At 47.2% G+C, this 144,179-nt stretch overlaps 1 protein-coding gene across 1 annotated transcript; it reads left to right on the top strand.

The window, feature by feature from the left end:
• Positions 1–27,516: 27,516 nt before the first annotated feature.
• Positions 27,517–136,847, top strand: Hunk (hormonally up-regulated Neu-associated kinase). The gene is made up of 11 exons (XM_032900458.1): positions 27,517–27,855; positions 75,134–75,426; positions 89,094–89,149; positions 94,944–95,079; positions 103,951–104,078; positions 112,305–112,440; positions 115,729–115,891; positions 120,585–120,668; positions 127,139–127,186; positions 133,464–133,644; positions 135,988–136,847. Exons 1-11 carry the CDS (start codon positions 27,595–27,597, stop codon positions 136,644–136,646), a joined length of 2,145 nt encoding a protein of 714 aa, XP_032756349.1. The 5' UTR covers positions 27,517–27,594; the 3' UTR covers positions 136,647–136,847.
• Positions 136,848–144,179: the final 7,332 nt, after the last annotated feature.

Raw genomic sequence — 144,179 nt, 5'->3', positions numbered from 1 at the left:
TGGAGCTGACCACCGGGCAACACTTCCTGCACTTGGGTATGGGTATGTGGTGTGTGTGTGTGTGTGTGTGTGTGTGTGTGTGTGTGTGTGTGTGTGTGTGTGTGTGCGTGTGTGTGTGCGTGTGTGTTTCCTTTATGAGCTGACAGAAAAGGTGTTCAGGGTCGTAGCCTCAGATAATTCTGAGTTATGGTCCTGATCAGTCTGTCTTAGGGTGTACATCCCATAAACCAAATCCCTGTCTGGTGTTAATGTGGTTTGTGGGTGACTCTTGGACCCCAATACTTACTTTATTTATTTAGTGACAGGGTTTCACTAGGTAGTGCAGTCTGGCCTCAAACTGATACGTGCTCTACCCTCCAGAGTGCCAGTGTTAAATAGGTGTGTGTACCACGCCTGCTCCCCTACTTAAATCTCAAGCAAAATAACATGAGATGGAATACCAGTTCTCCCAGTCAATGTCCTATTTCTCTAAAGGGACATCACAACCACGGCAAGTCTCATAAAGGAAAACATTTAGTGGGGGCTGGCTTACAGGGTTCAGAGATTTAGTGCATATCATCACGGTGGGAAGTGTGGGGATACAGGCAGACATGGTACTGGAGAAGGAGCCAAGAGGTCTACCTCTGGATCCGCAGGCAGCAGGAAGAGAGTGACACTGGGCCTGGCTTGAGCATTTGAAACCGCAAAGCCTACCTCCAAGGCCACACCTCCTCCTCCAAGGCCACACCTCCTCCAACAAGGCCACACCTACTCCAACAAGGTTACAGTTCCTATTCTAGTCCCTAAGCATTCAAAGACGAGTCTGTGGGGGCCATTCCTATTCAAGACGCTGCACTGGATTTTTTTCCACTCGTGCCTCCGTCCATTCATCCTTGGTGCCCAGGAAGGTTATTGTTATGATCGAAGGGATGGACGCAACAAGAGTCACGACAGATCTCACGTGGGAGTTTTATTCAGGAGAGGGGTATACAGAGACTGCCTCTGGGTGAGGGTGGAGGGGAAAGAGAGTGGGGAGAGGAGGGATTTGCCTTTTAAAAGTGCTGTAGCGCATGCGCAAGGAGAGGATACGCGACTACCGGCAACAGCAGCAGTAATGTGTCACATCTTGGCAGCTACTGATGACGTCTGCTGTTGCTGGGTCCCTGGGAAGGCACGGAGATGCCTTATTGCAGAAGTAGATGGCCTTCATTGCTGTTTTGCCTTGGGTTTGGCCAGTGGAAGGCACTGGCAGTAGATCAGAGGGTAGAAGGTTGAACTTCGGGGATTTCTTGTGTTTCCTCTTTGATATGTGGCTTGAGTTTTCTCTCTACCAATGCCTGGTTTCCATAGGGCTGTCGAAGGAATGAGTAAGCCCCTTTCCACTTAGTGCTACCACAGCGTCACTGTTACCCTGTATTATTGCTATTTGAAAATAAAAACACCAGGGTTAATACAAACTGAAAACTTTCTGGAAGAAAAAAAAGAGCTACACACACACACACACACACACACACACACACACACACACACACTTCGAAAGCAGCTGATTTAAAAAAAATTAAAATCAGGGCTTCAACATAGGACGTGCCTCGGAACTAAACCATCCAAACCAATTAAACCAAATGGAATATGATCCTGGGAAGGGAGTGGTGCGGGATGGAGTAGATCCCCACAGGTTGCCCTTTGCTCTGTCCTTGCACTCTATGGCATGTAGGTGCCCGTGCACATACATATACATGTGCAAAAAACTAAAGATGTAATAAAAATTCGTAAAAGTAAAATTAATTTATGGCCTTACCCTTTTATTGACATTTTTATATCTCTAAAAGTGTTTTCAAGTTTATTCCTTAATTTCTTTTTCTAATTATTTTTTTTAAAGAATACTTCATTTAATTTTGACAGTTTTGTGACTCTGTCACATTTTCTCCTCTAATAGACCCTAACACCATTGCGCTGTGCTCAGAAAGCAAACTTCTAAAGATGAGATTGATGGGCTGGCGCAACGCCCTTCCTGGAGAAGTTCCTCATGTGCTCCAGATGCCTGGGCATTTTTCTCCTGTGGTTGGAGAGCTCTGATTGTGTTACCGTTATTATAGGTTTTTAAGGATCCCTTTTCACTTCCAATTGTTCCAACCTCCTGAAGATCTGATGGCTGTTTCACCTATTACTGAAAGTGGAATTTGAGCTCTTCAAAATTATTGATAATTAGTGTGTTTTCCCTTTATACCTGTTCTCTTCCCCTCCTCATTCTTTGCTTCCTGTAGTTTAGAGCTCTGTAGTGAGATGTGCATGTGTTTATAACTTTGTTTTTTGATGAGTTATTGTAAACCTTCTCCTGGCCTCTAGAGTTCTGAGGTAGTGGGTTTTGTTAAGTTGTGCTGATTTCTTGCTACTTTTATGGAGGGCTACCCTTCTGGGGAGGCCCTTACTCCCGCTGTCCTGCCCTGCTGGCCTCTTTCTAATGAGACCAAGGTCTCTGGAACTTTCAAAGAATGATATTGTACTCACTGTGCGTTCTTAGAAACACCTCTTCCGGGCCTGGAGAGAGAGCCCAGTGGTTAAGGGCACTGGTTGCTTTTGCAGAGAGGATTGGTTCCCAGCACTGATGTTGGTGACTCCTAAACACTGGTAACTCTAGGTTCTCGGGATCCGACCTCCTCTTCTGAACTGTGGGCACCAGCATACACACGCTGGCAAACACTCAAACATGTACAATAAAATCTTAAAAAAAAATAAAAAAAATGGTTTCCCCTCGGACCATCGCTTTTATTTAAAATCTGAAAACAATTAGAAAAGACTGGGCTGAACTAAACCTGACCCTATTAACAGCTACCAAACTGATCACATTCACAGGAACATAAGAGGTGAGGTACGGTCTGGAGAGCGCATCTAATTTGCAGATTTTATTTTAGCGTTGCTGGAGAAGTTAATCCGGTGAATCTATGTTAAGTGTTCGCTCTCCTGACCATCTTGATAGCTGGGGTGCTGCTCACTGCCTTGCTTCCTGTGCTGGCTCAGCCTGCTTTCTTATACAACCCAGGCCCAGCAGCCCAGGGATGGTATCACCTACAAAGAGCTGGGCCATTCCAGACCAATCATCAGTTAAGAGAATGCTCTACCATTTTGCTTACAACCTGGTCTTATGAGGACATTTTCTTAATTGAGATTTTCCTCTTCTCAGATGACTTCAGCTTTTGTGACATTAACACAAAACTATCCAGCATGGTGTATGTATGTGTGCATATGTGTGTATATATGTATGTATGTATGTGTGTACATGTATGTATGCATGTAAATGTGTTTACATATATGTAGGGATGTATGTGTGTGAACGTACACTTGCATATGTGCTTATATGCATGTATGTATGTAAGCACGTACACGGGTCTATGGTCTATGCCAGTTATTTCTTCTTCTCTAAGAACACCAAGAACAGCCTCTTGTCCTAAATAGTTATTTAAAAAAATCTTGTCTTACATTTGGGGATTTAAACATTAAGAACAAGAAAGAACAAGAAAGACTTATAGGCAAAATAGGGTCAGAAGCAATTTAAGTAGAACCTTAGGGCTGTGTATTAAAACGGTAGGACAGCAAACCTAAGAATAAAAGATAAAAACAAAACAAAAACAACAGCAACCGAAGACATGCTTCAGGAGCCAGGGTTGTTTACTTTCGAAGGGTGTTCTTGTAAAGGGCTGAGGGAACAGCTCACTGGGCCAAGTGCTTGTCTCTCAAGTACCTCAGTTTGACCGCCAGGACCCCGAGGATGACACTGGAGGTTTTCCTCTGGCCTCCATGTGTACTGCTCCACATGTACGAACACACTGGTACACATAAATAAAAGAGGGACACAGAAGCCTCCTCCTTAGCTCCTCGCTGTGTGGATGAGTGAATAGGTCTGCCAGTTAGATCGAAGGCTTTTGTTTCATCTCTCAACTTTGTGTCTGTCTGTCTGTCTGTCGTCTGTCTTAGTCAGGGTTTCTATTCCTGCACAAAACATCATGACCAAGAAGCAAGTCGGGGAGGAAAGATTTTATTCAGCTTACACTTCCACATTGCTGTTCATCACCAAAGGAAGTCAGGACTGGAATTCACACAGGTCAGGAAGCAGGAGTTGATGCAGAGGCCATGGAGGGATGTTTCTTACTGGCTTGCTTCCCCTGGCTTGCTCAGCTTGCTCTCTTGTAGAACCCAAGCGGACCAGGGATGGCACCACCCACAAGGGGCTGGGCCCTCCCACCTTGATCACTAATTGAGAAAATGCCTTACAGTCTCATGGAGGTATTTCCTCAAGGGAGGCTCCTTTCTGTGCGATAACTTCAGCTCGTGTCCAGTTGACACAAAAAAAACACCCAGTACATTATCTGTGTATATATGTACCTACCTATGTATCTATCAATGTATGTATGTATGTATGTATGTATGTATGTATGTATGTATGTATCTATCTATCTATCTATCTATCTATCTATCTATCTATGAGCCATAGTTTCTCTGTGAAGCTCTGGTTGTCCTGGAACTTCAGGCTGGCCTCAAACTTGGGAGATCTGCCTGCCTCTGCCTCCCAAGTGCTGGGATTAAAGGCGTGTGCCACCACTGCCCAGAGTTCAAATTTATATATTTAAATACAACCCCAAATACTGTGTTCTGAGGAGGCAGAGGCTTCAGGGGTGGTTAGGTCTTCGATGAAGCACTCACAGATGTGGTTAGTTTTATCCCAAGCCCTCAGAGAGCTTCCCATTTTGCATTCCTTCTGCCCACAAGGACAAAAGCAGCCCTGAGAAATCTGCAGCCTAGCAGGAGGTCCTCGCCGCTAGAACCTGACCACACCAGCACCAGGATCCTGGATTTCCGAGCTCTAGAGACATAAGAACTAATTTCTGTCATTTATAAGCCACAGGTATGACGTTCTGTAGCAGCTACACGAGCTGACTAACCAATTGTCCTTTTGCTGAAGCTACAGCTGTTCAAAGGCCCAGTTCCTCCTGTGAGTTTGACTCCTTCTCCTTTCCTCTTTTTCAGGGCCTGAGCGCTACCATGACACTGACGCCAAGCTCCCAGTGCTCCCAGCAGTGCCAGCTCACCAGCGTGCTGGTTCTTTCTCAGCTTTTCTGTGTTCGCGGTGGCGCCTCTTTCCTTGTGTGTTCAGCTGTACGGTTTACATGGATTTGAGAAACCCGCAGTTAAAGCAGCCTTTCTGGAAGAGGGGAGAGTTCAGAAATCATTTCCTATCTTTTTTTTTTTTTTCTTTTTTTCGGAGCTGGGGACCGAACCCAGGGCCTTGTGCTTGCTAGGCAAGCGCTCTACCACTGAGCTAAATCCCCAACCCCATCATTTCCTATCTTAGTCTGCTCTTTTGCAAGCAAAACCCTCCTCTTCTACTGTTACCTCAGAAATGTCTTCTGCTAAAAGAGTGCTGTTACTGAGAGTGATATGAGCCTTAGCATCGTTCTGTCTACCAGGTCACGCTTAGGGAAAGAGGAAAGAAAGAGAGAAACTTCCGGGAGCAACTGTATCACTTTTCTGTTGCTGTGATGGAATATCCTGTCAAAATAGCAACTTAGATGAGAAGAGGGTTTATTTCGGCTTGCAGTTCTGCAAAGGATAGGATCCATCATGGTGGGAAGGGCAGGACAGCAAGACCGCAAGGGCTGCCTGGGAGACCGGAAGTGGACGCATCGAATTTCATCAGCACTCAGGAAGTAGGGAATGGGGTGTGGTGGTTAGTGAGACTGTTAAGTCACAAAGCCCACCGCTAGTGACATACCTTCTCCAGCCTTACTCTGCCTCCTAAAGGTTCCGTAACCGTAACTGGGGAATGGCGTATGATCCTATGGATGGGGAGGGGCAGTGTTTTTCATTCAAACCACCAAAGTAGTTTTACATTGAAAGCACGATTTTGGGCCAGTTCTCTCAGGCTTACTGGTTTCTTAGCATCATCCAGAGACAGAGGGATTGAGTAATTGCTTTAGGACACATTGCCAATGTGTAAATGATCAGATCTGCCCTTGTGCTTCTTGTCTATTTACTCGCCTTTCTGCAGCGGCTGAACCACTGAAAAAGATGTGACAGGAAACACTTAAGAGGGCTGGTTAATAGCCATCATTAACGTCTCCGTCAGAATCGTGAGTGCAGGAACATAGGAACAACTGGCTGGAAAAGACGTGGGCCTTTCCCGGCCTTGCTCCATCCTCTTGTTGGCACACATGAATTTGACCATCACATCTGAACCCTGTAGGGACCAATCATTCATGAAAGAGGATTTAAAATTCTCTACAGTTCCTTGGAGAGTCCTCAAAGAATTCCTGGGAATTAATATACCTGCTTATTTATTCAACAAATATTCACTGACTGTTAGCCAGATGTCTGGCACTGGGTTGGATTTGATCCTTGGGGAGGTTGATCTGCCAAGTTTCTGCTATCACTCTGTCCACCAGAGCGTCTCTGTCAGTGTCTGCGTTGTAGCTGAGCTCTCTGTAATGCACTCTGCTGCTCAAGGGAAGTTGGGAATCTGATGGAACATAAGGGTTGCCCCAATTTAAAACTTTTTTCATTAAAGCAGACCTTTTTGAGGCTATGGTCTAATAGAGGTAAGTGAATCATACATTATCAGCACACTGATGGACATATAATGGAATCTGCTGGTCATGGGAGGCTGCATAAATGATCCCCCCAAAGGTCAGTAATCACGAAAGAGTAATTGCTCATTGCTGTGGTGCATGGTTGTTACTGCTGAAACTCAAGTTTGAATTCAGTTGTCCTCGTTATCAGTATGGAGACACCTTTTTTTTTTTTTTTTTTTTTTTTTTTTTTTTTTGGTTCTTTTTTTTTTTTCGAGCTGGAGCTGGGGACCGAACCCAGGGCCTTGCGCTTCCTAGGCAAGCGCTCTACCACTGAGCTAAATCCCCAACCCCATGGAGACACCTTTTAACAGGCAGCATGGTTGGTGGTCGGTCACCCCCAACACCAACTCCGTTTAGCTTGGTTAAGCGATTGCTTATATCCTTCTGCTACAGAAGGCATGCATCTCCCTTTCCCAGGTAGAGCCTGAGATCTCCTGTGATACGGAGAAAATCATGGTTTACAGCTTGTTGGAGAGCAGTCCCTGGAGCTGGGATGTAGCACATCCGGGAGAGCGTTCGAGTGAAGAAAACCATCCTAAAACCACGAGGCAGGAAGAAACTTGATGCAATGAAAGATGAGACAAGAAAATAGGAGGAAAATTACCTCTTTAATGAAGTATGCACTCAGGCATCCACAATGCCTCTCCCTCCATGTGGCTGCCTGCAGACTCGCTAAGTCTGCCCACTTTCTGAGTTTTGACACAGAAAACTATAACTTTTTCTCTTTCCATCTCTCCACACTATACCCTATCCAAACCTAAGCTTGGTCTTTGGACAGTCCGGGCATTCTCCATGCTCTGGGAACTGCCTCATCTTTCCCTGGAAATGCAGCTGCCTTCTGGCTTGCATTTCTGCCTGTGTCTTGACTCCTACCTTAGAAAGCAGTGACTTTTTTCTCTTCTTTTTCCATCTCTCTCCTCCCAGCAGCTGAAATCCCAATTTGCCAGCTCTGTTATTTCCTCTGTGAAATGCTGAAAAAAAAAATTGTCCTCTTATTTAAAAAAAAAAAAAAGAAGAGTCAGAGCCCTTAAACAGTAATGATGTGTGTGTGTGTGTGTGTGTGTGTGTGTGTGTGTGTGTGTTCACAAGTGTGTGTGAATGCTGTGTGGGTTCCGTCTTCATGACATTATTGGGAAAATCAGAGTAGCTTGTTAGAAAGAGAGGGGGCGCTGTGATGGCTCAGTTGTTATTGAATTCATGCAAACACTGGGCCCAGAGCTCAACTTCAGGATCCACATAAAAATGCTGGCTGTGGTGGCCAAGTTCGGAAAAGGTAGAGACGGGAATCCTGTGACTGAGTGAATACATCTGGGTGCCTGAGGAAAAACCTAAGTTTGACCCGAGGCCTCAAGACACTTCTACACACATGTGCATCTGCACATGTGTGTATACATACATACCACACACATATGCATTCACAAAGACACATACCATACACCTACATACCACACATTCATACCAGACTCACATACCACACATACATACTACACAGATATACTTGCACACACACACACACCACACAGACATACCACACACAGACAGCACAATACACACATGCATATCATATCACACACCATGTCACACACCATAAATAAACACTAGGTGGAGAAGTGGAAGCAGGAGGAGTTGTTGTTGTTGGAGGAGGAAGAAGAGGAGGAGGAGGAGGGGGAAAGGGAGGAGGAGGAGGAGGGGAAGGCTGCAGCAGCAGCAATGGCAGTGGTAAATCTGGCCTCTCAAACTCTGCACGTACTTGCCTGTCCTCCACCGTGAGATAACACAGCTCAAGGACTTGCCCCATTTGCAGCCCCTGATCTTGGAATTCCCATTCTCCAAAGCATGACCTAAAGGCATAATTCACAACTATCAGACATTCTGTTCCCTCAACAGAAATCGGCTGATGACTCCGTATCTGTCCACTGTGCTGCTTCTGTGACTCCACTCTGTGTTCATCCACTGTGGGACTCAGTCAGGAACATCTCCAGTCACCAACAGGGGGTGGGGAGAAGAACACGGTGGACCTTGCATTGACTCTTTCCACTTCTGCCTGCAAGTTACATGTGACCCTCTATTGACTTTTCATTGGATAAGAAAGTGGCTTTCCCGATGCCACTGGCACATGGATGCATAATCTCCCCATGGGGAGCAGCAGCAAATATTTGGGAATGATAACGAAAAGACCAAAGCACTTAGTAAATATTTGCTGATCGAATGTTCCTATGCAGTAAGTAATCACATCCCAATGTATCAAATGGTTGAAACCCTACACACCACACTCTCAGAAGCCCACGATCACAAAGAGCTAGAATGAACCTGAAATACAGATTTCATTGTCATGTACAAGTTACAGCCACTTTAAACATTCCACCGCTGGGTAAGGAGACCCCAGCCTCCATTTTCTGGCCTATATCCATTCTGCTCTTTTGAAATGTATAAGAAAATGTTAGAAAGAGGAAAGTCTGGCTTACAAAGAAACTCACATCAGCAGAAAGCCAGGCCGTAACTCCCCGTGGAGTGGAAGAGCTGAGCTCCAGAGCCAGACTGTATCAAACCGGGCTTTAAAAGTAATCCGGAGCCATCCTATGTAAAACAAATTTGAGGCCAGCAGGAAGCCTCAAAGGGGGCTGCAGAGTAGGAAGGAACGAAATGGACTCCAGACTGTTGGGAGGATTTTCTTGATTGAAACAAGACCAACTTACAGAACCACGCTCTGTGTGAGACTATAATTCCCTAGTTTTCTGCAGAAGGAGGAGGAGGAAGGGAGGAGGAAGGGAGGAGGAGGGGAGGAGGAGAGGGAGGAGGAGAGGGAGGAGGGGGGAAGGAGGAGAGGGAGGAGGGGGAGGAGGAGAGGGAAGGGGAGGAGGGAAGGGGAGGAGGAGGATGATGGGGATGGGAGGGGAGGAGGAGGATGATGGGGAGGGGGAGGGGGAGGAAGAAGAAAAGCATGAAAGTAAGCACAGAGAATTTTTGGAGTAGCTGGACTTCAATAGAGGAAAGATGCTTTTCTGTTGAAAGAGACACCTAAGCTGTGGGTGAGCCGTGTAGTGGGAGAGGTAGTAACTGCACACGGGACTCACCTCCACCCATTTGACGTCCAACCTAGAGTCTGAAGCTGGATTGAAGAGGCCACATGCTATCTCCCCCCTGGACTCTCTTTTGTCTGTTTCTGTTTGATTTATTCTACAGGCTGGGTTGCTGCCATAGTTTTTCTTCCCTTGAGCCTTGGCTGTGAAGGCCTGATGTCTGCCTTGGCTGAGCTTCCAAACATCTCTAGAGGCACCCGCAATGGAGCCGAACTTTCTCCTTATTGCTGGTCTGAGTTGCCTCTGCCCCTTGCAGCTCACAGGTCTCCTTGCAAGTTCCTCCAAGGTCTTCTGGCTTGGACTCTGTGCCAGCCAGCAGGCTGTACATCTTTCTGCAGCAGGTCACCAGGAGCAGGGCTCAGCCAGCACCACTGTCTTTCTAGACTCCGTTATCCCAAGAGTTGTCACATGCCAACATCCTTGTGCCTTCCATTCCGGTCCCTTTCCACTGGGCATGCCCCCTAGGCCACCACCGATGACCTCAACAATGGGATTACTACCTGTGACAATGGCTGTCATTGTCCAACTTTCCTATCATAGTCATAGTTTCTCTTTTCCCATCAGATGATAGGCAAGCCAATCGAAGGTAAAACATTGTTAGATCTTTCTCCCTGTATCATCTGATCTCTCCCAGTACCATGCAAGCTGTTGGCTCTCTCCAAGGAGCAGACACTGAGATGTGACCAGGCACACAGAGATGCACTATGGCAAAGGATTGTGAGAAAGCGGAAAGGGGCATGAAGAGGTGGGAGGGAAGACCGGACAGGAACACTTTTGACTAGTGTGCAGTACTAAGAGGGCCAGTTCTTCAAAGAGCCAGGGCATCCCTGGGTCAATGCTGGCAACCTGGGGCTCCTGTTTCTGGGTAGGATCAACCATAGCATTTGCAAGGGTCAACGAGAAACACTTAGGGTTTCTCGTTAGAAAATTATAGATATTTTCAAGACATCAATGTCAGATTTTCACTCAACAAAAGTCAAGTGGCTTTGTGAGCACCGGACCCCGTGTGGGTCCTGTCGGAGCTTGAGAGACTGACAGCCCGAGTCTTCATGGGCATGAAGCTGGGTGTGGGCTGTGGAAGTGCCACCCGGTGCTGAGTAACAGGCTGGGTATTGTGAGCTCAATGACATACTGACAGATCTCAGAGCCCAGCAGTCGGGTTTGTGGACGGTGAGGCGTTCTGAAGTTGGTCTCCAGAGCACTTTCTCATGGTCCCCAGGCTCGGAAAAAAGTTTCACATGTGAGGTTTTTGCTGAGTTAAAATGTTATTCTCTATTTCTAGTCCACAGGGCTTTTTTTATTGGTGGTGTGTATGGTGTGCATGCATGTGTATGCGTGCGTGTGTGTGTGTGTTGTGTGTGTGTGTGTGTGTGTGTTAGAGAGACAGACAGGGTGACAGAGGCAGAGAGACAGAGAGATATAGAGATAGAGATAGATAGATAGATAGATAAATAGATAGATAGAGACAGACAGACAGACAGACAGACAGACAGGGTGACAAGAACAGAGAGACGGAGAGAGGACGAGATAGAGATAGATAGATAGATACATGCATACAGACAGACAGACAGAAGGGTGACAGAGGCAGAGAGACAGAGAGAGGTAGAGATAGAAACATAGATAGATAGATAGATAGATAGATAGATAGATACAGATAGACAGACAGACAGACAGACAGGGTGACAGGAGCAGAGAGATTGAGAGAAGTAGAGATAGAAACATATATATATATATATATATATATATATATATATATATATATATATATAGACAAACAGACAGACAGACAGAAGGGTGACAGAGGCAGAGAGACAGAGAGAGGTAGAGATAGAAACATAGATAGATAGATAGATAGATAGATAGATAGATAGATAGATAGATACACAGAGAGGTGGAGGTCAGAGGGCAACCTCAGTTGTGAGTCCTTGCCTTTCTCTTACTTTGAGACAGAATCTTCCTGTTGTTCACTGCTGTAGATGTTAGGTTATCTGACCCATAAATGTTTAGGGATGCCCTTGTCTCTGCCTCCCATCCCCATGTGAGCACATACTGGGACTACAGGCGTGTGGGTGATGGCATCTGACTTTCACACAGGTTCTGGAGAACTCACTCCTCTGACTTAGGCAGAAGTGCTTCACTTGGGCCATCTCCAGGCTTTCCTGGTCCCTTTTTATTTTCAATGTTTCGGGGCTTGCTTTAATGCTCGAGCATGGTGGAGTTGACTTATATTAGTGGTATGGTCTGGTGACTGACTCAGTGTTTGCCCTTGGATGTTAATTGATGTCCCAACGTCATTTATTGGACTGCTATTTTTTCCTTCCAACTTACTGTATCAAAGGTCCCAAGGCCCCATGTAAACACACAGCAGGAAGATAGTGGGACTTTTGCCCGAAGAGGAGATCCTGTGCTCGCATTCTATTGAAAACGTGGGGAAGGACTGGAAGAGAGGTGTCCCCAAATGGCTTTCGTGATGCATAAACCAAATAAAAACAGCGTGCTGGAGTCAGAGGAGATTTTCTTCAGAGAGAGTTGTGGTAAACTCTGAGCTCTCTCATCTCCAAGTGGTGGCTTCTCTCTTGCTCTCCATTCCAGGTCTGCGGAAAGAGGCTGCGCACGGGACAGAGAGCCGCTGTCCCTAGCCTACCGTGTCAGTGCTGTCTGGTGTCTAATGCTAGACACACATCTCAAATTTGGAGCAGAGGAGATGGCTCAGTGGGTAAGACCTGAGTTCAGGTCCCAGGCACCTGCATAAAACAGTGGATGTGGCTGCGTGAACGTGTGACTACAGTTCTAGAGGACAGGAGTAGGGGACAGGTGGGTCACTGGACAGCCAGTCAAGCTGAAAAATGGCTCCAACAAGAGACTTCGTTCCAGGGGATTAAGACAGAGAACAACAGAGGAAGGCACCTAGCATCCTCCTTTGGCCTCCAGTGCACATTCATGGGGTGCCTGCATCTCCATGCACAGGCATAGATCTGTACACACATGCATACATGTATGTACACACACACACACACACACAGAGGGGAGGGAGGCAGAGAGATACACACAGAGAGATAGAAAGACAGACAGACACACACACACACAGAGGGAGAGAGGGAGGCAGAGAGATACACACAGAGATAGACACACAGAGATAGACACACAGAGAAGCGCACAGAGACAGAGGCAGAGAGAGAGAGGAAGAGAGGAAGATAGACACACACGAGAGAGAGAGAGGGAGAGGGAGAGAGAGAGAGAGAGAGAGAGAGAGAGAGAGAGAGAGAGAGCAGACACAGAGAGCGAGAGACTGGGTCGGGGTGGAGGGGCCACCCATATCCAAGTATTAAGATTGATTTATGGTTCTCCCGTGCAAAGGGAGGTAACTGTGATCTCAGTTGCCTCTATATCCTCTCCAAGAGTGTCTTCCTCATTCTTTCCCTGCTGTGGGCCTCACAGGGGATGATATTACAGTAGTGACCGCCTTGATCCCTGTTCTCAGATGCCCCCAGAGCTGAGGATGGACCAAGAGACACTGGAGCATCTACCCAGCTGGTTTCTCTGCACTGGGCTGCTCTCTGCTCATGGCCACTGGTCCTGAACTCAGGTAATCTTCCTTCTGATTTCTCGAAGGATGCAGAAATTCCCACTCTGCCAACCCCAGAGAATTGCAGTCGTGCCCCACTTCTATGAACAGTCCCGCGTCATTGAGTCGTCTCTGCTTTCCCTTCCAAGTGCGACTTCTGTTTCCAGTGAGAAGGAGCCCCCATGGGATGCTCTAGTGACTTCCGCAAGACGATACTTAGGCTTTTCCTTTTAACTGTAATTCCAGCTGTTTATTGTAGAGGCCTTAGGAACGAGAGGCTCACGCAGAAAGGAGAGGCTCGCTGCAGGAACAAACGAGATGCTCAACGCAGGAGGGTTTATCCAGACACTGCATTTCCTCTCACCCAATTCCTAGGTGGCTTCATGTAGGCCCAGAGCTTAAAATATATCTCAGTTCTCCAAGCCAGAGACTCTTACATTGATGACTGAGGCGCACCTTCTCCCTTCATTACTGTTCTGAACATCCTAAAAGTCCTAATTGTCTATCACAGTTATGTCCATTACTTGGACTTGAACCCAAGACCCTGTACATGCTGGGCCAGCACCACGTCACTCAAAATGTCCTGAGCATCCAAGCCTTTTTATTGATGATGTCCAGTAGAACTCACAGTCTCCCTCTGCCAGCATGTCCCCAAGCCACACTTCACCCTAAACTCTGCTCCTCCTTCAGTCACCCTCCTGTAGTCAGGGCACTGGCTATATTTGACTACCTGAACCCTCAGCCCATGGTCACTTATATCTGTTCCTCTGTTGCTCCCCAGTGTAAGCTTGGTGCGGCCCTCCCAAATCCACATGCCAGAACCCCAACTTTTAATGTGATCATTTATAAGACATGCAGCTTGCTGGAGGTGACTGAGTCACAGAGCAGCCCTTAAGGACTCAATGGCCTCACCAGGAAGATGGTGGAGGACCCTCAGTGCCCAGAAGACAGAGAGAAGAAGCATCATTTGTGAAAGAGGAAGGATGCTCTCATAGGCACTATGCTGCCCCATCAGTGTCTGGGGATAGGAGAGGTAAACACTCACTGCTCCGGACGTCTGGACTGTGTGCTTCTGGTTCAGCTGTCCAGGCGTGAGCATCTTCTCCTCCCACACTGACCCCACCTTCAAGCACTCTTAGTTTAACTTCCAGCGCTGCACCAAGTCTGTCTGTCCATCTCACCACCCCACTGCCGTGGATGGTACTCTCCAAACGACCTTCCTTACTTCTCCGTGCATGATCTTTTGAGGGCTGCCCGGTTTTGCCGCTGTCAAGGAAGCCAGCCAGTGTTTTTACTTGTTTGCTGAAGCGATATTATAAAAACCTTGTGAATATAAAAATATCACATAGGGAAATTAACCAGACCCCAAGTCTACACATCTCATTGAACTCCTGTAGTTAGAGTCGCCATTCTGAAGCTGTAGAGATCCACATTGGGTTTTGTGGGTTTTTTTTATTGAATATTATTATGCACTTATTCACAACTGAAAAAGGGAAAATCCACAACAGGGTCAAAACTAGAAAAATTATTAGTTTTGTGTCCTCCATCCATTGCCTGTGTCCAGTTCTTCCTCATGATCCACTGCCTTCCCTTTGTGTTCTTTCTACATGCTGTACTGTATGCTCATGTATATCTTCACATGCACACACACATGCATGTACACACACAAACTCACACATACATGGGATACTACGATCTGCATGCATGGGGGAACATGCAAGTTTCTTTCACACACACATGTGCACACATACACATACATGCACACACACCTGCATGCACACACCCACACAGGTGCACACACACACACACACACAGGCACACATACTCACACACATACACACATACACACATACACAGGAGACTACGATCTGCATAATGGGGAACATGCAGTTTTTTCCTTTTTGAAGCTGTGTTACTTCACTTAATATTATATATCTTTTTAAAAAAATAATAAAGCCTTTGCCAGACATGAATGGGCACCTTTCAGTTTCTTTAAGATTTATTTATTTCATGTATGTGAGTACACTGTCTCTGTCCTCAGACAAACCAGAAGAGGGCATCAGATCTCATTACAGATGGTTGTGAGCCACCATGTGGTTGCTGGGAATTGAACTCAGGACCTCTGGAAGAGCAGTCAGTGCTCTTAACCGCTAAGCCATCTCTCCAGCCCTTATTGTACATTTCTTATGTTGGAGTTACAGCTCTGCAGTGACATGTTCAGCCTTCATCTGGGTTCTAGGAACCCTTTTGCATGGACTGCAGGCATTTTATCCCCTGAGCCCTGGCCCCGCCTCACTCAAGCCCTTCATCTCCTCCGCCGATTGTGCAGTATTTTTGTACTTTCGTTATCTATAGTGTGCTTCCTGCTGCAACATGCTGTTCTGTTATCTTTGCTGTATAAAAAGCCCCTCAAACTTAGTGGCAAGTGACAGTAACCACTTCATCATGTCCATACAGTCTATGGGTGAGAAATTCAGAGAGGGCACCATAAGGGTTAGCTGCTTATGTCAAAGCAACATAAGGAAATCTTCCTTTGATTTACAGTTCCAGATGCTAGATGTCCATAATGGTCAACCGCATGATGGCTGGAGCAGGAAACCAAGGGACCACATGTCAACTCAATAGTACACACATGCATACACATTCACACACACTCACAGCAGGAGCAGGAAACTGAGGGACCACATCTCAACTGCAGGGACACATACACAAACACACATGCACACATGCATGTACAGGTGCACACATGCACACACACATGAGTGCATTCACACAGCAGGAGCAGCAAGCTGAGGAACTACAAGGCAACTGCACATAGGACACACACACATACACACACACGCACACACACACACACACAGCAGGAGCAGGAAACTGACAAACCACATCTCAACTGCAGGGACACATACACGGACACACATGCACACAAACACACATTTCAGGAGTCATTCTTCATATTCCAAGAGATCCTGGTGGAAGTGGCTCTACCAGCCCCATCTCAACTGTCACACCACATCATCTCTGTTGGTTTAATTGTCACCTATCCATATTTACAAGGAAAGGACATGGACTTCTCAGTTCAAATCTCCCAAAGTCAGGTCCACAGATAGAGTGGAGTTGAGTACACAAGCGGTGTCCAACCGGGCAGAATAAATACCACAGCCTTTCTACACTCAACTCGGAGTCAATTCTTTAATATATTTCTGTTAATTTTTTTGGTACATATAACATGCTATTTTAATTCAATGACTACTCCTAGAAAGTACTATTAGCATTATAATATTATCCACTTTACAATCCTCAACATCCACAAATATTCTTGGGCTTCACAACGTGACCACATGGTCCCACATTCTGCCAAACAGTGTACTGTGTTTGCTGGGTTTCCTAGTGGTGACTCCTGGATCCCTCCTGCCCTCGCTTATCTGTAGGATGCATGTTCCAAGGCTTCCAGTAGATGCCCGAAGCCACATGTAACACAAGACTCTGAGTGTATTGTACTATTCTCAGGGCCTGAGGGTGTGGCTAAGTGGCGAGCACCTGGGTAACACACAACATGCCAGTCTTATAATCAGACCGTTGTAAGAAATTACTGTGATAAATGTTATGTGTACATGGTCTGTAGCAAATTGTCTTGAGGGCTGTGGGTGACTGTCAGGGTGATGTGCACAGAACAGGGTATAACTTCTTTCCCCCATCCCCAACATTTAGATTCCACAACTGCTTGAATCTATGGGTGCAGAACCCATGGTCACAGAGGTGCCGACTTTATATTGGATATTTTTATATTGAATATTTCTGGGATGATTAAGATATATTTATTGAAATGTTTTCCCATTTCCTCTTTTTCTTTCCTCCCCTTCCCTTTCTGATTTTATTTCTTGACAGCCTCATGTAGCTCAGGCTAGCCTTAAACTTACTATGTCGCTCAGGCTGTCCTCGAACTCCTGTAAAATCTGGGATTATAGGCATGTGTCACATTTCCATTTACTCCCCTTAAAAAGCTTTTATTAATATGTGTTTCATTGTGACATTTTCATACACATACACAGTGCGTTTTATAGTATTCACCGTACCCTGTTTCCTTCTCTTTCTTCCTTCCCATCTATTGATCCCTGTCCTCTTCCCAGACAGTTCCCTTTCTGTCTTCTTGAGGTTTGTATGTGTGCACATGTGTGTGTGCATGTGTGTGTATGTGTGTATGTGTGCATGTGCATATGTGTGTATGTGTGCATGTGTGTGTATGTGTGTATGTGTGCATGTGTGTGCATGTGCATATGTTTGTGTGTGTGCATGTGTATATATGTGCATGTGTGCATGTGCATGTATATGTGTGTGCATTTGTGGATGTGTGTGCATGTTTATGTACGTGCATAAAGGGATTCTTTTAAATTCCTAGAATGAAAACTGCTGGGTTAAAAAATGAATGCATTTACAAGATTTTAATGTATGTATATAATCATATACATATATACATACACACACACATATATATATATAAATATATATATATCACAATATGTTTTTTTTTCATTTCTGAGGAACCAAAACTGAACATTCTACAGTGTTCTTGTTCTTCTTGCAGATCTTAAATTTAACTTATTTTTTTTAAGTCAGGCATAAATGTGTTCTTTGATCTAAATATTTACCTTTATGATTTTAGCTTTGTTATAGTTGGCATTTCAATAAAATCAGTACAACTGAAAAGACATATCCAAAGGGCTTCTAAAAATATCACATCACTGTGGAAGTGTTCAGATTTGAAAATGAAATGTGCCCATAGGAATTGAATCCCACTGAAAACCAATTCCTCTCAGATTCGAGGAGCAAAGAACATTGCGCGGTAAGAGTCGTGACAGCCACACGTCACCCGGACTCACAAACTCCCTTACAAAAGCCAAACAGAGGAAAAAAAAATTCAAGTTTTAGTTTCGATGGAATACCATGCTGTACATCTTAAAATAAAATAAGACAGTGTTGTGTAAGCCTTAATACTTTTACAAAAACATTTTCTGAATTTCTAATTTTTAAAGACCCATTTTATTTAACTGTGCTGGCGTTTTGTCTGCATGTGTGTCTGTACACCATATGCATGCCCAGAGCTGCAGGAGGTCTTAAGTGGATATCAGAACCGTGGGATGGAAGTTATGACAGTTATGAGCCAACACATGAGTGCTGGAACCTGAACCCATGACCTCTGGAAGACCAGCCAGTGCTCTTAACCACAAAGCCATCTATCTAACCCTGTGAGGGGCTGTTCTGTCTGCTATGGTTTGACTGTGGCTTAGCATTTTCCCCCCAGAGACTCGCATGATTGAATCTTGGTCTCTAGTGTAGCACTGTGTGTAAAAGGTGGTGTCCCACAGAGGTAGTTAGTGGGCTGACTACTTTTATGTCAACTTGACACAAACTAGAGTTATCTGAGAGGAGGGAGCGTCACCCGAGACAATGCTTCCATAAGATTGGTCTGCAGGAAATAGGGCCATTATCCTAATTTAGTGATGGAAGAGGAGAGTCCAGATCAATGTGAATGAGCACACCCTCTGGTGGTCCCGGGTTCTATGACAGAGCAGGCTGAACAAGCTGTGGTGGGCAAGCACTCCCCTTTGGCCTCTGTACCAGCTCCTGCCTTCAGGTTCCTGCCCTGCTTGAGTTCCTGTCCTGACTTCCTTTGGTGATGAGCAGCAATGTGGAAGTGGAAGCCAAATAAACCCTTTCCTCCCCAGGTTGCTTTGGTCATGGTGTTTCAGCACAGCAGTAGCAACCCTGATTAAGACATTGGGTCACTGGGTCCTGTGAGAGTAGATTGTTATAAAGACAATGCGTCTGGCCTCAGAATCTCCACACCTTGCTTCCTGTCTTGCCAGGAGACTGCTATGCCTTTCTGTTATGGGATCCCCATCATAACGATCATCTTTCATATTGTGATGGAGCAAGACAGCCCTGTCTAGAGGTAGAACTGAAACCATCTAATCTTGGAGTCTAAACTTTGAGCCTGATGACCCTTTTTCTCTGATAGAGAACACAGTATCATGATATTTTGTTATAGCAACAGGGGGAGATATCACATCTTGCCGTTTCGCACAACGAAATACAGCCTTTGGCTATATTGACTAAAATGGGCACTAACTGATGTATGGATTAATTCGAATAGTTTAGCTGAAGTTTCAAGGAAAAGAAATGTGGTTGTAGAGTATAAAGAATAAATCTCACGCTTGTAATGCATAGTGAACCTCTCCCTAGATTTGTTTTAAATGCGGCATGCTTAAAAGTTGCACATTTTGGGTCAGCGGAGGTGGTTCAGTGGGTAAAAGTGCTTGTCTTCATGCCGGACAAACTGAGTTCCATTTCTGGAACCCACATGGTGGAAGAGAAGCAGCTGTCCTATGACTTCCACATACATGTTGCAGCACCTATGCACCCCCATACACGTATACCTGCATATGCAAAATAAGTATATAAAATGTAACTAGAAAGTTGCACATTCTGTGTGTGGTTTCATAATATTAAATTACTTTATTTGGTGTGATGTCGAACTTCTTCAACAGTATGAGGCCAGTGGACCTTTAAAACATTTATCTAAGGCTGGCATAGTGTCATAGCTCACAGGACCTTGAGGCAAAAGGATCACTAGTTTGAAGCTACCCTAGGCTATATGTAAGACTCTATCGCAAAACTCCAACCAACTAGCTGGTGGAAATATGGCTTAGTGGTGAAAAGCACACACTACCCTTCTATAGGACCAGATTCAGTTCCCAACACAGTGTCCTGCAGCTCACAGTTGGCCGTAACTCCATCTCCGGGGGCTTTAATGCCCTCTTCTGGAATCCGAGGGCATCTTGCACTCACATCTATTAGTCTTTAACGGCCTCTTTTTTATTTTTATTTTTTATTGGATTTTTAAAATTTACATTTCAAATGTTATTTATTCCCTTTCCTGGTTTCTCAGACATAAGGTCCCTATTCTATACCCCTCCCCTTCTTCTATGAGGGTGTTCCCCTCCCCATGCACCCCACTTCCCACTCTGACACTCCCCTACACTAGGGGTCCAACCTTGGCAGGATCAAGGGCTTCTCCTCCTATTGGTGCCCAACAAAGCCATCCTCTGCTACATATGCAGTTGGAGCCATGGGTCGGTCCATGGTCTTTGGGTAGTGGTTTAGTCCCTGGGAGCTCTGGTTGGTTGGCATTGTTGTTCCCATGGGGTTGCAAGCCACTTCAGCTCTTTCAATCTTTTCTCTAATTTCTCCAACGGGAAATTTTATTAAGTTTTATCTAACTATCATGTGTCAACCTCATTATTATTATTATCATTAATGCATCTATTTACTGGCTATCTATTAATCTGTCTTTCAATCATCTACCTATTGTTTTTGTATATTTTTTGTCTGTCTGTCTAGTTTACCTATTAATTGGCCTATCTAGTGATTTATCTCTCATTTTCAATCTTTCGGCATAGGAGTAACAAAGGCCTCAGAAGGGACAAACCAGAGGGTCAGGGTCAGGAGGCAGGAGCAGAGGCTTGTGGGTAGGCTTGAAGCATAAGGCTTGAAGTTGTCTCTACTTCAGGATGCCTCTGGTAGGCTTCCGTCGAAGAGGGGCTCGATAGCCATATCTTTAAAAGCATTCACTCTTGACTGAAATTTATCGTTTTATGAATTACATCTTTAACTACTGTGATGTAATATCTGTGTGCTAAGAACAACAAAACACACAAAAAAATTTCTTCCCTTTCCAGAGGAAGAAATCTGACCTGCAGAGGTGAGAAATCTCTTGGTGGTTCCTTGCTGGGACATGTCGGGAAAGTGTGTCCGCCAGCAGGGGGCGCCCACCTCTTCTGGTCCGCGTCAGGCCACCTATCCGCTCTAGGCAGCACTCCACCGTTAGTTTGGGTTCTGACCATTGACTCAATACCACCGCGCCTTTTCTCTTACCGTCTCCGCGGCTCCATCCTGAACCACACAGCGGTTGCTCATCCCGTGCTCACTCTGTAACTCCCTCACACTCTCTCGACTGCAGGCTGTGTGCAGAAACGGGCAGGAGGCAGCACCCAGCCAGGCACGGTCAATGAGTTTAGTATTGATGGTAACCTTTCCCCAAATCCACAATGCGGCTCATCACAGAACTTTATCTCTGTAGCATAAATATTTATTTTATTCCAATGTGCTTTTGGGGTGAACATATTCTCCAGCTGGTCTCAGTTTTCTTGCAATTTCTCCTTTTCTGTCTTGTTTATTATGGCAAGTTAAAAATTCATTCAACTTTCGAGGCTGGCCTGGTCTACAGAGTGAGTTCTAGGACAGCCAAGGATACACAGCGAAGGAGACCCCGTCTTGAAAAGTAAAATAAAAATCATCCAACCAACACAAATTCGTATTGCTTCCCTCCCAGGAGTCAGGCTCCGTGCATAGCACAGTTAAACTAAAATCCCAGCTCTCGTGGGGCTGTAGTTCCTAAAAGGAATACAAACAGTAAGCAAAATAATAAGGAGATGATGTAATTTCTCAGTCAGCAATAAATACTCAAAACAAAACAAAACAAAACAACAAACAAACAAAAAAACCAGAAAACCCCCAAAAACCCAGAAGATTAAGGAGGTGGGTCACAGGGAGGTGGATCTATTTATACTATAGAAAAAGTCACAGAAAAGGCACAAGATAGTGACATTTGAATAGAGACAAGATGGTTAGAGCCAGCTCTGTGGGGGTAGATATTCTAAGGAATAGGCAATGCAGGGAGTCCACTGGGGAGGGGGCTTCTGCGCCCGGAGTGGGGTGACTGTAGGGGGATGGGGAGCGGATGTGAGGCATGGGGAGAGGAGGTGCAGATCTCAGGGCCTTGTAAAGCCACAGGAGTGACATCAGTGTTGATGTGAGATAGGACAGATGCCACTTCCACCTGACGAACACATGCAAGAGGACTGTGCAGGACGGCGTCTTCCCTGTGAAACGTCTCAAATGTCGTTTCTCCTCAGCCTCCCCATCTGGGACTCAGAGTCTGAGAATCCTACATGCCCTGATGGTGGAGGTGGAGAATAATTTTTCTTGCAACAGTACATTCCTTGGCTCCTGTGGTCTGCGCCAGGCACAACTGTGTTGAGAGTACAGCATTCCTGGAGGGGCAACCATTGGCATCTGTGTGACAGAATGTTTCTTTTCACACAGAATGTCATTGTGGTGGCTGCGGGGAGGCAGTTGTGGGGGTTTGGTGCGGTGTCACTGCCCACTTTCCATTACATTGAAGTTGTCACACCTTCTGAAGCCCAGAACCACTCTCATCTCCCCCACAGACAAGAGTTGAGATGATGTTCCAGGCTGGGTACCTGCCGTGAGCCCAGCACACAGCTGTGGGGAATCTGTATGTGTGACTGTCTGTGTGTGGACCACATGTGTGCAGTGCCCAAGGAGGCCAGAAGAGGGCATCAGATACCCTGAAACGGGAGTTACTGATTGGTGCGAGACACTCATATGGACGCCAGGAAAGTGAGATCAGGGTCTTTGGAAGGACAGCAGGTGATTTTGACCATTTAGCCATGTCTCCAGCCCCTGACTTCATATAGATAGATATAGATATAGATATAGATATAGATATAGATATAGATATAGATATAGATATAGATATAGATATATAGAAATAGGTATATGTATAGGTATAGATATAGTGTGTGTGTGTGTGTGTGTGTGTGTGTGTGTGTGTTTTGGCTTGGTATAGAAGCAAGAGACTCCAGTTAGGTGAGATGGTAGTGGCTGGGATAGGGTGACAGGGGTGAGAGCAGATGATGACCCCAAGTGGGCATGGTTTGTCTGACAGAATAGATACAATGGTTAACAAGGAGAGGAAGCAAAGGACAGCTGCTTGATATTTGAGTGAACTTGAGTGAAGCCCAAGAAAAGAGAAGGGAGAGGTGTGGGTGGTGGCATTGGATGAAGTCTGTCTGAGGTCTCATCAGATGGCCCAGCGAGCTGGAGAAGTCAGCCCATGAGAGTTGGAATGAAGGAAGAGGTCCAATCTGAGGGTTATAATCCAACCTGAGATTCACAATACCCAAGAGAGGCATGTGTAGGCTGAGACATTCTGGGTTGACTTCTCTGAGAGTGGTCCCCATAGGCTCATTTTCTTGAATGCTTTGCTCTGCAGTTGGTGGAACTGTTTGGGGAGGATTAGGAGGTGTGGCCTTGTTGGAGGAGGTGTGTCACTGAGGGTGGGCTTTGAGATTTTAAAAGTCCATGCCATTCTTAGTTAACCTCTTTCTCTCTGCCTTGAAGTTATTATCTCACATGTAAGCTCTTAGCTACTGCTCCAGAGCCAAGCCTGCCTGCCGCCATGCCTACTGTCAGCGTGATCATAGATCCCGCTAACCTCAGGAACTGTTAACCCCAAATTAAATGCTTTTTTTTTTTTATAAGTTACCTTAGTCATGGCATATCCTCACAGCAGTAGAAAAGTCACTAAGGCCAATGAAAGTGTGAGCAAAAATAGACAGGTTTAACTTACCAGGGACTGAGCTAAACACTGCTTTACATGGTAAGGAAACTGAGGCACAGAGGTGAGTTGACAGCGTTTTCCCTATTGAGAAGTCATTGTTGGGGTACTGGTGATGCCAGGCTGCCCATGCACCTGCCATTATGATCGAGGAACCCCTATTCCTCAGCCTTTGCACTGAGCACAGTGAACAGCTCAGTGGGTCAACAGGGGTCACAGTTGGGCACACCAACTCTGGGGACACGGCTCAAATCCAGAATCTTTTATTTGCCAGTTTCAGAGAGCGAAGAGCACACGGATTTCTCAGGTTGTCTTTCAGGCATGGTTTCTCCTGCCTTCTGCCTTTGCTCTGCTGTCTTTTCTCTAGCTACCATGCCACTCCTGCCAGCCTAACCCTTTCTAGCCAACTCTCATTTCCTGGCAGTGCCAGGCTGATTGTTTCTAATTGTCTTTGACTGCTTCCAGCTGGGTCTTGTAGCTGGTGTACTGTGGGAGCACACAAACATAGGCTCAGCCATATGGAGGGAGGAAAAGAGGAAAGGGAGAGCAAGACTTGTGTCAGCTGGCACAAGTCAACCGAAACATCTTCCCCGGGCTTACCTGGCCTCTTGTGAATGGTGTTTTGAAAGGGTTAACTCCACCAGCTTTGAGAATGGCCTCTCTTTGACAAATGATTAAAATCATTGATTCCCCAAAGGCAACAAGGTAGCAGTAACTTTAGAAAGTCATTTGTAACATCTAACTGAGGGCAGATGGGGTCTTGCTGTCCCCGAGCAAGAAATCGTCACTGAACACTCAGTCAACAAATACTCTTTAGGCAAGTCTGCAGCTCAGACGCCGTGCTGGGTACTGCAAACCCCACAGGCACAGCTCCTGTCCCCTGAACCTAAAAAGCAAGTAAGCAACATGGAGGATAGAAGGGGGATGGGAAGCTGAGTGGTACACCGTGAAAAGAACAGAGGGTTCATCAGCTATGGAAGCTCGTTGGTTGGAAAGGGTTTCTCCTAATGGAACACCCATCTTGGGTGAAAACCAGCCAGAAGCATCAGTTTGGAAGTACGTATAGAGCTAGGAAAGCCAAACCCAGACGAGGACGGACAGACTTGTTTAAAAAATACTTTATTTCAAATTCTCTCTCTCTCTCTCTCTCTCTCTCTCTCTCTCTCTCTCTCTCTCTCTCTCTCCCCCCCCTTTCTCCTTCTCCCCTCCCTCTTCCCCCCCCCCCGTGTGTGTGTGTGTGTGTGTGTGTGTGTGTGTGTGTGTGTGTGTGTGTGTGATGTGCATCTGAGTGCAGGTGCCTTTGGAGGCTGGAAACTAGAAAAGGGCATTGGGTTGCCCGGAGCTGGAGTTGCATACAGCTGGTTGCAAGCAGATCAGTGTACATGCTGGGAACTGAACTCTGCTCCTCCAGAAGAGCAGTGCAGGCTCTTGTCGAGCCATCTCTTATTCCGAAGACAGATGACCTGTAATGCCTAGAGGAACCCCGCAAGCCTGGGAGCTTCTTCAGTGGTAGGTGATTGGTCCTCTGAGGTGTTTCTGGAATACCTCATGGGAGAGTGATACAGTGCCTCACTCGCAGGACACAGCGCTTACTTGTCTTATGAAATGAAGTTCCGGAGTCATTCCTTATTGAGCAAGGCCACTTCAAACAGTAGAAATTGTAGTTCAAAAACCAGTTAATAAGCTCAGGCAGGGCTGGGATTTGAACTTCTCTTTCTCTTTGGCATCCATCCCAGCCAATAGAATTAGCAGTGCACTTGGACCAGACCCAGGCAGCAGCAGGCTTGAAGATTTAATGGGCCTGTGTTTTCTCTCTTCTTCACCCATTTCCTGACCTCTACTCTGGGAGGGTATAATCAAAACATTAAAAGGAAAGAAAGTCTCTATTTCATCATAAGTGACTTCCACTACTTATGAAGTGCTCCCCACCACCCATAAATGATGGGTACTCTCTGGGATTTGCCTTAAATTGCAACAAATGAATCTCTAAATTTTCACAAAGAGCTAATTTCCTAAAATTAAATTAATGCAACATTGGGAAACTTTAAATCCTTTCCTGATGGAAGATTCACCCCCAAAGTGGGCCTCATCCTCCCTGCACTTTGAACCCAGCATCCTCTCCCTCTCCCCACCTCCCGCCTTTTAAAAATTCAGTCACTGAATTAGAAACGCGAAAGTGATTGGATGAGCCCTGCAGAAACTGTAGGAGCTAAGATCCCTTAGGTACAGCAAGAAAGCGGTAGAAAGAAATCCAGAGCAATGAGACCCCAGCCCGAGACAAAACTAGCGTCGGTCACAATAGCAAGGGTGGATGGAGACTTACAATACGCGTGGTTCAAAGCAATAGATGCCTAGACTTGAAAACGGGCATTTTGGGGGGTTACTCTTCAGATATGTCAGGAACCTTCCCCTGCCCCAAGACTGGGTGGGTGACAGCTGTATCCCCTCCCCCATCTCAGAGCATTAATGTGGATCGATGATGTCATACCTGTTTACTGCGGGGTAAACAATGAAATGAACTTTGTGAGGACCGAATCCTCCCTTCGAGCTCAGATGATGTGTGATCAGAGGTTAAATTTGCATTAGACGCGGGCACCTCAACAGGTCGCATTTTGGAAAGCCCTGTCTGCATCCCTTTTTTTGTGTGTCTCTCATTTCGGATCAGGAAGATGTTGGTGATCCTGGAGATACCGGGTAGGTAGGTGTCTCAGGCTGTTTATTGTTTATGTGAGATCAGTACAGTCACAGAGCCTGCAGAACAAAAGCATCCAGGAGCGGCGAGGCTCGGGTCCGGCTCACCCTGCAAGACATCACCGCTATGGAAGGCAGAGAGGGGGCAAATGCCCGGGTTCCTTTGCTGCCGCCACTACTGTTAACTGTGGCGGCTGCTTCTTCCCAGACAACAGCAATCTAGTATGTGTGAGAGCCCCGATACACAGCCTTCTAGGTACCCACCCACCCACTCATCCATCCACCCATCTTCCAGAGTCCCTACTATGTGCCAGGTTCTGGGCTGGGTACCCAACTCTCCTACGGTCCAGAGCTTCTCTTTCTCTTTCCCCCTGCTCATGGTGGGTGCGGTTGGTGAGGAAATTCACTCTCGAAAGGTCCAGAAAGCTGCCCAAGACCTGCGCGATTTGCACCCCCAAACCCCCAACCCCCGGAGGCGGCAGGTCTTGGGCAGCCCGGGAGCGCGCGTCTACCCGGCCGCGCGGGGTCCCCCTGTCTGGCGCTCAGGTGGCTTCGCCGCCCACTCCGCCGCTCCCTTCCCCTCCCCTCTCCAGCGAGGGTCGAGTTCGGCTGTTGCGCGCGGGGAAGGAAGGAGGGGCTACGAGGGATTTGAAAGTGCTCAGGCTGCGGAGTGGAGCTCGCTTCTGTCCCCGCCGCCCGCGAGCGGATTAAATTTCTGCAAATTCAAACTGAATGGGGCTTTCTTCTGCTGCCTTCCAGAGGGCGCCTGCAGCCCGCCGCGCGCTCCTCTCCGGCGGGAGCGGCCCCGGGGAGCACCGCTGACGACCCTGCGGGCCAGAGGGCGGCGGCGCCCGGGCTTGGGGGACTCCGCCACCGGATCGTACCCCTCTCGGACCAGCAGCCGTTCCCTCTCGCACCGGAGCGGGACACCAGACGGACCGCAGGCGCGATCTGGGCGATCGATTCTCCGAGGACGAACTTCTCGGGGGCGGGTCCCCGGTCGCCCCGTCGCCAGCTATTGTCTGCGCGCGGCGCTAGCACGGAGGCGCGGGGGGCGTGAGCGCGGAGACCCGGGCCGGGCGGGGCCAGGTCCAGGGCGGCGGCAGGAGGAGCCGGGGCAGCCCCGGGAGCCGAAGGAGGAGAGGCTTCAAGCGCGGGAGCCGAGCGAGCGCGATGCCGGCTGCGGCGGGGGACGGGCTCTTGGGCGAGCCGGCGGCGCCGGGGGGCGACGGAGGCGCGGAGGACACGGCCAGGCCGGCGGCGGCCTGCGAGGGAAGTTTCCTGCCCGCCTGGGTGAGCGGCGTGTCCCGCGAGCGGCTCCGGGACTTCCAGCATCACAAGCGCGTGGGCAACTACCTCATCGGCAGCAGGAAGCTGGGAGAAGGCTCCTTCGCCAAGGTGCGCGAGGGGCTGCACGTGCTGACCGGAGAGAAGGTGAGCTGGGGTGCGCGGGCCTGGAGGGAGGACTCGGGAGCACTGTCCCGCGAGCACTCAGCCTGGTTTTCCAACCCAGTGTAGCTAGACGCACACTCAGGCTCTCGCCGTGGGTCATCGGGCACCCACTGATGGGTGATGGTAGTAGTGGGGTCACGTTTGTGGGGTGGGTACCCGGGTAGATAGATGTACCCGCGAAGCTACCCCGCACTGTCTTTCTGTTTTGTTTTGGAAGAGTGCCGCCTGGCGGACGCCAGAGAAGGGAGGGGAGAGGTGGCGTTGGAGGGTCCTGCGGTAGGGGCATGGTTCAGTGCAGAGGCGGGAACTAGATCCAGGCTGGGGTTCAGTCTTGCTTTTGGAATGTGCGGCGAGAGAGCAGGGCAGCCAGTCTGAGGTTGCTTAGTGTTTCGTCCCTCCTGGCTCAGGGGAGGACGTGGAGGAGAGTTGAGGCCCCGAACGCTACCCTCACCACCCGCGTGGGCTGGGGCAACTGTTTGAATCGAAGTAAAGATCCCGCTTTTGGCAGGTGCAGAACTACGCAGGCCCTGGACTCTAGAAGTTTGGAGATACCTTTTCATTTTTTTCTAGAAGACTATAAAGGAAAGGGGCCCCTCCCCCACACCCAGAGGGACACTACTTCGACCTAATTAGAAGTTAGAGAGTGAACTCCTCCCGGGCCAGGTGCGGGCAGATCTCAGGTGTTAACTTAGATTTGTGAGAAGAAACCCTAGAGGCTGACTTACTTTTGAGTCTGGGTGGCCTCAGACAGGGAATTGCTCGGGGCTGCCAAGCCCGTATTTTTGCAGAGACCCAACACTATCACCTAGGCGGAGGGTTGTCCATGCAGAGTGGAGGAGGGGAATTCAGGGGGTCCTAGCAGCCAATAGCCCGAGGGCCAAACCCTTGTGCCTGCTGCTCTAGGTTCCCCTGCCCAGCCTAGGAGTTTGTGACAATGTTGAATTGTGAGAAGTCTGGTGACAGGTCAGAGCTGCCACGCTAGCCCCCTGATACCTTTGATTTCCTCTTGGTTTCTGTTGTCCTGGAGACCCCTACTTTTGAGCACTGGGTTCCATCACCCTTAGAATTTATCTTCTTTTTCTGTAGCCATTCCAAGTGGGCTGCCCCTTTATACCGGGTATCAGGGTTAGACCAAGTCATTTTCAAAAGTGTCTGCTGCCTGAATTTCCAAGCAAAAAAAACCATCATTCACTATGAACTCACATTAGTTCTTCAAAGAAGAACGGACTCTTCAGACCGGCCCTAGTTGTTCTAACTGGAGTAAAGGAAGGTTTGTTTGCTCTTTGGTGTACAGTGGGCTGTCTGCCAGGCACACCAAGGTCCATTTGGGGTGCTGTGATGCAGGCTGATTTCTGTTCTGTCTGGGAGAGGCGAGGGACTTTGCGTTCACAGTCTATAGGATTTGGTCTGGCTATGCGTATCACCTCTCTAAAGAGATCAGAACTCCTTAGAGCTTCTTGCCACATTGGGCTGGACCTCAGTTCCTCACTAGGGCAGTTTTGCCCCATGGGATAATTCCTTTGTCCTTGGCTGCACTGCCTGGGGTATTCAGAGTTCAGTCCTGATTCAGTTCTGGACTCCTGTGTTAACTCCTGCCTAGCAAGGGACTCCATCCCTTGGAATAAAGTACAAGGTATTTCTGCCCAACTGGGGTCTAGATGAAGGGTCCCCCTTCCTCCTGTCTTTATGACGGCTCAATTCATCTTTGCAATGAGAGGAAGTTTGTTGCGTGTAAAATTGTTTCCCTGGACCAGTTGATCTGATCTAGTTAAAGACCCTAGTCCTCAGTGCAGACAGAGAGGCCAGGGAGGGATACTTATGTTGCAAACCTTGCTCTTTCCTGCTCTGCTTTTCTGTAGCCAGGAGGAACCCTGCTCTGGGGACAACAGAGTATGGGGGGGGGGCAGACCTGGATTTTAGCTTCTCCAATGGTGTGCTTTAAAGAAACAGTGGTGCTATTCATAGCTTTTTATCTCCCTAACCCCACACCTTTAATACTTAACTAATGGATGTAGGCTTTAGCAGATTGTAGAGATGAGACAGAGATGGGGAGGGGAGAGAGTTAGTGGGAGAGGGGGAACCATTGGTGAGTCCCTGGCCCTCCTTTGTTTGGGTTTTGTCTTATTAAGCGAAGCTAGAGGGAAAGGGGAGGCCACCTCAAGCTATTTGCAGACTAAACTGCAGGCCAAGGGGCTTCACCACTGGACAGGCAGCTTCTGTGGAAGCTTGCCTCCAGGCATACCCCATCACAACTTTCTTGGGGTACATAGGTTTAGTTAAAGCATTTCCTTTTCCTTTCCTTTTTTTTTTTTTTTTTTTCGGAGCTGGGGACCGAACCCAGGACCTTGCGCTTCCTAGGTAAGCGCTCTACCACTGAGCCAAATCCCCAACCCCTTTCCTTTCCTTTTTAGTGGGTATGGATTTTCTCTTTTAGGAGGGAGGGATGAATCCTGCCATGGAAACTAAGCATGCCCTCCCTGAACCACCGTGTCAGAAGGGTCCGGGAGTAGCTTATCTTGAGGAATGCGTTTGTGGAACAGAGGATGAAGGGAAGACTTGGGCACCATCTCCAATTTCATCTGTTTCAGAGCCAATCTTATCAAAGCATGCATTTTATTTTGGTTGATTTGTGGTTAAATCTAGACTCTTGCTAGCTGAAGGCATCTGAGGCAGTGTGGGTGGTGGTGGTGTGTTTGGTAAGGTGCACATTTCCAGAATGCTTTGGATAAAATCCTCCAGGGTTTGCTGGGAATTCCCAGCTGAGTCTAGAAGACAAACAAGTTCCCCTTTCCCCACTTTCATTTGGACTGGGTCCTATCTCATCCAGAGGCTCCTATTGCCACCGAGACCTGCAGGGCAGGTCGGTGTTTTACCCCGGTAGCTTCTGAAGTTGTTTGCTTAGAAGCAATCTGAATCTAGATGGCCCCTTTACTGCTGAGCACAAAGGACGGCTTAGACCTAAGTTTTGCTTTCCTTTAACTTTTAAGCAAAGACAATCTCTGCCCATCTGGCTTTATAAAAATAAACATTCACTCAATCCTGTGAGGTTCTTAATTTTGACGTTCTCAGTTGTGGCTGAAGTGATGTTTGGACCAGGAGACATCATCTGTTAGATTCTGCAAACATAATTCCCCAGGGCCTGCCGTAGAGAACAAAGCTGCTGGGCAGGAGTATGGGCTAGTGACTTTTACAGACTGGGGAGGCTCTGCTTGTTGCCTCGAAGTGGTTCTTGATAGGTAGGAAGGACCCACAAGAAGTCACTATCCCATTTTAAAACTTGAATAATAAAATATAGCTGAAATGGCCCGGTGGTTAAAGGTGTGTGTCGGCAAGCCCAACGGCCCAAGTTTTATCCCTGGTAGATTTATCTTGGGATCGAAGGAGAAAACCACCAACTCCTGAAAGTTGTCCTCTAATCCCCCGACTTCCACAAGTGCACTTCAGTGTGTACCCGCCACCAGTAAGTGCAATAATATTAAAGATATCTGTGATCACAGCGAAGGAGCTCAGGGGGGAAAGTCTTATAGCATCTCGGGCACAGCTGACTTGGAAGGGCAACCTTAGCAGCAGAGCAAACCTCGATGCCACCTTCACCTGTGATCGAGGCGCCAAGGTGGGTACCATTAACCGGTCAGTGAAGGTACTCAAGGAGCACATTCTAACCTTTGACTTTTATTTGAAAAGCCCGTTTATACATTCCATTAGAGCTATTCTGGGGCTAACAACAAGGACCACCTGCTTAGTAAGTTGCAAGTCATCACGCGCAGAGTGCAGCAGCACCAGGTACCTGGAGTGAAGAAGTTACTAAAATTACCCTTTACTACGTTTTTCGCAGAGCAGGAAATATGACTAATTTTAGAAGTGGCCTTTTGGCAGATCTGTTTTTAGCAACTATTTCTGAAACAAACAGGTGCTAAATCCTGTTATTTCTTTTCAAGGGAGAGACATTTCAGGAGCGATGATGGTTCTGAGGTGCAGGGCGCACGTGGAGAACTGGAAGTTCCTATTAGCCTTCAGCGGGGCTCCTTGGAGGAAGGAGGCGTTTTCAGAGGCACCTGCCCTGTGGGTCCTGTGTGCGAGGCGGTGCCTATAATTTCCTGGATTACAGGTGGTGTGGTTGTGGGCATACTCTTTTGAACTTCCTGCCTCGCCTCATCTTTTTGAAGTACTTGGGGGATGATGGAAATTGGCACGTAGGGCTTCTTTCTCAGCGCTCACTGACACGGGGCCAAGGGACTTCAAAGGATACTGTGAGTCAGCACCACCATGCAGAACGGCGCCCACGGGGAGGAGCACACCTTGCATTTTCCCTGCTGGTGTCCGGCTCTACTTACTAATCTGACTCAGGTCTGTGCGCCCATCCATGTCTGCAGGTTGCTGGCTATTCCAGCGCTGTAGCAATCATCCAGAGTGGTGATTATCTTCCCTAGAGGGGTAGAGAGTGCCAACCACATCCTTCTGAAGAGATGGGCAGTTTGGGTTGATGGCGTGGGTACAAAGTAGCATTTGTGCAAAGTAGCATTTGTACAAAGTAGCGTTTGTACTGAAGTTTGTTACCCCTCTCAACTCTTCGTGATAACTGAGAAACTTGCTGTCTTGCCTAGTTGAGCCCAGTCAGTGACCTTAGCTCACCGGTTCTGGCTTGTTGTACATCATTGGGAAACGCGATCTTGAGCTGCTTGCTTGGTCTTCCTACCTCCACCTCTAGTGTACAGGATTATGGGTACCTGCCGCCAGGTTCGGTTTAGCCAGTGCTGCAGATTGTTTTATTTATTGTTGAGAAAGACACCATGACCAAGGTAAAAGAAAGCATTTAGTTGAGGGCTTGGTTACAGTTTCAGAGGGTGAATTCATAACGGTCATGGCAGAGAGCATGGACACATGCAGGCATATGTGGTGCTGGGCAGCAGCTAAGAGTTTACATGTGATCCACAATTAGGAGGCAGAGAGGGAGGCTGGGCTGGGCATGAGCTTTGGAGACCTCAAAAGCCTACCCCTAGTGACACACCTCTTAATCCTTCCCAAATAGTTCCACCAACCGGGGACCAAACATTCAAACGTGAGCCTCTAAGGGCCATTCTCATTCAAACCACCACAGTGAGCAAACCCAGGCCTTCGTGCACAGTAGCCAAGCCCTCTACTGATTGAGCCACACCAGCCTCACCCTCTGCTTTGCCTGGGCTCTGCCACACCCAGGTGCTGTCCTGCTCTGGATTCCCTGCTCTCTCTTGGGAATCTGGTTAGCTGGTTAAGGTCACCAGCAGCAGACGGGCACATCCTGAGCCTTCAACCCAGATGCTGGATTCTTGACCTTAGTGCAGAACAGAGTCTCAGGATGAGCAAGAAGCAGAGTTGGACGTTATTAGGAGATTTTAGGGCTGGTAAACGGCTCTGGGGTGGGTCAAGATGCTTGGTGCCAAGACTGGTGATCCGAGTCTACTGTCTAGGGTCATCTACAAGATGGAAGAAAGGAACCAGTTCCTGAAAGTTGTCCTTTGACCTCCACAGGTGTACCAGGGCACATGCACCCCCAAACACACTCTCTCTCTCTCTCTCTCTCTCTCTCTCTCTCTCTCTCTCTCTCTCTCTCTAAGTGTAATAATTTGAAAAATCATAAAAAGAGATTTTAGGACCAGGGACATACCTCAGTGTGGAAAGTGCTTGCTGTGCAAATGGAAATACAGAGTTGGGATCTACAGAGCCCAGGTGGGCAGGGCAGGTCACCTGTTACCCTAGGAAGGAGGAGACAGAGACAGAGAATCCACAGAGCAAGCCGATTGGCCAGACTGGCTGAAGAGATGAGCTTATGTGTGTAGCCTCGGTAGGTAAAGTTGGGGAGTGACTGAGAAGACACTTGGTATCAACACCAGCCTTTTGTGGGCATGTGCATAGCCACATGTATGTGCGCACACAGGTGAACACGTGTATACACCCATACAAATGTACACAGGAGAGTCTTAAATGTGAGGTTAATGGAGAGGTGCTTAAGGGGAGGGGAGCGGACACTCACAGCTGAGTGTGCGGGCTCCTCCAAGGGCAGCTCATCTCAGCAACAGCTGGGCATAGGGTTCGGTGGCTTTCAGGTCATATCTGAAGAGGTTGTTGAGAAGCTCCCTTTTCTCCCTCCCTTTTTTCAAAGGGTGAAATTATGATTTTAGGTTGGCCCTAAAGATGCCTTGGAAGGGATGGCAGTGTGGTAGAGCCATGCATCAAGAGGGTTGCACAGGGGAATTAAGACCTGTCTTTTACTGTAGATGGGGTTTCTTTGTGAAATTTCTAGAACATGGCTGGCTTCCATCTCGGAGTGGAGGGATATAGAGGGAAGGACCCTATGTCTTTAGACCTTAAGCATCGTTCATTATTTATTTTATTTTTTAATGAATTATTTATTTTTATCTTATGTGCTGTTTTGCCTGCATGTATGTCTGTGTGAGGGTTGGATCCCCTGGAACTGGAGTTACTGACAGTTGTGAGCTGTCATGTGGGTTCTGGGAATTGAACCCAGGTCTTCTGGGAGGACAGCCAGTGTCCTTAACCACTGAGCCACCTCTCCAGCCCTCCCTGGTTCACTGTTATCTTAACACCCTGATGTAAGTGTCTCTCTGTAAAAGGGGTATTATCTCTACACAGACAGACTTCGCAGCAAATGTTAACTGGGCTGCCATCCTTGACTCTGAGCTCATGAGAGGTTTCAACCAGACTCGCAGGTGGGGCCTCTCTTCTTCCCAAGTTCCTCCAGTCTCCCCAGTTGTTCTAGTCTACCTTAAGAGACTAAGCAGGAAAGTGTGGACAATCAGAGCCTGGATATCACACTCCTTGGGGGATGCTGGCAAATTTCAGTCCTTGCCTTGAGGATCAGCACTGTGGCTTCTGTTTGCCGGTGGATCCGGGGTCTTCTGTGCATTTTCTCCTTAGATGCTGGCAGGCACTCTGCACAGGCGATCGCCTCCTTCTCGGGTCTAACTGCAGTGAAAAGGAAGAGGCGTGCCCTGAGCAGCTTTTCTTTCTGACTTTCTCTATTAGTCTGCTAGGGCGGCCATAACAAGTTACCACAGATTAGGATAAGCAACAGATATTTTTTTGTGTCGCGTTGCTGGAGATTGGAGTCCAGAATGAAGGTCTGGAGAGAGCCGCGCACGCTCGGGAGATTGTTTGCTTCTGTTTGGGCTCCGTGCTGGTAGCATTCTCGGTAGCCTAGGCTTGTTAACATGACCCACCAATCTCTGCCTCCCTTTTCACGTGGTGTTGTTCCTCAGTATGTCTCTGACTGAGCCACTACCGACGTACAACAAAAGCACTGGGTTTAGAATCCATTCTAATCTAGTTTTGCCTCCTTTTAACTTGATTATGTCTACAAAGACTCCATTTACAAATAAGACCGTATTTATGGACCACTAGAACACTGCTTCTCAGCTTGTGGGTCTCGACCCCTTTGAGGGGGGCGTCTAAGGACCCTTTCACAGGGGTTGCGTATCAGATATTTACATTATGGTTCATAACAGTAGCAAAATGATAGTTATGAAGTAACCAGGAAAATGATTTTATGGTTGGGGGGGGTCACTACATCATGAGGAGCTCTACTAAAGAGTCATAGGATTAGGAAGGTTGAAAGTCACTGGCCTAGAGGTCAGAGGTCAGGACTCGACGATGCCTGTGTGTGTGGGGGGGCACAGTTCCAGCTGCTACAACTTAAGTCATTGAAGGTATCATGGGTGATTTCCTGGCAAGCTGACCCTTTAGAAGACAGGAATGTGTTCCCAGGGACTCGGAGAGAAAGAGAGTTCTGGGGATCAGAGTTGGTGAGGTTGGTTCCTTCTGAGGCCTGTGGGGAAGAGTCTCACAGACCTTGCCCCTTGGCTTGTAAACAATTGTCTTCCCACTGTGTCTTTCTGAGTTTTTGTCATTTGTGTCTCTGATCACCTTTCTCTTTTTGGGGTACTTGCTGTTTTGGGGGTCACCTTATAAGAGGCCCCTCACTCATGCTTGTAAGACACACCAAGAAGGAAAAGGTCAGCTTCCTCTCTAATAACCCTTCCTCAGCTCCGTTCCATCTCTAAGGGCCTTGTCTCTGAGGGGTGTGGAGAGCCTGGCCTCTCAGCTGTGAATGGGAGGGGTGCAGTGGGGCTCTCACTGATGCATTCACTTTCCCTGGTTTGGGTGCACTCGTGATCTCACCTCCTCACTAGACCATAATAAGCCCCGTGAGGAGGAGGAGACCCACTGCCCTGTTCCTGATGCCAAGAGTGACCTCAGGCACACACAAGGCATTCACTAGAGTTCATGATGGACGGAAGAACGCTTTGATCTTCCTGGGTGTTGTAGAGCACCTTTTCTTCTGGGTATAACAAGATGCCATCTTGGACTTTGCCCGGTAGCCATAGCAACTAGAGCGGAACAAGACAGTGCAAGCCAGGCCGGAGATAATGGCAATAGAACCTTTAACAAACACTCACCAGTATAAAACATAGGAGAGGAGAGCCAGGAAACTCCCCCGAGACTCCAGCCATTGTTCCCTGTCCCCTCCCAACAGCTGCAAACGATCCCAGGAGAGTTTGGGGTGCATAAAAAAAGAAGGGGTTAATTAAAAACCAGGACTCCATGGTGTAGCCTCAATGGGGGTCACCATCTGTGATGGAATGGGACTTTTCAGCGATGCTGCTGTTTTAGGGGTCACCCTGTAAGAAGCCCCTCACTCATGCTTTGTTTGTAAGGTACCCCCAAGGACTCCCTGATCTCACTAACCTGGGCTTTGGTGAAATTGCACGTTGGTGTATCACTGGTGTCCACGGTGAACGGATGTCCACGTCTGTCTCCCTAGGAAAAGTTAACCTCAAACTAGGATGTGTGGAGGGCTTTCTGAGCTGTCTGGTTGTCAGCTGTCAATCATGGTCGTTCTCCCCACCCCACCCCACCCTGCCCCCATACTGCTGTGCACGTCTGTGGTTGGTCGGTTTGCTGGGCTGACCCCCGGAAGAAAACAGTGACCCAGCAATACTGTGCTTTCTACGGAGACTCATTAAGATCGTTAACCAGTTATTAGAGTGACGGAATCAGACAGGAGACACCCATTCTGCAGTGTCTTAGCATCGTTCTTGGGCCCTCAGCTCTTCCCAGAGTCTATGAACTAAGAGCTGTGGCAGATGAAGGAGGTTGCTATTCGCAAACATACATTTTTATTTTGGATGTCTCCCATGGAGATATACGTAGGCTTGGAGTCTGTCTCTTTGACTATAATTTTCTCCGTGAAGTTTATTAGTCTCTTAACCCAGATTCTTGCCAAAACATCCTGTAATCCTGTGGGCTCTGCTTGCCCGATCCTGGAGCCATTTGATGAGATTTGGTCTCATTCACTGTGTGACCTTTGCGGTGTTCATCCTTGGCTTGAGTTCTTGTCTTCCAGCCTTGTGGCTCTCCGTTATCAGGGCACATTGCTGCAATGGTCTGAACACTATTCATCCATTAATTAATGTGGTGTGTGCGTGTGCGTGTGCGTGTGCGTGTGCGTGTGCGTGTGAGTGTGTGTGTGTGTGTGTGTGTGTGTGTGTGTGTGTGTGTGTGCCTACATGAGTGTGCAGGAAGCATTGGAAGCCAGAAGAGGCCGTCAGATCAGTACTGGGAACCAAACTTGGGCCTCTGCAGGAGCAACAATGTTCTTTTAATCGCTGAGCCATCTCTCCAGTCCCCCGTTTGAACTCCGTTTTCCCAGGAGGCACCTCTGTGGGTCACCTGATCTTTGTTTCTAGAGGGGGCAGGAAGCATGAGTGTCACTGAAGAGGCTTACACTTCAAGCCATGATAGAATGGAGATCAGAATCCTGCAGTTCTCGTCTATGTCACGCCGGGTTTCATGGCCTCTGGAATTCCTCACCTGCTAGAAAGAAAAAAAAAAAAAAAAAAAAGAGTGGGAATCAGGGTGATCACTATGGTTCACAGCAGCTTCACACCAGGTCCTTCATGTCGTACTGGATGTGTCATGTCTGCCACGGAGCATTTTGTGGTAGTTACTACTGTCTTCATTTCCTCTTGCGGCTTGATTAGCGCCCTAGGGATCTATCGATCCTAGCACGTAAAAAACCCAGAGCTTGGTAAACCCATCAGAGAAAACAAAGCCGGATCCACCCAAGAAAACATCTCATTAGTGTTCTGTGGGTTAGCTGAGAGCTTCTGAAGGAAAGTGCTGGTCAGTAGGCTGCTAACCAGATCTCTGTCAGTTAGGGATGAGAGCTTGGAGTCCCAGGCAGAGCTGGAGAGCTTGTGGGTAGCAACCTTCATGTGTGGTCCTCAGGAGCAAGGGACGATTTCCCACATCGTAATACCCAGCTGCTGTCTTTTACAGACTCACCATAAGAGTGTGTGTGTGTACGTAAAAACATATATGAATATAAAATTAAATATACATTATATGATACTACAATGGGTATAGACATAAACAAATATAGCTTTTTTGGCAGCAGAGTTTCTCAGGAAAGGCAGCAGTGGAGGGGGTCGGGGGAGACAGGATGCCTAGCAACTTTTCTAAGTTCCCTAGGAGAGGAGATCTCTGAAGAGAGACACCTTGTCTCTCCCCTTTCCTTATCATTCTGTTGAAACAGTAGACCCCAAGGATTAAATGTTCCCCAGTAATCTGGCCCACAGGGCAGAGTGGGGTCCCTCCTTACAGATTCAGAGGATGGTGGCTTCTTGTTGTGTGATTGATGAGCAGTCCATAGTAGAGAGTAGAAGTAGAGAGTCCAAGGTTGGCTCTTACTTGGGGCAAGGTATGGGAAGCCCTGTATTTTGAGGAAGGAATGTAAGATCTTGAGGATTTGTAGAGAAGTGTGGAGGAGGTCCCATTTACTTAATGCATGTCCATCCCAGGGGCCAAGAGAATGGAGTCTCGTAGCCCTAGGCTGTATGTAGGCTCAGGTATTTGAGTGAGGAGACACAGTTCTTGCAATGCCTTGGCAGTGATCAATCTGGGTTCTAACACCTCCACCCTGTTTGTTTATATAAAAGGAAAGAGGGAGAGGGGGAGAGAGAGAGGCCTTATGGGTATGAGTGTCATAGTCAAGTTCTAGCTGCTTCCTGAAACTCTTGGGGCATCTTGGAGGCCTCCCCAGTCTGGAGTGATTGTTCAGAAACTGGTACCAATATCCATATTTTCATAATGTCTATGCAAATACATGTGGTGTATTTACCTCACTGTGGTCTGCACAAACACTTAGCAGAGGGATTGGAGAAGGGTGGATGGGCATGAGAATAAAAACTATTAGTAAACGAATAGCCACAGGTATATCGGGATGTCCATGAAGAGCTGTGAAATCAAACTGAATTGTATTTGTTGTAAAGTGTGGGCAGAAGAGCAAACAGGAGAGTGCGTAAGCGTTGGATCTCAGACTATTTCAGGGAACGGGTAGATTGGTAGATTTCTACGGTTGTCACAGCTCCCCTTAGAGCTGATATCATTAGGTTATTTTGATTTGGTTGCAAGACTGTTAAGTCACATGATGAGAAAGGTAATAATAGATTGACTATTTTTGATTAAGGTAAGGTAGCCAAGGTATAACCCTTGGCTTTGGGCCTGGAAAATTCCAACTCCACACACTTGTGGAAGTGTGGCAGCTGTGAGGCAGCTTTTGAAAGTGTACAAACACTGGTGTAGCTTCTCCTGAGAAGCTTCTCACTGGCCCAGCAGGACAGATCCTGTCCCACATCCTGCTGTCCTGCTGTCCTGCTGTGGGGAAGTTTGATGAGGATGATGCTGAATTATCAGGACAGAGAAATGGCTACCAAAGCCACCAAGGAAGGATTTCCTGGATCACACTACTCCGTTAGCCTTCATGATCCAGCTTGGTATTTGTATAGCTAATATTATACCTAATACTAAAAAGATAAAATAAAAATAAAAAATAAAACGGTGCGTGCCAAAGGTCTCAAAACAGCCTCAAATTTACACGAGGAGAGATCATTTAAATCTCTAGGTATCCCTATCTGTGGGAAATGGCCTGGACCTGGTTACTACTTTTCTTAATAGGAAAAGGTTTTTGGCTGTAAGAGTTTGGATATAAAATGTAGGAACAGGGATGGCAAAATGGTGTGTCAAAGGACCTGCTGCCAAGCCTGACCACCTGAGTTCAATCTCTGTGACCTGTGTGAAGGAAAGAAAACTGACTCCCACAAGTGGTCCTCTGATTTCCACAGGCTCTGATGAACACACACACACACACACACACACACACACACACATACGCACACTATTTTTTTTATGTAAAAAAAGAAATATTTGTATCTCAAAGCGGAATTTCTTTGGGGATATTTAAAATAAGTTTTTGTCTATTTCAAATGAGATTTCTTTGTATACAAATTATGCTGCGTAATCGTAAAATACTTTCGCAAAGACAGTGACACATTCGAAAGCTTTTAAACACCATGGTGGGCTCTGGGTAAGCAGAGAGCTATATGAAAAGCAGGATTACAGGAAGGACATGGAGCTGCCCTTTTCTATAGTCTGCTCAGAATGGAGATGGGCATCGTTTTACACTGAGGAGCAACTGAGGAGCAACCCAGCAAAGTCTTACACATCCTTTAAGTGTAGCAGGATTGAAGCATTGTTTGAATGTAGTTCTTCTCGAGGCTGGGGAAGTCCTCCAGCGAGTGAACTCATCTGCCCGGCTCCTCCTGGAAGGAACTGTGATGAACTCATGATCCTGAATGGCAATGGCTTATTTAACTACCCCTCTGGAGAACTGAAGATCTAGGCACAATGAGGATTTTGTCTAACCAGCCAAATTTATAAATAGATCGAATCATTTGTCCAGTAGAATAAGTTTTATGATCACTGTAATTTAGCTGGAATGTCTCAAGTAGGCATAATTCTTTGTAACAGAATTTTTCCTCCTGTTAGACAGTGCCTATTCAACAAGAGACAGCTTTGCCCATTCAGAGTACGTACTAGCACGATTTGGAGAAATCTAATCTCAGGTTTTATATGTCTCATTTAGTAAAAGGATAGAACACAGTAATTATTTTTCTAAGCCCATTTTTACAAACATTCCTAAGAGCAGATCTGTACTTCAGAAAATTTTGCTGTTGTAAACAGCTTCAGACATCAATTTAATATCAGTATAATAGAATTTTGGCCTTAGGAATTATAATTAATTTAGAGTGAATATAGTCATCTTTTTATAATTTCCCACATACATGTATTGTATCCAAAGCCTTTCCTTTCTTTAATCTTCTTTACCAAAAGCACACTTTACAATGCATGTGTCTCTTACTATGCAAAGGAGGACCTAGGAAATGATAGTCCATTGCAGAAATACATTGTAATGTTGTAAAAAAGACATTGATATTTAAAATACATTGTTATTATTGGTGAATTCCAAGATGTCCCTGTACGTCTTAAAACCAACAACAGCCCTCTTTACCTTATACATACATACATACATACATACCCGTTCATACATGTGCACATATCTTAAAATCAGGCCTATACACTCTATAACCACAGATCTTAGTTTTTTTTCCCCTCTTTAGAATAGACAAGTTACACATATGCAACATTTATGAACATATTTGCAAACAGCTTCAGCTTATAGACAAAGTGACTGTACACAGAGATAGCATGGTTACATCTAACCAGTGAGAGGAGATAAGGACAGAGTGGAGATTTATATCTGGGCAGACAGTGAACGTTTGGGAAGAGTTCAGCCTCAGAAGGGAGGAGTGGCTAGGAGCCAGTTAGGGCAGTTTGAAACTTTTATTCTCTTGGAAGCTTTTGCTACTTGGGACTGAAAGCTGCAGGACTGGGGAGGGGTGTGGGTGATCAGACATTTTTCTCTCAGGTGTGTAGCCCCAGACTGGGGAGGGAAGGATCTGTGGCTGAAAGGATTTTTGAGGCGAGAGGAACCCAGAATATCAGGCTGCCTGGGAATGAGCAGAAGCAGGTCTTGCTCAATTCTAGAGTTACTTGGTTTGTCAAGGACCAAGGCCCCCAAACTTACTGGGTATTGGAGTAGCATGCTCAACCCAATCCCACAGACTTCTTAGTTGGCGAGGACTAAGTTTTTTTTACCAACAAGAGTCAAGACCCACAAGGGGCCTTGATTGCCAGGGACCAAGCTTTCTTCAGCACCCCCCCCACCCGCGCTTTTGCTCCCCTCCCCCTCTTCCCACTTCCATTCTGTCCCTTCCCCTTTTTTGTAACTCAAGAGTATTTGGTGTGGGTTCCAAGGTATGAGGGACCCCCTTTGTGTGTTCTTGTCTGATTTGTAGTGAAATCTGGTTTTACTTTAGCTAAGTTGGGGGGGTTGGGCGGAGACATTTACCAAAATGGTGAGTGACTGAACATTGTAGATGGGGAGGCCTGGGGAACTTTGACTGGGAGAAACAGTGGCTGTTTCCTGCGGCATACTACCCTGGAGATGGATCCAGGCAGGGTGCCCGTTTAGAGGGGAACAGCCAAGAGAAGGAAGTTACTGCTGGGGTAGGAGTAAGGGTGGGGGTGGGGCAGGAGTGGGAAGCTGAGAGAAATGGGAAGATTTTAGAGAGTAGAGGGAGGGAGGCTGGCAGCCATCGTGGTGTGGGAGACACCTAAGCAGGAGAACCTGGATGCCACCATAGAGAAGCTGGGCCTCTCGTCATGTGGTCAGAGGAGACCTGGCCAGGAAGGACAGTAACAGAGGTCACAAGTTATTATTGTCTGGGGAGAGCCGCTGGGCTGGGCCAGCTGGAAGCAGTTTCGAGTTGGTTTGTAGTAACTGGATTTAGAAAGCAGCAGGCAACTGGCTGAAAGGAAGGCAGGCTTTGAGATACAAAAGGTCCCATGGGAAGTCTGTGCCACTGCCACTGCGCTCTGTGACATGACCTGGGTCTGTATGAGTTTGGGGATCAAAATTTCCAGTTGTGAGGTCAGACAAGTTCAGAGGAACAGGAGGAGCAGGTACTCTCATGCCTTTGATGTCCTGCATGTGTGAGTAGTGTGGTGAAAGCCATTGTCATCCTGGCGGGGCTGGAACTCACAGAGATCCACCTCCCTGCCTTCCCAGTGCTGGGCTCTCTGAGCTCGTATTTTGAGTAGCGCAGAGAGAGGTCCCTCGAAGTTTCTGGTCAGTACATCCTCTCCTGTCACACATGAGTTTTAGGGTCTGCTGGGTACCACCAGGGTTTCCAAGTCCTGTGTCCTGGAACAAGATGTTGGAGAGGGACTCATGAATAGTAGGAACAGCAGAAAAAATTAATTCGCAGAGCGCTTCTGAGGCAGGAAGTGGGCAAGAGCAGAGAGCAGAAGTTAAGATATCTGCGGCCCCTTCTGGTGGCCTGGAACCTTCACAGATCATTCAGAAAGCACAGGCCTTTCCTAAATGTGTTCTGTTCTGTGTCTCTCCCTGTCTGGTTTCTTTTATATGCGCTTTCTTCTTCGAATTCTCGTTATGTCCCTAGAATAGTGAATATTCTCCCACAACTGCCCCTTTGCCTACAGGAGTGGAGTGTCCGGAGTTAGCTCAGCTTTCCCAAGCTTTCTGAGGCCTCCCTTAGTCAAGAAGGGACTTCAAGACCAGGGAATGAAGAAATGCTTCCAGAGGTGAAGGCTGGTGAAGGAGGAGAGAGAGAGAGAGAGAGAGAGAGAGAGAGAGAGAGAGAGAGAGAGAGAGAGTGTGTGTGTGTGCATGTGTGTGGTGTGTGTGTGTGTGTGTGTGTGTGTGGTGTGTGTGTATGTATGTGTGTATGTGGTGTGTGTGTATGTGTGTGGTGTGTGTGTATGTGGGTGTGTATGTGTGTGTGTATGTATGTGGTGTGTGGTGTATATGTTGTGTGTATGTATGTCTGTGTGTGTGGTGTGTGTATATGTGGTATGTGTGTGTGTGGTGTGTGTGTGTGTATCTGTGTGTGTGTATGTGTGTGCGTGGTGCATGTGCATGTGTGTGTGTGTGTGTGGTGTGTGTGTATGTGTGTGGTGTGTGTGGTGTGTATGTGGTGTATGGTATGTGTGTGTTGTGTATATGTGTGTGCATGTGGTGTGTGTGTGTGTGTGTGTGCACGTGTGTGTGTCTCTCGGGTGTGGATGGGATGGGGTGGAGGGTATTATAGGAGCATCCTGAAGGGAACTGTCCTCACGTATGTAATCTGGTGATCCTCCAGCTGGGATCACCCTGCTCCCACGCAGAAATGGGGCTTCTGAGTGCATTCTTTATTCCAGGTAAGATTTAATTAGAGAAGCTTGTCTCCGACTGGGTTCTCAGTCGAACATTTACATTTAATAATACTAATAAAGAAAGCTTGTTTTGAAAACACGGCTGCAGGTTTGTGAAGTGTTGTTCCCATAGGACGACATTTTATTCTATTAAAAACGAACATTTGTGAGCAGTAGTTGGCAATTTCAAGGCCAATTTGAGGTAATAAAACTCAAATTTCCCTCTGGAGGGAAAGTACTGTGGCTATTGCGCCCCCACCTAATTCATTACTTTATTTCTCAGCTCCGAAACAGGCTGTTGTCTTGTTCTTTCTCACTCCCCCCCACCCCCCCCCGTCCTTTTTACTTATCCTTTCTGATCATAGAGAGTCATTAAAGAACCGGAGAGCATGTGCAATGATCCTGTCAGTTGACAGACACACAGCAGTGATTCCTGCCTTTAAAGGGACCATTACTCAACAACATGTTTATCTAAATGTGTGTCTGTGTGCATGTGTGCGTGTGGCATGTGAGAAAGAGTGTGTGTGTGTGTGTGTGTGTGTGTGTATGTGTGTGTGTCTGTCAAATGTTAACTCTCTTTTTCCTTATGATCAACTATATGTGGGACTGAGAGTATATACCTTGGACTTCTACATGCTAAGTACATATGATACCACAGATTAGTGCCTCTCACCTAAATACTGCAAAAAGAATACTTGGAAAGCATTTTTGACAAATTATTTCCTGTTTTAAACTTCAGTCACAGGGGTGCTTTATACCTTTTGAGGTTTTGAGCATATTCAGGTAGGTCTTAGGCTCATGGCTACCTGGGTTTTCCTTCATAGCCGTGTAGCATGTTCTTCTCATTGTCAGCCCTTCCTCTTGCTGTGCCCCTTAAACCTCATGATCCATTCTCCTTTTGTTTTATACAACATTAATGTTTTCCTCCTGTCTAATTAAACACACCTCCCTTTTCTTGCTGGAAATAAACACAAAGTTAATTAAAAATCACTTTGAGTCATATAGTTCTGAGAAAATCAGTGTGAACATTTACTTCACATGTGCTGCATACATATAATAGTTAAATATAGTTACATGTACATGCATGTATTATTAGTTACATGTAGTTGCATACACATGCATGTATTAGTTACATGTAGTTACATGTACATGCCTGTATTAGTTACATGCATATGCATGTGCATGTATTATTAGTTACATGTAGTTGCATACACATACATGTATTAGTTACATGTAGTTACATGTACATGCCTGTATTAGTTACATGCATATGCATGTGCATGTATTATTAGTTACATGTAGTTGCATACACATGCATGTATTAGTTACATGTAGTTACATGTACATGCATATGTTATTAGTTACATGTAGTTTCATGTACACACATGTATAGTTATGGATATTGCTGACCTATCTTTCCCCTTTGATTACAACACTGATATCCACTGTTCATACTGTTTTGTAAGTATCTCATATTTTACTGAAAATTTAATGCTTTCTAACATTGTTAAAGATTCTTTTGAAGTATGATATTTTGTGATATATTTAAATATTTGAAGTTACTGAAGATTTCCCCTGCATAAACAGCACTGCTATGTCCTTGTGTCTGTCTCTCTGAGCCATTCTTTAGGAACAATACTTTGAAGAGTTTTGACATATGATCAAATTGCAATTCAGAAGGATTCTGCTTCATGGCCACATTGTATGAAGCTGACTTTTAGAGTAGGTATCTTGGTATATTGTTAATGGTTCCCACCCCTTCTCCTCCTTGTCCTATTGGCTGTTGCTGCTGTTTACATATTAAGGATGTCGGCTTTATCTTTATTATGTTGTAGATATTATCTTTTACTTTGTCACTTGCTTTCTTTCTGATTCATTTTATGACTTTTTGGCAATCGTAAGCTGAGGTCTGGCTTTGTTTTGTTTAACCAACTGATACTCTTCTTTAGTGTCCCTAGTTTCAAGCTTGTATAGAGGGAAGGGTTTGTTGTCGGCTTTTCTTTATACATTGTCAGTGAGTTGCCAGTTTCTTGTTGTTTTATGAAGAAGTCTTTGTGCTGGGGTAGGGAGACCCTTTTGTCTCTATTTTCTAACCTGTTGAATAGTGACAGCCTGCAGCCTTTGAGGGTTCTCAGCTTCTGCCTCCCAGCTTTCCGCTTGTCAGTAATTGTGTAGTCTTGGGTACAGTATGGAGACCCTTTTAAACTTCGTTTCTCCATCTGTAGCATAGTGAAATTTACTTCATGAATATTCAGTGACAGTCATGCACATATGTATATGTAAATGGTGTGTGTGATGCTTAGCTTAAAGTGTGTGTTTAAGTGTATGTGTGAGTGAGTGTATGTGTGTGTGGGAGTTTAATTAGCTTAAAGTGTGTGTGTGTGAGAGAGAGAGAGAGAGAGAGACAGACAGACAGAGACAGAGACAAGAGAGAGAGAGTATGTGAGAATGGGGGGGTAGTTTAATTAGCTTAAAGTGTGTGTGTGTGTGTGTGTGTGTGAGAGAGAGAGAGAGAGAGAGACAGAGACAGAGACAGAGACAGAGACAAGAGAGAGAGAGTGTGTGTGAATGGGGGGGTAGTTTAATTAGCTTAAAGTGTGTGTGTGTGAGAGAGAGAGACAGAGACAGAGAGACAGAGAAAGAGAGGCAGAGAGAGAGACAGAGAGAGAGGAGAGAGAGACAGACAGATAGAGAAAGAGAGAGAGAATGTATGTGTGTTGGAGCACTTAATTAGCTTAAAGTGTGTGTGTGTGAGAGAGAGAGAGAGAGAGACAGAGACAGAGAGTATATGTGTGTTGGAGCACTTAATTAGCTTAAATTGTACTCATCATTGTGTTGGAGAACACATGGCAGTCAGTTATGCTTTTCCTTTGGACCCTCAGACCTGTTTTTAAACTTAAAGGTATGTGGAGGTCAGACTCCTTGAGCTGGAAGACAGAGGCCGCCCACTCAGTTTATCTGGATGATGGAGTTGACCTCTGAGGACAGAGGAGAGGGGGTGGAGAGGATCATGGGACACTTCTGCAGCAGTTACCTCCCCAGGGCAGGAATGCCTCTGGACGTGCAGGGACACACATGTCTGCATTCCTCGGCTTCCACACCCCTGTATCTGCCTGTGCCAGGAGCCTCTTGGCAGCCTCCTTTCTCTGCCTGGGGAAGGGGCTTCTCTGACCCCGGGTTTTTACTTTCTGCTCTTTGTAGGCATCTGGTGTGTTGTGTGTGGGTGGGTGGGTTGTGTCCCTTACCTTTCTAGGATTCATAACACCATGGCAGGAGTGATCACTGAACCTTACAGGCCTTACCTCCTTTTAACAGTAGAGACTTGTTCCAAAGCGAAATTAAGAATGAAATTTATAAACACTTCTCCACCGACTGATAGGGTTGGGGAAGCTTCGTTGGACGTGATTTTGATTTAATGGCTTCGTCTTTCCTTGACAGGCAGCTGGGCATTTCCAGTGTGTGCTGCCATTAGCTCGGTTTAAAGCCCCTGGAGCTCCTGAGACCTCTGTTGACAGCATGGTCCCGGGTAGGAGAATGGGATCTTGTATTATAGTTTCCTGGAGTTCTGTTTCCAATCCCACAATGCCCCCATCTGCCCCTCCCGCAACGCCATTTTGATCTCGTACCTCCCCAGCTGCACGTGGATGCCAGTTGTGCCAGGATGGAGACTGGGTATTGCTTGTTTCCTGTTGCCCATGGGACACGAACGCTTCTTGAATTAAAGCTAATTTTGGAGTTTCAAGTATTAAATGTCAAATTTGAAAGAGAACATGTCTAAGACTTCTTTGTTATAGAAAGGAAGGTCATCCAAAGCCTAGGGGAAGGGAAGGGAAGAAATGGGAGAAAGAAAAGAACTGGTTCCTGCATCCCGGTACCACACTGCTCCATCTACACTCGTGGAAAATGCACCCTCCTGATAAAGTCTGCTGTATTAGTATTTCTTTAGCAAAAGGTCATTTACGATAAGGTAGCCTGAACTCTTTCCCATTTTTTTCTTCTGTTTAAAGGGATATCAAATCATTTTGTTATAGTATTATTTAATATATAGAATGCATTGCTATATATTAAATAAAGTAGGGTTAAAACATTTTTTTAAGTGAGGTCATTTGGTAGAAAGACTGCAGGGTCAGAATGCTCAATGCAGGGGAACTGTCCCTGTTGTAATTAGCCGAAAACAAGACACACAGCTATGATGGTGAACCCCCTTTCTGTTTTTGTAGTTGTGAGCATGCATGTGTGTCTCTCTGTGGATTTGTGCGTGTGAGTGCCTGTGTCTGTAGAGGCCAGAAAGGAGCATCATATCCCCTGGCTGACATTACAAGTGGATGCGAGCTCTCTGGTATGGGTGCTAAGAACTGAGCTCGGGTCCTTCCTCTGTAAGAGCAGCTAGAGCTCTTCTCTGTTAGGCCATCTCTGTAGCTCCTTCCTTCCTTCCTTCCTTCCTTCCTTCCTTCCTTCCTTCCTTCCTTCCTTCCTTCCTTTCAATTCAAGCATTTATAGGTTCTTTCTACATGTAGAGTTTGTGCTAATCAGCTGTGTGGGCTTTTGTACAAATTAGAAACAGCTCAGTTAGAAACACAGGTCTGGCAAACTGTAAGTAAAAACCGGCCAATGTCAGTCCTTCGACAAAGTCTATTTCGTGGCTTCCTCTAGAATAGGCCACAAAGAAGGGGGAGGCTCTGGAAGGGAATGGTGTTCAGTGTGTGCTGCTCGCTGCCCAGCAGACCCGGTATACCCCATCTTCTGGAACAAATAGAGTCTAAAAGAAACTGCCTAGGGCCTCATGACCTGCAGCCTTCTGTCTCCAGAGTCTTCACTCATCTGGATACTGGAGGGACTCAGGGCTTGGATTTGTAGTGTGGTAGGAGCCCAAAACACTGTTCAAACAAGGTGAGGGGGAGCTCGGTCTGTATGTTTGATGAAGAAAAAAAAATCTCAAAGTGCTGGTCACTCAGCCCCCCTCACTCCTCGTGGTTCCATTCACGGATGAGTGAACGTCGTGACAGTTTAATAATGGCTGTGACAGTGACATGCAAGGGGAGAATGGAAAGCCAGAGCCTCTGAACTGGGATTTTTTTTCTTTCTGGGAAAGGAATTCGGTGGTTTTGGGTTTCTTGGTGTGTAACCCGAGAAGCGCATCCATCTCTTTGTGACAGAGGAGCATTTTGGCTTTGGGAGAGCAACTTCTGATTTATCACACACAGCTGGGTGGGCCGCGTCTCACTGGTGCCTCTCGGTGCCCAGGAGCAAGCCCAGTTGCCCAGCAAGGCTTTGCCTTCCAGAAAGGTTTGTGCACTGGGGCTTGGTGTGCGTACCTGGCTGCTGGGAGCCATCCGTCTGGGCATGTGTGTAGGGAAGCTCAGGTATGGAGGGGGTCACCTGGCCCCCTACCCAGTCTTGCATTTGTCAACGCTGTGTTGAGCCCCACTAAAATTGCTTTATTAAGGTCTGAATTCTTAGTACCTCTGAGTGTATCTCTGTCTTTAAGAAGGAAGGGGGACTGAAATCAGATGGATTACCCTAATCCAACGCCATTTGTTCTCTTCTAAGAGAGGAAACTTGCGTAGAGATGTGTGCACATATAGGAGAGACCAGAGGAAGAAGAGCCTGTGGGGATGGCCATTTACAGCTGGGGAGAGAGGCCTCAGCAGAAATCCACTCTGTCCACATCTTGGACTGAAGACAGTGCATTTTTACCGTATAAGCTGATCGGCTTAACTAGACCCTCCCACCTCTTCCTTTTTTGTGAAGGAATCATCTGGAAGGAACCTGGGCTGTTCCCCTCACTTCACTGTACTCTATAATAAATTCGTTAGGTCCAAATGCCACGGTGCCTGTTCCTAGACACAGCAACCTTATGGAGTACGGAATAGAACTTGCTGATCAGACCCTGGTTTGGTTCTGTGATAGAAGGCTCAGGACTGTCGGCTTGGGTAGAGGAGCAGAGGAATCCCTCTCTAAAGAATGAGAGGTGCCCGAGGCAGGAGTATTGCTAGGAGTGCCAGACCAGCCTGGGCTCCAAGGTGAATTCCCTATCTCATCTAAGGGGGAAAATCGCCATTGAAAGAATGAAGTATTTTAAGTTCCAATTAGAAACTCTTCAAGGGCGCACATGTGAGATTATTAGGGCGGCCCACAGAAGTGTTTAGATTAGATTATAGGATGCCTTCATGCGGCCCGTGAATATTGGTAATTTCCCTCTGAGACGTGTGAACGAGAAAGGCTGTTCTGTGTGGCTTCTAAAGTGCTGCCCCTAAAACTGTGGTTCTTGCTAATAACATTTGGTGCGTAGTCCTTTCTGTCCTGAGCTGGTTGTGACAAAGTACCACTGGCCTGGTGTCTAGAGCCACAGATATTATCTCTAGGGTATCACGGGCAGCACCTTCCAAAGAAGACACTGTTTAGGCTTCTCTCCCAGCTTCTGGCAGTCTCAGATGATGCTGGGTCTATAACGATCTGTTTCACTGTCTCCCATTTCTGTGTCTATCTCCTGCCCAGATTTAGGCTACTATGACATTGCATTAGATGAGGGTTTATCCTTCTGGCCTGGCCTCATCTTAACTTGGTCACCTGCAAAGATCCTACAAGGTCAAGTTCACAGATACTGGGGGTAATGACTCCAGCCTCTTTTGTGGAGATATAATTCAATTCATAAGATTGTGCCCTGATTTTTCTTTTGTACACATATGATGTCTAAGTGTGTGCGGGCATGTGTATGCCATGGCGTGTGTGGAGGCCAGAGGCAATTCCCATCTATCTAGAGACTAGATCTGCTGTGCACTCTGGGATAGCTAGCCCATGAACGTCTAGAAACTCCCATCTCACCTAGAACACTGGGCCACCGAGTGGCTCTATGTGGGGTCCTAGGGATTCGAACACTGGCACTCATGTTTGCACAGTTAAGCGATTTTCCTATTGAGCCATCTTCCCCGACTCTGTTATGGACTCCCATGATGGCTAATCTTGGCCAACTTGACTACACCTGGAATCGATTAAAATCCAAGCAGCTGGGCACAGCTGTGGAGGATTTCCTTGATTGGGTCATTTGAGTTGAGAGGGCTCGCTCTACAGCTGGGTCTCTGAGGTCAGGAGACCTACCCTAAATCTGGACCACACCTGGTGTAGCCCACGTAAAAGCCCATGGAAGAAGGAGGTCCCTGCGATTTTGCCTGCTTGCTCTCACTCTCACTGGCACGTTCATCTACTCTGCTGCTGAAGCAGTTCTTTGCTGGAAGTAGAACCTACTTCCCTACTTCCTCAGGGTTCCAATGTACACCAAAGAGCAGCTGAGACATCTAGCCTCCTGGACTGAATAGCTTTGGAATTCTTAGTCTTTCTGTCAGGACACACACACACACACACACACACACACACACACACACACACACCCTGTCATTTTCGTTTCTCCAAAGAACCCTGACTAATACTCCTCCCATAGGTCTTTGATTTCACAAAGCAAAGAGCAAGATCCAGGCAAAGCGAAAGAGGCCATGAAGGAGTGGGGTAATCACAGCCAAAAGATACACAGAAGCTGCTTTTAGGGGTCTGCAGAGATTTAATTCCAGGATCCCCCGTAGATGCCAACATCGTCAAGTGCTTAAGTTCCTCAGATGCAGTAAACTGATGACTGTACCGTTTAACCTAAGCACCTGTATACTCCCAATCATTCCTAGGTTGTTTAGAATGCTAATAAGATGCAAATGTTATGCAAATCGCTGCTATCCTTGTTTAAGGGATAATGACTAGAAGTCTGAACTTGTCTAGGGCAGACCTCATCCTTCCTTCCATAGCTCTTCTCCGTGGCTGAGTTAATGGACGCAGACCGGGACCTCCATGTTTCTTGCTCTTCGCGGGTAGTTTGCTGCCTCGACATGTGCTGTGGCTTTCGAAATGCTCAGCCCATTCGTTTCTTGTCTTGTGACGCTCGCTCGCTCGCTCATGGTTCCTGCGGAAGGCAGATGGTGGGAGTAACTCCCAGCTGTAGCAGTCAGAGAATGAGGCACCTTGTTCGAGCCTCAGCAGACCAGTCAGTGAGTGGAGAGACCCATGGTGGAAGTAGCCAGGGGGGTCCTCAAGACCTGTCTCCCAGATGCCCACCTCTTCCAGCTACAGCCGCCTTATCCAAAGCCTCCAAGCACCACCACTGGGGACAAGTGTTCAAACCCAAGCATGAGTCCATGGGAGGTGCTTCTTATCAAACCAAAGCTCCCACCTAGGAGGAATTCCCCGTTGGCGTGCTTGGGCTAACGGTGCAGTGTCAGAGTGTGGAGAGACAGAGCCCCGGTGGAGGAGAGATGGGTAGTAGAGACAAGGGTGGTCATGTCTTTCCTGGCAGCAGTCTGGTCCAGGGATGTCTTTAGTTGGTGAGACTTCCTAGGAAGGGCGGGAACAACGCCATGCGGCAACTCCACTCAACTTTAACCTTTCCCACGTGCCCTGTGGTGAGCTAATCCTCACCCAGGGAAGCGTCCTGGTGTTAGAGCAAGCTTTATGTTTTGCAGTTTTAAAAGTAGGGCAAAACTCTGTGTATTGAACATGCTTCTTGTAGCTAGATGTTCCTTCTAGTTGCTGTCGTGGATTCTCTCTCATTTCCATGTCGAGTGTTGTTTTGATGTGGAGAGAGCGAGGCAGGCAGGGGTAGAAGCTTCCAGAAGCATGACATGGGTTTGCGATGGGATGCCTAATGTCAGACCATGTCTTCGTGGGCACACTTGAAAGGTAGAGCGGAAGGTTAGTTTCTAACAAAGAGCTGATGTGAAGGTGCAGCCTTTGTTACTCAGGACGGGCGTACCCGAGGGAGCTAACGGCGTCGTCTGCAGGAGTTCCTTAAGGAGTTCCATGTGTAGGCTTCTGGTGTTGCGTGGCTTAGAGTTGGAAGTGTTTGTAATACACGTCATGGTAGCGGGTTTGCTGTGGCTCCCTGGCAGTCCTCACAGGCAAGTGGGAAGGGGGAAGCCGCCGCTGTCTTGGAGTACCATGGGAAAGGCTTTGACCAGCAGCTGCTGCACCAGTGTCACTTAGACCTGCTGTGTCTGTGGTGGCCGTGAGAACACAAACCAGGGGCTGGAGGTGAGAGACATTTATTCTCACCGTCCCAGAGGCTAGCATCGGAGATGGGAGTTGTCGGTCCTTCCCCTGTAAGGAGGGACTTTCTGCTCTGTGCTAACTTTGAGGGGTTGCCCATAATTTCTAGCCCTGTTTGGCACTTAACTACACGTGGCATTGTGGAGAAGTCCCCAGGGATTTGCGAGTTACTGCACCAGTTCAGTGACGTGGTAGGAGATGGCAGGTATGGGGAACCGCCTGCACCAAGGGGTTAATGCTGTTCTTGCAGGACTGCATTACATACCACAGAGGCAGATTGTTACGAAGCAAGCTGCTCTGGTGTTTTTGTCTTTCTGAACATGTCCTCTTGTCTGTCACCTTTCCTGACATGTTACCATACATACATGAGGCCCTCGCTGGAAGTGAAGCAGACGTCAGCCACCCTCTTGCTTGAGCCTCCAGACCAGAGGTGGCATCAAGTTTTTTCCTTTATAAAACTCTTCATTTGGGGTGTTTTGTTGTAGTGGCACACGATGGATTCGGACCATTTGTTGTTCTTCCGTTTTGTGTGATATTTCATATGACGTTTCCCCTGTATGCCTGTGACCCTTCTTGTAAGGCTGCCATGGCTTAGACACCATGGCCCTTTCATACCAACTAGACTAGATCTGTAAAGCCCCTGTTTCTAGGAGGGGTCACATTCGGATGTCCTGGGTAGGGGTATGATTCCACATCTTCCTGGAGAACACAGTTCAGACCCTAATGTGTTACAAAGTGGCTTTCTTGCCTTCGCCATGGAAGACTCTGCTCCCTCATGGTTCCCCGTCTCCCTCATGCTCATCTGCTACGTCTCCGGCTCAACATCTTGCCATTGTCTTGGATTTTCTACCCTCTCATCCATTGACCAATGGATATCTGAGTTGCCTTCAGTTCTCTCCAGCTGATCAGTGTCCACCACAGCCTGGCCGAGCCCTCCAGCATCCTCCCATCTCCAGAGTCTTATGTGTAATCCATCCTGACTGTCTAGATACGAACTCCAGTCCAGCCATAGTCCTGCTGGTAAAGCTTGAGGATCTCAGAGAAGATTCCGCTTGGTTCTGTGCCTTCGAGACCCTCAGGGTCAGTCCCCATGATCCTCAGTTCTTCTGATGATTGCTCTGCCCTCTGTGGACACCTGCGGACGCCCTCTGCCTTCCCCTGGTTCTCATGGTGAGCATCAACTTCTAGAGCGCCGACACTCATCCCCAGAGTTTGTTATCATCTGCCTGGATCAGGCAGGCTCTCCCGCCTCTCTGCCAGGACTCCACATCACTGCTCGCACAACAGGTGCCTTTGTCAGCATTCATGAGTGGCTGTGGGCTTCCTCATCAACTCCTAGGATTTGTTTTTCCCCTGGCAGAATCTGGCCCTAGAAATTTTGAAAATATACCTTTATCTGCCCATCACGATTGTTCCCAAACACTGGCTGCTTAGACAAGCTCAGTGGAACAAAGGTTCTGTCGCGCTCCAGAGGTTTCCTCTTCCAGCCTTGGGTGCACGGTGACACCCAAGTTAATCAGTATCTGTGAGTCAGCCTTTCTCAAAGGACACTGGGTGTGTGACGGCTTATGTTTTAACTTCTTGATGGATTGGACACAGAGCGTTTGGAAGAAATCCCCAGTGGGGTTTAAGGCTGGGCTCAGTGGAAGGAACCCTTGAGAAGTGTGTTTGATTTCTTGAATTGCCTTAATGGAATGCCACAAGTAGATGGTTAGAGAAGCAGACACACTGTCCCATAGTTTTGAAGGCTAGAAGGTCAAGACCACGATGTTAAGAGGGGCCACGCTCTCCGAAAGTGCAAAGGAAACCCTGTTTCTCACTCTTACTAGAGGCTACCCATGGTTTGTGGTTCACGGTGGTGTAAAAACAGTTTTTACATAGTATTCTCCCCGTGTGCCAATAACCTCCTCAGAAGCCCAGCATTCTAAGAATCTCTTTAATCTATTGTGTTAAGGTCCTGGGAGTAGGACCTCAAATGTTTTAGAAGACACATTTCAACACCAGCCATTGGGCTCCCCTACCTTGCCTGAGGCATGACTGCTGGGTGGCTTATTAAAGTCTGTCATGTCAGAAGGTTACACCCTGTAGGTAAAGATGTGAGGAAGTGACACTTGCATGCCCTCTGTTCCCTCTAGTCCCTGGGAAAGCAGCTCTAGGTTTGCCTTGCTGCCTTGCTAATAGCACTCCATTCTGGAAGCCTTGGACTGATAGCCAGAGCAGCTGGGCTGAGCATGTGGTCACGTCAACCCTGCTTGCTCTGGTCAGAGGATAGAGGGCTGCTCCCGAGTGAGCCTTTGAGATCTGAGTCGAAAGACCTGTATTAGTCACATTCTGCTCAGTGAGTGCTTCAAGTCACCCATCATCCTTGTTTAGTGAGCCCCGTTCTGCCTGTACTGTTTTATTTCCCCATAAGCTGGGTTCTGATGACCAGTGGCTGAATTCTGAATGTGGGTGAAACAGTCTCACTAGTGAATTCTGCTAACTGAACTCTGATGATTAGTGAAGATGTTCTAATGGCTGGTGATTGAGGCCTAACGGTTTGTCAGAGTTCTAATGATCGGTGACTGAGTTTGGTGCGTGATGATCAGTGATCAAATGTTAGAGGTCGTTAAATGGATTCTAATGGTTGGTGACCAAGTACTGATAGTCAGGGTTGACTTCTGATGGCTGAAGTTTCTTTTCCTGCTGTGATAAAGGACTCTGACAAAAGGGACGTAAGGGTGAACTTCCAGTTCACTTTTCAAAGTACAGTCCATCATGGTGGAGAAGGCAAGGCAGCAGAGAACGAAGCAGCTGCTTGTGTTGCATCTATAGTCAAGTCATAGAGATTGATGAATGCCTGGTGCGGCTCAGGCCACTTTCTCTGTTTAGACAGAACAGCATCTTGCTAGGGAATGCTACCGCTCATAGTGGGCAGATCTTCTCACTGCAATTAAAGCCATCAATATAATCACCCACAGGCGTGATTCCAATCAGCCACTTGACAGTTAACCCTGACTGTAGTAGTCTGTGATTGTGTTCTGATGGTGGGCGATTGATTTGCTCATTTGACATTGATGATGATGAGATTTGAGAATTAGGCCCTTGAATTAACCAATATGTAGGGTAAGATGTTATTGGTTTTCCTTGCTTACATTGACTTACCTTATTATCCTCAGGTTATGTATAATACTTGACCCTTAGCCCCTGGGTGGTCAGACTCAGGGCAGAACCACAATCACCTCTCCCATTTGTTCCAAGAAGCAGTCAAGCCCAAATCATAGCCCTGATATGTCCCAGGTAGGGGACCCTGGGGTAAGTTTCTTAATCTGTGTGAATCCAGAGTTTCCCTCTATATGGGGAGAGCTGGTGTCTTCCTTAGAAGGATAGAATGTACGCAGGATGTAGAAAGTGGCTTGTAGATGTTATAGATGTTAGGCTTGCCAAGGGCCTAGTGGATAAGACTAGTCCCAACTGGAGATCATCTGGATTTGTGACAGTGGTCTCCATGTGTGCCTTTTTCACACTATGTAATTAACAAGGATTTGAAATAGACCATATCAGTGTTACCCTTATTGACTGTGAAACTAGATAATTTAGGCTATGGGAGATTGGTTCCAAGACCCCTAAAGAGTCCTAAAAACTATGGATGTCAAGTCCCTTCTACAAAATGATCCAGTACCTACATACAACTCACACACCCTTCCAAATACATTAAATCAGCATTGGCTTATTTGTAACATCTAACTCAATACTCTGTAAATAGTTATTATGTTAGGTTGTCTAAGGGTTAAGGCACATATACACACATGCCTTAATGTATATATAATGTATAAAATATACTCTATATATTGTCAGTGCATGTTAGTATGTACAGGAATCATAGATCCAGCCACCCACCTGAGTGAGGCTCCAGTGGGTGCTGGAGTGAGGTAGAGGACTGGTGACATTGTGTGGGATGCAGGGTATGGCTGCACATGGCTTCAGTGTGGGGCTCCTGCCTGCACATGTGCACATGACATGGCTTCAGTGTAGTGCTCAAGGATGGCTTGGAACTTGAAACAATCTTCCTGCTTCCACTCCTCTGGGGAATGTCTGACTGTGCCCATATTTTCCTCTGAACTGGTTGACTCTTTGGAGGAAAACCTCACAGCCAAGGAGGGCGGACTGTATTTACAAAGTTGAAGTTAATCAGACAGTTTATGGATTGAATGATTGTATCTAGACCATCGAGGCCTGGCTTCTGCATTGCTTACTTGTAAGTGAACACAATTAATTCACCTTCCCTCCATCCCTCCCTCCCTTGCATGTGTGTGTGTTGGCGTGGATGCACATGTAGTTCAGGTGCACATAGGTGTCATGGGCCAACCTTGGGTGTTGTTCCTTGGGAACCATCTACCCTGTTTATTTTGGTAACAGCCTCTCACCAGTTAGGCTGGACTGGCTGGCCATTGAGCCCCAGGGATCCTCTCATCTCTGCCTCCCTGGCGCTGGGATTGTGACCATTACCCACATTTGAGTATCTTACCTAGGTTCTGGGGATTGAACTCAGGTTTTCACACTTGTACTACAAGCACTTCCCAACCTCAGTCATCTCCCCAGTCCCCTAGTCACTTTGTGAGTGATTAAAAAACTGCTTGGTAAAATGAGAGCCTCCCTCTTGGTCATTTTTTTGCAAGTGTGGTAACAATCAACATATCTTCTTTATTATCTTTTCTTTTTTTTTTAATGGGCAGGAGGTTAGATTTGTAACCAGTACATCTTGTTTCCCATGAAAGTAACATTCAAATCTTTCCGACCTGATTTTGACCTAGCAAAGCTCCATTAATTGAGATGAAGGAAACAGATAAACTGGTAGTTAACCCAGATTCTCAGGATGAGGCCCACTGGGACGGGCATTTGAGAACTGAAAATGGTAACTCCGATCACAGCTGCCTCTAAACTCAAAAAAACCGAGGCAGCACCTCAGAATTTACAGGGTTCTCAGTGAGCGATTACAGTCTTCCAAGCAAGAAACATTTCTTTGAAGTTTATGATGGTCTTCTTTTTTGAAACGGTTCTTTTTATCGATCTGGTTCTATACATAGTCTTATCGTTGGGTGTCTGCCTTTCACATTTCTTTTTCTTTAATTAAAGTTGTTTACATTTGTGTATTTCTTTTGTATGTAGGGGATGGCATGTGGGCCAGGGGTCAGAGGACAGCTTTGGCAGTTGGTTCTCTCAGACTTGGTGGCAAGAAACTTGGCCTGGTGAGCCATCTCTGGCCTAACACATTTACATTTCTTTATTGTTTTTTTCAACTCTCAGGCTTCAGGAGTCACCCACTTTTTTTTTGAGGCAGGGTCTCTCATTGGCCCAGGGCTTACCAATTGATGTTAGGCTGGCCAGCCAGTGAGCCCCAGGGGTCCTGTCTCTGCCTCTACTGAGCTCCCCAGCTTCTCCTTGTCTAACTCCCTCCTGAACTTTAAGTGGAAGAGTAGAAAGGATACTGACCTGTTGTCTCCTGTGGTGGTTTGTTTATGCTCTGCCTAGGGAGTGGCACTATTAGAAGGTGTGGCCCTGTTGGAGTAGGTGTGTCACTGTGGGTGTGGGCTTTAAGACTCCCATCCTAGCTGCCTGGAAGTCAGTCTTCTCCTAGCAGCCTTCAGAACAAGATGTAGAACTCTCAGCTCCGCCTGCACCATGCCTGCCTGGATGCCGCCATGCTCCCATCTTGATGATAATGGACTGAACCTCTGAACCTGTAAGCCAGCCCCAGTTAAATGTTGTCCTTTATAAGAGTTGCCTTGGTCATGGTGTCTGTTCACAGCAGTAAAACCCTAACGAAGACATTCTCCTAAACTTAGTTCATCACTGAAAGCAGCTGAAAAGCGGGAACGCAGTGCAGCAAATACCCACCAAGACATGGTAACTTCCTTTTCAGAGATGAGGAGCCCAAGCTAGGGTGCAAGAGTCAGACTAATCGATGAAGACATCAATGACTCAATAGGAAGCACAGGGAAATGCCCCAGCCGGGAAAACTCACCCTGTGATTGGTCGGGCAGGGTTTAGTTAGTAGCATCCTTCCTCCTAGGTTCTGGGCCTCCTGTCCTTTCGACCTTCCTTTCTTAGCATTAAAATATGTGAAACTTATGGACTCCTTGAACCCTCCAGTGCCCATGTCAAAGCCCCGACTCCCAGCACCTGGAAGATGGCTGTTTTTGCAAACAGAGTCTTTGAAGAGGAAAGTAAGGTGGCTTCCTCCTTTTGGCCAGTGGTCCGTCTGAGTCGTGATTTATGAGGAGGAATTTGGATTCTTTTAAGGGATGTCCTGGCAGTGGTCACAGAGAGGACAGTCACGGAAGAGATGAGGGATGACCGGGTATGGCATTCAAATATTCTACAGAGAGTCGGTGCAGGGCCAGGGGAGGCGAGGGGGGGGAGGGCAGGGAAGCTGAGAGTGAGGATCTTTCAGAGACGTATACAGGAGGATATATAAGTGGGGCTGGTTGAGATGGCTCCATGGGTAAAGGTGCTTGCCGCCAAGCCTGGTGACCTGAGTTGGATCCCAGACCTGCACTGCTGATAGAGAGAACTGACTCTTACAAGTTGTCTCCTGACCTCCCCGGACCCGCTGTGGCACTTGCAACCACATACATATGCATCCCTCAGAAGTACATGTAGTTAAAAAAGGGGGGAAAAAGGAACCAAGAGGAAGTTTGGATACAGGCTTGGGCTTTTGGAGGTCAGAGTGTCCGACACCACTGTGAGAAGAGACCTTCTGCCAGTCACAGAGAGAAGCCTCACAAGAAACTGCCTGTTAAGGCTTCGATCTCGGACTTCTGACCTTTAAAATTGTGGAACCGTAGATTTCTGTTATTGAGGCAGCCATTGTGTGGTAGCCTGATTGGATGAATGAATGAATGAGAGAATGAATGAATGAGAGAATGAATGAATGAGAGAATGAATAAATGAGAGAATGAATGAATGAGAGAATGAATGAGCGAATGAGTGAATGAATGAATGAGAGAATGAATGAGTGAGTGAATGAATGAGTGAATGAATGAGCGAATGAGTGAGTGAATGAGTGAGTGAATGAATGAATGAGTGAACGAATGAATATGCTGGGAGTTTGGACGAACAACTTGTGTTAAAAAGAAGAGGAAGAGAGACCTTAGTTTTAGAATCTCAGCCATGGGTCTCCACACAGCTCTGCCCTCTTCACAGAGGCATGCAAACACAGGCCCGCCTCCTGCAGTCTCTTTTCTGCTTATGGATTCTGTGCCGTTCCTGAGCTGTTATCTGCTTTTCTCTGAAGCAGAGCGTTTAGTCTTCCACGGAGAGGAAAGGAGGCCAGGAGGATTTATGGAGGCCTTGCAGGAACACAATTTCTGCTTTATTCAGACTGACATCCTAATTGCACACGGATAAATCAGAGCAGAGTCCGGGGAGGGCCTTCTTTTCCCATCCTGAGGAGCGCAGCTCTGGGGCTGACCTGACAGTGGGTGATTTAGGTGGGACTTAGGCAGGAGACAGGAAGGGAGCCACCTGCAGTGAGTTGTAAGGAGCTTGTGGGAATGCCAAATGGAGCCCTGTGTGCACTTAATCCCTCCTCCCCTGAGCTATCCTGTCTGTCACTCCCCTGGGTCCTTGTCATCTCTGCCTCCCAGTGTTGACTTCTATGACCGCCCGGAGCTGTGTGTCATTAATGCTACTCAGGAGCCATGGATGATGGGCACCGTGTGCCAGGCACAGCATGTGATACCTTGGCCACTTTTATTATCCGGAGTCACGGGAGGGAAAGCTTCTTGCAGGGATTTCTCAGTTCTGGGACCCTCAACTTAGCTGTGAGAGCCAAGTAGGTTCAGATGCACTCTGACGTTTTGGGTGAGTTCTGGGTCTCGGACAGGCAGTGCGCCTAGAGAACAATTGGTATCAGAGAACAGCCAGGTATAAAAGATGCACTGTAGAAGTGTAAAACACCGTCAAAAGAGTTCCAAGGCATTGTATGACGCAGAGCTCGTAAGAAAGCTCATTAAGAATTCTGAACGCAGAGGCTGGAAGAAAATGGCTCACTGGTGCCTGTTGCTCTTGCAAAGGACTGGGTTTGGTTCGTTGCATCCACAGGGTAGCTCGCAACTATCTGTAACTCCAGTTTCAAGGAAGCCCACACCTTCTTCTGACCTTAGACACCAGTCATGCATGTGGTACACACACACACACACACACACACACACACACACACACACACACACACAAAACCTGTCTATCCCTGGGGTTCACTGGCTCACCTATTGATGAGCTCTGGACCACTGAGCAATCCTTCCTTAGAAAACACTGTAGATGGCCCCTGCTTAGGGGACCTCTGCTCTCCACACAGACACCCGTACACATGTATGCACACTGCTGCTTCAAGTGGGCACTGTCCCCCTAAGTGCACTCTCCCCCACACAAATGCAAACACATATAAAATGTTGAAGATGGTTTTGTTATACATCACTCTTTTTTTTAAAACCCTAAAATAAATGAGAGAGAGAGAGAGAGAGAGAGAGAGAGAGAGAGAGAGAGGAGGAGAGGGAGAGAGGATGGGGAGCGGGGAGGATGGGGTTAAGGTCAGCAAGGGGATCCAGTCAGTAAGAAGTGCTGGCCAAACCTGAGTCAGATCTCTTGGCTTCATCAAAGTGTAAGAGAACCAGATCCACAGACTGCCCTCTGCCCTTCATATGCAGGCGGTGACACCCCCTCCTGATGATGATGACGATGACGATGACGATGACAATGATGATGATGATGATGATGATAAAATAGGGAATGAGCAAAATAAAGGAGTCCATGTTTCACAATGATTATTACGTAAACGCATTTAAAGAATGCAAAATTTATCTGAACAAAAGTCGGGGGAGGCCAAACAAAAATTGATAGACTATAAGTCCTCAAAATAAGATGTGTTCCAAGAAAAATACATGGAGGGTGCAGGAGGCAGGGCTGGTACCCAGTGATGGAGACTTTCAAATATCTTATTAAGAGATCTAATTTGAAGATGTCCTGCCACCAGAGGTTAGGGACAACGCTGCAGCCTCAATGTGTGATAGATGGAAGCAGAGAGAGGCTAGCCCAGATGGAATGTTCTGGAAGAAGAAACGCGATTGTGAGCAGGAGGAAGGGATGCCCTTCGAATTTCTTGAATCTCCTTGCTGTTATCTCTTTATAATCTTTATAATCTAACCTTTCCTGCTGTAGCCATTGATTTAGATTCTGGATAATAAGGGGGCTGAGTCAGAAAAAAAAAATAAAGGAACAGAAATGACTGCTGGGGAGCTGATGGGGACCGAGAACACAGTATTTTAGCTACGGTATTTATGGATTGGCTTCAGAGGCCAAGAGTGGGGGATGCCCAGAAAGGTCGCATGGCCTCTACAATCCTGTATCACGGAAGAGAATGGCTTGATGTCTGCACCTCTCTTTCATCAGTACCTCATCTCCCTGTAAGATGCCCCAGTTCCGGGAGTCCTACTATGCGCGTACTCGGGGTTAGCTTGGCATTCTTTTGTCATGGCTTACAAAGGCAACACGATCACGAGGAAGGCAGGCAGGCTCGGGGTAAGAATCACCAGCACCTCGAGGGCGCCCACGTCTGCAGTCCAGCCTCTGCCATGCCAGCTCCTGTTTGCTTTTTTTTTTTTTTTTTTTCCAGTCCAGCAGGATCTGGTTTCTTTTTTCCCACCAGCAGGGTGTGTTTCCAGGGTGATTTGCCCAATAAATTAGAGCCAGAGTAGAGTATGTACAGAGTAACCCCGGGAAAGTAGCTTCCGAACTCCACAGGGCGGGCGTGGGAGGGCTCCCCATCCCTGAAGTGGCTGATTATTTTTTCCCCCTTAAAATAGAGTCGAGGCTTTTGCTTCTGCCCAGTGCCAGGTACGTCAGCTGTCGGGGAGATCTGTTCTAATGAGCTCTGTGGTTTCATCTGGGGAAGGAAGTTTTTCCTCGCTCATTTTTAATACTGGGAGAGAAGACGCCTCTCCTCTCCCCTTCGTTTACAAAGAGATGAATTTTAGCTTCCAGCCCAGTGGGGGAAGGCCAGCAGGGAGCCAGGGGGTCAGGAGCGGCTGTGTTCAGCTACATAAGCAGCAGCAATTAGTCCCTGTAAAAGACAGCCATGCGTGCTTGCTGTCTGGCATTTCTTTCTCTGGGAATCCGAGCAACACTGAAATTAATTATGAAGGCGGCAAAGGATATTCTCTGCTTCCTGTTAAATAATTCTCATCCACACAGGGGCACGTTCCAGTCGGGTGCGTGTACACACAGGTTCTGGGGAAGAAGGCACGAAGCCAGTTGATTTTCAAAACTTCCCACTGGGTCTTGCTATTCGTGCCAGCGTTCAGTCCTTTTCCACTGAATTCTGGCTGGGGCTGGAGAGGCAGAGCCCCAAACCCTTTGTCACTTTCCTTTTCTGGCTTCTTTGGGGGTTGGGAGAACTTCTTTGCTGATTTCATGCTGCATGGTCACCCAGATTCTACTGTGTGTAATGAGGTTTACAAGGGTGTCCATCAACTTGTTTGTTTGCTTAAGGTTAGGAAGAGGCCTGGGCTGGGCAGGGTAAATAGCCCTGGCCTTTGCTTTCTCATGGTCCAGGCCTTTGCAGAGGTTTGGTTTCTCCCAAGGCCACCATCCTGCAGATGGCTGTTTCCTTTTGTGTCCTCACATGGCCTCCTTTTGACTGTCCTGACAGGGATGATGTTGTAAAGAGATGTCAGTGACCCTCCTTGTGGTGATTGGACGATTTCGACAATGGTTTCCTCCATACTGGCATCTCCCCAGGAGTCTTATGCTGAGAAAAGGACAAATCTGCAAGCGTGTGCCAGGCAGAGGGCAAGCTTGTCTCCCAGAAACACACTTCACGCATCTGACGACTTATCTGAGCCCCTGCAGGAGAGACCCTGAGCTGAGACAGGGATGGCCCAGGGGTGGGTGGGACACCTCTTGACCAGGGCAGCTTTGTTAGACGTGTCTCTTGTGTTTAAACCCAGCCCTGGTTCAGGACCTCCCACATGGGTGCGAAGCTCACTGGGACTCTTTCTTTCTTCTCCTTTCTGACTTGGTCGAATTGAATAAATCTCTTTGCTGTGCTCCCTATGGTTCAGTTGGCCTACTGAGGATGCTAGGCTAGCTTGTTAGGTCTACCAGGACCCAGGCTGTAACTCTAAGGGTAACATTACTTGTGCACATGACCAGTGTCTCCCTCTTAGGAAGCTATTGGCTCTCTCAGATTGAAGATTCACTCTTTTTACCTTGATTTCCCAATGTAAGACCCTTTTCGCAAATACGGTCACACTGATGACTCAACCCATACATTACACAAGGGACAGGTTCAACCTAAATAAGTTCAAATTTCCAGAACTTCCCCCTTTAGCCAAGTGCACTTGGATTCATTCATTCATTCATTCACTCATTCATTCTCTTGAGTGCCTTCTGTGTGTGGCAGGAAATGAAGGGGCCACCTTCTTTCCTAGGCTTGTGGGCTCTCACAGAGTCTGTCTGCAGTGAGTTCCAATGGCTTGCAGAGGTGACAGTGCCATGGAGTGGGAGGATAGGAAAGAGGTAGGGATTGGAGTCCACAGGTGGTCTCGGTAAAAGGAAACATTTGCTCAAAGTCTCCTGAGCTTTGGGTGTTAGCATCTGGTTAAGGTCTCTGGATCAGTGTTCCTGAGTAGCCTGAGAAACAGCAGGAGTTAGTCAGTATGCAGTCCGGGGTGGCAAGGACGGATAGGAGTGGTTGAGGTGAGGCTGTTTAGGCAACATTAGGACTTTGGGTCTTCTTCTTGAAGAAATTTGGCATCTGCGTGTGTTCACATGGATCTGGTGCTCTTGAGAAGCTAGCAGGCAACTCAGATAAGTCTGGAGCTTAGAAGGGTTAATTGGCTGAGATCCACCCATCCACTCATCCATCCACCCATCTATCCATCCACCCATCCATCCATCCATTCATCTATCCATCCATCCATCCATCCATCCATCCATCCATCCATCCATCCATCCGTCCATCTATCCATCTGCCCATCCATCCATCCATCCATCCATCCATCCATCCATCCATCCATCCGTCCATCTATCCATCTGCCCATCCATCCATCCATCCATCCATCCATCCATCCATCTATCCATCCGCTCATCCATCTATCCACCCATTCACCCATCCATCCATCCATCCATCCATCCATCCATCCATCCATCCATCCATCTATCCACCCATTCACCCACCCACCCATCCACCCATCCATCCATCCACCCATCCATCCATCCATCCATCCAACCTCTAATCCAGAGTTAACTGTTGAAGAGGGAGGGGTTTTGGGGGGCACAAGGGGGCAGGATGGGAACAATGAGGGTCTCTCTGGCATGGGGGGATTCCTGGAGCTCCTATGTTAATGCTGCTGATGTGAATTTTCATGTGACTCAGCCTCAACTCTCTCTCTACTATGCTTTCAGTAGTAAGACTAATCAGCTGCAGGGAAGATGGCTGGGTCCATACTTGAACTTGGCAGTGGGCCCGTCTCTCTGGTAACGCTCATCCAGAGCTGATCTTTTCCTGTGTACCCACTTTCTAGAATAAACGTTTAGTCTAAGTAAATGGCTGCTGTCCTGTTGGAGGTAGAGCCACAGAACACACACTCAATTGGGAAAGGGCTGGGGTGGGGTCATCTGTCTGTCCATCCTTCCTCTCTTCCCTCTTCACATCTCTAGTTGACGGCATGGTTATTGAGCTCCTTTCCTATTATTGACACAGCTAGGCACTGGGCACATGGGCACTGGTGCTAGGTATGGGTTCTAGAAGTGGGTTCTAGGGAAAGGATGAGCTCTTAAGGAGAGTGAGAGGACCCTAGAGCCTAGGAGGGTCGGAGGTGGGAATATTATGTACCTTAAAGGAGGTATCTTTATCAAGTCCAGTGACTTATAGGGAAAGTAGACCTGATTAAGTGGGTTGTGGGTGTTGTTTTGGTGGGGTTGTAGCATTGAGACACTCTTGGAATGGCGAGTGCTCCTTCGAGCGGGCTCTGTGATATCTTCATCACAGTCTTTCACCAGCTGAGTCTGTGTCCATAGGTTGTATTCACTATTCCCCTATCCAACAATGCAGCAAAAGTGTTGTTCTGCTCTGTTACAGTTTGGGAAGTTCCTCCAGGAAGCCATAGAGATGACCAAGAACATACAAGCTGTGTGTGGAGTATTGGTGGAATTTTCCATTCTTTGATCTACCCATCCACTATCCATCTGCCCATCTGCACATCCATCCATCTATCTACCCATCCATCTGCCCATCCATCCATCCATTTATCCATCTATCCATCATCTACTTATCCATCTGCCCATCTATCTATCTACCTAGCCATCCATCCATCCATCCACCCACAAACATTTTGTCTACCCACAGCATCATCCATGCCCACATTCCATCCTTCCCTCATTCTTAGTTCTTGCAGACCCCAAGGACTTTACTAAGGACTAGAAAGCCAAACACAATTTCTGCCTCTCTGTGTGTATGAGGTATTTCAGTCCCTCTTTCCCTCTCTCCCTGTCCCTCCCCCGACCTCTCTCTGTGTGTGGCATTGAAGTGTTGGGAGAAGAGTGTAACCTGAGTCTGAGAGTGGAGTGGGAGTTGGGAGTGAGTGAGTTATGTGTGGGAGGAATTTCCAGGCCAGGGTGAGCAGGGACCAGAGCGGGAGATGAGGGTATGATCGGGGCAGTGTGACCCAGGTCAGTGTGGTGGTGAGGGGTGGAGGAAGGGGGACTTAGGAGGTGGAGCTGGCAGGCCTTGATGATTAATTAAGGATGGAGAATTAGGGACCGGAGGGAGAGTAGAGGGAAGTGAAGGAGCCTGCCAGTTGGAACAGCCTGTGGATACGTGGAAGATATACAGAGGTGACACAGTCTTGAGTGGCCTTTGGATGATCCACACACAGATGACTGCATGCACATTACAGCTCATGTAAAGCAGAGATGTCAGTCATAGCATGTGGACATCATTAGACCCAGGACAGCAGAGGAGGGGACTGAGCCCTGGAGGAGAAGCAGGAGGAGCTGTGCCTGAGGGAAGAGAATGTAGGTCCAGAGAGAACTGGGATCCTGGATTATGTCCCTAATGGTACTAGGGACTTGACAGGGACAGTTGCATGGATAGGGTTTGGATTGCAAGGGCTTCCTGCCTCCTGTTTGTTTGTTTGTTTGTTTATTTATTTATATTTTCTCTTGAGTAAAACACAAGCCATGACAGGAGTCTGGCAACTGTGCTGTCAAGGGTTCATTTGTCTCTCCAGCATCCTAGACGAAGGCGCTATGATTCCTTTTCTATTAGTCAAATCATTGAGGCCCTCTTGAGAGGCCCCAGTCACAGGGCAGTACACAGTCCGAAGTACTTGTGCCCGGCTTGAATCCTGACTGTTGCCAGTGCTGAACCTGTGCATCTGTGAACCATTGCAGTGCCTGGGGCAAGCAAGCCGAGGAGAGGAGAGGGGCTCTGAGAACTGCCTTAGTCTTGGTGGCCCTTGTTCTTACTGTGGGGAACCCTGCAGTAATGTGTTTGGTGGCCCATTTGTCTGCTCAGGCTCCATGAAGGTTTCCCATAGACCATGTGGCTTAAATAACACACATTAATTTTCTTGTGGTTCTAGAAGGTTAAGATTGGAAGTGCTGACAGGTTTCACCTCAGGCCTCTCTCCCTCTTGGCCATGTCCTCCCATGGCCCCACCCCTGTGACTAAGCTTTACTTTTAATCTCCTCTTTCAAAGCCCTGTCTCCAAACACAGTCACACTGAAGTTAAGGCCTCAACTTACGCATTTAAGGAAGGACAATTCATTTTAGTAATTTCAAACCACAGCAAATGATCCGAGCCTCTCCCTGCACACAAGCTTGAGAAACCGTGAGTCAGTCGTGGCCGATTGTTGTTACCTGGAGTAGTATCCAGTGAGCTTTAATGCCGAATGCCTGTTCATTAAAGCACGGAATATTAATTTCAGTTTAGCAGATAATATCCATTAGGAAACCAAAGTGCTCTGAACAGAAAGCTTTTTGGGACTCATTTCCACATTCAAAAGAAATCTCGTTGTTAGGGCTTATTCCCTGAGCAGTCAGACCCTTTATACATTACAATACAAAGGTGCTTTGAAGGCATGGACTCCTGGAAACCCAGCATCCACTGTGAAATGTGTAAAATGCAGGCATACTTCTGTGATGTTGAAAGGAGTCTATTTTTCTTTCAGCCACACAGAAGACTCATTTAGTACCCGAGTTTCCTATTCAGGGAGTTGGTACATCATTCTGGATCTAGCTTCAGAAGGATGAGTTTTAAAGACTGTCCAGAATCCAGGAGAACGGGATGTCTTGACAATGCTACTAACTCTGGTCCCGTGTAGACAGTCTCAACCAAGTCAGTATCTAACGACGAGAGAAACTAGGTTGGTACGACCACTGCCTTGGGACTGGAAAACAATAACATTGTGGGAGAATTCAAGACACCTGGGGGAGGCCCGTGCTTCTTGTCTGTGGGCCACAGCTGTGGGTCGAGGCAGGGTGTGTATTGTTCCATTGGCTGACTGGAGCCGAATGAGTTCTCACTCTATGGGCTGAGCCATTGAAAGGAATGTGGTGGTGATATTGACTTAATGTAAGGAGTCCTCACAGGTGCAGGGCACAGTACAAGTGCTCTGTGCACTAGGGTTTAGGGAGCTGTGGGCTATTGCTGTACCCACATCTTATCCCCCTAAAATATACAGCAGAACCATTGGGGTTCCTTTCTGTCACAGGTCCCTTTCCTCCTGATATGGAACCCACAAGAGTTCTTTCCTTCTGTCTTGTCCTGGAGAGTGACAGGGGCCATTCCGTGCAAGGCAAAGCCTTCCCCTGTTCCTTTAGGTCTTCCTGTTTGATTTATTTATTTTATTTTACTTAAAAAAATTAATTTCAAGGGACTTCCATTCTCTGTAGCGAGCTCATCTCGTTATTTGAATGAGATTTTGGCTGTCTTGGGTTGGCTCTGGGTGTGTTTGGACAGGGAAAGAGGAAGGGTAGTGGGGAGTTTCTTATGAGTGGAAAAGCTGGTAATAAACCTGCTTGCAGCCGCCGTGCATCACGACTCTGCATGCTGGAAATACGGCGAGATCTTTAAAACTTCCTCTTTTCATTTTTAGAGTTTTATTTTATGTGTGTGGCTGTGTGGCCTGCAGGTATGCCTGGTGCCTGCAGAGACCAGAAGAAGGTGTCGTATCCCCCTGGGTTGTAGCCCCAAGTGGGTTCTGAGCTGCCTTGTGGGCACTGAGTTCAAACCTGGAGCCTCTGGAAGGGCAGCCAGAGCTCTGAATCACAGAAGCAACTTCTAGACCCGAAGCAGATGCTTTTGTAAAAATTTCAGAGCCTTTGCAACTCAGATCCTTGGTTTCAATGACCTTAGAGAACTGGTTCTCTTGATAGTCTTAGATCATGGACTTAGATTGTCTTCTGACATCCTCCTCCACACTTCCCAACATGGGAGAACTAAAAACCACACACACATACATACACATACATGCACACACACACAACACACACACATGCACACACACATACACACACATGCACACACATACATGCACATACACATGCACACACATGCACATACCATGCACACACATGCACACACACACATACACACATGATGCACAACACACATGCACACACAACACACATACACACACACACACACACATGCACACACATGCACGCACGCACCCTGATTGGGAGTTCCTAAATAGCATTGCCACAGTGCTGACCCTCAGTGGCTTTGTAGCGATGGTCTCAGACACTGGCGGCCTCTCTCCCATGGTCTAGAACATGCTAAATCTGCTTATTTTACAGGGTTTTTTTGGCAACGTATTTTTTGTCTAAAACTCTCTTCCCTAACACAATTTTCAGAGAGATCCAAGTCCACACTGGCTTTTACCCGACGGAAAGGGCGTTATAGACATTTTGCAATTAGATTTCCTGATTTCCATCCTGGTAAACCCCAGGCCTCCCCGTGTTGATCACTGATTGTGTTTCCCTTAATCCCCACTCAGTTCCCACTTCAGTTGTTGCACACGCCGTTGATTAAATGGTTTCGTGTAATCAGAATGGCGCCCCATGTTTAAGCGTTATCACTGTGGAGCCAAAATGGAAACGAGACTGTCTTTTTGAAGATGGAGAGGGAGCTAAATAGACAGCGCCCTCCCCCTGAGGTAGCTTTAACCCTTCGGGATGTTCTCACAGGGCTGCTGGGTGACTAGAACTGGAGAAATAAGACATCAATGACATCCTGGTGACATCCGATGTTAGTTTCCTGCGCTGCTGTGACAAATTACCGTGACTTGGCTTGAAACAACAGGAAATTATTCACCAGTATCTGAGATCCAAAGTCCGAAATCAACTCCATGGGTTCTAACGCAAAAAGATAATGGGACCACATTCCCTCCCCCCAACCCCAGGACCCTTGGGGAGACCTTGGCTTTGTTCTGTTCTCTGGTGGCTGTACTAATCGTGGTCTCCTTGTTTGTGTAGCTGCCCTCTTCTTATTAGGACACCTGACCGATCCTTTTCATCCTCTAAGGTCATCTGAGATGGTCTTTGGGACTCACTCCATTGATGCAAGGGGACCTTCCCTTCTCAAGACTGTGTCATCATGTCCATAAAGACCCCTGTCTTCATTAGACAACATTTACAGCTTCCAGGGCTTGGGAACCAGTCTTTGAGACTCCAGTTTCCACACTATTGATACCAAGGGCCTCTGTGAGACAGCTCAAGGGCATGGCTGAGGGGATGGTTCCAGAGTGGTGCTCCCTGTAGTGAGTCATCTGAGGTGCTCCCTGCTGTGAGTCACACAGTTGCCTTTTTCCCCCTTCCAGGGAATTGAGAGAGCTGGAGAGGATTAGGAAATGGTAGAAATTCTTTGGCTTATGTTGGTTCAATTTAGGATTATTTGACAAGGTGGATCTGCATTCAGTAAAAACATACCTCACCATTTTGCATTTGAGTCATTCCCTGAGCTGGTGGTATGTGGTACGGTACCCCTTCCGTGATGCTAAGCGTGGCCGTCCATTTTGACATCATGCTGTACTCCCGAGCCAGGGGGGATGGTGTATTAGAGTAGGCTGTGCATTTTCTACATAGGGTTTTGGGCTGCCTTGGGTTTACCAGGAGATAGATCTGTGATACAAAGAGGAGCCTGTGATGGCGTTAGCTGGCAGCCAGACGGAATTCGGAATCACCTGAGAGACTGGCCTTTGACCTTGCCTGTGGGGTCACATGAGCTGTCAGGGGTTGCTGAGATGGCGGGGAGGGGAAGGAGTGAGATGGGCCCAGGTAGAAGGCAGCCTGGTCTGTGGCTGGCGAGGAGGGTGGTCATGAGCTTGTAAAGTTATCCCCTCCCCATCCCTGGGCAGTTATTCATGCCTTGTGGCTGCTGTAATGAATTCTCACAGTTCGGGGCACCGGCAAAGCATCCTGTCTCTCCCGAGGCCCCTCTGTTCTTCTCTTTCCTGGTTTCTAGCAGTTGCTCCTGTCCGTTGGCTTGTGGCCCCATCTCTCTAAAGCCCACCTCCTTCATCCTTCTCGGCTGAGCCACGCACCAGGGTGTGAGGTACTGTGGTACCTCAGGTTGATCTCCTCATATCCCTTAACCACATCTACAGAGTCCAAAATAAAGTCACATTGGTATGATTCAGGGATTAGCACTTAACGTCTTTGGACGGTCTTTATTCGGCCCAGGATAGGCCATTAATGAGTGAAATAAATTATCTCAACAGTAACTGTGCGCTGGTTTTATGTGAAAGGTCATATTTTTGCTAGCTGTTTAGGCTGCTGTCTATTTATGTGCTCTGAAGACTTCATTGCCAAAGGGCCTTAACACCTCAGACGAGTCAGGCAGAGGCAGCCCTCAGCTCCCTTGACTGTGGGTTTCAGCATCCTCCCATGGCCCAAAGAGAGATCTGTCTGTCTGTGTCTATCTATCTGTCTATGTAATAGACATACTAGTATGTACATGCATGTGTGAGTGTGTATAAGGGTGCACATGTATGTGTGGGTGTCCGTATATCTGTATATACCTGCATGGAGAACAACAGTCAACCATGGCTGTCATTCTTTTTTTTTTTTTTTTTTTTCCTTTTTTTCAGACCTGGGGACCAAACCCAGGGCCTTGTGTTTGCTAGACAAGCCCCCTACCCCTGACCCAAATCCCCAACCCCCCTGGCTGCCATTCTTTAGATCTTACCCAGTTGAGACCAGTACTCGCCAAGTCCTGGAATTTGCCAAGTAGGCAAGCCTGCCAAGCCAGCCACAGCGAACCCTAGGGATCCATCTGTCTCGCTGCTTCCCCACTGATGGAATGACAAGTGTGCACCACCATGCCTGGCTCCCCCCACCGTACCCCCCCAGGGTTCTGGAGATTGAGCCCAGGTCCTCAATTTACAATGCAAAATGCTTTACTGATTAAGCCATCTCTGCAGTTCTGCAGTCCGAGAAACACACACACACACACACACACACACACACACACACACACAGGAAACACACACACACAGGAAACACACACACGCACACACACAAACAGGAAAAACAAACACACACACACACACACACACACACATAGGCAACACATACACCCAGGACACACACATACGAAGCACACACACACAGGAAACACACATACAGGAAAAACACCAACACACGACCACACACAGGAAACACACACACATATAGGAAAAACACACACACACAGGAAACACACACACACGCACACGAACACGGGCCAGGAAGAGGTGCACTTGATAAAGCGGTGATGTTAACATCTAGAATGAGTTTCAGATGAGCTGTAACCAGGATGTAACTTCTGCTCCAGTGGGCTGTAAGCCCTGGCCTGGGAGGGAAGAATGGGACAGGAAAGTGACCTGCTGTGAGGGAAGCATGAGCAAGCCTCCTCCGGGGTGTGTTCTCTTGCTGATTACCCATGGCCCTTGGTTTGTTCTTCATATCTCTGGAAAAGGGTGTGGAATTCCCTGTGAGGAGGAAGCTGGTTCTCAGGAAGCCATACCAGACTCAGGGATTCACAGCCACGCTCTCCTCAGTCATCTCAATGGCTCATAGCCACGCAGCCACTACTGTTCATAATGTGGCGTGAGGTGCAGTGGGAACAGGCTATGGGCATCCTAACATCTGACAGAGTCTCAGTGTGCGGGATGTGAAAGATTTGGGGGCTCTTTGTAGCCCTTGAGTTAGTCTGTCCTGACATAAATGACAGGAAGGGTAGCTGAAGGACTTAGGATATTGTAGACCCATCTCTGACCACACACTGGAGACAGGCTGCACCCTGGGTAGCCTGGTGTAACCATGGTGGGGCTGATGAGAAAATGTGAGTGAATCCCAAAACATTTCACCCAGGTTCCTGGGCTGCAGCCTCCTTCATTCAATTTCTAGGTGGATCATAGAGTGAATTCAAGGGAGGCCCGGACAAAGGTCGTAGAGTCGTGAGAACATTGATGCTGTAGGCCAGGCTGTGTGCTAATGGCCAGAGTTTTGTTAATTTAAACTTGTCTTTGTCTTGTGCTTTTCCTCATTTTCTTTTTATTAATAGTATCTTTGTAGCTCAACTGAGGCTTAATTGACAGCTACAACGTGTATGTGTTTATTGTGTGCCGCGTGGTGTTTTGATAGGTGTGGATATTGTGAAATGATTTCCACCCTCAGACTCATTAACATCCAGTCACCCGCTGAGCAGTTCCCGTGTGGTGTGCTGAAGCCCGCAGTGCATTATCATTAACCATGGACACCTTGATGTACATGAGGTCTCGGGTTTTAATTATCAGGAACTACGTCTAGAAGATACTATTTGAGCCGCTCACTGCAAGCGAATCTGTCTGCTTACGGACTTACCCGGCGTTTATGTGTAGAGCTGCCTTGATGTGAAGTTGTACTGGATGCACTGTGTACAAAACCCGGTCCTTGGGAAAAAAAAAAAACATGGAGGAGTGGTCGGGAGGCCCCTGGGTTTCGGCTGCACCCAGGGGCTCCGAGCTCTATTCCAGAGTGTCCTTCCGAGGTAGCAGCTCTGGGCGCGAGGGAGGCAGCCTGTCAGTGAGTTGAGGGGAAGGACGGATGGGGACCGCTGGAGGGATGAACTGGCATGCTGTTCACAGCTGGCCACACTGAGAGGGACTGAGGGGAAGTGGTTGTGTCCCATGACTGCGGGGGTGGGGGGTGGGGGAGGGGAAGAAGAGGTGACTCTCTGGAGGAAAGAGAGCTGAGGGTAGTACAGCTTTGCATGGATAGATTCTTCCTGTCTGTCTGTCCGTCCTCCTTCCCATGTTTAGGACAAGAACATGTGGGTGATTGATATGTGAGGTTGGATCTCAACAGTGGGGTGGGAGTTCACAGAAAGGTGATTTGCCAGGACAAGGAGCCACCACTGGGGGCCGGAGACACTCTGACCTGGAGCCACAGAGCTGAGGCCAAGTGAGCTGTGTCTGGCCCTCCCCGGGTCTGTAACTGTGCCTAGAACTGAAAATGGGGGAGTAGTGTAGCTGGTCCTGAAGTGGGGGCCTCAGGGTCACCTGAAGGAAGACAGTAGGTCCTATGAGCAAGCGGCCGAGTCCCCAGTTCCAGAAGAAATTGGTGTCTCATCCCTGCCCCCCTCCCTGTGGAAAGCTAAGTTTGACTTGGGCTCTTGGCTGAGCTGCCCGGGTTCAGATGCTTATGTTAATCTTATTTCTTCTTTAATAAAGAGTGTTTTCCCCCTGGTGTTCTGGTTTGTCTGGTTTTTCATTGGTGCTGTTTGATGGATTGGTTGATTTTATTCGTGGTGTCGGAGATGGAATGCACAGCCTTGCATATCACTGTGCAGCTCAGTGAGGTCCAGCTCCTCGGCTGTTTCAGACCCAGGTCTCCTTAGCTTCAGGGAAAGCCCTGAACCCTCAGAGTTCTAGAGACTCCCCCAGGAATGACCTTTGTCTACGGTGTCTGATAACAGCCACACTTTCTATTTTGCCTTAGGTGGCCATCAAAGTCATTGATAAGAAGAGAGCCAAAAAGGATACCTACGTTACCAAAAACCTGCGTCGAGAGGGGCAGATCCAGCAGATGATCCGCCATCCCAACATCACGCAGCTCCTGGACATCTTAGAGACAGAGAACAGCTACTACCTGGTCATGGAGCTGTGTCCCGGCGGCAACCTCATGCACAAGATCTACGAAAAGAAGCGGCTAGATGAGGCGGAGGCCCGCAGATACATCCGGCAGCTCATCTCTGCCGTGGAACACCTGCACCGTGCCGGGGTGGTGCACAGGTGAGAGCCAGGCAGGCCCAAACCCCCGAGTCTGTACTGAGCAAGGCTTAACCATGGCAACTCCATTTTGTTCCGTGAGTTGTTTCGGGAGTTGGATGGGGATTCAAAGAGTTGAATCTAGAGCCAGAGTGCCTGCGCCTGGGTCTTGCCTCTGCTCTGTAATGGTTCTTTGTTCCTGGATATGCTACTTCACTCTTCTGAACTCAGTCTCTTCATCTGTGAAATGGGAGTGAAGGTACCTGTCTCTCTGGTGAGTTAGTGTTAGGCAAGAGCACTAACAGGCAAGTGTTAACCTCTGTTCTTATCATTTCCAAAGGAAGTTATCTTAGCATCACTTCCTATTGCTGTAATAAAATGCCAGGACAAAGGCAACTTAAAGGAGAAAGGCTCAAAATTTTTGGGATCCATTTTGTCATTACGGGGCCATCAAAGGTGGCAGGAGCTGGAAGCAGCTAATCATGCCCCCTTTGCAGTGGAGAGCAGAGAGCAGTGAGTGCTTGCAGAGTAGTAGTTAGCTCACTTACCCCACGCTCACACAGCCTATGGAATGGAAGCGACCGCAGGGGGCTGGGTCTTCCCATTGATCAAGACACACCCTCATTGAGACTTACTCAGATGGTTCTAGATTTCGTTCAGGTTGACGATTGAAGACAAAGTGCATCGTATAATGTATGAACATTCCACAGAATAGAAAAAAATGTCGTTTAAAAACAAATAGTAAGTATACAGAGCATAACAAAGCAGAACCACAGAACTCACTTGCCACAAGCCAGGGCCCTCTCCAGCCTCTGTAGACACGGAACTCACACGTACACACCCTCCGCAGTGACACACACACACACACACACACACGTGTAAAATGGAAAACAAAATCCTAACAGAGTGCTGGGTGTAGTGCCACATGGAGGCACAGGCAGGCAGATCTCTGGGAGTTTGAGGCCAGCCTGGTTCATGCTCTGAGTTCCAGGACAGCCAGGAATACGTAGTCAGACCTTGTCTTGGAAGGAAAAACAAAAACACAAACCAACCCCCCTTCCCAAAAAAAACCAAAACAACAAAACAAAAAAGCCCCAAAAAATCCAAAATAAAGCAACAACAAAATAGAGAGTGAACCTATCTAATAATGTCTTGGTGTTTTTTGTTTTTATTTTTATAGGATTGTAACTAATTACTATGCTGTGGAGAAAAAAATGAAAATCATTTTACTCATTTTCAAAAGCAAAATCAAGCCATAAAATGTGCATGTATATATTTTTACATGCACATATGTGCCTTCAAACGAGTGTTTAAACATTGCAAAGCTAAGATGTAAAGTTCACAATTTAAAATTCTCAATTCACTTGTATTAAGTGTATTCAGAGTCCTGCCACCATCCCTACATCCCATTTTAGATTCATTCTTATTCCTTGCCAAGCAGTCTTGTTCCTATGACAGCCATTCAGCCTTCTTCCCTCCCGCTGCCTCTTACTATTTATCCACTGCCTGTCTCTGTGGCTTTGCCTATTCTAGATATTCCACAGCAACGGAGCCATAAAATACATAGTCTTGCTGCTGGCATCTCATACAGCATAGCTTTTCATATCCCCCCACATTAGAGCTTGTATTAGTTTTCTCTTCTTTTTCTCAGGTAAGTAATATTTCAGTGTATGGATATACCACAGTCTATTATTCCTTTTATCTGCTGATGGACATTTCGGTTGCTTCCACTTTGGGGCCACTGGGAATAATCCTTCGACACGTCTTCCATAGTGGAGTTTTCTGTGGCCATGTGTTTCTGTATCTGCTGCTCCTGGAGAATTAATTCTTCTACATGGGGAGTTAGTGGGTCAAGTGTCACCATATTTTCTTATCATTCATCTTGAATGCCCCCTTTCACATTTCTGAAAGTCATCCTTTTCTGACCAGTGAAGGACTTAATAAATTCTAGCACTTCCACTTCCCAGGTTGACAGGGTGGTGACTTCCCAGTGAGATTTGCCACAGGCTACCCTGCTCTGTCAGATCTGATGTCCTATTGCTTAAGGCTTTTCTGGGCAGGCTGTGGCCTCCCCACCATCCAGTCTTATCACTCCCTGCCCAGGTGAGAATCCACTCCATGCATGTAGCCTTAGTCACTCACTGTCTGTAGTCATGCGTTGTTAGAACTCTTAACGTTTGGTCAGTAAGGAAGGGAATCTGTAAGTTTACAGTGTGCAGCACTGTTTTTGGCTTGCGTGTTCTATGGTGTCAACCCCGGCTGTGTAAGGCAATGAGGTTGAAAGGGTGCCTGGCCCCTTCTTTGTTTGACAGGAGCAGAGACATCATGGCTGAACCAGCTCCGATTACAGACTCCGTGGGTCACAGCAGAAAATATAACTGGGGGTGCAAGTGACATGGTGGTTTTTTTCCCAGGGTTCCATGCTATCAAAAAAACCCAAGAGAAGTGAGAAGTGACAAGCTTCTCAGGATCAGAGGACAACAAAGGAAGCTCCAGCAAGTCCTTCGAGGTGCACTTGAGCCTCCCCCGCAGGAAATTCTCAGAAGCCCCTCTAAAGCAATTTTAACAAAACCCAATCCCTCGGCGCAATTACTGTCAGAATGTCAAAGGAAGGAATTTAATAATGTTTTGATAGCAGAGACAGGATGCTTAAAAAAAAAAAACAACTCTCATCTGTAGCTTTCTCCTTCTTCTTCTCTCTCCTTGGAAATAGCTTTATAATCCAGTGCTGGTGAGGGCTCCGGTCTTTCAAAGTTAGGAAAGAGAGAGAGTAGAATACAAGTATAGTTTGCTTTTCTCTCTGGAAGTCATGGTGTGTGTGTGTGTGTGTGTGTGTGTGTGTGTGCGCTCTCGCCTGTGTGTGTACATACAAGTGTGTGTGTTTGTAAGCATGTGCATGTGTGTGAGCATGTGCGCGCTCTCACCTGTGTGTGTACATACAAGTGTGTGTGTGTTTGTAAGCATGTGCATGTGTGTGAGCATGTGCACGTGTTTGTGAGTGTTTGCACATGTGTTTGTGTGAGCATGTGCACGCTCTCGCCTGTGTGTACATACAAGTGTGTGTGTTTGTAAGCATGTGCGTGTGTTTGTGAGTGTGTGTGAGCATGTGCGTGTGTGTGCGAACGTGTGTGTGCATGTGTGTGCCCCTATGTGTGTGTGCATAGGTGCACAGGCATGTGCAGGCCAGCTGACACTGGGTCTTTTTCAGTCACTTTTCCATCTTATTTTTGACACAGCCTCTCACTCAGCCCTGGATTTACTGATTAGGTTAGATCGGCTGGCCTTCTGGTTTTTCTTCTGTAGTGTGGTGATTTCAGGTGTGCAGCTCTGTGCCTGGCTTTTACGTGGGTACTGGAAGCCTGAGCTCAGATCCGCATGCATGTATAGCAAGCACGCTAGTGACTAAGCTCTTTCCTCAGGCCCCTGGAAGTCCTGTTAGGATGTGTCACCTTACGTGGATGTGGATGTGGGGGATGGGTTGTTGAGGCAACCATTAAAATATTTCTTATCCTGTATTCACAGGTGGCTTTTATTCAAATGCCTTGGCTTTCAAAAACCCACAGAACTGACTTTTAATTTTTATTTATTTTTTTTTAAATTTAGGGGACATTGGCATATTTTTTTTCCCTGTCACTTCTTTGGTCCCCCTTTTACCCTAGTGGTGGAGAATTCTCTTTTTCATGTGCTTGTGGAGGAGTAAAGTTCATAAATTATTCTGAGGTTAGAGCTTTCAAACGAACGAGAGAAGTTAGCATTTCAGAGAAGGCACGGAGTCTCTGGTGGAAAGGCTTGTGAGCAAATGGATTAAACCAGCGAAGGGACGCCGCTGGCAGTGCATACTGGGCCCTTGGCTCTTGGCGTTGCAGGATGCTATAAGCTCTCGGAGTTCTGGAGATTCAGACTGGGTCTTCATGGTGTGCTTCACCTGATGGATGAGTCACTCTGCCCAGCCCCCAGCTTGTTTTCTTCCCGGTCTCTGAAATGCTCTCCCAGCAGGATGCCACCATCAGACTATTTGCCTGTTGTACACAGAGCTTGACTCTTAACTTGAACCCTCCAGAACCCTGTGAGACTCATCTGGTCATTCAAAGTAACAGATTGTACTCAGCATCCATAGATGCAGCATTCCAGAGTGGCATCAGACCCCCGTCCCTCCCCGTCCTTAAGCTGGAAGAGACAAGCCACTGGCCTGCAGGACCAGAAGAAAGGGCTTCACGATCAAAGCAGAGCTGCAACCCGTGCTTAGACAAGTGTTAACACCTCCCTGCCCAGGGCCTTGACCCTCCTCATTCATCAACTGTGGGGAGGTGTCCTCCCCACTGAGGGGGAGGGCTGTGGGAAAGAGAGGCCCTTTGTTCTCTTGAGGCTGACGAGAGGCAGGCACCACCTGGGCAGGTTGCGCAAATCCTTTTAACTGTTAGGAGTTGTTTCTCGGCAGAGGAAAAGGGTAGGCAGGTGAGAGGTTGCATTCTGTTTGCTCCCATCCGGTAACTGCAGGGGATCCCCGGGCCTTCGGTGGGGAGCAAAAACGTCTGTCTGCAGCTACTGGCTAGAGCAAAGGCTGTGTGTGCATTTGAAAAACAGAGTCGCAATGGTGGATCTACTGTCTCCACTGCTTAGAGCCTACGGCGGGCGGGCGAGGCTCAGGCTTCCTGCGTCTTTGCCAGTCTGCTCTATGAAGGTGTTGATCCATCCGCTGTGTGTTCGGAGTGTGGGATTCTGTTGTCTGACCTGCATCACGTGTTCTGAGCAGACTGCTCAGTAGGGCTGCGTTTGCAGGGAGTGTTAGTCTCAGTCCATGATGGGCTCTGCTTGTTCATAGCCACCATGGCCCTTAGCTGGTTGCTGCCTTCACCATCTTTCTCTGTTCCCAGGCACCGTGGTTACGTACATGCAAAGCACCTGTCTGCTTCCTACACTCATGGTTCTGGGTACTCGGTGCCTGGTCTTCTGCCTAGGTTATGGCTCAGACCTGAACTCTAAGACAATGGATCTTGTCCTAGGGGTCTGGGAAGGAAAATGGAATGAATTCAATTAGTATCGGCTTTCTGCATCCGGATGGTACTTTTCTGGGAGTAGTCCCAGTTTTTTTCTGGAATATTCCATAGTCTTCCCAGGATTTTGGGGAGGGGGGCTCTTGGTTCATTTAGTGTGACTTTGTCTTTTTTTTTTTTTTTTTTTTTTTTTTTTAGCTGATTAGCAACTTGCTTGTGGAACGTTAGAGGAAATAGAATTTTCATTTAAAATAATCAGATTTACAAATCCCTTGGTCTTAGTGCCATGCTTTTAAAGGCAAGACCTAACCAAAAGGACTCCAGCTCACTACAAAGTGCCCGTTGCCTTGGGGACCTCAAAGCTTCCCTCACTCTTACTCTCAGCTTATTACCGAAATACACCGTAGCTGTCCCCCAGGACAAACCTTGTCCCCCAAACTTTACCTTTCTGAGGTTGCTCTAGCCCTACTGGATCATATCCCTTTGACATTTGTTTGAGAGGGTCACACCCTTCATACCGATTGTTCATGCCAAATAGTTTGTCTGTCCTCTTTTCTGGAGCCGTACCCCTTCCACACTTTATATATATGTGTGTGTGTGTGTGTGTGTGTGTGTAGGTATGTGCTGGACATGAAACCCTGCTCACAGTCCCCAAATCTTCAAGATGACCCATGTAATATTAGAATCTTCACCATGACTATCTACTCCAGCTCCTGTTTTTATAGCTGGTCCTGCTAGCGTCCTCTGAAATGTTCCCTCAGGACTGCCATATTTCCAACTCCGCCGATAGCCTAGACTAAGAGTCTCTCGGAGTTGCTGGTGGCTGTGAGGCTCCTCACTTGGGAACCTGTCTAGGGTCCTCTGCAAGGGTAGCATGACTCTTCACCTCTGAGCCACCTCTCCAGCCCTGAAGGATGCTGTTTGTCTTTTGTTTTATTTTAAAGGAAGAATAAAAAACTCAGGCGCGCGAATGCCTTGCTTGGCAAGTGGGTCGGCAAGAGCGTGTGGAACCCAGCCCCTACCTCACTCATTTCCCAGACTGTTTGTTGCCTGTCTGCTCAGCCCCCAACTCTGAGGAGGCTCTGTTCTTCTGTGTCCCAGGTTCTCCTCACTGCCCTTGAATTCTGGCTGTGTCAGCACATTGCGTCCCTACTCTTCACTTTCATTTAAGGTCTCTTCCCCAGTACCTCCCTGGTCTTTCTCCTCAATTCCTACCACTCCATGTAGGCCCCAACTTTGTTACAGGCTCAGTCTGCTGAGGGTCAGAACAGAGGTCTTTATTCCCAGGACATGCCCCCCACCCATCTCTCTCTCTCTCTCTCTCTCTCTCTCTCTCACACACACACACACACACACACACACACACACACACACACACACACACACTCATTTCTATTCTGTCCACATGCTCATATATGTGATCTCATGTACATGCATGTACGTGATGCATTCGCACTTTCGTATACTAGGGCACACATATGTGTGTGCATGCATGTATGTATGTGTACCCCATGCATGCTTGTTTTCTTCCATGGGCATGCACACATGCACATGTAATGCTGTCATGTATGAGTGTGTATGTGCACTTACTCATGCACACAAGCACATAGTGGACACATGCATGCCCCTCTTATGTATCCCCTTGTCCTATGGGATCTGTGTAATTGACTTCCCCAATCAGTGCCCACATGTCTATGACAACAGGAGTCCTTTCTGACTCTCTTCTCTGTCACGATTCTCTGTGTGGCAATAGTTGGGATTCCTTATAGCCAGTCCCCCCACCCCCAACCCAAATTCAAGATTACTTTTCCAAAATTCCCACAGAAAGTCTTTGTGGGTGGAAAAGAACCTTGGGGTGAGGTTTTAATGGTTAGGCATGGCTTATTCTTTGGAAGGGGCCTAGAACCAAGGGTCCATTGGCAGGTGAGGCTTCCTGTGAGTCCACTATGCATCTCTGTGAAGCCACTGAACACTCCAGGATGAGGCGTGGCCTGTGGCTGTTTATTCAGCAGACGGGCCTTCTCGACGGCTCTCCCTGTGCCATGGCAGAGGGCAGCTTGGGCAGCATCTTTCCATTACTGCTCTCCCCATTGTTCTGAAGACTCCGATGCCCTCCAGCCCCGTCCCAGAAACCTATCTCTGCTTCTGGAGCTATAACTGCCTGCTCCGGCCTCCATCTTGCTTTTCCTAAGCGCCCCCACCCCTACATAGTACAAAAGGTTTCAACGACTCTTTCCTTTTAAGTGGTGTGATGCTTTCCTAGGTAAATGAAGTGTGTGAAGGCCAGATCGGGGTAATCAGCAATCATCGTTTTCGACGTCATTTTCTTGTGGGGAGAGCATTCCAAAGCCAGTCTTCTAGCCGTTTCTTCAGTCCGCACTAGACTGTTGTCAGCTGTAGCCACCCTGCCATGCTGAACCTGTATTGCTGACCTCTCTCAGTCCTCCTTCCTCAACCCTTCTCAGATTCGGGCAGCCACTGTTCTGCCTCCTACTTAGAGGAAGCCTCTTCTTTTGCATCCACGAATGGCTGGGAACATACGGTATTTCTCTTCCTGTGTAGCCTTACTTCACTTACCACACGCCCCTTGGTTACATATCCAAAGGAACATAACGAGCAGCCAATGAATGACCTGGACTGCCCAGCTGTCCATCAAAGGCGACGGACAAAGCAGTGCGGCAGCATACCCAACAGCACTCTATTCAACCGACTGCCATTTGTGGCAGCATGGCTGAGCCTGAGGACACATTAATCAAAATAAGCCTTTTTCCTCTTCAAAACCCTGCAGCCCAGAGAAAGTGACTTCCATGAACTAGCCCCGGGCTTCAGGCTCACCTGCTTTTGTTTTATTAATGTTGTGAGGTGGAAGGAAGGTCTCCCTCCCTGATAAAAAGTGAGGAATCTAGTCAAGGACCACTAACAGGTAACCAAGCCTTCCCTTTCCTGTCTGCTGTTGGAGCCTCTCTCCCCATGGGGAAAGTCTGGCGTATAATACAACCAAGCACTCAAATCTTGTGATGGATCTAGACGGGGCGCCATGCTTGCATTTGGGCTATATAGGAGTCTGACGGAGCTGGTTTTCTGGACAGTGGCAGTAATTTTTAAAATATTATAACACAAGTCCAAAAGCCTTATGAATAAATTTACCCTCCGCTTTTGCTCAAGAACATGCCTTGATTTTGTGATGTCTCAGGATCATTTGTGGCCTCTTTGGTCATGGCCGAGTGGCTGGACAGTATTTGAGCGGCCCATTGCTCAGAACAAACTTGAGTGATAACATAAGGTAATGAGGCCATGCCTCAGTGAACACCTGAGGGATGCCTAGCATGTGCTTAACACAGAAGCATAAAGGCTACCTTGAAAAGATCACCTGCTTAGTTTGTAGAAAAATTGCACAGAAACTCCAGGGTCTCCATTCACCTTCCCTTCCTTTCCCTCCCTCCTCTCCCCTCCGCTTTCCCCTCCCTTCCCCTCCTTCCCCTTCCTCTCCTTCCCATATTCTGTCTACTTACAGATCCCAGGTACCATGGCACCCTTGTTTTAGTTGGGGAACTAGTGCGCAGACATCAGCATTAACTGAAGGCTGTAGCTGACATTAGGGCTCACTGCAGTGTACGTTTCTGTGGTCCCTGGGGGATCTGTGATGTCCTGGATATAGCTGCACGGCTCCACAAAAAGCCATCTGACTGCCAGCCAATCCCTCACATCTCACCTCCCAGATACTCCAGTCTCTGATATGAAATGACCTGTCTAGCGTTTGCATAGAACCCTTGGACATCTCTAGGTTACTCACAACAATTGCTAAACCAATACAAATGCCATGCTAATGTTACACCGCCCTGTCAATGGCAAGGAAGGCGTCTGTGTACTCTCTGCACAAGAAGTCTTTCTACTCCCCCCCCCCTCCCCATATATTTTGGATGTAAACCTGGAGATCATGTGAATTCAGAGGACTTACTGTAGCCAGGTAAAACCAACATTTGAATACAGGACATTAGGTCAGGGGCCCCGCTCTTGGGTAGCTGAGGCAGGAGCATTGCCAGAAGTTTAAGGTCAGACATAGCAAGACACCTTCCTACCCCTCAACCTCCCACCCTTCTCCGTCTCAAAGAAAAAAAAGGCTTCCCCCAAATTTAGATGTGGGACCCTTCGTCTCAGGAGTCCTCCGGGAAGCAGTCTTCTTTCAAAGCAGGTGGTAGGAACATCGTCCAGGAAGGGTTAAGCTTTTGCCACCTTGGCAATCAAGATCACTTAGCACAGAGGGGCTTCGTCTCCCCACCGCTGGCCTCGGGCCATGCTGGCAGTGAAACTGGAGCTTACAGGAATCCTCTAGAAAGCTGGACAAGGTATAATCTGGTTGGACACCCTAGCTAAGTGGGTCTGTTCTATCCACGTCTCCTGGGGACTGGAGTTGATCACTTAGGGGAGAGTACTGGATGGGGAGATAGTGATCTGATTTTATTCTCTGTTTACTGAATAGATTTCATTTCATACTCCTCCAGGTTTTGTTAATGTTCCCCGGGTTTTGCCGTTGTCTTTTTCTTCTGTAGTGTTTCTGCGCTTGCCCTAATTGTTGCCGTTTCTCCTCTAGGCATTCATGGCCCCCAGCATTACTCAGCCTTGGTTTATTATTCGTAGCAATTACTCTCTTTTTACCTTGCCTCTTTAAGCTGTTTTTCTGCACAATATTTGTTCTGAACACTTTTCCCCCCCTTTAATGCCTGAGTGTAACTTCCAATAGGCAACGAGGCTTAATTTCACTTGAAGCAAACTGCGGCTTTGTCTTAGACTGAGAGCGTGCCTTGGCCGTGTGGCTGTGTGGTTTTCACCAAATCACACTTTGGGCTGTTCTCGTACACTACTTTAGGTTTGCCCACCACTTGGAATTACCGTAAATGCTTGAATGAAAGTTAGACATATGTGAAGTCTTAGTTATCTCCAGGAAAGAAGCCATCCCTTGCAAAGTCTCTGCAAATTTCCTATCCTAGGGGCATAGTGGACGCCATGGTTGTTTCCCCAACCAAGATACAGTGAGGGAGGACAGGACACTCAGAGTCACCGATGACTCTAGGGCTCTAGGGGTCATGCTAGGAATCTGGTGGAAGGGAAGATGAAGACATGGGACTAGACATTTATCACAACTTTGGGAAGAGTGACTTCCAGTTGAGAGGGCTTGAGAGATAACATTGAAAGGGACCACCCAGTGGTTAATTTATGGAGATTTTAAATGGGTGCTTATGGGTTAGGGCTTCAAGCCGATATTATCATACACAGATATACATTTATACAGTGTTAGCCAGTGGTGTAGCTCAGTGGGAGAGTGAAAGGACCCAGGCATTATGTGAGCCGTATGAAAAGGGAAGACCAAGTGTTCCATTGTAAGTGTCTACTTCAGGAAGGGTTAGCTGCCATGTTGACCCAGGGTACCCCTGATTCTACCTTGACAAACGCCAGTGAAGCTGTTTCATGAAATGTGAGAGGTGTGTGTGTGTGTGTGTGTGCGCACGTACATGCGTGAGCGCGCACACAAATAATTCTAAAATCAGGGCTGGATGTGATAGCGCACACCTTTACTCCCAGAACTTGAGAAGCAGAGGCAGACAGATAGATCTCTGTGAGTTTTAGGCCAGACTGGTCTACATAGGGAGTTCTCGGCCAGCCAGAGCTAGGGTGGATTGTGTGAACGTTTTAGTATATCGCCTTTTGTTTTTACGATGTTGGGGCTGCTCGAATCCAAGGCTTCATGCAACTTTATAGTCTGATGTGACATTGCGGCTTCAAAGCTGAATAGTAGCCAGAGAGACTCGGCAGTTCCATTCATTCCTGAAAATTCATATACGTGTTTTCTGAAACCCTGATTCAAAGGGGCGAGGTCCATCAGTGGGGCTGCATTATATTTAAGGTGACTTCGTATTTGGATATGTGTGATGCTGTTTAAAGCCGTTTCTAAGTGGACTGTGCATTGTTCTGCTCAAGCTGAAGATACATTGTTTCTTCTCAGCAGTGTGTGTATACAGAGGAAAATATATATGTATCTATATATGCCTGGATATTAACACAGCCTTCATCCACATGTCAGGCCCCAGGGCTCCCTGAAACCTTCTGGTTTTGAGTCCACTGGACATTTTTTTTCCCCATTTGATTCCTTGGTTCTTCCCATTCTGAAGTCCACCCTTGGGTGTTCCAAAGTCTTCTAGCTCCTTCCTGCCCAGTCCTGCTGCAAATGACTGTCCTCCTTAGGGAGCCTGTGCACACTCATCTGATTTGATTTTTTTTTCCCCTCCAGTTTTCTGCCCTGTCCCTGGATAGTCTCATATCTTTTTTGAGCTTCTCTCTTTCTCATACTGAGTTGAGAATTGGTTGCTGGCAGGCCAGATCTTGACCCAAGATTGGCTGCCGTAGTGTTGTTATTCAAGCTTGACTGAGTAGTGTTGTTATTGTTGTTTAATCCTCAAGTTTGTTCCCGGTTGTCTTAGTTAGGGTCTTATTGCTGTGAACAGACACCATGACCAATGCAAGTTTGATAAAGGACATTTAATTGGAACTGGCTTACAGGTTCAAAGGTTCAGTCCATTATCATCAAGGTGGGAGCATCGCAGCATCCAGGCAGGCATGGTGCAGGAGGAGCTGAGTTCTACATTTTCATCTGAAGGAAGCCAGGAACAGGCTGGCATCCTCAGGCAGCTAGGAGGAGGGTCTCCAAGCTCACCCCCACAGTGATACACTTCCTCCAACAAGGCCACACCTTCTAATAGTGCCACTCCCTGGGCCAAGCATATGCAAACCATCACACCAGTGTTTAAAAATTGTGGCTGAGGGTTGGGGATTTAGCTCAGTGGTAGAGCACTTGCCTAGCAAGTGCAAGGCCCTGGGTTTGGTCCCCAGCTCCGAAAAAAAAGAAAAAAAAAATTGTGGCTGAATGGAGACTTCTGGCTTCTCTGGCAAATGGACAGGCTGTAAGCAACTGTCCCCTCTGGTGGGACATCACTGCCCTGTTTGATGACGTTCATCTGTTTACGGACATCGGTGTAAGGTGTCAGCTGTTATTTTTGTTCCATTGTTCTTAGATTGTCAAGTTCTCCATATCAGACCTTCTGATTTCTCTATTGCAACACAGGGAAGTTAAATCAGGGCCAGTCATAGCAGACAATACATAGATGTGTGTACCTATGCACATTTGTGGAAAAGCATTGTTAAAAAATAAGTTTTACAATTTTATGTGTATGAATATTTTGCCTGCATGCACTCACTGAGCATTAGGAGGCCAGGAGAAGGAATCAGAGCTCTTGGCACTGGGGTTAGGAACAGTTGTGCGTCAACACTTGGGTGCTGGGAACAGAACCTGGCTCCCCTTCAGGAGCAGCCAGTGCTCTTAACTGCTGAGCCATCTCTCCAGCCCCTAGAAACGTGTATGTCGGAGTTGCCAGATTAAGATTCTGGAATTCACATGCTGACTGAAATGGTTATAAGATGGCTCACACACATACTTTTGTACAAATGCAGATTTTGCCTCTGAAACCCAGGTGGTTGTCTTGTTAATTTTGTTGTTGTTTTGGTTAGTTTGGTTATTTGGTGGTGTTGTTGTTTGTGGTGCTGGGGATTGTATCTAGGCACATCAGGCAGCTGCCACGGCTCCAGAGCCCGGCTGATCTGTTTGGTAATCTGGCTTCTCTTAGTGTTAGCTGCTGACTCCCCTGGGATGTGCAAGGATTCCATGGAGCAGCGGAGAGAAAGGCAGGCCTGTTGCCTGTAGGAGTGTACAGTCAGCCAGCACAGCGCTCAAATGTCCCGCTTGGACGGCTGGCTCTGCTTGTTCTTGGTCTCCACTGTCAATGAGTGACATCACCTACTATCAGAGGAACTCCTCATTCCATCTGCAATCTCAATTCCCTTTCTTCATGTCAGCTTAACATTCAGGCAGGACCCCCGGGAATTAGGATGCCAACATCTGTGGAATCCATTGTTCTACCTGTGATAACATCTGTTTGCTAAACAGATGAAAATGTTATCATCTGCCAACGCTGTGTCGGTTACTCTGAAAGGGAGGCCCGTGGAGGCAGTGGGAAGGATTAATTAAACCTGCTTTCTATTTTCACTGAATTTATTTTATACTTACTTTACTGATGTGAGGCAGGGGAGGGTGGACATGCGTGAAGGTCAGAGGGCAGCTTGCAAGAATTGGTTCAATCTCTCCTGCCACCATATGGGGATTGAACTCAGGTAGTCAGGCTTGGCTGCAAGTGCCTTTCCCTGCTTAGCCCTCTTGCCCTGTTTTGTTTAAGCGCTTCCTCAGATCCACTGGTGACTGGGATTGCTGCTGTTCACACTGTCACAGACCCTGGCCTTTCTTTTCTTTGAGACCCGGGCAGCACCCGTGTGGAATGTCATCATATCCCTATATTTTATTTCTTCTGTCCTTTATTTTTAACTTCCAGATGTTAGGTCCACTTCTGGCAACTGCTCCCCATTTTCCTTGCCCTCGCCACACTCTGTATTCCCTGAAATTTTTTAGATTTTATAGTCGATGGCAGTTGGTTATGTCCTGTCTTAGCAACCTTTACTCAATAACCAGGTTTCAGCAGAGGGGGTCAAGGGTGGGTTGAAAGTGTCTGTAAAAATGTTCACCCCTTTCAGGAACGAGATATAGTTCTGCTCTTCCAAATGCTTACCTGAAATGTGTGGTTTTGTTTATTTCAGAGACTTGAAGATAGAGAATTTGCTCCTAGATGAAGACAATAATATCAAGCTGATTGGTATGACATTTTTTCTTAAAGCAAGATTACCTTTTAAGTGTTGTGTTGTGAAGTATTAACTTTGAAAATTGCCCCCGATCTAGAGCTAATCCTAAAACAAGATTTTTCTCTATATTCCCTTGTACTGCTAATGTCTAATTGTACTTTTGATAATGAAAATTAATTTTTAGAGTGATTTAATAATTTATTTAAATAATAAATAAAAAATATTAGGAAGATTAAAAGTAGTGTCATTTGATTATGGAACGAATTTTATAGTTCCAAGTACATGATTGTTGGTCACATATTTCTTTGGACTTTTAACAAACGCCTTCCATCTGTGTGGAATATGCTTGGTGTGTGTGTGTGTGTGTGTGTGTGTGTGTGTGTGTGTGTGTGTGTGTGTATACATGTGCGAGCATGGACAGCAGAGGTCAGTATTGGGTATCTTCCTCAGTCACTTTCCACTTTATTTTTGAGACAGGGTTTCAGTGAATGCAGAACTAACCCAGGCGATTAGACCATGTGGCCAGGGAGCACCAGGAAGTACCAGGGAGCACTTAGGAGCACACACGCCACCATGACTAACTGTTTACTTGGATACTGGGAATCCAAACTTAGGTCCTCCCACTCTCACAGTAAATACCAACTGAGCCATCATCCAAGCCCCTCAAGCTGTGGCTTCAATTCAAATGGTTCTTACTGACAGACCTTCCTTCTTACTTCTCTCCTTCCCTCGCTCCCTCCCTAGATGTTTTTAAGCATTCACATGCTACCTGCATGTGTGTCTGCCCATCATGTTTGTGTCCGGTGCCCATGGGGAGGCCTCAAGAGGGCATTGGATCCCTTGGAACTGAAATTACAGATGCTTGGGAGCCACCATATGGGTTCTGGGAATTGAACCCGTGTCCTCTTCAAGAGCAGCTGGTGCTCTTAATTCCTGATGCTCCTCGAATTTGTAGGAAAATTTTTTTTAAAAATGTGAAGTAACAAGAAAATGTATTATTACTGGTAGAAAATAGTTTGGCTCAGAAATGTTGCCCGATTCTTATTCCACTTTTCTGTGTATCTGAGAAAGCCCCAAAGAAAAATGAAACTGGCCTTCCCTTTTTAATATAATCTTACCCAAATGTAGTGGCTGATGAGGCGTAGGAGGCTGTGGAGAGGGATGATTAGAATCCGGATTCACTGAAGGGAGGCGGCAGGGCATTAATGGGTTATTAGACGTTGTGATCTGTCCCTAATTCAGGATCCTAAGTAAATTCTCCATGGTTGTTCTGGAAGAACTGGGTTATTTTTGTTGATGATAGTGTGTGTGTGTGTGTGTGTGTGTGTGTGTGTGTGTGTGTGTGTGTGTGTAGTTGCTCTTAGCTGTCAATTTCTCTGTGCTCCAGCCGTGAGGCAGTCAGCACCATATCTCCATTTCCTTTCTTTTCCTACTTCAGATGCAAGTAATTTCCTCTGCCTGGATGGTTTGAAAAGACACATTGGTGCCTTGAATCTAGCTCAGTTCCCAGTAAGGGATAGGCTGTAGGGACTCCAGCCCACTTCCCTGGGAGATATGGCGTCTTGACAGCTGTTGATGGATTTACCCATTAGTGGAAAATTAACAGTTATGAGGAAACCAATTTTCCCCACCCTAAAAAAGGCCCTTTAAGGACCCTATTTTTAGCAGATTCTTCGACTAGGCCAATGATTTTCTCTTTGTTAAATTGTTTCACGATTGCACTTGGCTGTCCCAAGAGAGTAGATACAGCAGTGAACGAAGGCCCTGCTGAGAGGCCTGCAGGAAATCTTTCTAACCCAGCTCTCTGGGATCTCTAGCCTTTAGCAAGAGGCCCCTGAAGGGTAAAGGGGTAGAGGGAAGACAATCCTACCCGTTCATGGCTAATGTATGATTTGTCTTTGGAAAATGTAGAGGTGTCAGTTGCCTTAACAGCAGAGATTCTGAGAGAATAAGTTTGGCAAGGGCTGGGCTGATATCATAGGAACAGGTTGAAGAGCTCATTCCATCTTGTAGACTAGGCCACTGAACCAAGCAAAGTGCTCCACCTGTGGAGAGTTTCTGGGCCTGGTCAGGCCACTGTCCACTCTTTCTTTTCCTCACTCTCTGCCTCTCTTTCTATCTCGGCACCTTTTTTCTCTTTCTGTCAAGCGGTAGCCCTAGATAACCATTTGTAAATTGTCCTGTTGTACAAGCTAAGTTACTACAAAAGACAGGCCTCTGTATTGATGAGGGCCTTCCTCAGAAGAACTGATCATGGTTACGATAGGTTAGCATTCTCCCAAAGACTGCATCCACAGCGCTGAGAACCACTCACTGAAATAGCAGGTTCTTATATGATTGTCCAATAGCAGAGATTGTCCAAATGAGATTTCGAGGAAACACACAGGCAGACTGAAGGAACTGCATACCTAAGCTAGCACCTGGAATTCTCATCCCAGGAAGTGTGATGGTTGCTTTTTAGACCAGTAACTGGTCCATTCACCTTCCTTGGGGTCTTGCCTCTTGCCTGGTCACCACGGGGTTAACATCTAACCAAGTATTTCAAATCTTCAAGACGGTAAAAAGAAGGCAAGTTCAATTAGTTGTTCAGACCAAATTTGCCTATGCAGTTCTAGCAGTAGGCAGCAGTCCTGACCATAGTTTGGAAGATCCTGCTCTACCCCTTTGTGGCCAAAGTGAAGGAAATAAATGATGTTCAGAAAGCAGGAGCGAGGCTCAAAGAACCTGATTGGTTATAGTTCAGAGCGGCCTTCCATGAACATGGCTTCAACAGCTGATAACTGGTGATGAGCAGAGACTCTGCTCCTTACTGTAAGAGTAGATTACAGTCTGTTCACCTATCACGGCGGATTATTGTTCACTCTGCATGGAAAGGTCTTTAGTCCAAACTTAAAACAATTAGAAACATCTTAGGCCAAACTTAATTTGATAGCACAAGGTGGGCCAAGCCTATTAGAAAATGATCTGGTGTCAAAAGCCAGGAAACAAAAAATTATGAGGAAGGAAGCTCTGGTCATTGGGTTTCTATTAGGCTCTTCCTTCTCTCACCTGCTAATGACCTAACTAATACTACAAATGGAAGATACATTGTATCATCTGGAAGGTAACCAGGTGTTTACTATAAATGGAAGATACATTGTATCACCTGGAAGGTAACCAGGTGTTTCCAACGAATAGCCTGCTTCCTGGAGTTCAGGGGAAGAAGCCAGTGTCTTACTGGGTTTTCTAGCCTCTGGGATGGGGCAGTGAGGATCAAAGGTCTTTACTGAGCCTTATTATTACTGTGTTAACTTGAAAGCCCTTTGAACCTCTCTTCTTCAAACGATTTATTTAGGTGGGTCTCCAAGAGGATTACAGCCATTACCATTTCTTAATGCTTTCCCTGTTTTTGAAACCATTTGGTTTAAATTAACTTACACCATGTTTCAAATTAGCCAGAATTATCAGGAGTAAGATTTTTGATTCGATCATATATTTTTCTTCTTACAAAAGGAAGAGAGGAAAAAGTGGGGAAAGTGAAGGCGGCCTGATGTCTGGGGATGCTCTCTCACCCATGGGGTTAGCTAGAGCTTAGAAGAGCTGTGAAGTCACTAGGGCCTTCTTTTGAGATTGCGTTTTGCAGCTCTCAGGAAATCGAGTGATAATTAGCTTATGTATTTACCAAATCTAATTGAGGCCAACCTATCTGATGTTACCGGGAGACAGATTTCTCTCCAGTCTCCCCATTCTAATTATAGGCATATGTGTAAAACTTTAATACCATAATTATAAACGTGAAATATTCTGCTGCTTATTTCCCTGCGATGTCTTTTAAAATCAAGTGTTCTTGGCGAGATGGTGAGAACTTTAAATGCACGTTCTGAGCCCTTCCACTTCCCAAGTCCTGCACGATTTTATCTTCTTGAAATGCACTCTTAAGATAAGGCGAGGCTCTGTTCCCTAACTTGCCTGAGACAGTAGAGGGTGATCTGCCCCTTATCTTGCCCTTCTTGATAGAGCAGATGCAGGGGAAGTGGGGAGGAGGTGTTCTGAAGCAGGCCACCCTTTGCTGTAACGGAGCCCCTATTAATCAGAGGAATGGGATCTTTGCCTTTAATCTTGGAAATTTAGAGACACGTTTTCTGGGACTGCTGTTAGGTTGGGCCTCTAATGGGCAACTTTCCTTAAAACTTTGACTCTTTCATGGTAGGTGTTTTTGGAGAGGCCTACTAGTCCTATGGCTTTTCTCTCCCTCCCCTGCTCACGTGCCTCAGTATACACTGGGGCCAAGGGTCCCTCACCTTGGCCTGTTCAGATGGGAGGCCACCTGTCATCTGTAGCTGCAGAAAGGCTTTATTGTGCAGATCTTGTGGTGCCTTGTGGGGCTAACTGGACCACAGGCAAAGGGAATAGACTCAGTAGAGGGTAAAGGTAAGGAGTTAGGGGGAGGGACCGGTGGAGGGGGGGGTACAATCAAAACAGAAGAGAAAGTCAGCATTGGCACAAAGACTTCCTGTTGGTTGTTTGGTCAGATCCCTAATGTAGGCCCTGATTCTTCCTTGGGAGCCTGAGTTGAGGGCTTGGTGTTCCCCGAGAGAGCTCCTGGGAGGGGCAGGGTTCTCTTTAGACAAGCCATTCATTCAGTTATGCAGTTCGTGGTGACAACTCTTAAGAAGCTCTCTAGTCTCGTCCTTGTGACCTGTGGCTTCACACACTCCCTACTTTCTCCTGTGCCTTTTGTCATTTCCCGAGCTTTCTCCCATGGCTTTTGTGGTGGGCATGCCCTTGGCGGGTGGAGACACGCTAGAGCCAAGCTAAAGACAGAAATACTGTCAGTAACTCGGCTGCAGAAAGTATAGGTAGGGCTTGGTTCCAGCCTCAGAGCCAGTCTCGGGCTTGCCCTGAAGCTTGGGAGTCTTATGTCTGGGCATTAAGAGCTCAGTCTTTGCAGTGGAGTTCAAAGGATGACCCAGGATCTCAGCCCTTAGTTCTGAGATCAACAAAGATTGAAGAAAGATAGGAGAGGAGGGTCGGACACTAACAGCTCTCTAATTACCCTCCAGTTGTGGTTATCTTTAAGATCAAACGCCAAGAGCTCACAAAACTCCTAATAGACCCAAAGGAGCTGTGAGGTACTTTGGGGCTTTCTTGCTGGCCTCCCAAATGCCTTCCTAATCTAAGAAAAGCAACGCCATGAGGTCACAGAGTCTGGTTGGCATCACCATCCTGTTGAGCGTTCTTTCTCCAGCCAACATGCGGGGCTGTTTAAATCGTGTTTCCTCCCCTCCGGCCCCTTCAAACTATAGGATAGCCCTGGAAGGAATTTCTGAAACACTTTAATGAAATGAAACGGAGCTGAAGAAGTCAGCTGTAAGCGGTCAGCGATGCAGACGGCCAGCCAGAGAAAATCAGTCTCCATTCAGTTTCTCGAAGCCTGGCCACCAGGCAGGCAAGATCTCAGCATTCTCTCCATTCCTGCCTCAGTCCTAGAAAGCTAACACTCTCTCCTTACCCAGCGTGACTCATTCACAAGACTTGGTAGGAATATGTTTTGGCTCTCACACTGTTAGGTCTAGCTGGATTGTGCAGTGAGGGCTGATGTAAAATGTTCCACCTAAGGGAGGAGGGAGCCACCACCCGGCACGCCTTTGTCTTGAGAAGTCTATGAGAGGTTATGGTTTGCAGCTGTCGGGTTTCCGAAGTAAATTATGTGTTAGCCTGAAACAATGTTTCCTTTCCTGCTCTCTGTTTTTTTTTTTGTTTTTTTTTTTCCTCCTTGTTCTTCTGCAATTCTCTAATTCAGAGTTCATGTTTGTGTTCTCTCTGCAGACTTTGGTTTGAGCAACTGTGCAGGGATCCTGGGTTACTCTGACCCATTCAGCACACAGTGTGGCAGCCCTGCCTATGCCGCCCCAGAACTGCTTGCCAGGAAGAAATATGGCCCCAAAATTGATGTCTGGTCAATGTGAGTTATCCAGCTTGTAAAAGTGGGTTGATGTTCCCTCCTGAGGTCCCATGCCCCGTTTTTGTGAAACAGTCTCACGATCTGACAAGAATGTATCTATGTGCCATATCATCCATGGTTCTCAGAGCCCAGCTTTCTCTTTTTTTTTCTTTCCAGATTTTTCTTTATAAACTTTCAAAATGGCATTTGCAAACATTTCACTGAGGAGCTGGGAAAAGCAGAAAACCAAGCCAAGTCTTCACAGACCTTGCCTTGGTGTTAGAGGAACCACACGCATTCTTATGTAAAACTTTTTCATAAAGCTAGACCTTAGGGTGCGGAGTGAAGTCACAGCTACCTGGGAGGCTGAGGGAGGAGGATCTCAAGTTCAAGCCCCGTTTGGCCCACAGAGTGAGTTTAAGGCCCCCTGGGCAATGACTGAGACTCTGCTTCAAAATAAAAGGAAGAAACGGGGAGAAATGCAGTTGGGGTAAACCCTGGCTAAGCACATAATAGGCTCTAGGCTCAATGGCCTACACCACAAAACCAACCCAAACAAACACACATGTACACATACACACACACACATATAACCACTACTTACATATACCATACATATGTGCATGCATGCTCGTGCACGTGCGCGCGCGCGCGCGCGCGCACACACACACACACACACACACACTCACACACACACACACACTAAAACAAAGTCAAACAAACAACTTTTAAGTTGTTTGTCTGATGCTGCCTACCTCTTTGTACCTGACCGGTCCCCACCCTCCACTCAGCTCTTTTCCCATGTTCCCACCAGTGTTAACTTTGCTGGAATGTTATTCCATCTTCCGTTCCAATCTCGCACCCAATCTTTACTCCAACAGCCCTTTGCAGACTCTGCATGTTTCCCCTTGAGTACCCCTGTGCCCGAGCACAGTCTTCACCTGTGGGTCACAGTTTGCTCCTGAGGTCAGGCTCTTGAGGGAACAGACGGAATTGTGTTGTTCCTGCTTCAGCAGGAATCTCCTGAGTGTAGGAGGTACTGAGAGGAGGGTGTCGGGCTTTGGCTCTTCTGTTACCTCTTCTTCACAGAAGCCAGTCAGTTATCCCTGTGGAGACGAAGCACCAGCTGAGAAGGGTTGGACTTTGTTTTTGCCCTTTTGCCAAGTTGCTTGACCAGGGAGAGGAATTCATATTTAGCAACCATCGACACTCCATCTCTCAGTGCTGGGACCAAGATAAAGGTCCTGTTCCTGAGAGAAGGTTCTCTCCAGTGCCCCTTGCCAATGGCCACCAGCTACCTGTCTGTCAAAAAGCAGGGACTCTGTGTATGTCTGGAGTGGTGGTGGCAGGTGACTGTGGGGAAAAAGAAAGGAGATGATGTTGGGCCACGATGCCTGCGTAGATCTGGGGTTGCTGTCTGCAGCCAGCAAATGTCCTTCTTCGCTCATTCCAGTGTAGTTGCATCCCTCCTGGGGTTCCTGGGGTTCCTCAACACTGTGTTGTGGTAAATATTAAAAAAAATGGGGTAAACTTTTATCCTGCACTAGTGCCAGTACCCATAGGACCACATGGCACTGCAGGGTACTTTTATCTCAGCGGCTCCATGCTGCCCCCAAGTACTCTCAGACCCAGGCGGTCTGAGAGCCGTTCCAGCATGGCACCTTGCCGCATAGGTCCCTAGAGTTAGTTCTGGCACCAGAGGGCCATATGGAACTAACCATAATTTATCTCTGGTTAGTATCTCTCCCCGAAGCTCTCTACTAGCCTTGAACTCTCTGGTTCCAGCTATCTGGTAAAATCAGGGCTCCAGAAGTCCAGCATGGGGCTGGCCTGTCTCGGCTTCCTGCCACAGACTCTGTCCACACTTCCAACAACCTGGGGAAATCAGGACTCGATAAGCTGTCATTTATCAATCAGATTTATATGTTAAATTCTCAATCCATAATACATCCATACAATAAACTCACAACCAATGGATAAGGATATAAACTGCCCATGTAGATAAGATAAATTGACCTATAGAAATCTATCCCTTAAGAAATACACATTAACTACCTTGGCAATTCAAGACCACCCAGATCTGGGTCATCCTTCCCCGTTTCCATCTTGATTCTCCTATCCTTTCCCTTCTCTCCCGCCTTACAAAAGCTTTGCCCCCACCTTACAGTTTACCTTCCAGTCATGGGCCTTGACCTAACTTGTGCCAGCCCTCACCCGCGAATAGACATCAACCTACACTTCTGTGTTAGTGTCCCCTTGATGGAGTTACTCTCTCTAAGAAGATAATACACACTGTAGGTGCTCGCAGAAATCTCTGTGAGGCCAGGTGACCCTTCTCGGAGGCTTGCTGGCAGGGAGACATGGGAGCAAACCAGTAATGTGGAGAATGTCACTCATGCCAGGGTAGAAGCAGCCCCAGGGGACTCTTTTAAGAAGGAGTGAAGCATTCAATGCCTCCTTTCTTATGCGGTGAAGAATCACGTCTGAAATTCAAACCCCTCTGCAGGGGTTTTTGAGCCTGCTGGGTGGCAGGGACTAACCAGGCAGCTGAGGCTAGCCAGGGGGAAATCCCAGCCTCTTACAACGGAAGGTTTGGAGGACCCTTGAGGCAGCCTGGAGTGCTGGAGCCTCACTCCGGTAACGTGAACATCATCCAGGGGAAGGGAGATGGTGACTTGTGGTGGTGGTCCTCATTTTCTTTCTTTTTTTCAGAGCTGGGGACCGAACCCAGGGCCTTGCGCTTGCTAGGCAAGCGCTCTACCACTGAGCCAAATCCCCAACCCCTGCAATCCTCATTTTCAATGGCGTTATTTTCAGGACTGCACAAATTATCCTTAAAAATCTCGCTCACCTTCTTCCTTCACCTCAGTTTTTTATGTGCACATGAGCGGAGGTGTGTACGTATGTATACACACACACACACACACACACACACACATTCATTCTCTTCCTCCCTCTCCTTCTGCCCCTCCCCCTCCCCCTTCCTTCTTCCCTCTTCCAGTGAACTATGACATTTTTAGACACAAAACTGGAATGTTCATTCTGGTGCATCAAACATTTATTATTGCTTCTTGACTTTTCCCTCAGAATGGCATATGTTCAAATTTGAAAATAACTTTAATGCAGATGTACTTTTTTTTCCAGGCCCACCCCTCTGCCTTCCAAGTTCTGGGATTAAAGGTGCATGAGCCAGGCTCAGACCCACTTTCTTGTTTTGTTCTGGTTTTTTTTTGTTTTTGTTTTTTTTTTCCTGTGTATCCCTGGCTGTCCTAGAACTCACTGGGTAGACCAGGCTGGCCTTAAACTTAGAGCCCTGCCTGCCTCTGCCTCCCAAGTGCTGGCATTAAAGGTGTACACCACCACCGTCCGACACCAGATATACTTTTTGATCAAGTAGATTTTAACTTTGAGGATATTACAATGCTTGTTTAAGAATCTCAGTGAGCCTCTGAGGGTAAAAAAAAAAAGTAGACACCAGGAATCTTGTTCCCTGAGAGAAGGAGGAGGCAGTGTTCCCAGTTTGTCATTGTGGCTGTGAAAATTAGCTGTCTAGTATACTTCTGCGGAATCCGTGGGTTTTCCTGAGCTTCCTGCCCCTTCTTTTACATGAGAAGGACCCCGTTTTTCCTGGTGCCTTGGGTGGATAAGCTGAGCAAGAGGCACCATGCTTTCATCTCTCTACAGAAAGCGTATTCAGAAAGAGAATGACAAACTTTGGGCCGGGTTCTAGGCTCTGCATTTACAGAAAGGATACCAGCTACCATTCCCTGCAGGCCAGGCTCATACGCAGAAGGGTTTTCTCTGTGTTCATGATAAAAGATGGGGAAAGATGCAGGAGGAGATCTGTATTCATCTGGGGGAAACTGAGGTCTTTCAACTTTTGAAGAAGAAGTTCAGTGCCAGCTGGTTGGTACATGCCTCTTAAGTCTGTATTCAGGATGCTGGGGCAGGAGGATGATACATTTGAAGTGATCCTGGGCTACACAGTGAAACCTTGTTTCAAAGAGGGAGCTTTCTTCAGCTTTGGGAATTTTTAAGTTAATAAAATACAAGGCATTTCGGGGAGGGACGGTGTTCCCCCAACACATACCTCTGTAGCTAGCACATTTATTAAATAGAACACGGAAGCAAAAAGAAACAAACACCTTGAAATCCACCAGAAAATATTTTCTTCCAATTTAATGGGAGACCATTTAATGAAGAAAGACTGAGAGGGGGCCATTTTTAGATGGATGATCTATTCCTAGTCTCCTTTGAGGACCTTGAATTGGGAGTTGTACTGAACACTGATACAAAAAGAAAGAAGGCTATAACTTTCTGGCAGGGGGTTAATTTTAAAATCTTGAAGGTAATTCCTTTCTGGTAGAACAGTGTGGAACCAAGGTGCCCATGTGTCTCTCAGCTATTCTCTGTGTGAGCAGGTGGTTGCCAAGGCTCCTGGTAGCATGGCCCCAGCACTAGGGACCTCACTCTCTACCTATCCTGCAGAGTTGACATTGGCTTTGTTCCTTGCTTCTTGGTAAAATTTCTGGCGACTTCTCCAGGGAGCAATGGCTCTGTGTCTTTCTTCTCAGAGGAATTTTCCTCTAGGGAAAATTTTAATGTGTCAGACTGACTAACAGGACCAGCATTTTGCCTTCTGACTCAGTACCAAAGATCTCAGGCTATTCTCCAAGAGGACTTTCCCTTTTCCGGCTGCTCCTCACTGTCACCCGGTCCTTCTCTTTTGACATCAGAACATTGGACAATGTCCACTATCCCATAGGGTTTTCTCACCCTGCTGGGGCGCCCTCTACTTCCTCTTGGTTTTGAGAACATTAGCACTGTTGCCTTGTGGCTCTCCCAGTCTCTGTAATTGCTGGCTTTCTTCAAGGCTGGCTATCCCGGAGTCATAGCGATTTGGTGTCTGCCTCAGAGAACCCAGGAAACCCCTGGGCCATATTTCAAAAGGCTTTTCAGGAAATTCTGAGCGTGTTTTGAAACTCCGCCTGATTCTATGGGATTACAGAGGTTTATGAACCGCATTCCACAAGTCTCCCTTGGTATTCTTGCATACTTGTGAAATGTCAGAGGGGCTGCGTCTCTCTTTATCCGCATATTAAACACGGATGAAAACCCTAGGGGAGAGGAATTAAGATGTCCAATCTAGTTTCTCTTCTAAAGCCTCCTGGGACAATCTGACTGTTGATGTGGGTTTCCGTTACCCGTTGCAACAGGGCCCCCAAACACAACTGTAGTTTTTTGTCGTTATTTTGTTTTATTAAACAATGTTTCATTATTTATTTATTTTAAATGGAACAACAAGAGGAGCTTATTTGGTGCTTGATTCACACCGGACACAGCATTCCCGAGGTTTCATCTACATTTCAAGGATAAATGACCTTGGGATGAAGTGAGAGAAATCAACTGTAAGGGGGTGTGAGTTTTTGTTGGCTGGAAGCCTTTTGGTAAAGGCAGTCAAGTCCTTCCTGGTGGGAGCTCCCTGGTGCCATCTTGAACATTGTATCTCTCATCCTTATCTGTGGTCTAAAGTAGATGGGAGAGAGGCAGAGACCGGTGAATTAAGCAGTGACTTATGGAGGTTTTTTTTTTTCTTTCATTCTTTGAAGACAAGTGATTTGGCATCTTCAGATGTCCTAGAAGGAAGTTTTGCAGAGGCTTTCAAGTTGTTATTCTTGGTTCACACATTCAGCAAACCCCTTCAGCCAGTTCCTTTCTGCATTCAGGGAGATTAAAACAAAACAAAACAAAACATTATTGTTGCCCATGTGTGCATTTGTGTATATGATGTGCTGTGTATGTGTAAGATAGTTCTCACCTCAGCAGGCTCATGGTGGTCAGAGGACTTGATGGTTCTCCTTTAACTTTGACCCACATTTCAGCACTCAAGCGCTTATCTACCAAGCTTGTCACCTTCACCGATATCCCACTGGCCCTGGAGGGATTGTTAAGCCATAGATTACTAGGCCTGGCCTCCCAGTCTCTGATTCCCTCCTGTTCAGGTGACGCTGATGCGGCAGAGGGAGGGCAGCCCTCTGGAAAGTGCAGCACTGCCTTGATGACCAGGACTCTCTTACGGGTGCACCACTCACAGACTAAGCCCATTCCTGCCTCTCCCTCATTACGTGGTGTCAGAGTACCCAGCCTTGTTCTAGAAGTGATGCACAAAAGTCATAGACTGAGTTTTTGGTCACCCCTCCTCATTCAGCCCTGCAGGGGACAGTCGGCCTCCAGGTTGCCATCACAGTTTATCTTGGAAATGGCTGTTTAGTGGCCTTCGGTAACTGTGGAAGAGGACCAGAGACTTTTCACCCATTAAGGCCTGTGTCTAGGACTTCTTCGTCGATACAGGTCTTACAGTTCTGAGACTGCTTAGTTTTCTTTTCTGTTACCACTGAAGACTCCCCCAAAGCCAAGGTGATTTATAAAAAGATAAAGAGAGGGTGGATATGTTCTATGGAGGTATGGTGAGGTCTGGGGAAAGGGGGTGTCTCGGCGGACTCATGTTGAGGCATCCCTTCCCCCTGAGGGACCAGAGACATGATGGTATAGTGTAGAATAGAGTTTATTCAGGGTATGGGGAGGGGAGTTAAGAGGGTAGTAGGGGCAGAGAGAGGGAGAGGGAGAAGAAGAAGAAAATGAGGAGGAGGAAGAGGAGGAGGAGGAGGAGGAGGAGGAGGAGGAGGAGGAGGCAGCCAGCCATGAGCATGTGGGGGGGGAGGGAAGGGAATGGGAGGGAAGGGACAAAGGGGAAGAGGATAAAAGCAAGAGAGAGCTAAAGAATGAGGAGTGGGGGCAAGCGGCTGCCTTGATAGTGAATCAAGCACACCTGGCTGTTGCCAGGTAACTATGGGGCGGAGCCTAGACAGAATGCTAACTGCAAGATGTTTGGCTCTGCCTAAAACACATCAAGGATAAGCACTGCGAAGTGGGTTCTTAAGGCAGGTCCCCACCCACCTCTCCTTTCCTCCCCTTCCACACTGTCTCTCAGCTTGCCTCTGTTTGCCTCTGCTGCCTACTTCCTTTCTTTTTATCTGTGGCTTGGTATGGATTTGCAGCCATACCTCACATGCTCGCTGCCCTGGTCTCCAGCTTTCCACGCTGGTTCCCATTCTGCCATGTAAGTAACTTATTTGGCTATGGAACTTTTTGTTCCTGTCCACTCATGCCCCGGGGTACGTGTTGCACTGAACACAGACCAAGAGTGGCTGCTGTCTCTGGCTGTGCATATCCCTTGTCCGTTCTTGGCTCTTGTTTCTTGGTTTTGTGTGATTTCTCCCATGGATGTGTGCAGCCAACTGAAGATGTATAAGCTCTCCATGAAAACACTCACCTGAGCAGCTTCCCCGTCTTAAAAGTCCCCTTAATTGCATGCTCCTGTGAAAAGCAGCCCAACCCGACATTTTCTTGCCCTCTGTGCTCTCTGCTTGGAGGGGTTGCGTTTATTTGTTTGCGGGTTTGCCCGTTCCCTGTGTCTCTTCAATTCCAAAATGGCAGCTGTCCTTGCCTGGCTGACATTACTCAGTCAGCAAGAGGCATCCAGCAAGAATCTGTGGAATGAATGAATGTTTGTGTGTCTGCCTCCCTGACTCCGTTCTGAGTTCAGAGAGAGAACTGGGCCCCAGCTTACTTAAGTCTGAAATCCGAGAGTGCTTTGTGCTGAACTGTGGGCTCCAGTACCTGTCATTATATGGAATGCATAATTCGGAGGCGCCTCTGTGAAATTAGGCCTCAAGGGTCTTAATTTCAATCAGTCTCATTGGCTGTGTTTTGACTGGAAATCCTGTTGCCTGCTTTTAAAAACACATCCGCCCCGGTGCCTTTGAACAGTGGAGACCTCTTGGCAGGCAGGCAAGAAGGCATTTCTTCCTCATCAGGAAATCTCATCAACGTGATAGTAGGTTTATACATCCAGGAAATAAAATCCTCCCAGAAGACTTTGCTGTCCTCTGGCTTGGCTTTGGATATAAGCAGTTAAGCCCAGTCAACCACAGCCCAGATACTGGGCCAAGGCCTAGTGGCCAAGTCTCATGGCAAATAATCAAAGGAGAATTAAGACTGGGGAGGACTTTCCTTAGTGACAAACCAGAACTAAGTTCAAGAGATGGATAAAAGACAGGCTTTGAGTGTGCGGTTTTGGTCTCGACGGGCTGCGTGGTGAGCAGAAGTCCTCATTAGCCCAGCCCTGGTACTTCTGGCTCTGTGTCACTTCATCTGGCTTCTAAGTCCCACTTTGCATAGCATATCTGGAAAGATGACAGGCCGGTGAGGTCACCCTTGATGCTCTCGAGGTGTATTTTCCGTCCTTTCATCTGGAATTTCTTGGTGTTGACATCTTCCCATTGCAACTTGAATGTCCTTTGCTCAAATGCTTAAGTCCAGAACTATTTTTGGCTTTGGAATTTTTGCATGCATTGTAGTGAACTCCCCTGGGTATGGGACCCATGTCGGTGTTTCCCACACGTTATGTAGGCAGCCAAAGTTTATGGCGTCACCTTTGTGCACCTTTCTGTTGACTACGACCTGCCCCATGAAGCCAGATGCGCAATTTCCCGCCTGTGGCATCATTTTGGTGGTCAAGAGGTACCAGAATTTGGGGGGATATTAAGTTGTCCGGCCAATACCCAGCTTGAATTCACAGACAAAAGGAGTGTGGTTCTTCCTCTGGAGGCAGTTCTCCCGCACTTGCTCACCTCTGAGTCCCTTAGTGCGTCTTCACAGTGTTCTCGCCCCAGCCTTTCCAGTGTCAACACCTCAACTGTGACATAATTCCAGGGTTCTAGAAAGCTGCCTTAGCCAGAGGCAGAGCACGGAAACTGGCTGTCTGTGTGCTCTGAGCCTTCTGCACCCTGGGCCTCTTCTGTTCTCACACTTTGATGTCTCTCTTTTCAGAGGTGTGAACATGTATGCCATGTTGACCGGGACCCTGCCTTTCACCGTGGAGCCTTTCAGCCTGAGGGCTCTGTACCAGAAGATGGTGGACAAAGAAATGAATCCCCTCCCGACCCAGCTCTCCACAGGTAATGCATCTGTAGCTCTGGGCTGAGGATCTGTCGCCTGCGCTTGCATAGTCTGACTCATTTTGGAAGTGCTTTTGGTTTGATGTGAGTTCCTTCCCTATGTAGTGACAGCAGAGTTTACTGGGCTTCCAGTTTCTACACAGCCAGACCACTCATTGCAGTGTGCTCTCTTTCCCCCCTTGTAGTTTGAAAGCTCTAAGCCCCTCCTTCTGTCTTTGGTACATAACACATATACTAGGAGGGCCTGTGTTCTTCGCTTGGGGAGCGGCTGCAGGCTCGGCTGTGTAGAAGCTCACCGTTTTATGGTGCTGACTTGGAAAGGAGGGTTCTAAGCATGCTTACATTTTCTTTAGTCAGTTCATTGTAAAGAAATATCAGTTTCAGTCATATATTTAATCTGTGACTTATTATGTGAGGTTTTGAGGTCTTTCAAAAGCTTTCAGGTATAGGTTGGTTCAGTTACTTCGAAACAATTGATCATACATGTGTTTGAGAAGTTCTCCTAAAGTTTAGCAGCTTCAAACGGCAGTAAAAGCCTTACGTGAAGATTTGGGTTTTCTCCTGAGAGGCTCAGTCAGAGCATGACAAATACAAATACAGAGGCAAATGCTAGTAGCAAACCATTGAACTGAGAACAGGGTCCCCACTGGAGGAATTAGAGAAAGGATGGAAGGAGCTGAAGGGGCTTGCAACCCCATAAGAACAACAATATCAACCAATCAGAGCTTCCAGGGACTAAACCACCATGCAAAGACTACACATGGACAGACCCATGGTTCTAGCTGCATATGTAGCAGAAGATGGCCTAGTTGGGCACCAATGGGAGGAGAAGCCCTTGGTCCTGGAGGGACCCCTAGTGTAGGGGAATGTCAGGGCAGGAAGGGGGGTGGTTGGGAAGGGGAAACACCCTAATAGAAGAAGGGGGAAGAGGGATGAGATAGGGGGCTTATGACCCGGAAACGTTAATGACTCTGAGGTCATTTAATTGTTCTGTTAGAAAAAAAATCCATGTATAACAAAATGAGGCTTTTGACTAAGAAAGGATAATTTCCCCCTTTTTGATACATGGAGTAAATAGAGAACTCTGCTTTGCCGCTGTTGAGTATTTGTCCCTTGGGTTTATAAGCATCTGGGAAACTGACCTGAGACTTAGTCTTGTCAATGAATCTAACTTGGAATGAGCTCTTGGTCATGATTATCTAATCCGGTTACATTTTCACCTTGCAAGTGACGGGATCTCGAGGTTGAGAGCCAGGGAGGCATTGTGTCCTTCGGAGGAGACGCCACAGCACTGCCTTCTAGAATAAATATTTCTGCAACGGGAGTCCTACCTCATGGAGTTAGAAGGGAGCCCCACATTGAGGTGTTAAAGTGCTCAGGGGCAGGAAGTGCTGCAAAGCATCATGGGAAGTGTTCAGTCATCAGTCTATTTATTCATCATTTCATACTCATTCTCTCAGTTCATGACAGCTAGTCACATGCTAGGTGTGTGTGGGAAAGAGAGGGAATGAGCCACACACAGCCTCCGCTCCTATAGAGTGCACACGTCTATGGGAGAGGTATATGCATGCATATATATGTGTGTGTGTGTGTGTGTGTGTGTGTGTATATACATACACATATATATACACACACACATATATATATATACACACACTTATACACACAGACACGCATATACATGTCAGATAGTTAGTAGTGTTGGTGTTTTAGGTGAAATAACAGATAATAATTCCTATAAAGGCATAGAAAGTAAAAATGTTTTAAACAAATGAAATGTTTCCGAAAAGTTTTTTTTTTTTTTGTTTTTTTTGTTTTTTTGTTTTTTTTTGTTGTGACTTCTTTTTGGAGGCACACAAAACTTAAGACATGAATGGAGAAATCTACATCTTTCACCCAGTTTCCCACAATGGTAATATCTTTAATTACTGATACCATTTCTATTAGGAAGTGGACACCGGTAAATCCCACATGTCTGCCAGTGTGTATTTAGCCCCATATGAGCTTATCACGTGTGCAAATTGCCACTGTGCTGGAGATGGCCACTAGCATCAAGGTAAAGGTACACTGTTGCATTACAAGGATCCCTCCCCCTCCCCGTATAGCCATCATCACCTCCCTCCCTCCCCTCTACGACCCCCTATAGGCCACTATCCTTTTTCCATCTCTCTAGCATTTTTTGAAATGAAGAAATTATAGAGATGGACAAATGTTCAAAATCTGTACAGATCCCTTGTCTCGCTGTAACTGTGTTAAGATCCATTTTAGTTGTTGAATGAATCAGAACCTTGTCTCTTTTCACTAATGAGTAGTATTCCCATGTATGGACATACCACAGTTTTTTGGTTTTTTTTTTTTTTAACCATTCACCCATTCAACCACTGGATTAGTTCCAGTTTAGGACTACTGTGAGTGAAGCTGCTGTGAACATTTACCTCCAGATGTTTGTATGAATGTGATTTCTGTAAGACAGAGAGCTAAGAACCAAATTAATGTGTCAATTGGTAAGTCCATACAGCTCCATAAAAAGGTACCACACTGTTGAGAGGCTGTACCATGTTCTGTTTGCCCTCGAATACTCCACTTGTAGCTTCATTATGTGGTCTTTGACACTGTGAACTCTCAGGGTGATTCTGATGTGCTTCTGATGGCTTAGAGCTTGCTCTGTCCTCAATGACCCATAACACAGGGTACTAGTAGGGTACCTGGAAAGGGTAAGCAGGGTTTGCTGAATATTAGTGGGACTCTGAGAAGTCAGACGGTTGCCGATTCTCTGCCTTAAGTCACAATGACATCCATCATTCAGTCCCAACTCCCAGGGGCTTAGGACCACAGACGCTTACTGCCTGTGCTTATATTCATTGAGAGTTGGGTCAAGAACAGAAGAGTGCTAAGTCCAAGTGGGATCTCAAACCCATTGCTGGCCCATGCAGGGAAGGTACTGGGGTGGGGATGGGGCTCTCTGCCCAGCAGTAAAAGCCACGCTTACCTTCTGGTATGTAAGCATGGTACATGGCCTCAGTCATGGACTGGGAATGGGGTAGTGCAACCCCACCACAAGTACTGAAGGTGGAAAGGCAGAGACATGGCAACCGCACCAGGGTGAGCCACACACAGGCTGTAGGAGAAACAAGCCATCACAGCGAGCCTGGTTTGTTCTTTTGCAGTGTCACCATTATATCCTGCAGTACTAGTTTACAGTAACAGGAGAAGCTCCCCCTTTGTGGAACACAGAATGCGGGTGTTTTTCCGTTACCTCCTTTTTACGGTCAGGCAAGGTAAACGCCGCTGTTCCCAGTTAGCCCACGAGAAACTGAGTCTCGGAGGGAGGAAGTTGGTTTGACTGGGAATCCAGATTTTCCTCTGTGCTCTGTTATTTCTTCCCTTTATTTTTAAAAGACATGCGTGCCCATGCTCACACTCCTCTGTGCACAGTGCCCACAGAAGCTAGAAGACAGGTTCTGACGCCCTAGAGCAGGAGTTAGTGGGGAGTTGTGACGCCCAATATGGGTGCCTAGAACTGAACTCTGGGTCCTCTGCAAGCGTAGCACACTCTTCACTGCTGAGCGAGCCCCTAGCCCCCTTTCCTTATTTAACACACAGCCTATCCTACAGCCTCCGAACTTGCAAGTTTATTTCTCGTCTTTGGGTCTCGTCTTTAAGTGATGTCATTGTCAATTGAAAATGCACCGATGTTACTCTCCCTCAGCAACACCCATCTTCGTTAATTTGATATCCTGTCAGTCCTATTTGCAGTGATTGTGCCAATTAAGCCTTATTATTCTTCAGCTTAGATTAAATTCAAGGTTTCGTTTTACTTTAGCAAATTTCAGTCGGAAAAAAATTTCAGCGCTCCTGTCTTTGCGAGTCTATGACGTGTGTGGAGAATCGACTCCCTGTTTCCATCACGTAGCTGGAAGACTTCAGCTTTGGGGGCCTTTCCAACTCTCCTCTAGTTGGTTTCAGCTTTTCTGCAAGTTGGCTCTTGCATATCGCAGAGTGAGCGAGTGCTTTTCGCGGCTGAGAGATTTTCCCAACAGTTTACTCTTTTCATCACGGGCACCATAGCAATAGCATCCACAATACATTCCAAACACATGCTTCCCGTTAAGAGGATTCTGTCCCATAGATCCACCAGAGAGAAGCTGGAGACGTACTGGCATGGCTGAAGGTTGGGCCTGGTAAAGATTTCCAAGAAGGCTCAACCAGCCATTGCATTGGATTCTTAGCTCAGAGGAGACGAGAGAGCGGCCTCCTGCCAGAACAGGCCTCTGCTTGCATCCGGTTGGCGGCTCGAACATCAGGTGGCTTTGTCTGTTGCCTGCAGCCCCTGCCCTACCCAGTGTCCAGTGCTCACATAGGCCAGTCCAGACTTGAGAAGTCTGACTGCTCCCAAAGAAAGGGTGTTGGCACCACAGCAGTGCCTACTTCCTGTTACATGCAGGGGGGCAGAGCCCCCATTCAGCTCACTTCAACCCTCTCAGCTGGAATAGAGAGCCCAGGCGTCAGCTCAAAGGCGCTGTGACTTGTGACCACGCTAGATTCTGCTTTCTGGGATGAGGTAGTCCCTCTTTGCCCCCAGAGACACGCGGATGTGTTCAAGAGCCAAGGACAAACTTCATAGCTCTCTGAGGATGTTCACCAAGTCTTTTCAGGATAGTGACGTGATGTCTGTGATGTCCAGAGGTGCAGGACTCATCAGCAGAGACCTGAGCTAAAATTACTTCTGCTCATCAGCAATTTGTGCGTGTGACGGTAGGAGCACTTGGTGGTGAAAATAGAACAAAGTTCCCATCCGGCATCCCAGCTCTGCTGGTTAATCATCCCTCAAAGCAGCTTGGCCCTGGGCGTGAAGGGATGCTAATCTCTTAGGGGCGCACATCAGATATCTCAGAAAGCACCCCAATGCAGTACCCCCAGTTCAGCTCATCAAACCCACCCCCTTGTCCTTGAACAGTAGATGCCCCCACTTGAAACCCACATGATGGGTTGAGGAGATGGCTCAGTGAGTGAGAGGGCTTGCTGTTCAAACAGGGGGACCTGAGTTCAAATCCCAGGCATCCGCATTCAAAAGTCTCATGTAGTTGTATATGACCTGTATCCCCCATTAGTGTGGAGGGTAGAAAGGATTTGCTGGTTCTTGTTGGCCTCTAACCTCAGAGAAGAGACCCTGTCGTGAAGGATGATAGAGCAGGACACTGGGCATCATCTTCTGGCTTCTGTGTTTGAACTCACGCGGGCGCACACACCAAACAACAAAATAAAACTAAAAGGCACTCAAGCAACTCCAGCAGTATAGGGGTACAGAGGGAAGGGGAATATCTGTTCAAAACCAGGAAGCTCTTTTTTGGAGAGATGTTAGGAGAGTCTTATTTGGAGACTTAGCTGTAAAACTGTTCATGTTGAGACTGGAGAGATTACTCAGCAGTTAAGAGCATTTGCTGTTCTTCTTAGGACCCAGGTTCAATTCCCAGCACACACATGGTGGCTAGCCAGCTATCTGTAACTCTAGTTACAGAGGACGCCCTCTTCTGGCATTCTGTGTGTACTGCATGTACATACTGCAATTACATGCATGCAGGCAAAACCCCTCATAAAATAAAAATAAATGAATCTTTTAAAAAAGTCTGGCAGCGTTAAATGTACCCTGTGGCTATTACACGGCATCCGCACACTGGTTCTGGCTCTCTATGTTCTAGAAGACAGAAGGCCGCACACTGGGGCTCTCCTTGCATGAGTTACCTCATGGATGTGACCTGGCAAAGGGCTCTTTCTCTGGAGCTGCTTCTGGTCTCACAGTTGGCCCCTCTTTTGATGGCTTCATTTCCACCACAGAAACAGGGCTCACAGAAGGGCCATCATTCTTTTAAGTGCAGCGTAAACCGACAACTGAACGCAGACGAGAAAGTATGAATTTTCATGACTGCTCCTGGCTAAGCGGGGTTCTATTTTAAAAAACCTGGCAAAGAGCTCCTCACAAAAAGACGGAAAAACTTGGCGTCACAACAAATGGAGATTATTGTCTGGGACTTCCTATTTGATCCGATGGAAACTGGATGTATAGAAAGCTAAATGAAAGGATTACCTGGTGGAAGCCTAGGAGGATGGGATGGCTCAGTTGGTAGAGTACTTGACTTACAAGCACAGGGTCCTGAGTTTGATTCCCCAAATCCCACATAAGAGCACTGGGGGTGGTGAACACCATGACTTGTGCTTGTAATCCCAGCACTAGAGAGGGAGAGACAGAATGATCCCTGGGGCTCATGAGCCAATAGTCTAGTTGTTGAGCTCCAGGCCAGGGAGAAACCTTGACTCAAAAAGGTGGGGGAGGGCATTCTGTTTTGTTTTTTCCTTCCTTGTTTTTAATTAGTTTCTGGAGAATTTCATACAATGTATTTATTAAGCTAACCCCATTCCTGGCTCCACCCTCAGATCCACACCCCTTCCAGATGGTGCTTAAGGTGGTCCTCCAGCCTCACATACATGCACACACATATGTGCACACACCTGCATGCATGTGTGCACTTGTATAGACATGAGCACGCCTATATACATAAAAAAGGAAAGGATAGTATTTTCTGTATCTGAGAGGGAAGAGGATGTGTCTTATGTATCCTATCCTGGGGGGCTGGTCTTGACCTTGCTAGGTAGCAGAGGGTGACCTTGAACTCCTGACCCATCTGCCTCTACCTCCCAGATGCTGGGATCGTGGGCTTGTTCCCTCACACCTGATTTTCTGATGATAGATATCTGGTGATAGGACTTTGCTCAAGCCAGGCGAGCACTCTGCCAAGTGAGTTATATCCTCAGCCCCTTGCAAGGCGGTAGGATAAGATGTGATAGAATAGGAATAAGATGTGTAGTCTCTGAACTCGGGAAAACCAGGCCTCTGCCTGTAGACTCTCACACTGAGTAGCCCTGGACCTGTGACCTTCCAAAATATCGTTCTGCATGTTATACAGTTGTCTCTCATGTTGTGGACATAATGGACACAGCTTCCTGTCCCAGTGTGTGGATAGATCGAAGGTGTTCTCTTGCTTTATGAAAGAAGACCCAGGGTACAAGTTGCTTGGTAGGGACTGAAGTGAAAGAGGTGGTGAGGAATTGGTCAATGGTTTTTCTCTCATCCTTCCTTACGCTCTGGCTCGAAGTGGCTGGCGTTACGATAGCACGTCTTTGGGCTGAAACTAACAGCAAATACCATCGGCATACATTCTGCCCCGACAATCCCTTCCTTTTGGTGGGCAGCATCAGCTCGGCGTGAGTTTGTAGTGAGGCACTTGGTAGAACTTTGTGACAAGCTAGGATTTGAAAACACAAGTTAGAGTTGATAGGACACTTAAAGGCAAGCACACGGGTATCTGGTGTCTTGTCAGCCCAGCTGCTTAGTTAGCATAGGTTTGGGCCTGGGCACTACATGATAATTTCACAGAGTCTGGAGGAAATCTGAGTGCCAGTAGAGAACTGCTTTGAAAAGAAGGAGCCTTGGAGAGGCATGCGTGTGATGCTGGCTACTCAGAAGTCTAAGGTGGAGAAAAAAGAAGTCTGAAGTCTGCCTGGGCTACAGAGTGAGTTCAAGGCTAGCCTGGGCTAACTTGTGAAAGCCTATGCCAAAATGAAAAGTAGAACAGGGCTAAAAACATGTATGAGTCACAGGCTTAACCCCTGGTACATTAAACAAATCAATCAGTTAACCAATCAACCAGGAAGCAACTCGTTGACCCTATGAGACACGGTGCTCCATGGTAAGGATCAAAGTCTAGCGTCTCGTTCAAATTCATTCATCTTTTTACCTTTTGATTTCTCAGTTACCACCATGATATTGAGCATTTTTTTCAGTTTCTACTCTTTCCCCATGTAATAGTACAGCTCTGCGTTTGATCTCTGAGTGACTACTAGAGCACACAGATTATTCCAGAAATGCTCGACCTAGTGAGAGCAAAGCGATTGTTGCCATCTTGGGTACCGGGTGTGGTGCTTGGGCCGCTCTCTTAAGCTCTTCGGATATACAGCACCTCTTTAAAAGATAAATGTAGGAGGAGACACAATTCAAAACTCCAGGTGGGGCTGAACTCACATCCTGTGAATTGTAGAATGGAAACCCTCCCAGAGACCCCAAGAGCGGAGGCTCAGATGGGCTGAGGATGTGGAAGACCTCGGGGTGCGGCTTCAGTGTCTCGCCTGTGCTCCATCTGTAAGGTGTGTTCTTTGTGGACTGTCTCGCAGGGGCCATCAACTTTCTGCGCTCTCTCCTGGAACCAGACCCAGTGAAGAGGCCCAATATCCAGCAAGCGCTGGCAAATCGTTGGCTAAATGAGAATTACACTGGGAAAGTGCCCTGCAACGTCACCTACCCCAACAGGTAAAGTGTCGGCGGAGGAACACCTTCTCCAGGGAGGTGGGGCCTGCCCCTGAGCCCTCCAAGCTCAGGACCAGGGAAGCCGTGTGGGGCTGAATCAAGGCCGTTTATACCCTGTCCCCCTTGCCTGGCTGTGCCCTCCTCTGCAACCTCTTACCTATAGACAGGCCCATCTTGCTGGGCAGGAAGATACAACCAGGGCTGTCCTATGTGTTTGTGTCAGAGTGGTCCTGTGGAGTCTGGCTAGAGGAATGGAGGCTGAGTTACAGGGCATCTCTCAACAAGCCTTGCTCTAAGGGATTGTGCCTTCACCAACTGCTTCCTTGTTCACTTAAAGGGTTCATTTAAACGAACTGTGGCCTGTGTGCGTGTGCGTGCGTGCGTGCGTGCGTGCGTGTGTGTGTGTGTGTGTGTGAGAGAGAGAGAGAGAGAGAGAGAGAGAGAGAGAGAGAGAGAGAGAGAGAGATATGGGGGATGGTGGAGAGATCTACCAGTGAGCTCTCCTGCCAGCATTAAGCTTCTCTAATCTCATGGAACTGAGTCTTTCAAATCACCTTCAGACCTGCTTCCTGCTCCTTGACTCTTGTGTCTTTCAGCCCCGAGTCCCTTGCCTTAAAATAACAGAAAGCAGGGAAGGTCAGGTCATTCACTTCAGCTGCCATGTTGTGGGCTTATGGTCCACGAGGGAGGGTTAGAGACGAGTGCACTGAGGCAAACCACTCGCCTGGCCTGTCTCTGCAGACTACAGATTGGAAAACCAGCACGAGGAACATTTTCTTGTTCTTTTTGACTCATTTGTCATTCCGTGAGTCACTCTGAGGGATAAGGATCCTCCCTTTGACTACTTCAAGCACATATGGAGACCACCCGACTCCAACCTTCTGGGCTAGCTCCCCTCTTCCTTCTTTTAACCCTTGAAAGCCTTACATGTTCTGTCAAGCTTGGGCGAGGGCCAGAGAACCACAGACAAAGGAGCAGGGAAGGAGCAGCCTCTGTGGCTGTATTTGTGAAAATCCCCAAGCCTCGGGCCAAGAAGGTCTAGAAATATCCAGTAAGCCTTGCGAGAGCTGAAGTGCTGAGTCCTTTATATAAGATGGTCAATGGGATCGTACTCAGGATGGACGTTAGTAGGATCTGCATCTAGAATACCTGACCAAATTTATCCTTGCCTGGGCATAGAGGAGACTTGGTCTAGTCACCATGTAGAATTCTAGCATTTGGCTCATGGGTAGTAATTTAGACAAAGTCTGGGTTACCTAAGTTGTCAAGGGAACCTGGAAATAGACACTGTTTTCCAATACCTGCTCAATTTGGGCCAGGAACTGTAACGGACACCAGAAAAATTATCCCCGCTGTGAGTCTGCAAACAGAGCTGAGGGGCAACGTCTTATCATCGTGGAAAGGCACCCAGGCTGCTTCTGGTAAGAAGTAGGTAGCACTGGTGGCAGCCCAAGGAGCCATTCAGTGAGTGTCTAAGTGAGCAGAACCCATCCATCCAACACCAAACCTGTTGAGGGCTGTGGATCTGGCCCTAGAAACACAGAGAACCCTTTCAGTGTTTAGTTACCTCTTCACTTACGAAGACTTAAGTATGGCTTATAGTTTTGTAGCCTCTCCTCAGGGGGTGAAAGGCAGGCTTTGGTGAGGTAAATATTAATTGAATTTCTTACACTTTTTTAACTATCTTGGGTAGTGTGTATGTGTGTGTGTGTGTGTGTGTGTGTGTGTGTGAGAGAGAGAGAGAGAGAGAGAGAGAGAGAGAGAGAGAGAGAGGGAAACAGACAGAGAGAGTTGTGTATGTGTGCATTTAAGGATATGTGTGTGAACTTATGTGTCAATGTCAGGTTGTATGTGTGTGTGTATGTTAGGGTGTGTGTTTTGGTACATGCGCTTGTGTGTATTGAGTGCATTCGAGGGTATGTGTGTGAAACTGTAGGTGTGAATGTGACTGTGTGTGTGAGGGGGGTGTGTTTGTGTAAAGAACTAGCTAATAGATGGTATGGGTGGTGAAGGCCTTGTTTAAAAAGAATGGCGGCCTGGGGTCTTCTGTTATCTAAGGTTATTGGATAAAGAAGATAAATCCATTTTGATAAGATAGGAGAGCAGAATTCTTAAAAATTGGGGGTATGTTATTTACAGTTTTATTTTAAAAAATTGTTAATCTTCAAGGCGCATATATATGCCGTATGTTTCTTTGCCTTTTATTTAAGGGCCAGTAAGCCAGAAAAACAATTACCAGAAATATATATATTTGTAAAATCTACTTTCTAGTTTCCCAACACTGCTGTCTCCTGGTTTAATTAGTTTGGATATTGTTAGTGCTTCTTTCCCTTTGGGAAAGTCAAGAAATTAAAGCCCTGAGTTTTACTCTGTTCTTCCACACAGCTTTCTCCCATGAACTCATTTGATTTTAAAGGTACACCCTGAAGTGTTTAGAAATGATGTAGCACAGTGTCTACAATTTAAAACATTTTAGCAGCAAGGATAGCAACCCCAAACGCTGCAAACATGGCACAGTACGCCCAGGGGACGGTCACACACGCTGGTCACAGTCAGCTCTCTCTATCTGTGAGGTTGTTCTCATGATCTCCCTGAGAATAAAGATAGTAAAACTCTACAGAAGCCAGGTGTGGTGGCACAGACTTCTAGTCCTAGCACTTGGGAGACAGAGGCAGGTGGATCTCTGTGAGTTCGAGGTCAGCCTGGTCTACGTGGTGCATTCTAGGGTAGCCAGGGCTCCACGGTGAGCTGTTTTCAGCCCCTCCACCACCCAAGTCTACAGACGCTCGTCTCCTATATAAAATGGTGTGATTCGTACATAAACCATGCGTGCTCTTCCATATACCTCAAATTACCTCCATTGATTTATAATTGTTATGATGGATTGCTCTGGGAATAATGACAATTAAAAAAACCCTTAAAGTCCTTATGCTCAATATGCATATAATTTTTTCCCCCTGAAACGTTCTGTGTAAGATTAATTGAACTCTATGGATAGGGAATACACGGGTTGTATAGTAACCCCACAACTGTTCTACATATGTGAAAAATTTCAAAATAAGAAAGTCCGGCGGGAGGTGTAGCTCAGTTGAGATGCCCAGCACAAGCAAAGCCCAGGATTCCATCTGCCCGTACCACATAACGCACAGCAGTGTGCGCCTCTAGTCCCAACACTTGGGAGGTAAACATGCGGGTCACTGGAGACCTGGGTGGGCCGTTCCATCTGCCACGCTTGTGAGTCACTCTGAGAAGGTGAGGAGGTGACTGGTTCCCTGTGTCTACCCCTCACAGGATTTCTCTGGAGGATCTGAGCCCCAGCGTGGTGCTGCACATGACTGAAAAGCTGGGCTACAAGAACAGTGACGTCATCAACACGGTGCTCTCCAACCGCGCCTGCCACATCCTGGCCATCTACTTCCTGTTGAACAAGAAACTTGAGCGTTATCTGTCAGGGGTAAGTGGGACCCTAGAGGAGCATCTTCTGTCTAGTGTTGGGAAGCTACACTTGGTCTATACTGTCATTTTAGCCTAAAACATGAGTCCCAGTCTCTTGAATGGGGGATAAAGGACTAGCAAAACCCATTTCTTAGACCGTGCTGCTGGTCTGAGATGTGATCCAAATGCTCTCCTATAAGCGTTAGCCCTGACCCACCCCTGAGGGGCTTAGCTCTGTCTGTCTTCTGTTCTCAGTCGTCTGCTGGCATTCTGTCACCTCTTAGCTCTTTGGGTTCTCTAAGAGGAACTGGAGTCCTCACTGCTAGTAAAAGTTGGGGAGCAGTGCCTGGGTGTATAAAGGATGGGGTACGGGAAAACTATTCACTAGTCGGCCCTCTGTCTCGATGGTTTGTGTCTGCAGGATTCAGCCAATCATGGCTCAGAGATACTTAGGATTCAACCAATCCTGGCTCAGAGATACTTAGGAGAACATTGCTTAGTGCTGGACGTGTGCATCTTTCTCCATCATTCCCTAAATAACAGTCGCACGGCATTCGTGTCATATTAGGCATTGGAAGTCAGTCAGAGATTTCAAGTGTATGGGAGAGGAGCATCGTTTCTATGAAAATTTTGTATGGTTTCCTGTAAAAACTTAACACAAATTGGGATTTGTAGGAGGCCCTGGAACCAGTTATATTAGAGTGCAAGACCAAAAAAAAAAAAAAAACGAAATCAAAACAAAAAAGAAACAAACATGTTTAGGTTTACGACTGCAGAAAATAAGAACACAACAGGGTTTGCTAGGTAGCCTCTGGCAGCTTCGTACAGGCTAGATGTTAAAGCCCAAGTGACAGGGTCAAGAGTTGGCTTAACAGCAAACCATTTAACTGAGAATGGGACCCCCATTGGAGGAGTTAGAGAAAGGATCAAAAGAGCTTGAAGGACCTTGCAACCCCATAAGAACAACAATGCCAACCAACCAGAGCTCCCAGGGACTAAACCACCACCCAAAGACTGTACATGGACTGACCCAGGGCTCCAACTGCATAGGTAGCAGAGAATAGCCTTGTTGGGCACCAGTGGAAGGAGAAGTCCTTGGTCCTGCCAAGGTTGGACCCCCAGTGTAGGGGAATATGGGGGGTAGAAAGGGGGTAGATGGTGAGAAGGGCACCCTTATAGAAGAAGGGGAGGAGGAAGGGATAGGGGCTTATGTCCGGGAAACCAGAAATAACATTTGAAATGTAAATAAAAAAAATACCAAAAAAAAAAAAAAAAAAAAGAAAAGAAAAGAAAAAGAAAAAAAAATCAAAGCCAAAAATAAATAAATAAATAAATGAAAGAATTGGCTTAATAGTTATGAGCACTTGGTTGCTCTTGCAGAGGACCTGAGTTCAATTCCCAGTGCCCACAACCATCAGTAACTTCAATCTCAGGGGATCTAGTGCCCTCTTCTTCTGCCACTCCCAACACTCATGCACTTAAATGCACTTTTTAAAATCTTAGTAAAGAAAGCCCACACGCGTCGTACCACGCATGATGTCCACACATGTACCACGCGTGACGTCCAGTCCGGGCGCCAGCAGTACTTCGATGTCATGGCACTTTTATTGTCTTAGCCACAGGAGCTCATCTGTCAGTCTCTCCATATAAACAATCTCTCAAAGGGAGTGCTACAAGACAGCCTATAGATTCTATACAGTCCTGCTCTTCATTGGTGCAGAAGCATAGGTACAGGGCAGCCCAGCTCCAACAGAGCCGGAGAAACTCAGGATTGACAGAAGCCCATCGGAGGTTTGACTGAACGCTCTCTTAAAGATGACCCTGACCCTGTGTACATTGAGGGTCCAGTGGCTCATCTGTCTCTTGATGAGGAGGACAGAACGGAGATGGTAAGGTCAAACTGCTGCAGACAAAGTCACACAATGGCCTAATGTATCACAGAATTCCATCAGCCAGCAGAGCTAGAAACCTTCAGAGCAAAGGATGAAAATCCATCTGTAGCCAGTGAAATGACCATCCCTCTGACAGGGCACAAACAACAAAATAGTGTCCAGGAGGCACAATGGTCCCAGTGAAGCTCTTGTTAGCAGAGAGGCTGAGACACGTTAGCTAACATGACGTAGTGTGTGAAGAAACTTGACTGGAGGCCAGCCAAACATGAGGATGGAGGTGCCGCTGTGCCCAAGCTGACCCAGCTTAGAATTCACCTCCAGGAAAATGTACCCAGAGCTTTCTTGTGCATGTGTGCATGTGCGTGCATGAAGAGATAAATGCTTTGTGCTTGTGATGGGGACCCATCTTGAGCTTTGAGGCTTTGAGACAGTATCTGTGTGACCATCCGCCACAGGAAAATGATACCAGGTGACATGTTATCCTACTCTGGAACTGTGATAAGCCACTCTGAAAACAACTCAGGGTAGTCAGGGTAAGAGCTGGAGGCAGGACCATTGGTAGAACGGTACTTGTGGCTTGTATTCCATCTTGCTAACTCTCTTATGGAGCCCAGAACCCCCTACTCAGGGAAGTTACTGCCCACATTGCGCTGGACTCTCTACATCAACTAACAATCAAGACGGTTGTTCACAGACACACCCACAGGCAAGCTTGGTACAGATAGCTACTCAGTTGAAACTTTTCTCCAGGTGCCTCTAGGCCATGCCAAGCAGATAGCTAACACTAACCAACTTAGAAAGACAGGATCTGGGGCTGGAGAGATGGCTCGGTGGTTAAGAGCACCGACTGCTCTTCCAGAGGTCCTGAGTTCAAATCCCAGCAACCACATTGTGGCTCACAACCATTTATAATGGGATCTGGTGTCCTTGTGCTCTCGTGCCCTTTTCTGGCATGCAGACTCACATGCAGGGAAAACGTGTGTGTGTGTGTGTGTGTGTGTGTGTGTGTGTGTGTGTGTGTGTGTGTGTTGATGTGTGTGTGTGTGTGTGTGTGTGTGTGTGTGTGTGTGTATGTGTGTGTGTGTATGTGTGCACGCGCACCTTTTATAAAAATGCTTGGTTGAGCCCATACTTTGGAAAGTGAAAGTCAGGTTCCTGCCCTAGCCTCTCGGGTGTATCCTCATTCTTTGTCATGACTTGCCAGAGAAAAGGAATAACTTCAGGCAGAAGGGCCAACTGAGTGAGGTGGCCTCCCTTTCGAACAGCACACTTTCCTGAATGCCTGACTTGCTGTATGAGACACTATCAGTTCCTTCCATGAATGTCAGTCCTGATGACCTCATCTCTGCTGCTCCCCTTCGTGTTAAATGCTCTACCACGTCTTAATGCTGACACATGAGGGACCAAACTTCCAGAAGGCAAACTTCTGGGAGGCACACTCAAACCGTCACAGAATATCCTGTTAATTTATTACATGATAATAGTTGGCCTCTTTGCTCTCATCAAAACAACCTAAGAGAGACCTGAGGCTGTTCTTCAATTCTCTTCTATAAAAAGAGCACATCTTCAAGTCTCTTTCTCACCTTATCCTTTTAAATCCCCACTTTACTGTGTACTTTATAATGTAGATGATGCCTGAGTGGCCCCTGATGAATTATACATATGCATATTCCTGTAGATGCCTCTGTACAACTGTTTTACCCATTAAGGCTCTGGGTGATACCATTTGGACACCATGCCAGAGACTAAAAGTTAATCTTTTGAATGGTCCCCAATAAGGAGGGTGTGTGCACACTGATTTTCTTTTTCAAATGATGAATGCAGTTCAGAACTTTTAGAGTGGACAGAGCCCATGTGTAGGGAAGGTCTGTTTCTTATGTTACTGAATAATGTTGCTACAGCCTCAGGTGCTCTAGGTCTTTGGGTGTTTTTCAAGGTTAGATGGAAGGTGCTTGCTCCAAGGGCAGCATCCTATGGCTACTTAAACACATTTACACCTAGCAACTTTGGTCCCTCACACTGTTTTGACACTGGCATAGCTCATGTCAAGCAAGGGGGACCTCGTGTCAGAAACTCTTAGTCTGCGTCTTGCTCATCCTGGACTCCTTGCCTTCTGCTGCTTTTTCCTCTCTTCAACTTGTTCTGGGGTCAGTTTCAAGTGTTGCACGGCTGAGCGTGGCTTTGTCCAGTAGAAACCCAGACCGTACAGTTCTGACTGGAGAAGGGTTTGGTTTTCCTGAGCAGTAACACTGAACTCTTTAATCGTACGCTATACTTGGTATAAGAACCCGTTTTCTAGGTAAGTGGAGGGAACTGGTCTCTGCCGATGCCTGCAGCTGGTGTCCACGCAGGGATATCCAGATGTGGCTCACGTAACTGCCCTTGGGCACTGTTCCAGTTATCTTGGCCAGTCATCAACACCCATTGTGATTTTCAAATCCAGCCCAGTGAACTAGAATACCTGTGTTTGCCTTCTTTCTCTTCCACCTCTTTCTTTTCCTCTTTTTCTTACCGAGATACATATTTTAAGCTGCCTCCTTTGCTGGCTTCCAGCATGGCTTACTGTGGCTCTCCTTGGGATGATGTAATCCTGTCGCCCCAAGCTATTTTTACTAGTTTTGTTTGTTTGAGGCTGGGTCTCCTGTCCCAGGTTCGTCTCAGACTTTCTATGCAGTCAAAGATGAATTTGAACTTCTGATCCTTCACTCTCGTCACACGGTCCTGGGGATTACAGGTGTAGACACTGTGCTGTATAGTGGACGTTTCTGTTTCCCAAGACTTAAGCTGTGCCTCTTATCTCTTTCTCGGACCTCTCGGAAGAAATCGGACATCCAAGACAGCATCTGCTACAAGACCCAGCTCTACCAGATAGAGAAGTGCAGAGCTACCAAGGAACCCTATGAGGTGAGTGGCCCTAAAGCAAATTCAGGGGCTCTCAATCCACTTTAGGGGAGAATGGAAAGAAAGCCAGTTACTGTACATCTTAGTAAGGGTTTTACTGTCATGAACAGACACCAGGACCAAGAACAACATTTAATCTGGGCTGGCCTACAGGTTCAGAGGTTCAGCCCATTAACCTCAAGGCGGGAACATGATAGTGTCCAGGCAGGGATGGTGCAGGAGGAGCTGAGAGTTCTGCATCTTCATCTGAAGGCTGCTAGGAGAAGACTGACTTCCAGGCAGTTAGGAAGAGGATCTTAAAGCCCACACCCACAGTGATACACCTACTCCAACAAGGCCACACCTAATAGTGCCACTCCGTGGGCCAAGCATATACAAACCATCACACCATAGGATACAGAAAAGGCAGAGGACGGCCTTACAGCTGAGCCCTGGTGGACTGGTTTCCAATGGAGCCAAAATTACTCAGCTTCCAAACATCATCAGGAACATTTACACATCTGTGTGCTCAGTCTGTGTCACAGACGACTGACACAGTCTTGGGAGGCAAGACTCCGGTAATTTTTCCCTAGTCTGTGACTGAGATTTGCTAAGTGCCTTTTACTTTTAAATAATTTCCATTTTAAATATTCTCTGTACATAGTGTTACTTTACATAAACACATTTCATATGAGCACATAAACTTTGGGTGTATTTCCCGCATGCCCCACCCTCTCCCTTCTCCCTGTTCTAGAATTAATCTTTTGTTCCCCTACACATCTTTACTCCTACTTTCATTGCATATATATATATATATATATGTGTGTGTGTGTGTGTGTGTGTGTGTGTGTGTGTGTGTGTGTGGTTTTGTGTATTCTGTAAAATCTAGGACCCACACATAAGAGAAACATATTTGTCTTTTGGGCCTGGCTTAATTCACTTAATATTATTTTCCCCAGCTTTACCCATTTTCCTGCAAAGGACACAACTTTGTTATTCTTTATGGCTGAAGAAAACAGAACCCAATCCAAACTTTTTGTGTAGATAAGATGTAGACCGCATCTTTCTTACCCATCATCCCTCAGCTGTCGGACACCTCTAGCTCCGCCCACGGCTTCGCTATTCTGAGTAGAGCTGCAGTAAATACTGATGGGCAGGCATCTCTGGGATGCGCTGACTTGGAGGTCTTCTGGGTGGCTTATTCTGAAATCCATCTAGATAAATCTCTTGAGCACTCACAGTTGGAACCAAAGCATGGGCTACTCAGAATCCAGCAGAATGGCACAGCTGGCATGGGAAGGAAGATGTAGGCAAAGAGCAGGGAATGTTCTAGATGGAAGTGAGTTTTCTAGTCAGATGTTGCCAGCATCTTGAGAGGACCTTCATGGTACCTGAGAGCAAAACACTAAGGTTCTTGAATTTAGTCAAAACTAGTATCCTATGGCAGCTCAGCTCACTACAAACTTGAACCAAAAGTACACATTGTGAAGAGGTTTTGTTGATGATTTTCAGAACCAGCACAAGATGTATGGGGCTTCCTGACCACCTGGGTTCCCCTGGGTTCCTTTTTACTCAGTTTCATTCCAAGGAGACAGAACTCTTCCCTGTAGAGAGTTCGTCAGCAGCTGAGGCCTTGCCACTGGAACTTTAGGGAGAACTCAGGAATTCATTCACTGAAGGATTGATCAAACAGGGCTCTTCCTCCAGACTGTGGCCACTCCCTCCTTTTCTATATCAAATCCCCATCCTGACAATGTGAGAGGCTCACCTGCTGCTAGGGAGGCCTCCCTCTGGGGTTGGCCTAGCTCTGTCTAAGGCCAACACTTTGAGGGCTGAGTGTGAATGTTTCAGGAGCTCAGGAATGGGGCCAACATTGAAGGTGGAGGCTGGGCTTTGCTGGCTGTCTGTTCTAGACAGAGCCTGGGGGCAGGGGAGGGAAAAAAACAGAGGAGGTGGGAGATCCAGGCAGTGGGGAGGGGAGGGGTTGGTGGGGAGGGGGAAGCTGAGGAACTGGGAAGATGGTTTGGCAGAAGTTGCAGAGCCAGCTATGCAGTTGTCCTGAGGATGCTGGAGTGAGCAGCTTTGAGGAAACAGAGAAGGCAGAAACCCCAGCGCATGGATTAGGGGAAACAGAAAAAGCAGAGATGGTGAAGACAGAGAGAGAACTTGGCCTCTGTGGGAGGACACAGGGCGGGCTGGAGGGAGGCTGAGGAATGAGTCAGAGAAGGGTTGGGGTAGAGGAAATTAATTAATTGCCTCCTTTGTCTGAGACCAACTGTGAAGTTCCAGGATAGAAAAAATGGAGGAAGCCTTTGGGAGGATGGGCCAATTTCCGCAGACCCTGAGCTATAGACCCCGGCAAGGCTTTTAGGCTGAGGGCAGGAAAATAGACTAGAGAGCCAAATGCTTCTGAGCTCCAGGCCTAGCTACCCAGTTCCTACTCCATGTTGCCCTTCTTAACATGCACACTAACCTCTATAGTCCTCAGAGGAGACTGTGTCCTCCCTGGGAACAGAGAGTAGAAACACAGTATCCGTCAGCAGGGGCATAGAGTAGAGACACAGTATCCATCAGCAGGGGCATAGAATAGAAACACAGTATCCATCAGCAGGGGTATAGAGTAGAAACATAGTATCTATCTGAAAAGACAGTCCCTCACCAAGTCTTGCTCTGTGACTTGTGAGCCCCTCAAACCCTCTACTCTTTGCTCCCCATCTCTCACCTGCTACCAGCATCCTCCCCTCTTCTCTTGGAGCCTCTGCCATGTTCTCCTTGTCCTCACATAGCTACTCGTCATTCCCTTCTCCACACAGTAGCCAGAGTGGACTTGTCACTGTCCTTGAAGCCTTGGAGGCTCTATGACATGGCTACCAATGTGGGAATCATTTGGTTTGCTTTGGTCCTATGTCTTAGCCTCACATCCAGTAGAAACCCACACTTGCTTTGTGCCTCCGAGGTTTGATTTTATCACTCGCTACCAGGGTTGTGCCTACCCTGTTCACTCTCCAGGATCTTCTCCCACTTTCTTTGCCCAGTCAGTGCCTGTGAATCTTCAAATCTGGAGGTATGGCCAGCTTCCCAGGTCCCTTGCCTTGCCCTGACATCTGCCGCAGCCCCATTCTCTCTAATGTGGTGGTTGTCTAGCCTTCTGTTGTACAGGGCTGGTCTCAGCACTTTCTCATTTGTTTGAGGGAATCACCTGATGAACAAATGACTCTCCCAGTTTGGCCCATGAGTTCCGCAAAAGTAAGGACTGTGTTAACATCCCAGGAGCCTGCATGGTTCCTGGCATGGTGGAAATACTCCATAAATATTTGCTAAGTGAACAAAGGATAGAATAAAATGGCCCTTGCCCTTTGTCAGAAACAACGAACTGAGGCAAGAACAGAAGAGATTGAACAGTCCAAGAGCAACCCTTAGGTCACTGCCTACGGCATCATAAGCAAGAGGCATCATCACTAGATGACTGGGAAAGGCTTCTCAGTATCACTTGTAGCGAGACTGGTCACCCTGCAGGAGTCTGGAAAAATTCACTTCTAGTTATGCATTCAATTTTTTAAAAAGAGTGCATGTACCCTGAGTGTCCCCAGGCCTCCTTGCTCACGGCTGTCTTTTTGTCTGCGCCTCTCTCATTCCCAGCCTTCTGCCGCTATGTCTGTAAGAGCCAGAGCCCTGATGGAAAAGAGCCCCATCTCTCATTCAGACTCCTTTTCCCTGACGGTTATTTCCACTTGGCCAGAGAACACATGGCGAACGTTTTAAACATTTGTTGAAATATTGAACAGTTAGGATTTAAATAGGAGCACTAATGGGCAAGCCGCATCTCAGTTTTCTATGATCCATTTGTTTCTCCGATGTGCAGTATTACTTCGGCTAATTGAATCATAGGCTATTTACTACACACCCCACTGGTCTCTGCTGGAACCTAGAGAATGGAGCCGGGCCAGGTAGAAAATGTCCTAGCAAGATCTTAGATGGCCCAGGCTTCACTGCAGCCACTCGGAGCCCCTGGGTTTCATCTGAGTTCCACTGGCTAGCATGGGAAGGAGGGGGCAGGGAGACAATACCAGGGTGAGGGTGAATGGGGACAGGGAATGGAGTGTGAGGTTGCAGTTCATGGCGAGGAGGTGGCTGGAAGGCCACATCCTCCTAGAACATCATGAAGCTGTGTCCTGTGCCCTGAGTGTGCGGGTGGCCTCCTTATTTCCTCATCTCTATTCTTTACCAGAGGACAAATGAGCCTAATTGAGTTTTCAAAGCTTCCCTCTGGGGATTACAGTGCTGCGCTACTAAGAATTATTCTTCCTCTTCGTGTAAAACGGCAAAGACTGCTTTGTGAAATTGGAACGTACAGTCAGGAGTGGTGGCGCATGTCTTTAATCTCAGTACTTGGGAGGCAGAGGCAGGGGGTTCTCTGTGAATTGGAGGCCAGCCTGTGTACACGTGAGTTCCTGGACAGCCAGGACTATATAGAAGGACACAGTCTCCAAAAACAAGTGGATAAGACATGTATCTCACTTGGAAACACCAATGTGTGGTGTCCAAGGGACCTCTGGGCCCAGTGGAATAAAGATGGGACAGTCATCATTTTAAAACTACTTATTAAAAATAGCTTCAAATAGGCTAAATATAATGCCTTTAAACACAGAATTTAGCCATCCAGGGCTACACAGAGAGAACCTATCTTAAAAACAGGCATAGTGCAAAACCATATTTGTTGACATATCTTTTATAATGTTGATTCATAAAATGTGAACTAGAAGCGGGGGGGTGGGGGGGGGGATGTCCGTCCAGACAAGGTTGAGGTCATGGGGCAGCAGGGGATGGGATTCTTCTGACCTGGCTGTTGTAACAAATAAAACCCCAGGGTGCACTCCTCGGTTCTAGAGGTCAGTGTGACTTAGGGCTGGTTCCTCCTGAGGGCTAGGAGAGGGAACCTACTCCAAGGCGGTTCTCTAGGGTCTGGCAGTTGCTGTTGATCTTCCCTCCTTGGCTTCCTTCTTCTGCATTCTTAGATGCATTCCTGTGTCCACAGTTTGTAATGACACCGGCCATATTGCAGGAACTCTCCCTCTCCACCCCATAACCTCGACTTAACTCAATTATTTCCTATAAATACCTGGCTCAAAACAAGGTTCTATTCTGGTTGTAGAGATACTGTTAACTTGTGGGGGGCATTAGTTTAAAGGCAAATATTAAGATGTTCAGTTCATGACTTATTTAAAAATCTCCATGACTTGGGGCTGGAGAGACGGCTCATCAGTAAAACACTTACTGCTCTTGCAGAGGTCCCTGCTGCTGTCCCCAGCACCCACATGGAGGCACACAACAGCCTGCATCCCCAGTTTCAAAGGATCTGAAGCTGTATCTTCTGTCCTCCGTGGGCACCCACACATACATGGTACATACGAACTCAACACAGACACTCATATACATACACATAAGGAGCTATTTCCAGTGATATCTGCTGCCAAAGGGAACATCTGTTTTTTCCAATGGAGTGTTACAACACACAATGAACTCTGTGGCTTTTGTTTTGATTTGTTTTTTAAGAGAAGAAAGAGAGACCATGAAATCAGGTGGTAGATAGGATCCAGGAGGAGCTGGGGAAGAGGGAAACATGGTGAAGCTCTCTCTCTCTTCTCTCTCTCTCTTTCTATCTCTCTCTCTCTCTCTCTCTCTCTCTCTCTCTCTCCACACACACACACACACACACAGACATACACAGACACATACACACACACATATACACATAAACACACACATACTCACACATATACACATACACACACATACACACATACATACACACACACATACACACACACACACATACACACACAGACATACACAGACACATACACACACATATACACATACACACACACATACTCACACATATACACATACACACACACACACACACACACACGCATTAGAATGGTAGCTACAATGGGATCAGAGAGGCTGGAAGAAGTACCAGCCAGATATGGGCCAGCAGGTAAAGGCACTTGTCACTAGAGGACCAGCGTTTACTCCTTAGAAACCACAAGGTAGAAGGAAGGATCCAGCCCTACACAGGGTCCTCTGACCTCCACGTGTCTATCATGGTATGCCTCCATACACGTATTTAACAAGCAAAGTTAAATTCATAAATTAGAGAGTTTGAGCTGGGAAAATGTCTGAGGAGAGCCTCGGGTGTTGGGTGGGATCTGGCTCTCAATGTGGTTGCTGCGCCCATGGTGTCTTCACTGCTTCACGTTGAATGGCCTCTTTGTCGGGAGAACACTCCTCCCCTCTGAGCTTTAGGGTTTAGTAGCTTTGCCTGGAAGATCTCTGCCTGTGAGTCCTCCTCACACTGCGGTTCAAGTTGATTCTTTTCTGTGGACATGGAAATGATTAATTTCCCATCGGGGGAGCCACGGGGGGTAGAGCTCTGGGAGGAAGGGATGGATGTAGCTTCTTGAATTGATGAGAACTGGTGTTCTTCACAGGCCTCCCTGGATACCTGGACAAAGGACTTTGAACTCCATGCTGTGCAGGTAAGAACTTGGGAATTTCCAATGGGTTAGCAGGCTCTCCAGAGAGATGCATTCTCTCTCACTTGCATATACCTATGAAAATTGAGACAGGGTGGAAAGACAGACAGACAGACAGAAAGAATCGTCTTTTAAATTCTTGTGTGTGTGGTGTATGTGCATGTACGTGTGTAACCATGGAGACCAGGAGAGTGCACTGGGTGTCTTCCTCTGTCGCTTTGTGCCTTATTCTTTTGAGGCAGGCTCTCTCTTCCTGAGCCTGTAGCTGGGTTTTCAAATAGGCTGAAAGCCCCAGAAATATTCTTGTCTTGGTACTCCCATAATGCCAGGGTTACAGGCATGCATAAGGCCATGCTTGGCTTGTTACATGTGCTAACATCCAAACTCAGTGCTTGGGTAGCAAGCACTCCGAGGCCCGGAGCCAGCTCTCCAAGCCTGGTTGTTTTTTCCTTAAGACTTTGAATGGATTGGATGAGGCATACACATTAGGAGGCCCATCGACGGTCCTTAGCCAATGTGGCTGCCGAGATCCTACACATACCTTTGCAGCAGCATTTATAGTGGTGTTGGCCACACACAGCCAAGTTGACACACGGCATTGACTGTCACATGATGCCGAGTATCAGCCAGTCTCCCCTGAATCAGCCTCTGCAACCTTCTTTCCTTATCCTGAATCAAGGTGCACAGAATCCTGTTCATAGTTGATCAGATTCCCCCTCAGATGGGCTTGGTGACTACTGTGCAGAGCCATCATGTTTCTGTGTCTTTTACTCCTGGCTCTATGATTTGATTTATGAACTCAGTCTTTTTTTTTTTTTTTTTTTTTTTTTTTTCAGAGGTGGGGGCCCAACCCAGGGCCTTTCGTTTGCTAAGCAAGCCCCCTACCCCTGAGCTAAATCCCCAACCCCCCAGTCTTCTTTTTATAAACTCACTTATAGTTGCTATTTTTTTTTTCTGCAGCCAAATCTGGCTTTCCCTAGCATGACAGGCACAAAGGAACCAATACCAACTGGCTAATGACATCTGGGAACGTTGGCCATCTGGGGTGGGAGGGCTCTGATGCTCTAAGCAACCAGGTGAAGCCTCTTGATTGTCAGTCAAGCTCCATCTTAACTTGGTAAAATTCATGCACTGACACTGATAGGAGCAGCTTCAAGTGCCCTCAGCCACCAGGACTCACTCTCAGTATGGAAGAGAAGTCAGTTTCCTAAGGGGCAGCTCCCCTTTCAGCCTGGGGTGATAGGAGGTCTGTCCTTGTTAGGTCAGAGTGTTTGCCAAGCTGATCAGCATGCAGGTGCAAGATGGATCCTGGCTTCTGCTTGCAGAGCTGAGGAAGACCCACACTTCTGCTTAAAGAAGGGATACACTACCCTGGAGGCGATGGTAGTTGCTCATGGTCACGGCAAATTGTACAGAGCAGGGATGGACTCAACTGCCATGCTATAACCATGGCTGTCCTTCACTGGTAACTGTCATGCCTCCAGAGACGGTCAGAAAGGCAGAATCGAAAAGGACCCAGCTTTCTGGAGCTCGGAGCTTAGAGTCTGAGGAACAGACCTCCCCCGTCAGTGGAGCGGATTCACATCTGTCCCTGGACACTCAGTTAATGTTGGTTTCTTCCACTGAATGGAAAGTCATCCTTTCTGGGTCCACGTTAAAAACTTTTGTATCTGTTTTACATATCTCTGGCGGGTGTAACTGGGGGCCAGAGGTCAAGATTCTACTTGTGGGGCTGCAACAACGGACAAGGTGCCATTGCTATGGCTTGAGAACTTGAGTTCAGATCCCTAGCACCCACATAAAAGCTGGCAGGCATAGTAGCCCACCTGTGACCCCAGTACTCAGAGGACCCCCACAGGTAGCTAGTTAGCCTGGCCAAATCTGTGCTCTCCAAGGTCAATAAGAGACTCTGACTCTGTAAATAAATGAAAACAGCAAGTGATATCAACTGACGTCTACGTGGTCTGCACATGCGTGTGTGCACACAAACGCACACACGTACAAACACACACACAAAAAAACACACTTGCATGCACACACATATACACACATACACCACACATACACACATATAAACACATACATACAAACACATACACATATAAACACATACTTGCAAGCACATACACATGCACACACATATACCGCACACACACATATAAACACATACACACATACAAACACATACACATACATACACACAGACACATCACACATAAAACATACACACACATATGCACACACACATGCACACACATATACACACATATACCACACATACACACACACACATATATATACACATACAAACACACGCACACATTCACACACACATACACACACATACAAACACATACAAACACACATACCACACACACACACATACACAAACACCCACCACACATACACACAAGCCACACATCACACACACACACACATGCACACACACACACACACATGCACAGCTGCTTGTATCCACATCATGTGGTCTTCTCTGGTCTGACTTGGTGATATAAAACTTCCCTGTGGATTAAAAGGGAAAAGTGCTTGGAGCCAAGATGGTGAATTTCCTTACCACTCCTTGAGCCCTCAGTGATGCTAGGGAACCCTGACCAAGGAGAATCAGGGAAAGCGCGTCCCTGCAGCCTGAGCTCTGGTGGCTGGGGCACAGGCCCTCAGAAAGCAGAGTCCCATCTTTGTTTCCTCTGAAGACTACTTCCTGTCACGTTGTTAGCACGATGCTCCCTAGGGGTTTCTTTTGGAGAAAACAGGCAAATGAAAAGGTCTAACCGTGTGATCATCGACGGGTTTGGGGCAGTGGGTCAGGTCTTTGGTTAAATAAACGTTTCCTTTGGCCCGCTGAACCTCCACATGAACTGGCCCATGGTCCGCCCCTTCAAGGAGTGCTGAGGCTCGAGCTCTTGACTGCTCCCTGGAATAAGTTACTAGGAAATCTCTATGGAGATGTATGTTCTGAGGGGTTTTGGGACATGCTGGGGCACAAGCCCAACAAGGGTGGCCTTAGCAGGGACACTTGGAGGTGTTCAAGTCTTCTCACAATGAGGCCCTCTCCTTAAGCACAGGAAAACTTGTTCTTACGGCTAGCAGCCTTGGCCTCCCTCTCCAGCAGACGTTCACCTCTTACCTACTTCTGCTAAGTTCAGTCCGCAGTGAGGCTGGCCCAGCCCAGAGCTTTTATAACCTGATTCTTAAACCACAGAATCCCCAAAGGGGCTGGAAAGAAGCCACAGTAGGTCCCTACAGCTGCTGACGGCCCTCCTGTGTCTGGGTGTACAGAGCAGCCTGAAGGGACCTTTACTGTGCGCTCGCTCTCTCTCTCTCTCTCTCTCTCTCTCTCTCTCTCTCTCTCTCTCTCTCTCTCTCTGTTTTAAAGTGGAGTGAATGCAACTTTTAACTTTCTTTTTATCAAGTTTTATTATAAAGTGCATTGCAAAAGTGTATCATTAGGTTTAATTTTCTTCCTCCTTGAGGTATTACCAGATAGAAAATGGTGACTTTGCAGAAGAACAGAGAGATTAAAAAATAAATTGAAGACAGGAAGACATTCTTTCAGACTTTTCAGGGCAAACCTAGCCTCTCCTCTTTCATGCTTGATAGAGGTGTGTGCGTGCCTGCGCGCGTTTGTGTGTGTGTGTGTGTGTGTGTGTGTGTGTGTGTGTGTGTGTGTCCATCTGCCCACCTGTGTGTGTGTGTGTCTGTCTGAGTCGATATGCACCTATCTGTATGTGTATCTTTGTGGCTCTTTCTATCTATGTGTGTGTGTGTGTGTGTGTGTGTGTGTGTCTGTCTGTCTGTCTGTCTGTGTATCTGCTATAAAAGCTTGCTTTCCTTTGCTTTAGAGAAGGTAGAAGGTGGACCATTTGTGTTTCATGGAAACAGAGGAGCAGAGAGCAGTAGAGACCTGTGATTATCTCCGCCTCCCTTCCCACGGTCACTTGGAACACCTCGTAGAAATGCCACTTCATTTTCTATTGTTACAACAGAATGCCTGAGAGCGGATAATTTATGAACAACAGAGGTTTATTTCTTACATTTCTGGCTGCTGGGAAAGTCCAAGGACTCGGTGCCAGTGTCTGGGGAGGGAAGGCCTTCTTGCCGAGTCACAGTGTGGTAGAAGGGACCGCGTGTTTGGAAGTACAGCCGACATTCTTCTTTTACTAGGAGGCTGTTCCTATGGTAACTGCGTTTCCTCCAGCTGCCACCCCCTGACCCTACCCCAGGCCACATGGAGACAGTAGTTCACAGTACTGATGAGGGCTGTGAGAACTGAGGTTTCAGTCTGTTCAGGAGAATCACTGGACTACCCCAGGCTGGTCCTCATCAGAGGTCCCTGTGACCTTAGGAATGGAGGCGGAGGAAGGAGCCTGTAGTAGCTGCGTGAGCTACTGTCCTTACCTCCCACTCCCCCCACTGGTTAAGGAGCTTCCCTCCCCGGGTGTGGCCCCGAGGACCCAGCATCCTCACTTCTGACCTCTTGAGCCGCTCATAGGTACTAGACATTGGTGAAAGTGCAAAGCGACTCCCTCACAAAGCTCTTTAGCACGTGAGTGAGAAATTGATGAGCTCCCTCAAATTGCAAAACCTCTTCAACTTGAAGGCAAGAAGAATGTGGAAAACAACCTTCCCCTCAGCCAGGGTGAGGCCAGGGAGGCTTTGCCCGTGATTAACAGTCGACATCGATGTTGTCATCAGGGCCAGGGAAAGGATTTCTCCTTCTGCACTGCTTAGTGGCTTCACTGTTCTCAGAAACTTGAACTCAGTTCATTTTAATCAGTTTGGTCTTCCCTGACCCTTTCTCCCTCCCAATAGCTGCTTCTAATGCCGGTTCTAAGTACCTGGCTCGGTGCCAGAGGCTGTGGGGTTGAAGGGAAATCAGTCAGGTCCACTCCCGTTAGAGGGATCAGGATCTGGTTCTGTAAAGACAAAATCTATTGCTCAAAAAGTGACAATACCCATGCGAGTTTTAGGTCTATACGGAAATGCTCCCACACTCGGATGGTAGACAGGGTTAGAAGCTCACCAGGGCTTCTCTGGCTCTGTAGGGTTTAGACTAAACATGCTGGGTCCCGTGTTAAATGAAAGCAGCTATCTCTGTGTTTACCAAGTCTTTGTTGCAGTCAGGATCTCAGGGTGCCACTTGGGGATGGATGGATGGATGGACAGATTGATGGATGGATGGAGTTAGTATTTTGAATCTGTTTGGAGTTTTTCATTGTTGTGCTATCTATCTGAAAAAACAACTTATAGGACAAATTATTTTGCTTCTTATTTTGCTGAGGTTTCAGACCATAGGGGTAAGGGCAGAGCAGGGCTGGTTGTATGGTGACAAATGGAAGCAATGGAGGGTTAGGAAAGAGGCCAAGGCAAACTGTAACTGCCAGTAACACACTCAGTGCCTTTCTCTCAACCATGCCCCACCTTCCTAAATTTCATCTCTTCCCTAACATTGCTTTCAAATCTTGAAGCCATCAACAGATTCATAGATAAGATCAGCACACTCATGAACTAAGGGCCCCAGGACTTGCCAAGATTACAGACACCCCAGGATTAGGCTTTCTAAAGCCCCTATAAGTTGTTCAAGCCGAAGGTCAAGATTAACCACAGCCAAGCCTTATTGTGTAGGTCAGGCTGGCCTTGAATTTGAAAACCTCCTTACTCAGCCTCAGAATTCAAATTTTTAAAAAAGATTTATTATATTTATTATATAGAAGTACACTGTAGCTGTCTTCAGACACACCAGAAGAGGGCATCAAATCTCATTACAGATGGTTGTGAGCCACCATGTGGGTGCTGGGATTTGAACTCAGGACCTCTGGAAGAGCAGTCAGTGCTCTTAACCACTGAGCCATCTCTCCAGCCCTGGAATTCAAATTTAATTATAGGTCTGTACCACCATGCCCAACCATGGCAGCACTTCAAACGCACACAGTAGGTCTTTGAAAGTTTGAATTTGTTTCCTCCTTAGTTCCTTCAGATATTTTCAGAATACCTGATCACATAGTGTGGCCTTGACCGCTCTGGAACGTATTGACACAGTGCAGTGTAAGTCAGCCAGCGAGAGTCCGGGTTCACTTGCTCCGGGCAGAGGGAGCTGGCTCACTGGAGCATGGGCTAGCCTCAGCCTTCCCTTCAATCCATGCACTGATGAGTATCCAATATGATATGCTCTTCTCCTCTCTCTGGATGACTTTTTTGGAGATGAATCCTCGAGTATATATCTCGTGGGTGTCTGAATACGTATGCTCACTTTGTTTTGAAGGATAAAAAGCCCAAAGAACAAGATAAAAGAGCTGATTTTCTTCATCGTCCATTTTCCAAGAAGTTGGACAAGAGCCTGTCTTCTCACAAACAGCCGTTGCCCTCACTGATCACACAGATCCAGAATACCAAAGCCCTGCTCAAAGACCGGAAGGCCTCCAAGTCAGGCTTCGGCGACAAAGGTGGGTCAGCTCCACTGGCCTGACCGGTGCTCGCTGCGGGTGGCTGCGTGGGCTCAGAACAGAGGCGATTACGCCTCTGGGAGGTACCATTGGTACATCTAAGGCCAAGGGACTCAGGCCAAGCAGCGGGTGGACTGCCTGTGCGGGATTCGAGAAGACAGAGGTGGGCACATGGTATAATGAAACAGAGGTCGGGGTATGTGGTGCTGCAGGTACACAGTGCTGAGGGCGAAGATGCAGAGATGTGGTCGCAAGTCATCAGGGTGCTTGCGACTGTGGAAGAATACTTGAGGTATAAGGAACTCTAGAGGTGGGAATTAGAACAGAAATTAGTGTCATTGGAGCAGAGGCTGGTACGTGGTACTGGAGGAACCGTGATCAGATGATATATAATTGTGGTATGAGAGTCGGGGGGGGGGGGTCCGTGGCATGCAGGAGCAGAGGTTTTCATGCATGGTATTGTGGGACTAGAGGCCAGGGTGTAAGGTATCACAGAAGCAGGTCAGGACATAGGAATAGAGGGCTATGTGCAGCCTGAGAGATTGGCACACGCCGCATTCTGGGGCTGGGATGAGTACCCATGACTACAGGAATCAACGGGATAGATTGAGGAGAACAGAAGGTGAAGGTAAAAGTGGGTGCTGGGGTGTAGTCCTATTGGAGCTAACATGGCCCCATGAGACATTCAAGTGTGACTGCGTCTGGGTTCTGGAGTGGTGGTAGGATTCCCCGACCCAAGTTCAAGTCCCAGCTCTGCTGTGTTCTGGGGATCAGAGGTCTTCCTTGAGTCCCTTAGTTGTGACAGCCACTGGCTGTCAGAGCTACTAGGTAAATCCATTGTATCCTGATTCAGAATCCATTCCGTTATTGATAACTGACCCATGTGACCGTCCTTGGATGACACAAGATGCCTGAGAGGGGGCAGGGAAGCTGGGGCTGTCCTAGTGTGGAATCTTAGGCAGGAGGGCTCTCTTTGTATAGGTTGGCTGCAGGGTTTCATTATTTATGTCCAGAGGTCAAAGCATCTGATCCTGAGGCTCAGGGAGGGGTGTGGTCCTCTGAAGTCAACTCAGACTTGTTTGCTTAGTGAGACCCTGGGAGGCCAGCGTACTATCCCTTCACTTCCCAGAGCAGCCTGTCTTGGTGCACAGAACATAACAGACCTAGGAAGGGAGGCAATGCCCGTGCGCCAGCCGGATCACTGTCAGGATAAGCCATTAATGAAATCCTACTTCTTCCTGCTGTCACATCCCAGGCATCTGCTGCCTAAGGAGATTTATCTCCGTGTCTGAGTATTCATTTATGTGGGGATGGGAGATTCTCTGAGCCCTTGGCAGCTCCGGAAGCCACTCCTGCTGGGCAGCACCCTGCTCCTGCAGCTGGGCCATAAAATGTTACTCAGTGAAAAGGCCCCTAGGTGTGAAGCCTCTAGGGGGTTTCCCTCTCCTTCCTGTCACAGTTTACAAACCGGGATGTTCGTTGGTGCCAACTCGGGATGGAAAGTCTAGCCATTGGCTACTTGCCTTTGCTCAGTAGTTCTGTTTGAAGTTGATGAGGCTGCCTTGATTTTAAAGCCACAAGGGAGCCCTGAAAAAGGAGGGGTACCTACAGCCTGAGTGACCCCAGAAGCTTTCGCACTAAGGGCCAGTCTTTACAGTTCAGATATTGTACGAGACTCTGTGTGTTCCTAGAATGGCCGAGTTCATGGAGCTGCAGGTGGAATGGCGCTGTCAAGAGTGTAGAGAAACAAGACAGAATGGGTGTGTGCTCAGTGGCAGCGTTATTTCTGCAGGCTGAAATGGCTGTGTGTCTTTGCCAAACTGTAGACTGAAAGAAATTGAGCTGGTAAACTTTCTGTTACATATGTGTGTATACACACACACACACACACACACACACACACACACACACACACACACACACATATATTTTTACCATGATAAACTTGTAAGAAAGTGTCTGAGGGGACACAAGTCTTTCCATAGTTAGCAGTCAAAAGACCAGTAAGTCAGACTCTGTGGATGTTGTTTTGGTCTTTAGTGGACATTCTGTTAAGCAGGCAAACCCCTCTATTCAAAGGCCTCTTGACAGTGTCTGCAATTTTCAATTACCAAAAGGGAGTACCTGTTGAAGTGGGCTAGCCTCGTGTCTCCTACACCCTAGAAAGACTTGTGTGGTTCTGTGGGGCCTCGGGTGCTCTGACTGATCCTTCCTGTAACTAGCCAAGGCTGTTTGCTTCCTCCTGCCTTGTATGGGTTTGCTGATTCAGTTAAGCCGGGGGCAGCATGCACACAATGGCTGTGTGAGAACCTATTTTCATGGTCTTGTTTCCCTGGTGTGTAGACTCCTTCGGCTGCCGAAATCTTTTCCGAAAGACCTCAGATTCCAATTGTGTGGCCTCCTCTTCCATGGAATTCATCCCTGTCCCACCTCCCAGGACACCAAGGATTGTAAAGAAGCAAGAGGCACACCAGCCAGGGCCGGGAAGTGCCAGCGTGCTCCCCAAGGAAGAGCCCCTGCTGCTGGACATGGTTCGCTCCTTTGAGTCAGTGGATCGAGAGGACCACATAGAACTGCTGTCCTCTTCCCACCATTATAGGATCCTGAGCTCCCCTGTGAGCTTGGCGCGTAGGAATTCTGGTGAGAGGACACTCTCCCCAGGGCTGCTGTCCGGAAGCACGTCACCTCTCCAAACGCCTCTGCATTCCACGCTGGTCTCTTTCACTCACGAAGAAAAGAACAGCCCCCCGAAAGAGGAGGGTGTGTGTTCACCACCTCCGGTCCCCAGCAATGGCCTCCTGCAGCCTCTGGGGAGCCCCAACTGTGTGAAAAGCAGGGGAAGGTTCCCCATGATGGGCATTGGACAGATGCTCAGGAAGCGGCACCAGAGCCTGCAGCCTTCCTCAGAGAGGTCCCTGGAGGCCAGTATGTCCCCTCTGCAGCCCACAGCCCCCTCCAGCCTCTCCTTCGACATGGCCGACGGTGTCAAGGGCCAGTGTTGACCTAGGATGGTGAGATTCTGGGTCTCTGAGGAAGGCCGTGGAATGGCGTTCCACACATGCTTCAGGGCACGAGTGAACAAGCCTACGGGAGCATCTTTCATTCTTTTATTCCTGCTACACGAAGTCCCACGCTCATATCAGCTAAAATCCACAGACTCTAAGTCCACACACTCACTTAGGGACCCTGGGAGATGCTGAGATTCCGGGGCCCGAAGGTGGGTGTTGGTTGGGGGGTGGGTGGGTGTGGGAATCACACATTCCAGCCTGAGATCCTCTTTGCTATCACCAATCACTGAGCCCTCTCCAGTGTCCCCCGTGGGCTCAGAACTGAAAACCACACCTCCATCTGCTGGGCCGCTCCGATCTCCAGACTGGTACCAGGCCTCCCCCCCCTGCTGTGTGTGCCTCTCACAGACTGCTGTGTTCAGTGGTCAGCTACAGTCTCACGGGGACCACACCATTCGCTGTAAGGACGTTCACCCAGCCTAGGGATCCTTCCACCGAAGGAAGCAGCCCCTCTTCTCCTAACAGTGAGTCCCTGTAGGAGAGCAGGAGAGGAGAGTGGTGAGTCAAAGTGCTGGACCCGGAGGGAGATGGGATGGCACCTCAGACAGAGATGGAACCCAACAGTGAAGGGTGAAGACTTGTGTAACACTTGGACAGATTTTTCTTTTCTCTCTCCCTTTTTTTGTTTTTGTTTTTGTTTTTGTTTTGTTGAAACTTACTGAGGATTGAATGAACTTGTCCAAAGAGATCTTTCTTTATATGAAGTCATTAAATTTAAGTAATTTTTTTTTTAAAGACAAGGGAGGGTCTCATTAGGTGGCCCAGGCTGACTTCAAACTCATGATCCTCCTGCCTCAGTCTCCAAAGTGCTGGCATTACAAGTACATACCCCTGTGTCTGGCTCAAAATAGCATTTTTTTAAAAAGAAAAAAAAAAAAACAAGCTTAAATGGCCAGATGGAAAGTAGTTTTACCAAATTTATGGGTTTTTTTGTTTTTTTTTTTCTGAGAGGCTGCAGCTCAGACGGCCGAAAGGCTGGCTTGAGTGGTAATGGGAGGGGCATTGGACCATAGCGGCCTGCTTGCCTGAGGGATGGCAGCCTAGCCATTCTGTGTTTGTACTGTGGCAGCAGCAGAAGGCATAGAAGTTAGCTCCAGATGGTTCTGAGGAAAGAGAAAGGATTCTTAAGGCAGAGGTGAGGCAGCCAGAAGCAGGCATTCGCCGTGCTGTACCGTTCTGGCGAGGTTAGAACTTGGCTGTTCTGCTAGGAGCCAGGAGCAGGTTTGCCCCCTGGGAGCACGCTAATGGATGGCTTCATCTCCAAGGAAAACAGTGTCCCCCAAACAGGCTTTTCGGTCCACACTGTATTCCTCACCTTCCCCTCCAGGATTGAACCAAAGATGCGTTTCCGGTTTCGTGACTGTGCCACCCTGTGTGTCTTTTGTGGAACCCGCTGTTGTCCGATCATGTCCAGCTAGCACTTGATGGAGGACTGCCTCTCTGTGGATCCTGGGCCCTGGTACTTAGCAGGGGATGATGAGTACCATTGTCAGGAGGGGGAAGACTTGGCACAAGTTGAACCACAGCTCGTTTAGGAGATGAGTTTATGGAACGGCCCAGAATCTTTGGTGTTTGACAATTTCAGATGTGATCAGAGACCTTAGCTGTAGCCATGAAGCCAGTTTCATCATCTTGGTCCATTGATTCTCAAGTGGACAAATCTCCGGGAAATCACAAAGCCAGCCTTTGCCAGTGAGGATGAGACAAAGCACCAACCGTCTCTCTTTTACTATTGGTGGTTTCCTTTGGCCTCTCGCAGCTCTGACTGGACAAGACGAGAACACACGTTTGGCTGGCCCTGGAAGAAAGATGCTCTAGTTTTGGGTGATTTTGGTAAGACCTGGACTACTTAAACCCTAAGGAGGAAATGACCCCCTCCCGAGGACCCATTAAGAGGAGGCCAGTCTTTTCCCCCAGCAGTCTGTGGTGTTCTTCAGCATGGCTTCAGTTCAGCTTCCAGGACTTACCACTGAAAATAGAACTCTTTAAGCAGAGAGAAGAATCATCTACAGACTCCCTACGTGATGTGATATGTTTGGGGTTTGATGGGTGAAGAGTCCTTTTCAGAGATAACTGCCAACTGCAGGCACGTGGCTCTGCGAGCCGGTAGGACGTGTACCTGTGTGCTGTGCCTGCCCCCTTTCCTTTTCTTGTAGCCCCTTATGTCTTTTTCTGGCTGTTTGCTTTTCTCACATGTATACATGCCTATGTTGGTGTTAGCTCACGGAGAAAGGGTTTCTCATTCTTCGGACGCATCGCAAACAGCGTCGGTTGTAGGGCTCGCTGCCTGAGTTGCCACTGGTAACTTGGACTCTGAACTCAGGTGGGCAGTGAACCTGTTGAGAGCAGGAAGGGAGACAAGCTGTGCTTTGGGGTGCACATAAACACCTGACAGACAAGTCTTTGGAAACCGAGTGAAAGAAGAAATGTTAAATTCCTTGTTGTTTTATGGTATTTATACGGAAAACTTGACTATCCTTTTGTTACGTGCAGAGTGTATTGTCTGACCCATGACTGTCCTTCATAACTGAGTCTTTGCCTGTGATTCTAGTCAGCCTGTGGCTACTGATGGGAATGGCCGGCCTGTCGTCATGTGAAGTCCAGGAGGAAGAGTCTATTTTAGTCGTACGGTTTGGTCATAAGTAAGGACTATATTTATGTCACCACTATTGAATATATGTACTTTTATAATGGCTGTGAAATACACTTTTTTCCTCACTATGGCTGCTGCTTCGTTTATGGATGGATCGTAAAACACTGAGTGTGAGGTACAGGGTACCACTGTCTACTTAAAACTCTTGGCACAGATACAAATGCGGACTTGGGAGTATTTTCGGCCACAGTAGCCCCTGGTTAATTTCCCCCACAGTGGGGTGTGCACTGAGTGGCAGCTCCACAGGACTCAGTAGATTTTCACATTCAAGGGTCCAGATTTCCCAAGGAAGCCAGAGACAGATGTCCGTGAGTCTTGCTTTTGGAATCTGTCTTGTTTTAGGTCGTGGGTCAGGGAAAGGGGTGGATACCTGTTAAGGCAGGAGTAGACTCACTGTTTGGATTTCCCTGTGTGTGATACCTGTCAACTGTTCACAGAATCTTTTTCTATCAGTGCCATCTTCCTGTCCCTTTCCCACAGGGACTCAGCAGGCTGCATGGCAGGGCCCCTGTTCCCACTATTCAGGCTCACTCTGAAGTGAGAGATAAAGGAGCCATTTGTAGTTTGATGTTTTATTTGCAAGGGTCACAATATTTCAGAGCAGGACGGAACCTGAGACTCTGTAGTCCAACAACAACCTCCTCCTCCTCCTCCTCCTTCTACTCCTCCTCTTCCTCCTCTCCCTCCTCCTTCTACTCCTCCTCCTCCTCCTCCTCTTCTTCTCCCTCCCCCTTCTTCTTCTTCCAATAATTCTTTTCTTCTTCAAGGTCTCACGTAGTCCAGGCTTGCAGTGAGGTCATAATCCTCCTGCCTCAGCCTTCTGAGTGCCGAGAGAACACACGTATGTACCACCACCATACCCAACTATCTCAGTCTGTGTGTTTTGCTTTGTTTTTTAGATAAGGTCTTGCCATGAAGTCTAGGCTGACCTTGAAATCACAACCCTCCTGACTCAACCTTCTGCATAGTAGGATTATAGATAGACAGGCACCACTGTACTCAGTTACTCCAGCCTTTTTAGAGACGAAACTCCAGAATCCCTGGGTGAGCCAGCTGCCTTGGGATTAGAGGAAAGTTGAGGGCCAATCGAGCTGGCACTGACTTCCAAGGCTCCAGGGAGGACTGTTTCTGTATCCTTGAGGCATCCTCAAAATGGCTAGGTTCTTGAGACCCTGTTAAGTAGAGTTTGTCCTCTCTGCTACCCTCCTATGGCCATCGAAGCTCGATGGACCGCTCCCCTTCTTTGCACTTTCTGGTTTTCTTCAGTTAATCTGATGCAAATAGGAAGCCCTTGTTATCTACTGGGGTTTGTGAGACTAAACCAATAGACACATACACAGACACACATCGAAAAGTGAGAGACAAGTTCAGAAAGAATACAAGACTGGCTTTTTTTCTTCTTCTTCTTCTTCTTTTTAGCAGGGTCTGGAATGCCTCTTGGTTACTGTATTTGTTTTCTGTGTACGAGTCTCTGTGCCACAGACACAGTGAGAATAATTCAGCGCGGGGCTGGGAGCTGGTTCAATGTAATGTCATCACTTTTCAATGGAAGGAGTGTGTTTCCTGAGTGGTGAATGAGTGTACTATCTGTGGCAGCTCTTTGCTCAAGGGAGCTTCTCAGACATCTGCTTCCTCAGACAAATAGGGTCCATGTTTGCACTGCTTCGCTATGGACTCGTAATCATGGCTCTCTGTTCTAGGGTGCAGCAACAGTGGGGGAGGGTGGCCAGGCATCCAACAACAGTGGGGGAGGGTGGCCAGGCACGCATGAGGCTCTGCTCTGCCACTCACCGTCCACAGATACCTCATCTGAGTTGGTGCTCGTGCAGTGAGGTATCTGGCGGAATCCCATCTGGGGTCCTAGACCCGTGAGCTGCAGAGAGGACCACGGGACCAACTGGAGTTAAGCAGCGTGTGATGAGGGATGGCGCACGACAGAATCCACCAGGAAACCGATTTACAGGTGAGGAAGAGATGGCGTTGGCTTCCAGGCCAGGGCTACTTGTAGATCCTACTGATAAGATGGCCTGTGTTGGAAGCAAAGGCCTTAACTCTTAACTCAGATTTAAACCTTATACAACAACAACCTGGCTTTTCTAGTCATCCCCCACCCCCCGACAGCGTCACCCCCCGGACAGCTGGACAAAGGGGCAGGTGGAGTCTTGTACGGGAAACAAACTTTTCATACAGAATTGGGCAGAGAGGTTCACAGTACCCACCCCACCCCCATGAGCAGCCCATGTGTGGGATCCTTTGGGCTCAACATACAACACCCCAAATCCTAATGCTTTTCTCTGCAAAGATTTGTTTTCTACACAAATTTTAATGAAACTCACTTAACGACCGTCAGAGAAGATGAGTGAACTGTTGGAGAAGCCAGAGGTTGGAGACAATGGGCTCACGGCATTGTCTTCTCACCATGGCTGGACCCCTGCACTCACGAGCTATGGCAGCTGTGGTCACCTGCATGGGACCAAGCCAGACAAGCCAGTATGAGGGAGAGGGGTCTGCGAGCTCCGTGTCCTGAGGAACTGTAGACAACTAGTAGATTCTTGGGGAGGGAGAGTCCGTCTTCTTTAAGGGTTTGGCTCCTAGTAGGCCACACTCCAAAGGATGGCACCATACCCAGAAATATAGCACAAACTGGACTCAGTGGGTTACTTAAAAAGAATGCATTTTAAAAAAGAAGATGTGAAATTGTACAGGTAGGGGAGTAGAGTATGAACTGGAGAGGGAAAACAATCAAAATATACATCATATGAAATTCTCTATGTGTCTCTATGTCTCTGTCTCTGTTTCTCATGTACGTGCGTGTGTGTGTGTGTGTGTGTGTGTGTGTGTGTGTGTGTGTGTGTGTGTGTCTGTTTAACCACAGTTCTTCCACAGCTACAGCCAGGAAGAGAGAGCAAAAGAGTCCCACCAGCTGGTTAGTTCTCTTTGAGGGGCAAATCATGAGTCTTGAACTGGCCTTGCCTGTGAGTGTGAGGTTGGAAAAGGTTTCAGTGAGTGTTTCCGCCGTAGGAGAGGGGCAGAGATGCACCATCTGAAGGACACTGTTGCTTTACAATTCCCTGGGAAATGTAAAAACCAAGCAAAACCACCAAACCACATCTATTCACCCCAGACAGACCCAAGAACGTTATCTGGCCATATGTGGTTGCACACAACTTTAATCCCAACACCCTGGAGGGTCTCTGTGAGTTCAAGGCCAGTCTGGTCACTACAGCAAGTTCCAGGTTAGGCAGTGAACTCCTTGGGGTTATTAACAGAAGTATGAATGACTCGTAGCAGGGAAAAGCCCATTAAGTGACCTACTGACCGCTATTCCAGCAGGCATTTCTATCCAGCTGCTCACCTCCCAAAGTGTGCGATTGGGGCCTTGGAGAAGGTCCTCACTGGGATCATAAAGACCCTCTCCTCTCCTAGGAGGGAAGTAGGCAGGCCTGATCTCAAAGGTCTTGGGCAGAGCATCACAGCGGATCTGCTTCAAGATGGTAGTTAGTAGTCATGTCCAACCTGAAAGAAACAGCTACCTCATAGTGGCGCTGAGTTCAGTGTCCGTGCCTCTAATCCAAGCACTGGGGATGGTAAAGCAATAAGGATTGCAAGTTCAAGGCCAGCCTGGGCTACAGAGCGAGACTCTATCAATAAACATCACTAAAATAGAACAAACCTCACTCCAGGAATACACAACCGTGGCAGCTCTTAGTGAGGGATTTGGATTCCCATGTGAGCATATGCGCATGTGCATGGAGGCCAGAGGGCAACCTTGGCTGTCTGCTCTTCCCATGCTGCCCACCTTGTACTTTGAGAGACAGGCTTGCTCACTGAATGGGAACTTTTCCTAGAAGCTGGGCTGGCTGTTTTGAGAGCCTTGGGACCTTCTGGCCTGTGAGTCCCCAGCACTGGATTGCATGACTGTGTGATCACATCCGGGTTTGTTTGTGGTTTGTTTTGCTGTTCTTGACATGGGTTCTGGGGGACTTAACTCTGGTCTTCACACTCCCAAGGCGAGCAATCTACCAAAGGGGATATCGGTCCAGCCTGAGGGATATTTTTTCTTTTCTCTAAAGTAAGGAACCGCATTGGTAAATTCTAATCTCATTCGCCAAGAGCACATTAAAGTGATTTGTGTTCTTAAAATTCATATGTTGAAGCCCTACCTTATTGCTTCAGAATGTGACACCTTCAGAGACAAATTAAAATGAGGCCACTGGGGTGAGGCCTGATCTCATCTCAGCAGGGACACCAGACAGCAAAGATCATTTGAGGACGAGGGAGAGAGCAGCCTGCTGCAGCAGCGGCCAGGAGGCTGGCCTTACACCACCTCAGACTTGCAGAAAGGGGGACAATAGATGACTGCTGTAGAAGCCACCTAGTCTAGGATGCTTTTTTCTTAAAAAAAAAAAAGGGGGGGGTGTCCTGCAGACTAACATGGAGAGACAGCCAAAGACTAATGTTCACATATTCTACAACAGATCTTATGATTTTTACCCATGTGCTGTAGTCATTTAACATTGCTCTGACCGTGAAATGACTTCCAGAAAGTTCCCTGGCGTCGGAGTAAAACTTCCACCTTTTCCATGTGTTCCTTGTGAACTCAGCTAATTAAAAAAAAAAAATCCCCCTTAAACAGAGATCTGCCAAGTTGTTTTTTTTTTTTTTTTTACTACAAAGGACCACACAGGCAATATTTTCAGTTTAGAGATTATTTTTTCTTTGTTTTGCTTTGGTTTTTGTACAACAACCACCACAAACTAACAAACAAAAATGTCCACTGAATCATTGTCTTCCCTTCACAAGGCTCTAGAATA

Source organism: Rattus rattus, chromosome 4 (assembly GCF_011064425.1).
Source record: "Rattus rattus isolate New Zealand chromosome 4, Rrattus_CSIRO_v1, whole genome shotgun sequence".
NCBI classification, from domain to species: Eukaryota; Metazoa; Chordata; class Mammalia; order Rodentia; family Muridae; genus Rattus; species Rattus rattus.
Note: the sequence above shows the minus strand (reverse complement) of the source record. Positions and strands in the feature narration are given on the sequence as shown.

Excerpts from the sequence above, each read along its gene's own strand:
- Hunk (XM_032900458.1), top strand. The coding sequence starts at position 27,595 with ATGCCGGCTGCGGCGGGGGACGGGCTCTTGGGCGAGCCGGCGGCGCCG. Across the intron at positions 115,892-120,584 it reads TTGAGCGTTATCTGTCAGGG|AAATCGGACATCCAAGACAG; the intron begins GTAAGTGGGACC and ends ACCTCTCGGAAG. Across the intron at positions 120,669-127,138 it reads CTACCAAGGAACCCTATGAG|GCCTCCCTGGATACCTGGAC; the intron begins GTGAGTGGCCCT and ends TGTTCTTCACAG.